This window comes from Maylandia zebra, linkage group LG10 (genome assembly GCF_041146795.1).
Source record: "Maylandia zebra isolate NMK-2024a linkage group LG10, Mzebra_GT3a, whole genome shotgun sequence".
Classification (NCBI taxonomy): domain Eukaryota; kingdom Metazoa; phylum Chordata; class Actinopteri; order Cichliformes; family Cichlidae; genus Maylandia; species Maylandia zebra.
Window position 1 is genome coordinate 17,465,063 of NC_135176.1, and position 144,179 is coordinate 17,609,241.

The 144,179-nt window shown below is 40.9% G+C and overlaps 5 protein-coding genes across 11 annotated transcripts; 2 read left to right on the top strand and 3 right to left on the bottom strand.

Annotated features, from left to right (window-relative positions):
• The first annotated feature begins 9,730 nt into the window (after positions 1-9,730).
• Positions 9,731-43,496, top strand: trpc4a (transient receptor potential cation channel, subfamily C, member 4a). The gene is made up of 17 exons (XM_004550102.4): positions 9,731-9,789; positions 13,690-13,949; positions 14,254-14,303; positions 17,178-17,407; positions 18,314-18,532; positions 25,366-25,506; positions 26,954-27,130; positions 28,227-28,427; positions 36,574-36,919; positions 38,211-38,350; positions 38,441-38,641; positions 38,756-38,877; positions 39,210-39,405; positions 39,502-39,693; positions 40,819-40,860; positions 41,277-41,366; positions 41,902-43,496. The coding sequence occupies exons 4-17, from the start codon at positions 17,249-17,251 to the stop codon at positions 42,574-42,576; spliced, it is 2,901 nt and encodes a 966-aa protein (XP_004550159.3). The 5' UTR covers positions 9,731-9,789; positions 13,690-13,949; positions 14,254-14,303; positions 17,178-17,248; the 3' UTR covers positions 42,577-43,496.
• A 4,451-nt stretch (positions 43,497-47,947) lies between these two features.
• postna (periostin, osteoblast specific factor a) lies at positions 47,948-65,152 on the top strand. Of its 3 annotated transcripts, XM_014409917.3 has the most exons (23): positions 47,949-48,247; positions 49,629-49,727; positions 54,349-54,413; positions 54,519-54,676; positions 54,780-54,944; positions 55,060-55,206; positions 55,332-55,473; positions 56,117-56,329; positions 56,419-56,553; positions 56,740-56,888; positions 57,324-57,460; positions 58,071-58,201; positions 58,373-58,503; positions 58,851-58,953; positions 59,042-59,109; positions 59,203-59,248; positions 59,338-59,373; positions 61,807-62,304; positions 62,414-62,443; positions 63,933-63,977; positions 64,185-64,271; positions 64,358-64,393; positions 64,476-65,152. In XM_014409917.3, the coding sequence occupies exons 1-23, from the start codon at positions 48,129-48,131 to the stop codon at positions 64,529-64,531; spliced, it is 2,796 nt and encodes a 931-aa protein (XP_014265403.1). In that variant the 5' UTR covers positions 47,949-48,128; the 3' UTR covers positions 64,532-65,152. The 3 variants fall into 3 exon arrangements, with proteins under 3 accessions (XP_076745330.1, XP_014265403.1, XP_014265405.1); XM_014409919.3 differs by lacking the exon at positions 63,933-63,977 and having other exon boundaries at positions 47,950-48,247; XM_076889215.1 differs by lacking the exons at positions 59,042-59,109; positions 59,203-59,248; positions 59,338-59,373 and having other exon boundaries at positions 47,948-48,247.
• Positions 65,153-80,228: 15,076 nt separating this feature from the next.
• Positions 80,229-84,799, bottom strand: ugt5d1 (UDP glucuronosyltransferase 5 family, polypeptide D1). 5 transcript variants are annotated; one of them, XM_076889218.1, is made up of 5 exons: positions 84,728-84,775; positions 83,678-83,812; positions 83,186-83,484; positions 81,752-82,465; positions 80,229-81,099 (listed from the first exon to the last, which is right to left on the bottom strand). In XM_076889218.1, exons 3-5 carry the CDS (start codon positions 83,477-83,479, stop codon positions 80,515-80,517), a joined length of 1,593 nt encoding a protein of 530 aa, XP_076745333.1. In that variant the 5' UTR covers positions 83,480-83,484; positions 83,678-83,812; positions 84,728-84,775; the 3' UTR covers positions 80,229-80,514. The 5 variants fall into 5 exon arrangements, with proteins under 5 accessions (XP_076745333.1, XP_076745335.1, XP_076745334.1 ...); XM_076889220.1 differs by lacking the exon at positions 83,678-83,812 and having other exon boundaries at positions 84,728-84,799; XM_076889219.1 differs by lacking the exon at positions 83,678-83,812 and having other exon boundaries at positions 84,480-84,771.
• Positions 84,800-88,733: 3,934 nt separating this feature from the next.
• LOC101468383 (UDP-glucuronosyltransferase 2C1-like) lies at positions 88,734-90,581 on the bottom strand. Its single transcript, XM_012918859.4, has 3 exons — positions 90,288-90,581; positions 89,487-90,200; positions 88,734-89,318 (listed from the first exon to the last, which is right to left on the bottom strand). Exons 1-3 carry the CDS (start codon positions 90,579-90,581, stop codon positions 88,734-88,736), a joined length of 1,593 nt encoding a protein of 530 aa, XP_012774313.4.
• Positions 90,582-95,236: 4,655 nt separating this feature from the next.
• Positions 95,237-104,358, bottom strand: LOC101468674 (UDP-glucuronosyltransferase 1A5-like). The gene is made up of 5 exons (XM_024804033.2): positions 104,068-104,358; positions 103,272-103,985; positions 102,028-102,506; positions 99,377-99,444; positions 95,237-95,313 (listed from the first exon to the last, which is right to left on the bottom strand). The coding sequence occupies exons 1-5, from the start codon at positions 104,335-104,337 to the stop codon at positions 95,237-95,239; spliced, it is 1,608 nt and encodes a 535-aa protein (XP_024659801.2). The 5' UTR covers positions 104,338-104,358.
• Positions 104,359-144,179: the final 39,821 nt, after the last annotated feature.

The following is a 144,179-nucleotide window of genomic DNA, read 5'->3' on the forward strand; positions in this document are numbered from 1 at the left end:
TGAGGCCAGGTACTATGCACTTTACTTGTTCAGAACTATGTGATGTTTCACAGAATAAACAGTGTTTCAGCAAACTCTCAGCTGTGTCCTCTGAAGCCACGAAAGTTGTTGTTGGGTGTGCAAAGGCCAGACTTAATGAAATATTCATGTGCTCACATATTTACACTCAAAGCCTCAAGTGTTAACATGAAGAAGGTAAACCCTCTGTTTTTAGAGGATAAGCTTTGTTGTTGGTTATTGAGCTGTGTTGTGCAAACAGCTTTTTTTCTGAAAGTATGAAATATATAAAATGCAATTAAACTTCTATGAGAGGGTGGTAATTATTCTGAGGCCGACTGAGTAAACAATCATCAATATTAAATGAGTTAGACCAAGCAGTCTCTCATAAGTTGGGTTGTTTCAAAGGCGGGAGCACTCTTTAGGTAGTCTACTCCTCCCTGTGCTATGGAATAATCCTGGAAAGATAGTGAAGCTTGGCTTTTGTCGTAATGAAAGTGACACCAGTGGGAGTCCACTCAGTAAGATGTTCAAGGAAGAGCAATTGACCAACTGTCAGCTAGACGATTAGCATTAGAGCCCTAATTATGTCACTTATTGCAATGGCAATGACTTAAATAATTACAAAAAAGCCACGTTACTAATTATTGAGCCTCAGAAGAATTTTATGTAACTTCACACACATGTTTGACATAAAGAACTCATAAAATCAGGTTCTGTTCACGGCATATATTAGCCAAAACAGGTCATTTAATTTAAATTTGTAATCACTCACTCTTTTTATTCCTAAAATAGTTCAAGGGATCACGTAATTAATTTTTACTTAGTAATATATTACTGCCCAACACTGGCCATCAAGGAGAAAAGGAGGCGTAAAGCAGTACTGGTGGACAAACTGTTGGTTACTCTACAAAAAGCACAAATCTTTCCTATATTGTTGTCTAAAAAGATTGCAGCCTTACACTGCACAACTGCAAAACTGTCAGTGGATGTAGAAACTGAATCTATGTAAAAAGTGTCACAGAGACAGATTTAGATGAACGCTTATTGCAGATGTTATGTCACTAAAGAAAACTGGCATATTCACGTGACCATGAAATATGTCCTTCTTTATCCTGTGTTGTTGTTGTTGTTGTTGTTCAGCTCTGTTCCAGCAACACTACTATTTGATACATTTGCAAAGTGTTGTTTATTTTTAACACATATGACAATCATTTTGAAATTAAGCTTCTTAGTTTTAAAGTAGCAAGAAATCCATCTTTCCAAAAGCAAAGTTAGGTTTCTGTGTTGGGTTTGCCAAACAATTATAATTGCCTCTACTTACTCATTATTTTCAAATTTACGTAATTTTATCAAACAAAATTTATTTTTTGTTTTTCCCATTTCATTTTCTGAAAGTTGAGTCCAATTTGATGCCTATCAGATGTTTTGAGTCTGCCAGGAAAATTTGAAAAAAGAGGAAAAAAAAGACGCTTAATTAAAACAATTAAGCAAGTTTTGTCTTAACTTTGAACTTAACACAAATGAATATTTCACATTTGTCCAATTACAGCTCTGCCTAAAACAATTTGAAATATTTGAGAATCTAATATTAGAAGAACAAGAATTCAAAGCCACTCTGTGCTCCTGCAAGTAGGGCACTGGTTTTGCCTCTTGAACAGAGCTTTTGTAAACCCATTCTCAACAATCTGCTGCAGAAGCTTTGTGTGACATCTACTATGGGAACATTTTGTCACCGACACAAATGCTGTTTATAAAAACAAAAGAAACTGCATCTGGAAAAAAAGTCACTGTAACCTAGGATTTGTTAGGTTGGCAGTCTGTAAATCCCCCCCACACAAACAAGAGATAGTTAAAAGCTCTTTTCTTTATACACAGTGCATGAATATCTCAGCAGCAAACTAAACCCTGAATGCTTGTTGTGTAAAGCAGTCGGATAAACAAAGAGCTGTAAAAAGAGCTTTAGGGCAACTAAAGCATTTAGTGTAAACACTGTTAATTGCACTTTTACAGATGTGCAATGTTTAAAAAGCTCAACATATTAAGTAGTTTTGTCAAACTGTTTAGTTTCCCTGTTTTTGTCAGACATAGGCCCTTCTAACTTACAGCAGTGGCGGCTGCTGACTCCAGCACAAAAATGTCTTTAATGACTTCATCTTTTACAGAACAAGTGAAGCATCTGCAAAAACACTGCAAACAACGAGCTCAGCAAAACAGCAGAATAAAAGTTTGCCTTCTCCAAGTTTACTTCCCACCTGTTTATAATCTGAAATTTTAAAAAGTCATTAAATATTCAGCATCCATGTAGAGTATGATTTGAGTGAAAATAGCATGCAATTTTCATTTATAAATGATAAACCTACATGAATAATCATTGGAAAATCTAATGCTGAATGGTTATCCCATTTTAAAATAATTCAGAGATTAAGTGGCATGAAAAAAAGCAAAAAAAAAAAGTGATAAAACATTAAAAGACTATTTACATGTGAGTTCATGATACTAGACTCGCATTTAAAATCCAAAAGTAACCTCTTTGTAAACCCAAAAGCCTACACATCAGCGAGAGTGGTATATCGAGTAACAAATGACACTATATGACCATTTGGTAGCAACTTGTCAGGACAGGTAGCCATACTCTATATCATACCCTGCTTCACCATCTAGATTAAAATAAACATGGGCTGCACTAAAGAAGCTTCTTCGTGCAGCCTGTTGGTCAGTAAAAGAATGTGGTTTAAGATCAGTACATGTTTATTTATGTTATTTTCAGACCTAGCAATAGCAGATTTGCTTGGGTACTGTCAGGGTCCTGGGACTGGGCGACCCAGGATCCCTGGGCAGTCATGGACCTGCGTATTATTATTATGTATTTTTGGTGTCGTTTCTCCTTCTCTGTGCTGTGTTAGTCTGTGTCCCACTCATATGTTTAGGCGAGGTATGGGTGTGTATGTCTGCGGGTGTGCCTGGAGGATGGAGCTCGGCCACCTGCAGGCCTGAGGGGTGTGGCCCTGCGGAGGGACTGGCCACACCCGAAGCCACACACCTGCCGCTGATCAGGGCTCGTCGGGGGAGCTACTTAGGAGAGTCTTGGAGCTCCCACCGACGCGGAATCATTGAGTTATCTTACCAAGTCAGTGTGTGTTAGCGTAGGTCTGTGCTGTGCGTATATGTGCTGGTTAGTGTTGACGGCTGCGTCTCTGGTTTCCCTACAGGAGGAGGAGTGGTCCGGAGAGGCAGCACGCACGGGGGTGCGGAAACACAACAGCGGGGAGCACGAGCACAGATATCGGAGGGAAGCACACGCACGGGGTTCGAGGGAGCAACGGGGAGTTATTGTGTTTACAGCTTTCCACTGTAAATAAAGAGCACTGTTTGCATCGCAGAGTCTGCGTTTTGGGTCCTCCTTTCCCCACATCCCCACGGTCTGCCAGCCAGACCGTGACAGGTACTTGGCTATGCAGAATGGAGAATTATAGGTATACAATACAAATGTGCTTGCAACCTTCACAAAAGCAAAGTCCAAGTAGCCTGACAGTTAACCCGATATGCCAGGGTAGAATTTAAACAAAACACTTGGTTTCATATTACTATAAGGAAGCTCTTTGTATGGTAAGAGTTCTCCGTGATTTTCTCAGTGGCAGTTTGAAGGCGAGCCGAGAACAACACAGACAAGATTAGACCCAGTGACTGGTTGTTCCATATACTTTTTGAAACTACCTACAGGACCAATGTTCAACCATACTGGTTCGTTCAGCCAGCAATCCCATGAAATTAGCTGATCTTATTACCAGTACACATCACTCATGCAACCTAGGGTAGGCTATTTCAGATGCTTCAGGCTGTATACACTTCCTGCAAGCCACTTTGCAAACACACCTCCCCCTAGCTCCTCCACATCATGCTTTCTGATTTAATCAACTGTTTCTGTTGTCATTGTCTCCTTTGCTCTGGCTCCTGTTCCCACCTTAGGCTTTCTACGTTTGCAAAGGGAAGTCTCAGGACAGATACTTACTGCCAAATATAAATAACTATAGATAGAAAAACAAACTTATTTGAACTAAATGGGTCTTGACACAACTACACTGACTGCCTAATACAATAGTCACTAATAGTCACTGTTTGACTAAAAACTGGTCAGTAAGACGATTTATTTAACAGCTTAAAAAAAAAGCACAGTTAAATTAATCTGTTTTTATATGGGCAAATTGGTGATTTGTTTATCTTCAGGGTTGAATTCGATAATGAGTGAGTAGAACATTGAAGGAAGTACGAAAACAGCTTTGCGTCAGCCTGAAAGGAAGGTGGGAAGAGGACCATCAGGGGAATCAATAGCTGCATTGTTACTTGGAGTAAGGTGAACATTCGAACACAGCACGTCTGTCAGACACACAAAAGCCAAACTCTCTGCACTGAGCACTCATGAAAAGCTGGTGTACAACACAAGTGAAGACAGAACAAGACAGATCTACTTTACTCTACTTTGTCCTCTTTCTGTCCTTTCTTTGTCATCTCTGTTTGGGTGTCTGCATAGCTCCAGGACAAAAAAAACAAACACAAAAAAGGCCTTTGGACTCCTCATCTGGTCATAGCCCTTGATAGAGGAAGCGAGACAGGAGGTAACACCTGGCTCTCCACCAGCTGCCTTGGGGCATAGAGTCTCACACATTAATTCTCTGAAGTGAGAGGATCTGTCAGCAAATCAAACACATACACACACTAATGCTTAAGGCATACATATGTGCACAAACTCACAGCTGCACAAACATACACATACAAAACTCTCACAGCTGCACAGACACACACACACACACACACGCATAGACAGACTAAGTTGCATCTCGAGGGACGATAGCCTTAGCAACCGGAGCTGTGTCGGTTATTCCTCCCCTCGCTTTAACATTTTCTATGTCCCTCTGTTACATTTTTATGGACATGTGATCCAAATCTCAAAACAACTGAAGCGACAAGAGTTACTTTGAGCTGTTTTAAAAGAATTTGCAAAGATTTTTTTTTTCTTTTTGCATGAAATCCCTACATGGTTCTCAATTACAGACCTCAGATCTCACAATGGTGCCCTGCTTAAAAAGAGATGCTCCCCCCCCCCCCCTAATTCGTTTTTTCTTTGACTTTGTGTCGTGCTGGGAAGAAAATCTGCTGTGTGCCCACCATTTTAAAGACGGATGCAGGCAAATGATTCCAGGCTTCCAGACCCACTGATTTGCTTGTATTTGAGGTGAGAGAGGAAATCAATAGAAGAAGGAAATAGAAAACGCACCTATAGCGGCAGTGCTATTTTAAAGAAAATAATGTCAAAACATCATTTAAGAGAAGCCACATTAATGAATAGACTTAAATTAAATGTATCTGACATTTAATTGTGTGTAGTGATTTAACGGTCCTGTTTAGGCAACAGACATTTCTCTAGCACAAATAGACTTCAAAGCGATTGCCACAGGGATTTTACTTTAGAAACATGAACAGGTAGAAACAGAGGCTGCAGCCTGACTGCTCATCACTGCATTTGTTACCTGCTGAAGTTCAGGGTCTGGCTGCTGGGCTGGGGAGGCATTCACTCATGTTTAAAATCATTTTGGGTTCTTGGCTAGCGTTCGCAGCATAATGCAGTTGTTTCTATTGTGGATGCAGTTTGGACCATTGTGCGCTCGTCCTTTTGTGCAAGAAAAATAAAAGAAATTTCCCTGTCCAGGTTGCAGACTGTGCCATTATTTCCCTCCTCCGATGCACCAGCTGAATGTAGTGCAAGTGGGATCGATGAGCAGCCAGACTGACAATTCCCCACAAAAATGAACAACTGCGAACTGGTTCTCTACAAGAACCTGTTCTCGATTCTTATCCCTACTCATCATGGTCATGAATATTACGGTAATTTTAGTATTTTTATGATTTGAAGTTTGAATTTATTTGGATTTTGTCTAATACACACAGGGTCAAAAGTGTACATGCAGGCTCAAAGACATACACTCAAGTTGTCCTGAATGTATTTTAACTTGATAGACAAATTTGTACAAGTAGAAAATCCAACAAAATTTAAGAAGATTTGTAGATTCACACAAGTTGGGAATGTCTTTTGCAGCCATTTCTAAACAACTGGAGATCAGAAGATCATTAATTCAAAAAACTGTACATAAGTACAAGTTATTTGGGCGTGCCACCATGCCACAGGTTTGGAAGGGGAGCCAAACAGTCACCCTCATATGAAAGGAAATTGGTTAGGATGTTCAAGAAAACCACTAAGGCTCAACCCTTCCACGAACTGGAAGCTAGTGGAACACCAGCATCACTGTCCACACTGAAGGAGTTTTTCTTTACCACAGACTGAGAGAGTGATGACCAAGAAAGAAGCCAAATGGACACCTTCAAGCTCGCCTGACAAGCAAAATGCCTTCTGGAGAAATGGTTTCTCAAGACTGACCTCATGAAAAATGGTTTTGGAAAAGATGAAGCAGCCTAATGTTTAGCTTCTTGAATGGCCTCCCCAAAGCCCTGACCTCACCCCTATTGACAATTTGCGTATTCATTATTGCATTTTTCTCCAGTAAAATCATTCCATTTTGGTAAAAAGACCAGTTCAGAGAAATCACCAGAAACCCAAAATTACCATAACACTCATACCCCTGAACAGGGTATGGAAACGTTTAACATGAAAAACATAAAATAACTTATAATATTGTGTTAATGACTTAAAACCCTGATAAACTGTTCTCCACATGTTGTTACATTTAGTACAAAACATTATTATCAAAGTTTAAAAGTGCCTGAGAATTCTGAAAGTCGGGAGAAAAGTGGTTTAAAAAGCAAACAGCTTCACTAATGCCTATCACATCAGTGGTTTGGATCACACTGCTTTTGCAGAAATTCCCTTTCAAAAACACCAAAAAGTGCAACAATAAACTTACTGTACTCGGCTAACCCTTGCAATGAGTAAAAGTGAGTAATGAGTAATAGTGTGTTTTAAGTAATAGGAGCCGTTGCTGAATTATCATTCAAACAGCAGACACAGTACAAGTGATGGAGTCAGGCATTATGCAAACCAGGTTCTAAGCTTAATGCTATAATACCGAAGGACATCTAATCTACTGCAACATACACACAGTAGATTTGATCTCTGCATTTTAAATGCTGTTAGTTTTCACACAACGGTAAAGCAAATTTATTTGTATAGCACCTCTGAATGAAAAGGTCATGGAAGTACTTAACAGGAGACATTAAATCATGAAGATAATAAAGGCAAAGACAAAATTTAGTAATCTTAAAATGAAATACAAGAAGATAAATGTAATAAAAATAACATTTTTATTGGAGACAAGCTTCATTACCAAAGGAGTCAAAATATTCTGCAATGAAATCCAGCCCTTTATATGCAAAACTCGTGTGATCAACAGATGGCACTGCAGACAGGAAGGCAGGAAGACCACTGGCCAAAAACATGAAAAACGAAAATCCAAGGGCAAAATCAACCAGATTAGATTAGAAAGAAGAGGGAGTTGCAGTGACAACCTGACAAACATAGACACAGACTGTATTCACAGCAGGGAGAGAAGGGTAATATGGTACACAAACACTAACGAGGGCAGGGAAAAGAACAAAGGAGGGATATACAACACAGAAAACCACACGAGGAACCAAACTTTAAAATAAACAGCAAATAAACTTTAAAGGAGAACAAGAACAATCTCACACAGACACAAATGAGACAAAGACAGATGGTATACAGAAAAGGGAACAAAAAAACCCATTCAGAAACACTAAATGTAAAACTAAGGACAGATCATTACAAAAACACTATGAAAGTATGAATAATTTTCTACAAATTAAATTTATTTCTGGGAGTTTATTCCAGACATAAATGTTTCTGAGCAGAGCTAAAACAATCACAGAGGGCTAGTAAAATCATAAATGTACTTTTATAAACTAACATTCGGATTATAAGATCATTTATCTGACAGACGGGAAGCAAGACCCGAATATCACACTGATAGTAATGAGGACTCTGAGTTCAGAATGATCAATTAGTGAAATGTCTCATTCTCTTTTCATGGAGACAGAGTCAGGCAAACTTATTTAAGAGAAAAGTACGTTTAAAGCAAATTTGGCTTTAAGTCTTCTGACATGAAATTTCTTTACTTCTTGGTGTCTGCTTAAGCTTTCAGAAGGCTGAATTGTATTTGGTTGGATGCTAATAATTAAATGTGGGTCTGAATTTAGACTATATTGAGTTTTCTGCCTTTGTTCTTTATTGCTATAGCGGGATAGAGAAAACCCAACATTGAGTTGTCTTTCTGTCCAGAATGATTCTTTCAGTTGGATATTTAATTGGACATGCAAGCAATTATTACCCATCATCCAAATTAAAAATAACAAAACACAGTGTTAGTCCATTAGCTCCTCAATCATGGACTCTGTTTCTACATAATGTTGGATTAGTTTTATAAAGCAGCTGTCCTTGTTTGCCACCATCACAGTTAATAAAGCTGATAGAGATCTGAATCATTTCAACCTAATAGTGTGCCATATTTGGATAAACGTGCTGAAATTAAAGTTAAATTAAAATTCCTTGGATGTTCAGTTTCTAAACAAAATGATGCAAAATTATTCTTAAAAAGTTGGAAGTTTATGATTTTTACAGACTTTCAATCAGCTGCTTCCTCTGAGTCATTTTTTCAACATTTTCAAGAAAAGCGTCCCAAATGCAAACACAATTTGAAGGTCTCTCCCTTTCGCTCTACCTTTAAGAGAAAGTCAGTATTGAATTTTGAGGAAAAAAGGTCTCTTTTATAGTCTCCTAAGCTCCAACTTATATAGACAGTAAGGTCCACCAAAATAACTCCTCCAGCAACAACAATGAGCTGCCTCAGGGGTCAAAAACTGCTTTCAACCTGAGTGGACAACTCATTGGACAAAGATTGCTTCCTATTTATAGAAGCGATTGCAAATTACTTCACGAAATGGTGTTAGTTAAGAAGGTATGCTGCTTGTCAGAACCCACAGGAAACTCATAAACATCCAGGCTATATATGAATCTTTAAAAAAATGTGTTAGAAGCGAAGGGATCCACTTTCCTGCATTTGAATGTGTTAAGGTATGCCAGTACATTTCTTCAGAACAAAGCCTGCTGTTTTATTATTCAGCCTAAGTTTTTCTTTTCCTTTCCCCCTGTCAGCTGGGAAAGTGATGGATTAATTTGTTCAAAAGCAAGTTTCAGCAATGTTAAATTACAACCACTTTTCTATTGCCTTTAAAAGCAGACATTCAATTTAGCAGCAGCCGTGCCACTCAAAAGTAGAGCTGAAGGTGACAGATAATAGGGAATGTGGTAATACGGTTTAAATGTATTATGTTGTTTTGAAAACTATTGAGATTTCCAGGGCAACCACTTCTGTTTGAGTGATAATAGCATGGTTACGGCAAAACCGAAAGAGCAGCCAGTGAGGGACTCTTTCATTGCCTTTAAAGGACTCAGAGGTAAAATGTGACTTTGAATGGTTTCTGTTATCAGACCCTCTAAATGCCCCTTAACTGTCATGGTTCAGTCCTCTAAAGAATCTTTAAACAGCACTTTTCAGTTGTGCTTTTATAGAAAGCACTATAAAAATATCAAACAAATCAAAAAGATATCACACAGGCCTCTGGAAACATTTTGTGCAAAATTAAATGGGTGGGGGGGAGTAGTATTACAGATATAGTTACATAAGCCTAAAATAACTGCGGGTAACTGCTATGTCCTCGACAGATCACTGCAGCTGAGTCAAACCTGCTCTTTCAAGATTCGAGGTTAGTGAACAGTGTACAGTAGCGCAGGATGTACTTAGAGATGACATGTGTGTATTCCGAAACAATCTGTTTATTCTCTCTGGGGTCTGGAGAGTGATATCTGAGCAGTGAGAGGCATTTCTGCTGCAGCAAGCCATGATTTCTTAGGAAGAACTGTTTACTTATCCTTGGCATCACTGGTATAGTGGAACCTCTAAGTAACCGCAGCGTGTTGATATTACACAGGAAACAGCTCTCAAAAGTCCCTGAAATTTGTACTAATTGCACTGTATTTGTATATAAGAAGACAATACCATTACTCTGGGGATATGTGCATGATTGCTTCATATTTAATGGTGTGTTTGCACATGAAACTAATGACAAATTCTATTTTAATCTTATTCTCAACAAATGCACACCAACCTCCACTTACAGGTTTAAGCTCTCAACAATCTAACCAAAAAGCAAAGGCATATTATGCATTTAGTTAAAGTTGGTTCAAAACTACGGGGAGGCACAAACCCAGCCAGAGGGGGATCACAAGCCGGGATAAATTGGAGGGTCACATCAGGAAGGACATCCAGTGTAAAATCAGTGCCAAATCGAGTATGCAGATGCGTCCGCTGAGGCAACCCTTCAGGAAATAAGAGAGCAGCCAAAAGTACTTTCTAGTTTACAAATAAGCTTAGTCTATCATGTGATATTTAGCCATTAAAAATTTGTAAGACAATTTTAAACTATAAAATTAAGTAAGGCAAGCTTCCTTCTTTGCAGTGTTTTTAGCACACATCCTGAGCTGTGAGGACAGTCATTCGCCAGGCTTTCTTTATAAAGTGCCCCTGAAAAAAATAAGATCAATTCTTACATGATAACGTGATTTTAGAAAAGCACAATCCAAGCAGGAATTACTTGGACAAAAGGTATTCTGCAGAGCAGATTAGTTTTATATAAGAGAATTTTTAAGGCGACTCGTTTATCTTATGCAAAAGTGAAGGGATAGGAAATAAAATCCATTGTAGTTTTCCACCTACGACAGTGCCTAGCCAATATGAGGAAATAAAAAAGCAAATTACAATCCTTCACTGTCCGTTGCTGAGACAATCTTCTTCTTTTCTATAATTTTTGCTGACTGTAACAAATATGAACTGTGCGTGTTGGGGATCCGGGGTGGGGGGGCTCGGCCTCAACGCATCTCCAGGGACAACTGAGACAGATCAATTTTAATTACCCAGTAACCTCTCAGAGAGCATGAGCGTAATGATGAATCAAACAGCTTGGATGGCCACTCTTACCTCAGGGAACTCCCTGAACAACTGATACAAAATATAGCTCAACTCCCACGGATGCAAGCAGAGGAAAAGAGGGGTTATGAAAACCTTTAAGTTACTTTATGCAGTAAGGCTCGACTCAGCTAAAGGCTGGCAGAGGAGGTGAAGAGGAAACATGGGTCTAACCTGCGGCTGTGTGAGAGTGTGAGGGAGTGATATGAACAAGAAAGAGGGGGAGGAGACAGACGGACAGAGGGGATGCTGCAAAGGGAGCTGTCACTGCCAACTGGATGCTCATACTGGAATAGGAGCCATGTTACATTTCACAGACAAAGACGGTGCCTGTTTGCTTTGTAGCTACAGAAACTACCTGCCACACATTCTCCTGCCTAATCTCTCACCGTGACCAGAAAAATTGAACCGTCTCGACTGTACTACAGTCCTGCTTATTCATAAATGGCCAACTACAAAAGTTTTCATTGTGATAAGTTACTGCAAAAATCTAAGAGGACAGAAAAACACACACACCAAAAGCACAAAATGTGCTGCAGCAGCAGAGCAGTTCAAACCAACAGCTCTGTGCCCACTCTTCAGTATGCTCGAGCGTTTGTATTAACAAGTAAAGCAACACCGCATTTCTGATAAGGGTAATTCACCATTAGCAAGCATCTCTTGAACAAAAACAGAAAAGAAGCCCCCTGCTTTTGAATCCCTCTGCTACTGAAGCCATACTGTGTTTCGCCTTGAGGCAAAATTCAATCAACCAGTGTAAGAAGCGTTGCCTTCATTACAGCAAAATGTCTATAGTGTCACTAGGCAGCTTAAAACGATTTAAGAGGCAGGAGGAATCTTCTGCTGGTTTTCTACCCCTCTCCACATCGCATTACATGTTGTTTAAAAGTCTGTTCCAATCAATCCCTTTTAAAAGGCCTTTTATGGGAGCAGAATTAACCTCAGGGCTATTTTTAGAATCAAAAACATTTCATGTTTTCTGACCAGTCGGCCACACAAATGCTGTGTAGGAGAGGTATTTTAACGTGCTCTACACACAACCAAATCTGCCTCACACCTTCTTAAAAAAATGCTTATTCAAATACACAAATGTTATGTCTAAGAGTATTACTACTATAGCAGATTGCAATGACTGACTTTAAATTCCATGTCTTTGATTGAGCAGTAAAAATAAAATATTCCACGTTGATTTTGAATGTGTAATTCAATTAACTACCTTCTTTTCTGGATCAGCACTCAGCTGCTTTGGATGTATGTTCCTAAATCACTTTCAGGTGACTAATTCAAATTCATTGGGCTGTAAAACTGCAGGTGATCGTGCTTTAAAAGCAAGCGTTCCTTGTTCTGGTGATAGATCGTAATAATTATGAATGAACCAGATTTTAAAAAAAGGCTGAGTCGAGGGAGACAGAGAGTTGCTTTAAAGTAGCCTACATGTGGGATTCAGGGTGAGAGCAGGGAACCCTGCAGCCTCAAGGGTATAGTCATTTAATCTGACTCCACAGAGTACATCAAAGAAATTAGCAGCAGAGACATGACGCATTAAATTAATTTTAATTAAGAAATTTCTCAAGAGGATGCCGAAAGTGCAAATAGAGAAGGGGAGATTCTTTCTTTTTTTTCTTTGAAGACTAAGTTGACATGTATTTGTAAGCATGCATGAAACAAAGACCCTATCGAGCTATTACTGGTAATCCACTGTGTGTTGTTACAGTGAATATACCGTCCAGTATTTCTGAATGATTACGTTGACTAGCTGTGAATGAGCAAGAGCAGAGTACAAAGGAAGATGGATAAGCGGTCAAAGCCCATATATCTTTCTTGTATCCAGTCCGCACAAACAAAGTGTGGATCCAGTGTATCCGTCCTGGCAGAAGCAAACAGTGAATAATCAAACGCTCTCTGTAGCCAAATGAGTGTCCCCGGTGACATTTCATTGTGACCGGACCTGCAGTTTAAATACATTTTCTGCCAACATAAACTCTCACACAGCAAAACACAAAGACTGGCCGAGAGACTCTTTGAACATGACTGTTTAAACTTTCAACAACGTTACACACTTTTAAGAAGAATTTACAACACAGCCAAATGTGTAAATCAGGGAGGGAGAGAGGAACTGTGTTTGAAGAAGGCCTGGTGAACTGTTTAGTGCCAAATCCAAGGACCTGAAGTTTGTCCAGGTCACTGATAATTAAGACAGAAGGGATGTGAGCTGCCTGAGTCAATTCTCTTCCTATAGGCATCCATAGTATAACTGACATAAACAAATCAGTAAAACACAGTGAACCTGGTTTAAGCCTGATTAGGTGATAAATCTCAAAGAGTTATTCTAGTAATTCCAATTCTTAAACATTCAAATAGTAAGTGAGTCCGGTGAATATTCTACATATGTCTCTTTTCTCTACATCAATTTGAGTTGAATTCCGAATATAAGTAATCCGGATTGATATTTATGTGATTTTTAGTGAATTTTCCTGGCTTCTGATGCTAATAAAATTCCCACAACTCATTGGATAAGCAGCTGAATGTGAAGGTGGAATCATGTAGTTTGTCAAGTGTAACTTTCATTCAGTGGAAGTGAGACTAAACGCCTGGCTGACTTGCTTGCTAAGATGTTTTTTTTCTCCCTTTCCTCTTGCAGTGCCACTGTGTTCGATGCGTCTCCAAGTGCGCACAACCCGTCTGCAGCAGCATTATTCCGCAGACCGCCTGCCAGGCATCTGGCTGCTCTGCGTTTATTTCTGGAGGCGCTGCTTTTCGCTCAATCACCTCCAACAGGTGGATAAGAACACTGGTGGATGTACACCCTGGGGAAAACTGGAGGCGTTGAAAAACCAGGTGTAATCCACCGAGGGAACTTGGTTGTTGTTGCCTATTTTCGTCTCCAGAATTTGTTGCGCGGTGAGTTTAATGCGGTGTGAGCCGGTCTGCCTTTTTTTCCCGCACCTCCTCCTTAAAAGACGGAATGGAAATCGTGATTAAACCTGACCAAATGTGGATTCTCAGGAGGAGTGCTAAGAAGTATCCAAAAAACGAGAAGGAAGAATGCGTACTACACTAAAAAAAAAAAAAAAAAACAACAGGAAAAAGACGCGCTGACATCTCTAACACTAACAAGCGGGATTTTAACACTGCTGTTTCTACATTTATGGGGATACAAATTCCAAGAAGTTGAGGCGAATTATTTTCATGCTGTTTTCCACAGGAAGACCACTGAGCTCCCTGAGCGAAGTTCCAATGTCCATCATCCCAAAGGTTTGTCATTTGCTTCTGTGTACTACTACTGATCTTTGACTATATAAGGCTCTTCAGCAGACAAGAGTAAGGCATGTTACCCTCGGAAGGTTTCTGATAAAAAATTAAAACCGTGGCAGTTTAATGATTGTTTTCACTCGTACTGTAAGCGCAGGATGGGCTTTAAATATGCTGCATGGTCTGTTGGAAATCCATTCGATGCTGCTTGAGAACTACAACTTTCAGAATAAAAGATTCCCTGCCGTGGCGTTGGTGCGCTGCTGCACCGTGTAATCAAACAGCTGAGATTTCCCATTTCCAAGTAATGAATTGAATTCGGCAAACTCATTAGGGGAAGAGAGCCAGTGCACAGAAAGGCTACCTCTGTATGTGCGCGCGCGTGTGCGTGCGTGGTTGTGTGTATTGGCTCGTGCGCTACTGAGCGTGGGCGCCTGCGTGTGCGTTTCAGTATTTGCACACAGAGCTATGAGCAGGCCGTACCTTTTGTAGTGTTTCTGCTTGGTTGGCAGCTTCCCTTAATAGCGGCTGTCTTTTGAGGCAATTTCTGTCGCAGGTTCAAGCAAGCACCAGAAAATATAACATAACCCTCACATTGCAATATGTAGCCTGATCTAATCTGTGTGTCAGATAAACACTAAAACACACTCTTGTCTAAAACATTATAATATTTTGGCAAACAAATGCAAACCAATATAGTTAGGTCACAGAGAACCCCGATGACGTAACTTACTGTGTTGTTTTTGAGCAAAATTAAATTATAATTTTGTTTTTTTAAACACAGATATACATTGTTTTGTTTGGCTTGTCCTTTGCTACTTGTTTTTATCGTAAACCACTTGTTGTACTGAAAGCAGAGTTTAGTTTTCTGCTAAACAGACTCCTTATGTTGACAGTTGCATGCAATTACTTATACAGGTAAACTGGTCTCTGTAAAATCAAACTAAGGATCTCAGATGAGGTATGAAGTGCTGCCATCAAAATGCAGGTCCAGGCAGGATCAAAGGAAAATATTGTTTTCCTTTAATATTATCCACTTTTAATACTTTTACCCTCAATCTTAAACATTCTCTGCTCCTATAGATGATCAATCATGTTCAACATCGGAATTCTTAACAGCAGACTGAAAAAAAAGTTCTCACACCTAAAACTGAAAGCATAACCAATCACACAGCTTGTTTATTTAAATTAAATCTTTGTTACAGTGTTTTACAAAGTACCCTTATCCTCCTTTTAACTGTGGCTAATGCTAGAAGATTGATATCACACTGATGATTATGAGAGAAGGACTTGACCACTTGAAGCAGATTAACTCAGAAAGACAGGAAACACAGGGGAAACAAACTATATCCAAACCTACCATGTTCTCATATCAGTAAAAGAGCCAATAATGATAGCATCAAAAGTTTTGAACTGTGCCTTTAAATGTGCTATTTTAGGATGTGGGACTATGGGCACAGCATGAATATTTTTACTCATATTTATTAAAGAAATCGCTGCATTTCGGCTTGTTCTCATAAACTAATTAGCTGCTGCGGGTCCAATCATTATTTTTCAGATAGATGCAGTAATGAGTTGTCCTGAGACGGTGGGAAGAGAGAGAGGGGAGCCTTTAGGCACTAACTACTTGAACCTCTTGTTTTTTGTTATGTTTACGACTGTGCAACGTTTTCCACTTAATGTTGTTTTTGACTCACCTGGTTTATATTTCGCCCTCATCTCCAGCACTTTCTGTGTTCTTGTCTGCTTTGCTCATTTCAGTTTTAAATTCTCAGAGGGCTGTCAGAATATCTTGGAAATATGTTCAGAGGTGACAGTCGACACATCCGCACAGATGCTAGTTTTCAGTCATTATTATGGTTGCTCCAGTTTTGAATTTTAAAATGGGTTTGTGACAGAAGCATTGTACTAAAGCTGCTTTTCACATGATTTAAACAATATTATCTCATCTTTTTATCTACATTCAGTATTTCAATGTTACAATATATTTAGAGATGTTTTAGATTGTGAAGAAACCAGGGACTGTTGCCAGAGGAAATAAAACAAAGTGCATATTATTTGAGAAGATGCAACGTGTCAGTCAACTAGTAATGATTAAGCACATTACATAAAGCAGTTAGAAACTTGAGATTTAATGAATCGTACCATCCAGTGCAGCTGCAAGTATTTCCTGCAGTGTGTGCTGTGTATCGTGATGGCTGTTTGTGAAACATGTTCAGCAGGAGCAGCCGCTGTCATGTCTACGCTTGATCTTTCTGCTTTATATTAGAGCTCTCTAACAGGACACCAGAGGAAAACAATGCAGAGGAGCTGTTTTTGATTTCTTTCCTACCTCACAACTTAAACATTTTTATCCTTGATTTTTGCCAGCATGTAAACATTGCCTGGCGTTAGATTCTGAGCATTTGAAACTTACTAAATGCTACAAGAACAATAAAAGGCAATTTTTTCTTTATTTCCAAATAAAACCATAATATTTAAATGGTTTATCATGTGTTGAGCTCGACATCTGTCTAGACTGTTCTCCACCTCTCACCCGATGACAGCTGACTCCTGACTGTCTTATTCCACTTGTCTACTTGTCATCTTATATTATATTTCTTCATTATTTATATTACATTTAAAATGACCTTTTATTCAACCGTAATTCTTGCACAGTTTGTAGGAAAACGCTTATAAACAGGCAGTTCTTAATTAGATCATGTAGCGCATGTAATAAATGGAGAGGGGTCAACTACTACTGTAGCTTCATCTCAGTATTACAGCCCTTTCTGCTCTGCATGTGTATCCGCTGTCCTCTCTTTTCCTTCTTTTCCTACTTGTTATGCAAAAACCAACAACAAGCTTATTCTACAGCTTTGTCTCTATCCTCTCTAGTGTGAACCCCGCCAGCCCAGCAGCAGCTGTAGCAGTGTTAACAGGGTGCTGGTCAGCTGAAGCTTAGAGAGATGTCACAGCTCTACTACCGGCGGACTGACAGCTCCTCATACCGGGACCGAATCCCGTTGAGAATTGTGCGGGCCGAGTCGGAGCTGTCACCTTTAGAGAAAGCCTACCTTGGAGCCGTCGAGAAAGGGGACTATGCGAGTGTCAAGCAAGCGCTTGAGGTGTGTGTGTTTGGGTGGAGGAATGGAGAAACTGACTGATAAAGGGACGAATTAATGCAGATGCATCAAGCTCAAAATTATGGATGAGGGAATGGCTCAATATTAAAGCGTTAATGTAATTTGATTGACGTGGAAGAGATTGGAAGATTCATGGGCAGGATGCAAAGTCACAATAATTGCTATGCATTTCAAATAATACGCAGGCTCTTTATAGAAACCAGTAGCAGAGACAAAGTGTTGGCAGGGAGCAGCTGCTTTGTAGTCCCGTAGCAACGGAGAGGCTGAAAATTGTAATATATCAGGACATGTCATCTAGCAATATAGTGACAAATGACATCACGATCCACAATAACAATTTGTGATAGTTTGCCCGCTTGGCTTGTCCATATAGAGATTAAGAAGGGACATCTGCATTCTTACAACTTCCTTTTTGTTGTGATATTTCTTAAAATATTGCGTGTGTAGGCAGCTAATGACAGAAAGCTACTTACAAAACAGTAAGTTAAAAAAGAAAAGTATAAAGTGTAAAATCAATGCAGCAGAAACATGGGGTACTCTTATTCCTACATTCCCCACAATTCAACGTGACTGCCAACAGTTCAACTGATATTGAGTTGTGTTATGCCATCAGTAGTGGCGAGCTTAGTCTTGTGCTGCTAGCTTCAAATGCAGATACAAAAGAGTGAGCTACAGAGATCTGGTAAACTCACTCCCACTCCACTCCTCCAGATTCAGAGGAAAAACTACAAACTTTTAGTAGCTTGTTCAGTTACAAAAGGTGCGAAGAGTTTACAGTTCCTTTCAAAAATGTTCATTCCCTGTGTGTCTTCCTCCATAATCTGAACCCCAGAGTCCCAGAGTATGTCTTGAAACAAACTCTGGCTTTCAATCACTTTATTTTGGCAGGAGGCTGAGATCTACTTCAAGATCAACATCAATTGCATCGACCCTCTCGGCCGCACAGCTCTGCTGATCGCCATTGAGAACGAGAACCTGGAAATCATCGAACTCTTGCTGAGCTTCAACGTGTATGTCGGTGACGCCCTGCTGCATGCAATTCGCAAGGAAGTGGTGGGAGCTGTGGAGCTGCTGCTAAATCACAAGAAGCCGAGTGGTGGCATGCAGGTGAGGAAGGGACTGAGGAAAGTGGAAAGAGTTGCATATTAACATAAATTTACAAGAGCCACAAGCGCCTCTCTGCCGAGACTGTTCTCGGCTGTCCAGGTTGGAGACATGCTAGCAGGGAAACAATAGTTGACATTTATTTTCTCTCCAAGTTATTAGCTTTTTTTTGTTTTTTTTGCTTTTCCAACGAATTGTTTTATGTTTCTGTCCTTTTAGTAGTTAATTGCATTTTTTAATTTTGAGTTTTGTTTTTTGGGTTTTTGTTTTTTTTTTTGCTGTTTTTAAGTGCAGTGTTTAATCCATTTGTGTGCCAGGACCTGTGCCAGTTTCATTTGTAGCCAACATAATAACATTCTCCTGGCTAGTACAGTGTACCATTTAATAAATGCACCGCCTTTATCATTTATCGTAAGCTGAATGCCTGCATTAATGAATGATTAACATTTTTTTAAAAATCCTTTACTCTTTATGTTTAGAGCATTACTTCCAAAGTATTCCCACCTTAAAGCTGCAAATGGCAAAAAGAGCCGGAATATACAGGTGCAGCTCTCATCCTCCCTTTGCCCTCTACTCTCTCCACCCTCAGGCCCTCCCACTAAAAGAGCACTTTTGATACTGTGAGCTGCATCAGCATTAAATTGAATTAGACACAGCTGTGCCTGATTGTTTGGATGCCGTTTGCAGAAGGCTTAAATATTTGCAACATTCAATTCAAACATTTAACCTTCATCAACAAAACCTATCCAGTCACTATGAATATGGTTAGATAAAAGAGGGAAACGTCCTGCAAACACAGAATTTTGAAAAGTTTTCTTTCAGTGTCAAATAGAGATGTTCAAAGGTAAATCAGAGTCTTGCCACTGGCAAGAAATCATTCCTAAGCACAGCATGGTAGAGCAATAAGACAAATAATGGTCCTAAACGGCGTTGTATTCTAATTGACACCACATGCAAACTGACTAAGTTAGCAGTCCTGTTTTCAGTATGGTACTGTATTTTTCGGAACATAAGGCGCACTGGATTATAAGGTCCATTAAGTGAAGCAAAACAGTCAGATAAGTCAAACTTTACTCAACTCATTCTTCTAGCTTCCTCCACTTCCATACCATTGATTCATTAATGTTGAATTCTCTCGCACCTGCTCTATTCCCATGTTGTTGCAGTATAATAATGACTAACCTCATATTTTGGATGGATTATCTCAGTTGTTCTCCTAACTGAAGTTTGGTCGGTTTACAGCATCCTGCCATGCGATTGCATTTGTCCCTAACCATCAGGAACCCTCACACTAACTTATCGAGTGGTAAAAAGTTAGCGATCATCCTCCAGCTTCACTGTGTTTATGTTACGCTAACATAGCTGTGTTGCTAGCGATCACATAGCACATCATTATATACCAGCTAGTCCAACTTTAGTAACCCTACAAAAGTCACTGCTGTTTAGTTTTCTGTCTTCATTGGAAGTGATAGCAGAGCTGTACGTTTTATTTTTTTTCCAGAAATCTCTCAGTCAGAACATGCTATATCATATTTAGGTGGAAACTAGCGAGCTAACTTCCTGCTTACATCTAACTCCGTTAAATTTAAGTTCTGGATTTTAACCTTAATTGTTACACCGGGTAAAGCAGCAACATTGATCATTTTATTAAAGATGAAAGAATTTAGACAGTTTTTAACTCTCAATGATGCGGCAGTGTTCGTTTGACTTTGGGACTGGAAGCAGAGTTTGGACCCAGACTCCAGATCGGTGTGGCTTCGTAGCTTACCAAAATCATACCAAAACATTTTTGGCAGATTTTTGAGCGCCGTGTACCACATAAAATTAGTTCGAGCTCAGTAAGCGCAACCAGAATTCATACGTAAGGCGCACTGTCAATTTTTGAGAAAATTAAAGGATTTTAAGTGTGCTTTATAGTCCAAAAAATACGGTAGATGGATGATCATTATGAATGATAATTTAAGTCCATCTTCCTTGTTCCATATTGTGTGCAGTTATTTTAAATACAGGGTTGTTAACCTTTCCTGTACTATTGGGAAGAAAGTCTGTATGGATTTGCATACATAGTACGGAAAGCGCTCTCTCTGAAAACCCTGTGATTGGCTAGAGTCTCCCACCACACTCAAGAGTTTCTAAATAATAGTGGTGGAGCAAAGAGTATGTGCAGAAGTAGCTTCCTCTCCAACCGCTTGAATTACACTACGTATAGATACATATAAGGTTGTTATTGAATTTCTACCCAATGGCAGTAAAGGATTTCTGGATACTTTAGTTTTAAATCTAAAAACAACATTCAGCAGCTCAGGGATTTTCGTGACTGAATGATAAAGTGTGATTGCCAGTCCCAGTAAAGTACTGCTACTCACTGTATAGCTTATAAACTGAATGCAGTTGCCTGGAGCTTTTTAGACCATCCAGATTAACTGACCCAGTATTGCTGGCAACAACAAAAGCTGACACTCCAAAAAGCTGCTTCATAAGCCTTCTGTGTTTTGGAAAAGGAACAAGTCTTACAGAGAGAGAGGTTTAATGAGCACTGAGTTCACTCAGAGAAAATACACTGTTTAATTTAGGTTTGCTCTTATTTACTCTAGGAAGGTTTCACATTAGTTTGTGGACCGCTATTCATTAATACTCCACTTATAGTAATGAACAGGAACAAAATGTGTAGAGCTTTAGTTTCTGTTGACTTACTGCTCTGTGTGCTTTCACATGCACACATACGTCCTTCTTTTCCTCTCCCTGTGAGCAGTAATGATGGAGAGATGTTCCTCCTGTTCTAAACCTGTTGCAATAAGAATTTTAATAAATGAAGTAAGCTCAAGTTAAAATTAAGTTGAACAATTGTTGAAAAATGGAAGGAAAGGGGAAAATAATAAGCAGGGAAAGGCAGCGTGAGCTCAAAGAGAGAGATTGGGATTGTTTGTCAAATGGATGAAATTTCCAGTCTGAACTGCTCAGCTGTGACATTAATCAGGTGGAACACTTTATCTTACTGCCTTTGTAAGATAGTGCTTTTTCCCATCCACTGAGTAGGCTGTGAAAACAGATCACTCTAGTGCCACCATATCACTCCAATAGAAGCTCATTGATTATATTAAAAAACTCTTTGGAAAAAGCACATCGTATTTGTTGCCAGTGTCTTCTCTGAGATTTATTAATACCAAGATTCATTTTGCGCTTGGCTGGAATTGTGTATATTTGTCTCTCTATTTTAAGCCGTCTGAATGACATGTTTGTAATAATCTCACAAGTGTTTTGGCTTATTTGTTTTCTGCTGAGGACCGCATGGATATCAGCTTTTTAAATAGCTCCATGTATTATCCTCTGAGAGCAGATATGCATCTGTCAATGGCAAACAATGGATTTCACACAGCTTCTCAGTTGCATGACCTTCGGGTGGTTTTGAGTTTTGTTTTTATTTTATTTTATTTTTTTTCATCTTTGTCTTTTTCCGTCAGCCTTTCGATATAAGGGCGCTTATGGAAGGAAATCCTTCTCCTTCCTACATAACACAGAGCACGATGCGGAGTAAATGCATTCATGCTCGCTTGAATCTGAGACTTGAGCTTATTTTCCGCAGTGTAATTCAAAAACCGCCCGGTGTCCCATTTTTACACCAGTTCTATCTAAACATTTGTGATGATGTCGGGTGGCAGTAGAAAACCAGCAGGGAGGCTCAAAATAGAGCACGGTAAAAACAAAAGTAACCGCACACTCTGCTGCTGCTGCAGATGCCATTGTTGTATTTTTAATCAATATGCTTATGGTGGATTCCCTATGAGTAACAAATATGTGTTACTCAGAAGAGTGGGCTTTTTATTTTCCTTTCTCCGCAATTACCATAGTTTCACATATATCAGTTTGCTTGGGCACAGGCCAAGGCTGTTTGATGTAGATTATTTGATGTCCCACCTCTTCCCACATGGAGAACAGAATATATATACTGTAGCTTATTAGATCACCCACCTCTGCGAAATGTGGCGACTCTTAGACATGGCTCTGTGCCACGCTTTAGACTTGCTGCTGCACTGTGACTGCTCTGAGAGTAAGCTACCCAAGTAATTAGTGTCCCTGTGTGATATAATGATTTTTGGATGCTATATGAATGATGAAACATTTTGGAGAAAATGAACCAAAACCCCTGGAGAACAATTCTTCATGCTGTGTTCAGTGGTGACAAAGGCTTACTATTTCTGCTTCTGCTTGGCTGCTTGCAAGTGAAATATTTTTAAAACATCTCAGATCATGTCTTAACTGTGACTTATACTGTCATGCCTATAGTTGGTCTTTTAGGATTTAATAGCTTTATTTAGCTTTGCAAATACTAAAGAGTCTAGGTCTTTTTTTACTTTCTTTTTTGTGTACGTATTTTTGATAGAAAGAAATCTTTTTAAAATATAGGTGTTCAGCTGTTTTTAAACATGAATATGTAATCAGCCAACTACATGGCAGCAGCCCCGTGCATTTAGGCATATAGACATGGTCACTGCAGGCTGCTGAAGTCCAAATAGAGCATCAGAATGGGAAAAAAAATGATCTAAGTGACTTTGAATATGGCATTGTTGTTTGTGCCACACTGGCTGGTATTTCAAGTGATAATCTACTGGGATTTTCCCACACTGCCATCTCTAGGGTTTAAAGAGAACGGCCTGAAAAAAGAAAATATCCAGTGAGTGGTTTTTCTATGGGTGAAAATGTCTTTTTTAACATTTGATAGAATGTTAAACCCAGATAGAGGCAGAATTTGGTGCAAAAGACATCAAAGCATGGCTCCAACCTGGCTTAGTTAGTGGTGGTGGTATAAATGTGTGGGAGGGGTATATTTTTTCGGCACACTTTGGGCCACCTGAGCATTGTTTAAACACAACAGCTTACCTGAGTTTTGCTGCTGACCATATCCATTGCGTTACGACATCAGTGTTAACACACTTGGTCGTAAAACACAAATCATCTCAAAGTGGTTTCCTGGATGTGACAGTGAGCTCCCTGTGCTCGAAGTACTCGCTGTTCTCCGCTGTCACCAGATTACAATCCAACAGAGCACCTTTGGGATATGGCAGAACGGGACTTTATGCAGGTGCAGCTGACAAATCTGCAGCAGCTGCCAATATGGACCAAGATCTCTGAGAAATGTTTCCAGCACCTTGTTGGGTCTGTGCCACAAAGATACAAGCAAGTACAAGCAAGGTGCTTCCAATAAAGTGGCGCCTGAGTGTATGTCAGTGTTAGCACATACAGATCAAAATACATCAGAACTAATGGGAAAAATGCAGATATATCTATAGGGCATGATTTAAATGAGGAGTTTTGTTAGACTATCATACAGTGCCCTTTGCTGTTTTAATGGAAAAACACTGAGTATATAATTAACTATGATTGTAAGGGTTTAGATTGGCAGAAACAGTGAGCAGGTAATAACTCTGAGGTAATTTTAATTTACATAAATTAAATTCAGGTAGCTGTGACTGCCCTGCAAAGCCAAGACACTATAACTGCTGGTTTATATTATATTAATTCTGTATAATGCAGGACTCTTCTATCATAGAATCATTTTTTAGTACCTTACAAATAGTGTGATACCCTCCATGGGCCCATTTTGAGCAAGGAAAAACCCTAAACCTTAATCTTATATAAAATGTGTATAATGTAACATGCTGTTTTAAAAAAATAAATAGAAGTTGATATAACTTTAAATGTCACTACCACTTAAGTGGGTTTTATAATCTCATAATTATATGAAATTTTATAATGCTGGTCTACCATTTTTGCCACTGGGTGGCTGTGGCTCAGGTAGGTGATCTTTGGACAAGGTAATGAATGACAAGTTTCCCCTGATGTATCCGTCAGAGTATCCGTGTGTGTCTGAATGTTGTCTAGAAGAGCTTAGGCATGGACTAAGGCAAGCACTGTATGAATGTGTGTGACTGAATCAGTGAGGCAGAAAGGCACAATATATAGTAAGTGTCACATTTAACATTTACCATACACCACAGACCATTTCTACGCATAAACTCCTTATCTTAAGCTAATTAGCTTAGCTCGGCAGTGTGGCAAATTTCTCACTTGTGAGTTGGCATGGATGAACTGCATTTAAATTACCTATGCAATTCTGTATATATGCAGTTTTTTTGTTTTTGTTTTATTGAACCAGCAAGACAGCTTAAACAAAACTCAGTCTGTAGACTCAAAAGGTGTAAAATATCAACTACATTGCTATTTTCCCGGTGTTGTTAAAGTTTAGACCAAGCCTTCTCAAGCTTGTCTCTTTAGCATTCTTGGCAAAGCTCTTTCAGTAAAACCAGAAAGTCATAGTCCCATCTGCCATTATTCTGCCTTGAGTTGCTAAGCAGGTCCTTACCTATTCCATGTTTACCCTCCAATCATTCTTGAGCTGTCTTCTCTCTCTTCTCCCATTCTCCCTCACCACAGAATCAGATAACAGGCCTTCAATTAAAAGAATTAAAAAGGCACAGCTTACTCCTCTGCTGCCCGCACCTGTATTCCCCTTCTTGAATGATATGGGAATTGAAAAAGGACTTAGCTGGAGTGGGTGATAAGAGGGATAGGTAGAATGAGTTTCTCTCTGAGCATAATTCCCTCTGAAATGTGTTAAACGCTGATGCATCTCGCTTTGCTGTTACTGGTGCCCCTTACTAAAGCCTTGATATGTAAGGCATTTTTTTCTTTTTCCAAGAGGACAATTTCTTGTTTGGATTTCAACTATCTTTACCTCCAGGAGCTAAAAGCCCCAGGTACTGTGCAGGTCAGCGTCTATTGTATTTCTTTGACAGCTTTGTTCACATGTGCTGTCATTCTCTCATCTCCCTGCAAAGGTTCCACCGATCCTACTGGACAAGCAGTTCTCTGACTTCACCCCTGACATCACTCCTATCATTCTTGCTGCACACACCAACAACTATGAAATTATCAAGCTTCTGGTGCAGAAAGGTGTGTCTATGCCACAGCCACATGAGGTGAGTGAACCATATCTAATATCTCTATGCAAGATACCATAGTTACACATATAAAAGTGTGGGTTCAAAGACACAAATTATGGATTTTTTCTTCTGTATACCACCACAGTGGATTCTAAAACAAACATAATATGTGCTTGAAGTGCAGGGTTTCATAAAAGTAATTAAAGCCATTTGCAGAGGCTCAGAAGTCATTGGGGTAATAAACAGTTTTATAACCAGGTGATGCCTGTTTCCTGGTTATTCCATGAAAATGTAAGTAGATAAAATATATGGATTCGATAACAAGATTAACTTAAATTTATTAGGTTTTAATTTGAATTCTCACTATGAGGTCCACAGAGATCTTGATGTGAGTGAAAGAGGCTATCATTAACCCGAAAACACAAAATAAACCTATTAGAGGCATCATAAAACTTTAGCTGGTGTGGCCAAATAAACACTCTGTTACATTCTTAAAAAGAAAGAGTTCACTGACCAGCTTAACAACACCAAAAGACAGCATTAGTGAGAATTATGGTTAAGAAAAACAAATTCAAAACATCAAACCAAGTCAGAAATACTCTTAAGGAGGCACAAGAATCACTGTCAACAATCAAGACAGAGATAAATAGAGAGTTTTTAAGACAAGGTGCAAACCACTGTCTAAAAAACACAACAAGTCCAGGTTAGACAGCCTCTCCTAAAGAATTTAAGAAAGCCTGCACAGTTCTGAAAGGAGATAAAGTTACGATTCACTTGTGCCAGAATGATGGGAAGACAGGAGAATAAAGAAGGAGAGAAGCAGGTCCTGAACCGAAGTAGGAACATCATCTGTCAAACATGGTGCAGTCATTTTTATGACATGACCATGTATGGCTGCCAGTGGAGCCAGTTTACTGGTGTTTATTGATTGTATGACTGCTGATAGACGTAACAGGATGAATTGTGATGAAGTGTACAGGGCTTTGCTCTCTGCTCAGATTCAGCCAAATGCTGCAAAACTGATGGGATGATGCTTTACAGTGCAAATGGGCAATGACCCGAAGGGTGCTACAAACGCAAAACAAGCATTTCTCAAGAGAAATAAATGGGAGATTCTTCAAAGTCATTTGCATGGTATTTATCCAACAGAGCATGCCTTTCAGTACTAAAGACAAAGCATCTGAAAATGGGGCACTGTGTAAAAAGATGGCTGTAATTTCTGAACTATTACTGTGATCCTATTGGTAAACCCAAGCTGAAAGTATGCACTTTGTTTAATTTAAAATCCAATGTGGTGGTGTATTTCTATAAAATGTAAAAATGTGCACATACATCTACAGGTTAGGTTGTCCCTTGAAGGTCTGAGTATCATACCTTGACAGAACAGCGGCTGATTTGCAAGACTGGAAGATGAGCCATTGCTAAACACAGAGAAGCCTCATTAAAATGTGTCCATGCGTCAACAATTTGTTTGATGTTGCAGGTGCGCTGCAACTGTGTGGAGTGTGTGTCTAGTTCGGATGTGGACAGCCTGCGGCACTCGCGCTCACGACTCAACATCTACAAAGCACTGTCGAGTCCCTCACTAATTGCGCTCTCCAGCGAAGACCCCTTCCTAACTGCATTCAGGCTCAGCTGGGAGCTGCAGGAGCTCAGCAAGGTGAGGGAAAGAGAGGCAGCTAATAGTGGAGCTTGAGCATCAGTTGGTAAGATTTGATTCTGAGGAGCTGAAATACCAACAGTATGTATATTAATTAACCTTTTAAACTTTATATAATATGACTGTGTAACAAAAAAATGACCTTTCAATTTATTAGATAAGAATTCAAATAAATCCCTTATGTTGAATCTAATATTTAATAGGTTCAAGGTTCAAGGTTCTTTATTTGTCACATGCATAGTTATACAAGTATAACACACAGTGAAATGTAACCTGACACGCTCCTCGACATGTGCAAAAGTTGTGTGTGTGTGTGTGTGTGGGGGGGGGTAGAGGACAAACAGTATATATATATATATATATATATATATATATATATATATATATATATATATATATTATTGATATCTCCAGCTAAAATATAATAAAATGCTGTTATCTATGTATGTGCTCTACGATTTACAGACATTTTAGTTAGATAGGTCAACTGTTTTCCTCCAAGAGAACATGGCTAATAGAGGTGATCCATAAAAGGTGTATAAGCAAGACGTAAGAGATTTCCTGATGCAGAAAGTTATCTATTACTATTAAGTAATAGATAAACAATAACCATTAAACACATGAAAGTTCCTGTTTTTTTCTCTATTTAATATAGAATTTTTTTTTTTTTTTTTTACAAAGGGTCCACAGGAGCAAAAAAGGACATTTTCAGTGAATGTGTGTATGTCCAGGCAGTTAACTACAAGAAACTTTTTCTGTAATTTAAAAAACGTATTTATTTGTGCGGACAGATTTCTTTCATTTACTACAGCTCTATTAGTTTTATGTAGATAAACTGAGACGTACTGCTAAACTTGCCCTTCTTTTTCTTTTAGTAATGGGATTAAACACAAAGTTAGACGAGTTTACATTGACAGAAAGGGGAGGTTCGCTGGTTTGGCCCACTTACGATCAAAATCATCTGTATGTGTCCCATGATGTAAAATGAGTTTCACATCCCCAAGGCTTTTCCTGACATATTTACTCACATTTTACGTACTCCTGCTCTTCAGCACTACAGTGTTTGTTTTAAATCTACTCCACCTTTTGCTTCCAGGTGGAGAATGAGTTTAAATCTGAGTATGAAGAGCTGTCCCAGCAGTGTAAGCAGTTTGCAAAAGACCTCCTGGACCAAACAAGGAGCTCCAGAGAGCTGGAGATGATCCTCAACTATAAAGATGATATCAGCTTATTGGAAGAGGAGGGCGCTAATGATCTGGCAAGACTCAAGCTAGCTATCAAATACCACCAAAAAGAGGTATGTGCAAAGTAAAATTATTATCCAGCAATGGTTGCATTGTATTGCATGTGTAATGTGGCTCCATGCTGTAGTGGGTAACACATTCACCTTAAACATGAAAGAGCCTCAGTTTGAGACCAGGAGGAGACACAAGCTGGCGAACTTGCTGTGCCGGTCCCAGCCCAGATAATTCGGATGGTTGCATCAGGAAGAGCATCTTTTGTAAAAAGCCGTCTGCTGTGGCAACCCGTTGGAAATAAGGGAGCAGGGAAAAGTATAGTAATATTCAGCCTCTGAATAAATACTAATACCGAAGTGGGTGTATGACATGAGTGTCATATTTTGATATATGGCAGGCCTTCATACGTTTAATTTATACCATTAATACACAGACATATGGTAATGTGTAAAATTCCAGATGGGCAATGAGATGGGTTGCTTGTTTGTTTTTTCATTGCCGGGGTTGCAGGACGGGGAAGGAAGCAGAGAATGTCATCCTGTTAGATATCAACAAAATGATCTTTTGCAGACACACACACACCCACACAAACACTGCATCTCAGTCAAGTGTGCCCTCCTTTACCTTAAGGCCAATGAGAGTCAGATAAGACTATAATATTACAGCTGTAGCCTTCCAAACTGTGTAAAATAGGAAATCATGCAGGTTTTCCACTAGTATTTTTCTTTCTTTCACATTGCTTAACAGTGTTTTCTTCGTGATCTATTGTATAGCTGTTTTTGTTTTTTAGATTTTTGTAATAAAATGTCAACCTGCCAAATGTGAGAGTTTTGCTGAACCAAGCCAACGTGGTCTCGTCTGTGTCACTGTGAGCTGATGAGAAGTGCTGTAATTATGTTAGATTAGCTTCGGGTTTAATGACATGAGGTGCAAAGGTCTTATAAGGTTTTTAACTGTTTTCCCTTTGGCAGCTCACACAGATAACAAATGGGAATGAAGATGCCCGGATTAAATAACCAGAGTATTACAGTTGCAAGGCAACTATCTAATAAATAAATCCATGTTTGTATTGTAGCTGTAGACTGAATATGTTTGCTAATACCCTTAAAAAAGCATGTCAGAAATTTAGCTCAACATTCATGTTAATTGTTTAGGTTTGAGTTAGGGTCGGTTTTAAGCAGAGATGGGCAGTAACGCGTTACTGTAATCTGATTACTTTTTTCAAGTAACAAGTAAAGTAAGGGATTACTATTGCAAAAACGGTAATTTAGATTACCGTTACTTTCCCGTAAGAACGCTGCGTTACTGCGTTACTAAAACCATGATTTTTTGCGAGAATGTCTCATGACAGTGACGTAAGCGAGTGCGCCGTTAGTGACAACAGCTGTGTGCAGATCAACAGTGGATCACATATCGATTGTGGGAGAGAGTATGAGCGTGCAGCGTTTAAAGCGTGGAAGTACTGACCTTACTTTGAGTTTGATTCCATAAAAAGTGACAAAAACATTAACGTCCATCGTGCGTGGGAAGAAAACTTCTTTTTACAGCGAAAAAAACCCCTAAACTTCCAAGGAAGCACCGAGTGTGCAACGACGTAATGGGAAACTCACAGAGAAACTCGCGGATTCTTCAACTGACCGCGGCACACCTGCACCAGGGTAAACCTCCGCCTACCCTAGTCCTGCTTTACAGGTAAAAATAGAGCAACAGAACCGCTGAGTCTTTGACTTTATTTATTTTCTGCTGTGTTTTACTTGCATCTATTTGAAAGAGTGAGTGTAAACACAAACAATATTTTATTTTATGTGCTGGAATGTGCAGAAAATAGGTTTAAATGTTAAACTAATTTATTCAAGTCAGAGAATGTTGCATATAATTAAAATTTTGCTTGATGCATAAAGTTAAAAGATTAAAACTGATAAAACAAGTTAAAAAAAAGAGACTTTTCCATTTGATTACATTTTGTATGATGGATTATGTAGAAAAAGTAGAATTGGGCTGAAAGATCTATCACTTTATCACCTCTTCAGGTTGTAAATCGGGTTTTTAAAAAGTAACTAAGTAATTAATTACTTTTGGAAATAAGTAATCAGTAAAGTAACGGGATTACTATTTTGGGGAAGTAATCAGTAATTAGTTACTGATTACTTTTTTCAAGTAACTTGACCAACACTGGTTTTAAGTAAAGGAAAAAACAATGAACTGTTAATTACATGTATCCACCTTCCCTGTACGATCTGGAAAGTCTAATACAGAGCAACTGCTTTTGAAGGAGCTGTAAACATGCCATATAAACACTGATTACATTCACAGTCCAGATTTGAATTTCCTAGGGAGTAAATTGGGATCTTTTATTTAGCAGCTTTGTAGGCGCTGCATTGCAATTCAAATGGATGCAAATAATTGTGGTGGAAATGGTCCAAACGTCGTAACTCCAAAACAATATTCAGTTTTCTGGTCTGCTGATTTCATCCTTTTATTTCCACTGGGATGTAAAACCTTCCCCGGTGGGTAGAGCCATAAACAATAAACATGCAAATAAGTTGATTTAATTCTTGTAAAGTGTATCTGTGGATTTTTGCATCTGCTCAATCTTCAGCATTCGTCTCTAATTAATGTGGCACTCCCCTTCGGTTAGGTCCATGTCATTATGAATGTTCCTGTTAGTGTTAAAAGCTACCGTAACACCCAAAGGCTAATGCAAAAGCCGATCACACTTTCCAGTGTCGGGATGGTGAATGTAGGAGATTTTTCGGTGACTTGCTAAATTATGGGATGGCTAAAAGCAAGAAGAAGGGGTTAAATCGATTTTCTACAACAGAATTGTTACGCTGCATATGAAGGTGAGGTAGGAAATGATGAAGAAGCAGACGCATCCCTCCCAGGAGCGACTAATAATTCATTCAGCTGTCTTTAGCTGGGAGCCCTGCGTGGCTGTCAGAGATGATGCACTTTTGGGGGAGTCTCATTTTATGACACTGCTCTTTCCTCCTTCATCCATGCAGTTGTTGCGCATCAACAAACAGGCTGGCGGATGAGCATGTTGAGTCACAGAAGGACAGTTTGGGGCCGTGCGAGTGCACAGGTGGACATGATGATGGACAGTTCCCTGTCATCTTACCGAACCCCTCTGCTGTTGCCAGTAAATCTTTCTCTGCACACACTGTAAACAAACAAGCCTCGCGCTGCTTTTGCCGCAACTGTGCCTCCTAGCATCTCCTCATCCCAGCAGTGTTTTAATTATCGAGTCCCAACGTGCCCTTCTCTTGGATCGGCTATCTATAGCAGCTTTCAGTCGCTCCAGCATTTTGATGGAGAGCAGAGTGTCAAGGATGAGAGTAACAATCCACCCAGTCGCCCTTTTCAAATGATAAATGTCCTCGCCACCTGGAGTTGTTAAGAATCCTTTCAAGATGAAGTCATTGGAAATGCTCAGTCTGTGAGAAATTATTATAGCATGTGGTAATTTGATTAAGAAGTTTGTTGCTGTCTCTTTGCAGTCTTATTGTTGTAAAACTGCCTGAAAAGTTTCTATTTCAGTAAATTTAATACTTTCACTCTTACTTTTTTGTTCTCTTGGAACAGGGGTGTCAAACATAAGCCCCGGGGGCCACAATTGATCCACCAAAGACTCCAATTTGGCCGACTGGGCGGCCTTGGAAAATGTGAAGCATCGCATTAATTTTGGACTTTTAACTACCTTTTCATATATTTTACAGGTTTTCCAGCTAATAAAGACCACCCCCACAGTCATTTATGCTACGTCAAAGTAATTTAGTAACAGATAAATGATTAAATGTTCCTATCTACTAGAGAAATTTCTTTATTTACAATGGATTCACAGAAAAAAGACAAATTTGTGTTTTATAATTACAGGACAGTCTGGGGAATGAGCTATCAGCTTTTCTTCCGTAATTTTAGACATTTATTTCTTACAACTTTAGCCCAAAGAGCAGAGCTGACAGATTTCTTTTCATTTTGCTATGATAGAAAAACTATCATGTGGAAAAACTGAGCAGTAAGGTGTTTTGTGTTATTTTTAACTCATTTTGGACTCTGTTTTATGCCTGATTTCTTGTTTGATTGAGGAGTATATGCAGCAGTTATGAAGGTAGTGCTTTTTGTTGTGTAGAAGAGGCAGAGTCATCTCGCAAAGACATGAAACAGGATTTTACATGAATTTAAGGCGCAAGACAATATTCAATAAACTGTAACCTCATTTGGGGAGATTTTTCTTCAATAAACTTCTCATTCGTTTGGAAAACGGAAACATGGCATGAATCGGCCATTGAAAAACATTTTCATCTGCTGCTTCACATCAGAAAATCACATCTGTATAGTGCACATTTATGCGCGCGCACACACACACAGATAAGCAGAGTTCTTAATAGGAAATGCCTTTTGTTTGCGAGAGATGATCCGTAAAGTTTTGCCCCCAGTGAAGTGTTGAGGGTTAAATGGACACTTACTGGGGCTGGAAAAGCTTGTTTGTTCATGCAGAGAGCAGTTAGAGTGTTCACTGTCTGTGGTGCGATCTCTGCTCAGTGCTTTGAAACACTGGTTTCTGATCTGAAAACCTTTTAAAACTCTCACAATAATCACGACACTCAGTCTGCATGGAAGACTTTTTTTTTTTTTAAATAGTGCTTTCTGTTTATGAATGGGAGTCATTAAAAGTCTGTTTTTGACCCTCGGCTGAACAAAATGAAGGACGTTTCTCATTTGTGTAAAGTGCAAATAGGCTTGTTTACATTTGTGCATTTATCCTCGCATCTGTGTGTGTTTTTGGCTCTGTGCGCTGATGTGCTCCCAGGGTTTAAAAAGGCCATTTATAACAGTTTGAAGAGAAATCTCCATAGGTTTTCTGTCTAAAGAGCTGAACTCATAGGGCAGGCAGCGCTTTGATGCAGCAGGAGGTCAAATCAGGTAGATGTGATCAGTAACCCATAAACATTAAAGAGCAGATTATCTTCTCTCCCTGGAGCGTTCAAATGTTGATTACTTAAATTTTATACAGATATTCTTGGTATAAATGTAGGTGAGGTGAGTAGACTGAAAAATCACAGTACAAACATAAACAGACTGTCTCTTTAATATTTAAAATTGTCTGAGGCACCGAGGGGAACCCATCAATTTTACATGCAGTAGTTTGACGTTACCCCCTTGTGATATCTCATAAAAACTGCAATTCAGATTTTCAAGCCATCTTAATGTCCCCATTAAGTAGAAATTAAATTGCACCAAGAGTAGTAAGTGTTGTGTAGGGAAAAAAACATTTGTGCTCAGCTGATCCAGGAGCAAGAATCTGATTTAACAAGTCAGTTTGCTGTGACCAAAAGTTCAGCCTTTGTAAAACTCAGAAATAAAGGGAAGCAATAATTGTATCTCACATATGTAGGTTTAACAAGTTTGCAGTAGTAGGATCAACAGAGGGGCCAGATGGATCTCTTGGGTTTTCTGTCAGGTCTTTACTTGAATTTTTTTTCTTGTTTCTTAAGGACATGAGTTTCAGATACTGTGTGTCTACTGTAAATAGATTTTTAGACCTCCCACTTCTTCTTTTGTCTTTAATTGTCCCAGGTTCCTGAAGTTTTTTAAGGACACGCTGCACACAATATCTCTTTGGCATCTTGTTGGTGAAAAATACTATACTTTACAAACTGTTTTATCTTTGTGTTGTGATGTGTTTTTGACAGACTGTTAGTAACAAAGTGTGAAAGATACAACTTAAATTTGTTTCTTTGCTAAATTGTCTCTTATGTTTACACAATATACTATTTAATATCATGAGCTATTTTTTTTATTGCTGAATGATTCATGGCTCAGTGTTAAGTTGCTTAACAAACAAAATATTCCTTTGAAGGTGGTCAGGTACAAAGACTGCACTGAAAAAAGAGCCAAAGATTTCTGATGAACTCAAAGCCACTTAGCAGCAAATTATAAAGAAATGCTCAAGACTTTTGCACAGTATTGCATAGATGATGGATAGGTAACTGTAGTGTGCACCAAAATCTTCTATAAACTCAAATCTTCCATAATACACACATTTTAACTATAATGACAGATATTAGATGTTTACATTTTTAGATATGTTTAGATACCCTTGCAACTCTGAGAGAGTAGTGGACCAAAACAATGGATTTCATATAACCTGTATTTCAACCTACACCCATCTGAATGCTGTTTGCTTGTCACTGTGTGTCTGTGATAGCGACAAAAAAAACTTTCAGCAGTTCTTTTATGTCGGTAGAGCTGCAGGGGAACATGTCTTTGCCGAGCTAGAAAGCACCAACAGCTCTCACACAGTTACAGGCACTTTCCTGGCATTTTAGGCTTGGTGATAGGCAGTTTGCTAGGAGACATTTTTCAAACTGGACTTGGATGGTTTGAGCTGTGCAAAAAAGCCACTTAAAGCAAATATGTCACTTTACTGTGGCTGGTTTTGGTAAGTGACTGCGACAGATGAGAAATGGCTGTACAATATTTCAATAGAAAGGTGAACTTTTTTTTATTTAAGAGCAATCAAAGGTACAGCCAGAGAGATTTTCTGTAGAGAATAAAACCTGTTCTTTTAACCTGGCTCTTAAATAAAATAGCCAGCAACATCTTACTTAGAACGCAGTCTTTTAGTTTATACCAGACAATTTAATTCAATCTCAGGCATTTATTACTTTCTAATTTCAGCCCACGTGTTGAGTAAATACTCACATTGATTTCCTATATATCATGTTAATTAGCATAATTTCCTGCCTCGCCATCACTGCCAGTGTTTAATGTATCGTGCTGATTATCGCAACACGTCAAGAAGCCCAAGGAAATAGTGTTTACAGTTCTTAATCAGGATTAAGGTTCTGATGTTTAATTAAAGATGCAAGTTAAAAATAAATTCCTCTGTTTATAAATGGAACACTCAGAACTTTAAAGACCTGAAATGACGCAGGTTTGATGAATAAGTGACAAAAGCGGTTTTTAAATAGTGGTAAATTATATTTATAGCTGTGGTAGAATTTAAGACTTTCTATTTTTTATCATTATTACTATTTCTATTTTACTTCAGTCTGCACCCATGGGTTCACTGCAGTAAGGCCCGTGCTCAAAGAAATCATCTGAAAAGAAAAAGTTGGGACTTTTTCTTCTCTTTATTCTTCAAATACAGTGTCGTTGTCTCTCACACACATTCATTCAGTCTTCCCTTTCTCTTTATCCCGCTCTCAAATTTGGTTAAAAAAAAAGAAGAAGAAAAAACGAGTATACCACTTCTTCTTCTCCTCTCATCCATAAAATTCAGCCCTTTCTATCCTTCTGCTCTGCATTTCCTCTCACATTTTCAGGTAAAACTGTAGTTGAAGTATGGAAATATGAGCCATTCTGCTTCAGACCCCAACACAGATAAGGATCTGTGGTTCCCATGGAAACGAGGCTGCAGAGTTGGTGAATTGGCACCCGCTGGTCAACACTTGATATACTGATATGGAAGCTCATCAGGATTTTTCACAGCATTGTGTGCTCCTGCATAATTTGCTTGCATATGCATGCATGCTCATGATGTAACCCTCATTTGTAGCAGAATTTGTTTTGCTTTAACCGGGTATGCCTCCATATACCTACACTCAGGCGAGAAGCACTGAAGCTAATCTGCTTTTCTGATGCATCGCTATTTTAGCGTTACTGAACATTTTATTTCTGCTCACTCACATGCATTCACAGTCACGTTAGGTATTTGTCTTTAAATTAAGTTCCAATCATATTCAGACCAGGGCTTTAAGAAAATCTCAGAAAAATCCTATGCAGTCATTCTTTTTTAAACATGTAGAAATATTTGAGATGGCCCACCTGCCTGCTTAAAGCCACCTTTGTTTCTGTAAGACAGCCAATATGTTTTTCAGTCTAAAATACTCATGCGTGTACATGATAACCCTTCAATTTTCTACACCACCAACACATCCTACTCAGTCTTTTGTATTCCGTTAACTGAAGCTTGCTGCAGGTACTAATTCCAGGATACTGACACAAGGGCATGATGGTCGGTGTAAAACCTTTAAATAGTCTTAGGCTGAGGATGATTTTTCCAAGCAGGCCTATATGCCTGCTATACACAGCTAATGTAATAAAAGTTATTTTGAGCCATTTAAAAACAAAAAAATCAAACAGCATAGATGAAACATTTAAACCTCTCCCCATCCCTTCTTATATCCCCCCTTTAAGTTTGTAGCTCAGCCCAACTGTCAGCAGCTTTTGGCATCACGCTGGTATGATGAGTTCCCTGGCTGGAGGCGGCGTCACTGGGCGGGAAAGTTTGTCACCTGTGTCTTCATAGGTCTCCTCTTCCCTGTGTTTGCTCTCTGCTACCTCATCGCTCCCAAGAGTCGCTATGGCCTCTTCATCCGCAAGCCCTTCATCAAGTTCATCTGCCACACGGCGTCCTACCTGACCTTTCTGTTCCTGCTGCTCCTCGCCTCCCAGCACATTGTTATCACGGAGCAGAACAGGCAGGACAGGCAGGGCCCTCCACCCACCGCTGTGGAGTGGATGATCCTGCCCTGGGTACTGGGTGAGTACAGTGGTTTTGTACTCTGCATTAGGATGATTATACTGTTTGATAGTGTACTGATGGTGAATGTACTGGTGAATTGCTGAAGGTAAAAAAGTAGAGAGCTTATTTGTGGTCAGTTAATGTCACTAAATCTTTAAATATTGGGTTTAAATTACTCTTGCTATGACAACCATACACCTCAGCTGATGTTTCTATGGAAAAGTCAAATCCAAACTTTCCAAACTTCCAAACTTTACAATTGTTAATGGGAACAAGTGATTTTTCTTTCGTTGCTGATCGACTCCAAATACTACACAAAGTAGAACTGGATCAAAGTGCTGAATGAACATTAAGCCTATAAAAATGTTATTTTTTCATCCTGCCTCGGGCATCGCAGCAGATTTTGAGCTCAGTGACTAAGTGCTTCTTGTTGACATGCTTTTCTGCCCTCCACAGTTTTTACTATTTACTTTTTAGCCATGCTACCAACATGACTTTAGGCATTGACTTTAGTCCTTCCATCACCTCTGGTCCAAAATAATCTCTTCAACAACAGCCAACAAATCCAATGGGGGTTGTATTGGAAAGGGTGTCCAGCACAAAAAAATCTGCCAAGTCAAACATGCAGAGATGCCCACTGTGGCGACCGCTTCTGAATAAGGAAGTAGCTGAAAGTAGCTTTTTGATCAACTGTTTGTAGTTCAGGCATAATGTATTATTCTTCCTGATTGTTTTTTTTTCTTTTCCTGCACTGCCATGAGGTTAACTTACTTTTCTTTAGTTTTGAGTTAAATACCATGTGTCCATTGAAAGGGAGATTTTTAATCTCAGTGGGACTTCCATCCTCTATTTATCCAGATAAAATAATGACAGTTGCATCCATTGAAATATCATGAGACTGAGGGTGTCCGTCAAGTAGAATTGTGAAAATGCTTTTTTGATTTTTTTAAGCTGTTCAGTACTTTGGTTTATAATCAAATACAAAATTGAATGGCATTTACCGCAGCCTTAGCTCTCTTTCATCATGTGTTCGAGCCAGCCTGTAAATGTCAACATGGGAACATTGTAAACTGTGATAATGAAATTTGGTAGACATGTTTGTTTGCTAATGTACAGTAGCTCACATCTCCTCAAAGGGCATGTCAATAAAATAGCCAGCCTGAGTCAGGGGTGCTACAGTAGCTGCAGATTGAAGAGAACATAAGGAGTATTTTTATCTTTACAGTCCTCAATTTTTTAAAATAATATGCAATCATATAAAATGCTAATACTGGACACATGCTCTGTTTTTCTATAATCTAATTTCTAGGATTCATCTGGGCAGAGATCAAGCAAATGTGGGATGGTGGTTTTCAAGACTATGTTCATGACTGGTGGAACCTGATGGACTTTGTCATGAACTCTCTGTACTTGGCCACTATCTCCCTGAAGATTGTAGCCTATACTAAGGTAACCACTAGTGTTGACAATAGACTAAACAGGCTGTGACCTTTCTTTATGCTCAAGTTATCTTTTCTTTTTCTTTTTTTGCTCATCCAGTACAGCGGAAGTAAACCCAGAAACCAGTGGGAAATGTGGCACCCGACACTAGTTGCTGAAGCAGTGTTTGCCATTGCAAACATTTTCAGTTCCCTGCGCCTCATTTCACTGTTCACGGCCAACTCTCACCTGGGGCCACTGCAGATTTCTCTGGGGCGAATGTTGCTCGACATCCTGAAGTTCCTCTTCATCTACTGCCTGGTAAATGTTTGCGCACGAGCAGAACAAAGACAAGAAGTGGAACAGTAAATTATATGTGACAGAAGTAGTGAATGAAGTTACATAATTTCGCCCACACGCTGCATTTCTTTTCAGGTTCTGCTCGCCTTCGCTAATGGCCTGAACCAGCTGTACTTTTACTATGACACTAAGGCTTCAGATGAGAAAGGAAAGTGTAAGGGCATCCGATGTGTGCATCAGAATAACGCTTTCTCCACGTGAGTTTGCATGAATCCTGTCTTGCTTGCTCGAGTAGTGTGAATGTGTGATCTTGTGTGTGAGAGAGAGTGTCAAAGAATCAGAGAGCTGTGCGTTCGTGTATATCGCTGTTACTTGTTACAAAATGTGGGAACTCAGTCAAATTTTCAGTTGCTAAGAAAAGCTGGTGTATTAGCAGAATCTCATTAACACTAAGTGAAGGGTTCCTTCAGTCTTTTTTAAACCATCCTGCAACTGAATACATTTTCAACTAGCAAGGACACATTTTATTTACTGCATGTATCTGTACTGTTTAGCAAATTTGGCTTACATCGCATACGTTGTCTTGCAGATTATTTGAGACCCTGCAGTCTCTTTTCTGGTCTATCTTTGGTTTGATCAGCCTGTATGTGACCAATGTGGATGCTGACCACCAGTTCACTGAATTTGTCGGTGCCAACATGTTCGGGGCCTACAACATCATTTCATTGGTGGTCCTCCTCAACATGCTCATAGCTATGATGAACAACTCCTACCAGCACATTGCTGTGAGCACTAATCAAAAACACTGCAAACAGTCATGTAAGTGTAACAGTTCAACCAAAACATTCATTCTTATCAAATATACCTCAATCTGATTTCAGGACCATGCAGACATTGAGTGGAAATTTGCAAGGACAAAACTGTGGATGAGTTATTTTGAAGAAGGGGGTACTCTGCCAGCTCCTTTCAACATCATCCCCAGCCCCAAATCATTCTGGTACCTCATGTGCTGGATCAAGAAGCAGGTGTGGAGGACAAGCTCCAAGCGCCCTGACACCATTGGTACCCTTGGGGTAAGGCTGGTGTCAAATGTGTTTGTATGGTTTTCACATACAGAGAGAGAAAAGGGGGGTTGGTTGGTTGGTTGGTTTAAAAAATGAACATAAGGAATAATAAGCTGAAAGATTTTATTGCTGTTATCTTTTTAACTTATAACTGAGAAATTCAGTTATACTAATTCATATTTTGTAAATAAGTTGTGGTTGGAGGTTTATGACTTTACAAAGGCCATTCAAGGTTTTATCAACTCCAAAACCAGTTGATGTGTGTTTGGATCATTGTCTGGTTGGAAAACCCAATTGTACAAGTTTCAACATTCTAGTTGCTGATTTTACGTGTAATTGTAAAATTTGGAGGTTCTCCACCTTCATTGTTCCACCCACTTTGTACAATTACCAGTACCACGAGTAGCAAAACAGCCCCAGAGCATGATGCTGTCACCACGCTTTTTGCCTGGTACAGTGTTCTTAGGTTTGAAAGCCTTACCTTCACTCCTCCAGACATACTTGTACCTCTTGTGACAAGCTCAATGTTTGTTGCACCTGACCATAAAACTTTCTGGCAAAGGTGAAAGTCTTAGTTTTGGAGCAGGGACATCTTTCTTGGACCCTCTCGGTCCATGGATGTAAAATATGCTTTACTGTGGAGAGTAACTTGTACTTATACAAACAAAGTTGTTTGAACTCATAATGTTGAAGTCTGGAGTTGTATAGGAATGGCTTCCAGAGTGCTTCCTGATATGACCAGGCATAATAGCGGTGATTGAGAGCTGAATTTCCATGACTTGAGCTGAATTTTATTTAAAAAATAATCAGGCAACTTTACTTATAAGAGAGAGTCAAGATTTGCTGCTCTGCTTTGTCTTGTATGACACTAAACGAAATAACCCAGTGAAATAAGTGTTAGTTTCTGTAGAAAGTAGAATTTTCACTTTATTGCAGCCTAATTTTAGAGGGAAACTTTTTCGTGTTTGATGGCGCAGCACTCAGGAGACACACATATCGAGCCTCACAGATAGCAGAGTTTACAGAAAAGTGTGATACTGTGAAGAAAAACAAAATATGTTTTAGGTTTGGTTTTTTTTTAACTCATCTCCCACTCTTTCTCTAACCAACCTCTGGCATCTGATGTCTGTGTAGAGGCGAGCTGCAGAGAACCTGAGGATAAACCATCAGTACCAGGTAAGTGCAGTCTCTTTGAAAGCAAGCTGAAAATAATTACAGTCTCTCACCACTGTCTGTGTAAGTGTGTGCGGCAGACACAAATTGGCCTTTTTAGGTTTCCAGCACTCAGTTTTCATCTGTTCATTTTCTTAATTACTTTTACAAAAGGGGGGAGGGGAGGTGGGGGTCAAAGGGTGAGAGGTGGATACACACAGGGCAGGTTCAACGCAGGGCTGACACCCTGAAGCGGACGTTCCATAAAAAGCTTTTATGATGTTTCACAAAATCAGCCAAACAACTGAACTCAGTAGGATTTAAATCACTTCTCATTGTAGAGGAGCACATTTGTCTGTTTCCTGTCTCATTCATTTGAAGTTTGTATTGAATAAAGTTTCAGATCTTTTGTGTTCAAGATTTTTTTTTAATTATTGTAGGAGGTACTGAGGAACCTGGTGAAACGTTATGTGGCTGCCATGATTCGAGATGCCAAGACAGAGGAAGGCTTGACTGAAGACAACTTCAAGGTAGTCTTCTTGAATGAATATGACATTCATGTTATTCATTCATTCATTATACATTCATGTTATGTTATTTATCATCATGTTTGTATATTTTTCTTTTGCATTTTGGTTATATTTAATCTTTTTTTCCATTATTGTAATGCGTTGACTGTTAATGCAAATCCTTTAAGGACATGCCTGGAAGTCATCAGACAAACTAATAACAGTCATCTTCTGACAAGATAATGATGATAAGACAATATATATGTGGATGTATGAGGAGATGGTTTAAGTGCTCACTAATCCAGATTTTCATCATAGTTCAAAGGTATTTGAAGGGCATTGTGACTGTTTTTCTTAGTTTAACAGACATAACCATGATCATACAAAGATAAATAATGCATCAATTATTAGTCTAGACTACAGGCTAACTAGTTAGCTAACTAGTTACAAAGCTAGCTAGATAGCTTTTTTAGCTAAATCAATACAGCTCAGTTTTTGCTGATACCAACAGCTAGTAGTTATAAATTTCACAGTCAAGCTGCTCTTTGTTTTTTAGGAGCTGAAACAAGATATCTCCAGTTTCCGTTATGAGGTGATGGGAATGATGAAGACAGGAAAGTCAGCTTTAAATGTGGCAAAGGCCAGTGGCAGCTCAGTGGAATCCAGCCTTGCGTACCCTAATTCCTCACTCAAGGTCTCTGCTTGCCCACAGAGCACCCAGATGAAAAGCAAATTTAATCGATTCAAAATCGCTACATCCATCCTCAAGCTGGGCAGTTCAACAGCTGCACCCAGGCCACCTGAAGCCTCCAATGGTCTACCTAATGGATTCATGTCCCTGGTCTCTGATGAGAGCTCTGGTGAAATGTCAAGCCAGAGGAGAAGCAACTCCAAAGATGTATCTGACTTTGGTTTGTTTCAGAAACACCAAAGGGGCAACAAAGAAGCCTCATCAAGCGCAGCAGAAAGCTCGAGGGAGATGTACTCTTTGTCAGAAGAAGCAGGGGAGTGTGGGGACTCAGAGGAACATATCGCTGGAGAAAAGAGTGAGAGGAAACTCCTGGAAACAAAAAAGAAGGAAGAAGTCGAGGAAATTAAGGAGGAGTCGAACAGCAAAAAATGCTTGGACCAGTGTGAAGAAAGAGAAACCGAGGAAAGAGACAAGGATTTAACCTGTACTGACTCAGTAGCTGATGAATGTATGTCTGGCTCATACAAAGACGATGCCTAAGATGTGATGCGATGTGATCAGAACTACAGGCCCAGTAATGCTGGATTGAAGACAGAGAGACTGACAATCAACGTGAGCCTCGAGTGAGAATTGTGAACATGAGTCGAACTTTTCCAGTTATTACTAAACTTATGATCAGCTTTGATCTTTGGAGACTCAGGGAGGCCTTTGGTTTAACTGTTTTAAACGCTGTTATATTAGCAGTGGAAATGCAGCAACATTGTTCGAAGCTCCGTGTAAGCATTACGAGGAATCACATTTAAGGATTACTATATTTCGTTTTAAGACCCCAGAGGTGATTGGACAATAATGATTTCCTGAAAGAAAAAAGCTTTTTCTCCCAGCTGATATGTGCATTTCAGTTCAAATTGTCCTGTTGGTTACCATATAACCGTCTCTCTCTACCTCTTTTTTTTTCCCTCTACCCATGAACATTTAACTCTCCCCATCAGTATCTTATTAGAGCAATAGATGTGTTCTGTTTTAGACGTGACTTTCTGCCTTACTCTGTCTGTTTCTGCACTTTACACACTTTAAAATGGCATACAGTTTTTTCAAAGATCGCTCAAACTCTGATCATTGCAACAGCAATTCTGTCAAAGTTTTCTATGCAAGAACTGTGGATCATGATTCTCATCACACTGATTAGGCCGACTGTAAATTCAGCGCTGACAGTTCATCCCAAGTATTTTCTGTAAAGTAGGGCGTGGCCAAACTATCTGAGATAGACATTATGAACACAGCCGATAAATTATTTAAAGCAACGTATTATTCAAGTTTTGTCACTCAAGAATAAACTCATTATTTTGAACAGATCTGCTGTTTTTAACTGTTAGTTTAAGATGTCATGTTAGTTCGAATGAATGACATTATAGAAACTGAAACATAAATCAAGAATAAATATAGAAATACACTCTTAATTTCCTGTCTCCTCTTTTGTTCATTGCAAATCCCAGACAGGCATAAACACAGTAACTGATACTGTCAAAAGTTAACTGTATATCTTCATAGTAGATTATGAGGTTATGCTGAAACAAATGCATATGTATAAAAATAATGAAATGGTTAATAGTTGTTATGCAAACTGATATTTTTTTTAATTGGGTCACACAATACCTTTCTATTTAAAGGAGTCAGACAAGCATCACCAAATGGTCTATTTTACTCTTGAGGCGTGTCTTTAGGCTTTGTTACTTTGTTACTAGCAGCCTGGCTTTTTTTTTTTTTTTAATTAATTTTTTTTAAACACATAATTTTTGTCATTTTTTGTGGATTTTCTGTATTTTTGACAAATGGCAAAGATAATATAGTTTGGCAGCCACGAAGTAGTATTTTTGTGACTTTCAAAGAGCTAGTAGCCAAAAAATGGGCATATCATGTATCTCCTTACTATCTACATTCAGATGAACACTATCTGAAAATCAGTTCCTTAAATGGATGTGGGCCTTCAGCTCACCATATACTGTTTGCAGAGTAGAGGTGGGTTTCAAGTAGTGCTTTGTCATACCATCAGTGATAATACTAGTATAAATTCATATAAAACTATTGTGATATCACTGGTATTAGCAATACCATGCCTTTTCTCTGTAAGGGTGAGCACATTGATCCAAATATCATTAGTATCAATACCAATGCTGGTATTTGTATCGGATCAGTACTAGCATGATAGGATTGATATGTTGTTTCTATCCTCTAAGTTCAGTATCTAATCCACTCTGTTAAATTGATTGTGTGTTTTTTTGTAAATGAAAAAATATACTTCAAACGTATACTACTTTTTGTGTTGGCTGTCACGTCTGTGTTATAGGCTATAGCACATTTGAACTACAGAAGAAGCACCTTAAGAGAATAATAATGGATTGGATTTATATAGCGCTTTTCAAGACATCCATAGCGCTTTACAATGCCACTATTCATTCACTCTCACATTCACACACTGGTGGAGGCAAGCTACAGTTGTAGCCACAGCTGCACTGGGGCAGACTGACAGAAGCGAGGCTGCCATATTACACCATTGGCCCCTCTGCCAGTAGGGTAAAGTGTCTTGCCCAAGGACACAACAACCAGGACAGAGAGCCCGGGGATCAAACCGGCGACCTTCCGGTTACAGATGCGCTTCCCAACCCCCTGAGCCACGGTCACCCCGTAGGGGCGCATTAGAGACACACATTTACATTACAGGTCTTCAAAAAAAAACAACAACCTAGTTTCAAAATACATGAAAAGCTCTAAAGAGGGTGATTTGCTGTGTAAACTCATTATTTTGGAAAACAAAAATCACAGTGATTTAATGGCCATTAAAATGTCTTCAGAAATTCCAAATTTGTGATGATTCATCTCAGAAGAACAAAGAAGTTGAAAGTATTGATATCAGTGCTACTGGGCCTCTTTTTATTTGGTTGTGATATCAATATCAAATTTGAAGTGGTTCCCTGGCACACACAAAAACAAGACAACTTTAGGTATTGTTAAACTAAAGTGCTAAACTGTTAAGTTATAGTCTTACTTAAAGTTTCCAAGTGAAACACTACCTAAGATGTTTTTGTGCTTATTTCCGCTGAAATAATTTTCAAAGCTGGTAGCACCTCGGCAGTACATTGCCAGCTAAGCCTGTAGTAGTAGTAATAGTAGTTATTCTTAATGTGATTAAGTTCATGAAGTTTATCACCCTGTCAACAGCGTGAACAGACCAAACACTACTGCTGTATTGTCATGTACTGGTGGTTAAAACACGTGACTTCCTGGAACAGATGTCACATAAGGTGAGCTAAAGTACTGTACAGAACTCCTTTCATGTTTTTCTCTTTTTGCCTCAGCAACAGTTGTCGTGAAATGTCATTTCCATTAGTTCACAATCAGTTTCCCAAAACCACACACTGCAAGGGCTAATTTGGCAACATTTTTGCTCCACTTTAACATCTCTTCTGCTCCTAAGAACATCATGAGTGTGAACATGTATTACAGTGATTATACACTTGTACAAAAAGTGGAGAAATGGGGTTTAAGCACTGTAATTAATAGAAAACCTGTGCTCTACACAATGTAACAGTAACTATAGTATGCACTGTCTGCATCATAAAAACACAGTTCAAAACTTTTACAATTTCTGTAAAACTATGAAATTATTTAAAATTTCATCAGCTGCCGCATATGTTTCCCCACAGACTGGATATTTTTTGTTTTCTCTGAACTTTCTGTTGCTTTCCTATTTGTGCTGCTTGGCCTCTAATTTCTAATTTCAGTGAACAAGTGACCGAGCAAGTGAAAAGAAAATGAAATATTCAGCAGCTGATGAAATTTTGCTCCATGTGGGATCAAAAGGCTGTACTGAAATGCTCCTGGGCTTATGATAGATCTTCCAACTTGATTGAACCAAGCTGTCACAGACACAGAAACACATGAATAGATATCTCCTATCATTGCATATTTAAATGACTCACAATTACGTGTTTTAACTGCTGAAGTCTTATACAGTAGCATACTCGTGGTTAAGAGCACTGATGTGACTTTTAAATATGACCTAAATAACCTGAAAAGTCTTTTACATTTAAAATTGAGTGTGATTTGTTTTCTCAAGGAAATAATTGATAAAGAATTAATAAATAGAAACATTTTGACCATTTTATTTAATTATAAGAAAAAACTAAATATATAATAGGAGCAATTTACCTAACCCACAAAAAAAAACCCATATGTTCAAGGATCTAGCAACCTAAGGACCAAACTGCAAAGCTTGCCAGTGGTTATAAATGTTCGCACACTCAGGGTTCTGTTAGATTGAAGGCTGTGCTGGCTCCTTGGAAATTGTGGCCCGCTCTTCAACACTCAAAGTCTAACATTTACTACCTAGTCAAAACTTACTAATAAAAATGTATGACGTTGTGAAAGGTTTTATGTAAGTCCCTGTCCTTACATATGACTGTACTGACAAATAATTCCCAGTAGGGGGAGACGTCATACATAGCACAAATTTCCTGCTGTGATTCCTGAAGAAGGTAGAGTGACAAATCCAAGCACTATACTTACTGTATAAAGAACTGCTATAGATACACATGAGCTTCATTTATCGATTTTAGAGGATAACCTGTTAATATTAAAATACAATTACAATTACAGCAAAATTTCAAAAACAGCGGACTCAAAGACAGAAAGATGTTTCCAAAGTCAGGAGACTCTTGGAGACTGTTCATCTGTCATTCATGGAAAGACAGAGGTTGTGTGAGTTCATAAGAGCGAGTACATATTTGCAGTTTCAGAGCAAAGCTGTCTTAACCTTTGTTTTTAAAACATAGTTCTCATCCCAATCCCTAACCCCCTAACCCCTAACCTTAACCCCCTCTCTTACTTTACTATATTTACTGTAAAAGAATAAAACACGCACTCTTGGCGTATCTGTTTTCAAACAACAGCAATGAAAGAAATGGCTCTTGGTCCAATAAATCAGCCTTGTCTGAGTTGTCTCGACCTGCATGTGTAAAGTGTGAAGCACACCTGTCGAAAAGTCAAGACTGTACATGAGGATGTCCGGAAAGCCTGTATTCATGATTAATTTATTCTTTGAAGCTGTATCAGATCTGGCTTCAATGCGGGAGACAGAGACAGCTGAAGGGAAAAAGTTGAGCTGATAACGATGAACATGACAGCAGGGAGGATGATGGGAGAAGAGGAGCGCAAAAGGGAGTTCACGGGACGTTGATGGAAACGATGAATCAATGTGATAAAAGTTAAAGGGGAGAACAGTGGGGTCCCAGGGGAGGTGTGATAAAAATACAGTCAGGTTTCCTTCAAGGGTGTCAAGTAAAATACCAGACTGTGCAGATTCACCACAGTAGGTCTTCATGCATGATTTACACCTCTATTTTATAGCATTTTATATCAATTTTATTTACATTTTGTTGCCAGAAGTCTCATGAAGAGAGATCAGAGGTATGCTTAGAGCCCGTGTTTAGGTGTTATTGTCAAACTAGTGTTTGGATCTGTATCTTAAAATCTGCTTTTCTTTATGCATCTTTATTGGCATCTTTTTTGATTGCAGTGCAAATTCTGTGGGTGTTAGCCTCAGAAAAAAATGAATCCTCTAATATTTTACATACAATGAACAAATCATCACTGGTTTGCATACTTTAAACACAATTCACAGTTTGGAGACAGGCGGGCACTGCAGCTTGTACAGCAACGTAAAGTTTGAAGTACAGGGTGCCCTTGGTGCTCTGGGATGTGACGGTGGTCTGCAAATTCATGCAAAATTCATACGAACATGAGGGAGGAGAGTTAGTGGTGGAGGAAGGATTTCGACTGAATAGAAGGGTGTATGCGGGTGGGAGAAGGATATAATGGTATGGAATAGACAGTGAAGAACTAAAAAGGGAGTGGGTGTGTTAGAGAAGCTTGTTCATATAAAAGCTCCCTCTCTCATTTGTGTTCCCACATATCCCGTGTGTTTCTGTGGACTCCTGCTTGTGTGTGCGTGTGTGTGTGTATGTGTGCACTTGAAAGACAAGAGCAGTGTGTGTTTGAGCCCTTGCAGCACTGAGGACTGATAACTTCACAGGATGCATCGGCTTCTGGTGGTGACCTTAGTGTTGGTGGCCTTTTGCAGTCTGGAGACCACAGCTTTTTCAGCTTATGACAAGATAGTCACCCATAGCCGCATACGGGCCAGGGATCAAGGGTAGGTAGACTTAATATTTTTCCTATCACCTTGTTTGCAGGTGCAAGAACATAAATTGTATGATCTGGCAATAAAACAGGTTAGACTACGTCAATTTTTAATATGGTTTTAAATCTTACTGAGCACTACAGTTTCATGAACAGATCAGTCATATTGATGAAAAATAGGAAATTCCGCTTGATCATCAACATATTTAACATGCAAAAATCAACAACTGAAGTCCAGAGAAATCCAAATACTGTAAGAAATAACCCTTTCTAAAAAAGTTTTAGTGTATTTCTTATTGAAATATTCCAAATATTATTAATTGTGTATTTATTAATTATGTAATTAATGTAATTTAAAATTCACATGTAAATTGAATAAGATGAATCTTCTTTAAAATCATATTTTGGATTAAGACTGATGCCAAAATGATCCAAATAATTCGTTCCGCTTCTTGGGTGGTTTTGACCTTACTGTAAGTACAGTACACTTGCGGCACACATTACTGTAGCAGATACTGTACATTAGTGCTTTGTCTGCTTGATTAATAAAGCACCATTATTACTTGCTGAAATAAATGTCTGCTAACTTGAAAAAAAACCCACAAAGCAGACAAAAAATGCACATGCATCAAATTTTGGTTTTGCGTAATACACCGTATGGACAAAAGTACTGGACCACACCCCTTTATCTTTAAATTCACGTGTTTGGGGTATAAAATCTAGCAGCTACTCACACAGCCTGTCCTTACAAACATTTGTGAATGGGAAACGTTGTTGTTAAGAGCTCACTGAATCCAAGTATGGTACTGTGTTAAGACAACAGTATTGCAACAAGTCAGCTCATGAAGTTTCTTCCATCCTAGAAATACCACAATGAACTGTAAGTGGTATATTTGTAAGGTGGAAGCAATTAGGAACCACATCAACTCAGCCATGAAGTAGCAGAGTTGATGTGATTCCTGTCCTGCAGCTCTTAGTGTTTAAAAGCTACCAAAACTCTGATGACTGCACAGCTCTAAACCTCCTCTGACATTAACATCAGCACAGAAAGTGTGCTCAAGGAGCTTCATGCTTATCAGTTTCCATGAGTGAGCAGCTCCTGTACTCGTCATTTGCCGGTGACCCAGTACTTTTGTCCATATAATGTCTTATTAACATAAATATTGCATATTGACATGTGTAAATTGCTTTTTTCGGCCATGCATTCTTTTCCATTTCATACATACACACCTCCCCACATCTTCTCACGGTCTTTTTCGTCAACTTGTCTATCCTTGTCGCCTTCCTTCCCCCTGCTACGCTTGTACAGTTCCATATCCTGACCTTCCTGATCCTGTTCCTTACGTTCTTTTGTTACTCCCACCTCACCCTCTCCTCCCTCTCCTCTCTTACAGACCCAATGTGTGTGCTTTGCAGCAAGTCACAGGGACCAAGAAGAAGTACTTCAGCACATGCAGGAATTGGTACAAACGCAGCATCTGTGGCAAGAATACGTAAGTGTTTACTGAAAGACCGAATGGATCTAATTAGCGCATCTTTTTATCATTATTTGCACTGAATTAGACTGGTCTGATCAAAAGTGCAAACCACACCCAGCTTCATCACCCATCTATCAGCAGAAGCCCAATATGTTTGACCAAACCCTTTCTGCACCCTCAGACTTGTACCTCAGTTTATCTGAACCTATAACATCTCGCTTTCTCCTCTTAACCTTCGCTTTAAAATGAAGTTGCATGGTTCAAACCAGTAATGTCTTTGTGCATTTATGAAAATAATAAGAAACCAAACTTTAAATGGTAAATGGCCTGTATTTATATAGCGCTTTACTAGTCCCTAAGGACCCCAAAGCACTTTACATATCCAGTCATCCACCCATTCACACACACGGCAAGCTACATTGTAGCCACAGCCACCCTGGGGCGCACTGACAGTGGCGAGGCTGCCGGACACTGGCGCCACCGGGCCCTCTGACCACCACCAGTAGGCAACGGGTGAAGTGTCTTGCCCAAGGACACAACGACCGAGACTGCCCAAGCCGGGGCACGAACCGGCAACCTTCTGATTACAAGGCGAACTCCCAACTCTTGAGCCACGATCGCCCCGTCTTTAGGGTGCTTGTGGTGGATTTATTTATTTAGGTTATTTCCTGCAAAATAATTTCATAAAATATTACATGAAACGCACCTAAAGGAGTGTAAGGCTTAGTTGGAGCTGTTCTGGTATACTTAAGTGCAGAAGCAGCAGAAAATAACATACACACTTAGTCTCTGTCGTTAGCCCACATGCACACACAAGAACACACATGTAGACATACACCCGTCTGTTTTCAGTCATGCAGTCAACTGGAGCACCTGTTGCGGTATTGATAAGGCTGAAAATGGGGTGTGAGCTCAGGGGTGAGTCATTTTCTCCCAAAACAGTACAGCAGTAGACATGAAAACAACCAGGAATTACTGGTCAAAACATGTGACAGTAGATTACGAGAAGCTAGTAGGAGTTTCTAAGATAAGAAACACAATTGCTTGGCCTCATCATTACATCACTACCAAGTCCCATTAGGCTATTTACAAATTATTTTTGTCAGATCTTTATGTAATGTGAATATGGCATATTTAAAATGTTTAAATTAAACAATTTCTAAAATAGGATTTTGTTAGCCGAAAAAATAAATTTCAATGCATTTAACTTTTTTCTGGTTTATAACTTAATTTGTTAGTTCATGCAAAAGGTTTGTAGTGTTACAAACAGCAAAATCTACATCAAAGATAAGTACGTTTTTCCCACAGAAAGCACTTTGCTAAACAGCTGGAAGTGTTCAGTATATTCTCCTCTCATCTGTCTCACTTTGCAGTGCACCACTGGTGATAGATTGGATCACCCAGAGAGATACCCTGTTTTGCTTTGGTTAGTTGTTTTGTTCTTTTCCAGCGCTAGTGGGTCAGTCACACACTTTCACGTTTAATCTTTTTCAAATGGTTTTGTTGCTGTTGAGCATCCTGAACATATTTCCAAAACTAAACTTTGATCTTACACCGCGGGTTAAAAGCATGTGTAGTTTCAGATCACTATACCAACCTAAAAGTATTAACTATTAACCTAACATAGTTTGGGAATTGCTCATGTTTCTCTTGATATAATGGTACCATAGGATCTTTTGAGGATTTCATTTGAATTGAGCTGTTGGATGAAAGAAACGGTTTTTCTGTTAAAGAAAACTATTTGCAGGAAGCACAGGATGTGTGATTAAAATTAAGTGGACTTTATAACAAACCACTGTAAAAGTCAGATTCTTAAAGATGTATTTAGATGAAGTCCACACCCATCTATAGAAAAAAAGCTCTTCTACACAATATTAAGACCAGACGGATGAGGATAGAACAAAGACTGTTCATTAGTGATTACAGAGGATTTAAAAAAACACTCCAATGTCTTTATCTGGTGCCAGAAAACCCCACCTAAAGCCTTTGTATGAGTACAGTGTGTGTGTGTGTGTGTGTGTGTGTGTGTGTGCGTGCGTGCGTGCGTGCGTGCGTGCGTGCGTGTATGCGTGCACCAAAGCCCCATATTTGCACATCTGCTCATCTGGAAGGCACATTGAGTTGTTTCATGCTGTGATGCAACCAGGGGCTTGGCTACAGTGCACTGGCTAATTCTGTTTCAGGTCTCTGTTGAATCTATTATCCTGTCAGAGCGTAGCTGGGGAGCAATGACTTCATACCTTCCTGACGGCCAGTCGTGGAGGGGTATTTATGTATTTTATATTACCGAAATTAGTGTCAAGGCAAAGAGGGATTGCTCTATAAGCAACATGCCTCTTTGCACAAAATGACTAATTCAACACATTCAGCAGAATCAAACACACACAGAGACGTTTATCTATAAACACACAAATACTAATTAAATGGATTAACTTTGCCAAGCTTGAATCTTTGTAGAAAGTGTGTGTGTACATGCACATGTGTGATTGTGTGTGAATAAGGTTTTCAGTTGAGGGGACTTGAATCTACTTGCATACTGACTGTGGTTGTGTTCCTTGCTTGTTTGTTTGTAAGAATTAAATTTTTATGTTACATTTTATGCAGTTAGAAGCTATGGTTGAGGTTGGTGTACTTGCAGTAACCTATTTTTTTAAAAAGTATTGCTTTGGCGTAATTTATCAATACTGGCGATTCCTGAATAGAAAGCAAACTATTGATAGACTGGTTTACTGTAAATCATGAAAAACTAATGTGCACATGTGGAAATACAATTTTTCCATGAGAAAAAGGCAGGAAAACCTCAAGTTCTGCAAAATGTAATGAAAGTGTAATGAGCTCAAAGAAAAAGTCGAAACCAATTTCCGGAGCTGAAAACTCAGGAAGTGTTTCAAATTAAACCCCAGTACAGGTTATTCACTTCCTAGTTTGTCTTAGAAAATGTTCGTTAACTGGGGACTAATCCTAATCAAAATGCTGTCAAACCATCTATGGTTTGTTTACTCTCAGTAAAACTTCTCACATTAGAGCTACAGTACTGTCCTGTGTCTCATTATATTAGCCTTCTCACACCTCATTCTTTCATTCATGCCAATGCAAAAGAGTGCCAGCTGAGCTCCTGTTATGAGCACAGCTTATCTGGTGCTTATCTTGCATTTTGTCATGGAACGGGGAAAGTAGGACCCAAACAAGGGACTCTTGGATGCAGACAGTGAGTGTATTTACAGTGCAGTAAATAATAACATGACAGTCAATCCCATGCACGTTCCCCATGTGCGTTCCCCAGTGTCCGTGCTCTGTGTCTCTGCTCCCTTTGTGCTTCCATACAACGTGCTCGCTGCCCTCTTGTCTTTGCAATCCTCTTGTAGAAATCACAGAGGCAGCCGTTAGAAAGCCCACAATTATGATAGACTTACCCTTTCGACTGACTTACTGGGAAACTGACGGGAAGTCTTGCAACGATCCAGCATCCACGGGAAGCTCAGCCACTCTTCTAAGTAGCTCCCCCAGACGAGGCTGATCAGCAGCAGGTGTGTGCCATCATCCTCCTCGGGTGTGGCCAGCCTGGCGGGGACACACTCACCAGGCCTGACGGTGCCTGTAAACCGGCCATCTGGATACACACACACACATATAAACGCCTATACACACAAACACACACAAATATGGAAAAGAGGGACACAAGCACCACACATAAACAGCCCAAGACAAACCCATAAAAAAAAAAACAGTCCACAAACACTCATGAACCCTGGGTCACCAGATCCAGGTCCATGACACATTTCTTTGAGTTACGCTTTTACAAGTTTTGATAAGCCTTTATTTCCACCTAAAATCTAAATGAAGACACCCGTCTGTTTTTTTAGAAGTGAAATTAAAGAATGAAAATCTGTGAAAATGTTTTCTGGAAAATTTACAGACTACAGGATTCGACTTGACAAGTGAGACGTCTGACAGCAGTGTACCACAAAGAAGAGAGGAAACTAAGTAACTTAGAGTTGTCCATAAAAATGTATCAGATAACAGTCTGTTTTTTGATAATAGTGCTTACACATGGTCCTGTAATTTTTTTCTTTCTTCTTTTTAAGACAGAAAAAAAGTTACTAGAGATCTTCCCAGTCACCAAATTTTTCTCGATTAACCTCCTCTTGGGACTTTTTGAGCTCTTTGTCACTTTTCTTGTGGAAACACAAACCATGTAAATGTTTTTTTCTCCTTTCCAGTCTGCTTAACTTGTTGGTTTTTTGACAGTTTTTTTTTTATGTTTAATTCATGTCAAACTTTTTCATAAGTTTACTATGTGGTTTTCAGGTCAGCCAGTGTCAAGAGTTACTTCCTCATTTGTTGTTTTCAATGCCCTCATTCCCAGGGCTCCTCATTATCTCACAGCTGCACAGGTTTTTTTTCAATGACTCATTTATTTTAGTTTGTTGAGATGGTATAGTTTTGTTTCGGTTCATCACCTTGTGTTAGAGTCATGTAGACTCTTGCTCTGTTTGAAATTTATATGATAAAGATGCACAACCCTGAACAATTACATTTTTTATTTTTGACATTTTATATCTGGATTAAATTAATCTATGTTTTTAATGATTATCTACTTATTGAATAACTCACTGCTCTTTTAATGGTTTGGCAGGGTGGTTGTATATGAATGCTGTCCAGGTTATATGAAACTCGAGGGTACGAAAGGATGCACTGCAGGTAGGTGGATGGCTCAACAGATTCATTCAAAATCAACTAAAAATTACAATATATTCAATATGAATATTTCCTCTGGTTTCTCACAACTCTCAACCTTACCACCAGTGGCTCCCATTGACCATGTGTATGGTACACTGGGCTTTGTCAAGGCTACAACCACACAGCGATATGCTGAAGTCTCTAAACTGAGAAAAGAAATTGAGGGAAAAGGCGCCTTCACCTTGTTTGCACCTAGCAATGATGCCTGGGATGAGCTGGACCCTGTGAGTAAACCTGTGTTTAAAACCTTAGAGAGAAATGCATTTACAATAATGTCTGCTCAAACACAGTTATACTTTGATGAAACTAACACTGTGATTTTTAAAGGCTCAACGATCTGCACTAGAGAACAATGTGAACATTGAACTCTACAACGCTCTGCATTACCACATGGTAAACCACCGTATCCTCACCAAAGACATGAAGAATGGCATGACTGTCAGTTCCATGTACAATGAAGAGGGACTGCACTTCAACCACTACCCAAATGGGGTCAGTTTATGAACGGTGTAGACAAGCGCAATGCTGCATGATTATTACAATTATATCTATAAGAGTCAATTAAGCCATTGATTGTTTGATCTTCATAAAATATTTACTTCCTAAGGTTGTTACAGTGAACTGTGTCAGGATTCTCAATGCTAACCAGCTGGCCACAAATGGTGTGGTGCATGTCATCGATCGGGTAATCAAGGCCGTGGGGAACACCATCAAGGATCACTTGGAGCTCAATGAAGACCTTTCTTCTTTTAGTGTATGAAACTATTCTCAAAAAAGTTTACAGTTGTACAGTTCACCATTAACAAACAGTAACTTTTATCCAACTCATTATAGCATCTGATTCTTAGAAAAATGTTTACATCGTGTCTTGTTCCCCAGGCTATCGCATTAGCTTCCAATGTGATGGACAAGCTGGGTGAGCCTGGCCAATACACTTTGTTTGCTCCAACTAATGACGCCTTTGACAAAATGAACCCAGACTACTTGGAGAATATCATGGAAGACCCAGCTGTTGTTAAAGGTACAGTAAAAATGTGATGCCTTAATGAGAGCATAAAGTACAACCATAACATTTTCACATTGTTCCTGTGGCCTGGTAAATATGCTAAAAAAAAGGGCCACTACTACTATGAGCTACTATGAGCTACTATGAGCGTGTGCGGCAGCTTCACACAGCTCATAGTAGGCCCGCAGACAAATTGATATGAAGTGGACTTTGAACTTTGAACTTGTTTTTGAATTGACAAATCCAAAAACCACACAAAAAACAGCTTATCTGCTTATTTGCTGAGTCATGAATACAGGCATGAAGTCAGTGACAGGTTTCTTCTTGGAATAAAATACAATACAAATTTTGCTTCTGTTTCTAATGCATTGCTTTTGCAGGCTAAATTTGTTGGCTTAGCTTGATAGTCGGGCTCAGCTGTGGCATAAATACATGCCTAAATGTGAATAATGAGCACAGAGAACATTGATGTTTGATTCATCTGCATACCTGTAATTCCTGAATAACACATCACAGCACAGGCTTCACATAATAATTAGATACTTTAGGTGTGTAATTTGAGTTGCAAACCTATGTTCAACTTGTGTTTATGTTTATTTAATTACTCAATTAAATGTAATTAATTTAGCCTCTTTCACACTTTGACCAACCTTCTCAGCCCTGGTGAACTACCACCTGTTAAAGAGTGTCCAGTGTGCAGAAGCAATCATGGTAGGATTCATGTATGAGACTGCAGAAGGCAGCAGCATAGAGATTGGCTGTGACGGTGACAGTCTGACTGTGAACGGCATCAAGATGGTCCTGAAGAAGGACATTGTAGCGACCAATGGCGTCATCCACCTGATAGACCAGATGCTGATCCCAGACTCAGGTACAAACACATTTTGAAGTTGTTTAAATCGTTTGGCGTCTTCCTTTTAATGGGTCACAGGCATATCTTTTTTGTATTGTTCATGTCAGCCAAGGAAGTGAAATCGTTACTGGAAACCTCCCAGAGCACTTTCAGCAGCAAGTTGTCTGAACTGGGCTTAGCTGAATCCCTGGGTCCAAAGACAGAGTACACCCTCCTAGCTCCTTTCAACAATGCCTTCACTAGTGAGTTGAAACATGTTCTTATCTATAGAAAAGTAGCACTTTTTTGTGGTTATAATATTTTGTCTTTTACAAACCAAAAATATTATAATGTATGCCACACTTTTAAATTGCAAGGCATTTTGCCTTATTTGATCAGGATCTAAAACTATCCATCTTATTTAAATCTCTGACATTTCTCTCTGTCAGGTGAAGTGATGTCAATGGACACAAACACGCTGAGACTCATTTTGGAAAACCACATCTTGAAGACAAAAATGAAACTGAGTGAGCTTTACAACGAACAGACGCTGGAAACAATCGCTGGAAAACTGCTACGAGTCTTCATTTACCGCACTGTGAGAATTCTGTGTGTGTGTGTGTGTGTGTGTGTGTGTGTGTGTGTGTGTGTGTGTGTGTGTGTGTGTGTGTGTATTGTTACATTAACCAAGTGAAATCTGAAAGAAAAAGAGAGAAACCACAGAAAGTAGTAACTTAGTCTGATTTATGTGAGCCTTACCAAGTGTGTGGTATATTGTTGCTGTCTTTAAAAATCTGTAAACATCTAATTACTCCAGCTTTTGGCAGATGAAGTGTGTTTCTGCTCCACTAGATAGCATATTAGAGTCAGCTGGGTTTAATTTTTCCACAGAAACATTGTCTTATTGTGATTGATGACAATCAAAAAAAAAGAAAGGCTTACAGCCCTCCTCCACACAAGCAAATAGTTACCAGATTTGTACAGTGAATTTTAAACCTGTGGCTTAACTTTATGAATGCTCCTTTTTTGACAGGCTGTGTGCATAGAAAACACATGTATGGTCCGTGGCAGTAAGGAGGGGAGCAATGGGATGCTCCATTCTGTGAGGTCTCTTATCAAACCACCTGAGAAAACTATCTATGAGCTCCTGATTGCTGACGGACGTTTCAAGTAAGAGCAAAGTATCATTCTAAAATACTTGTTGCTGAAAATGATTTCTCTTTGAGTCAAGTGAGATTTTTATCTCCAGTAGTGGGGATGGAAACAGTGATCGCACATTGCTTGTGTGCGTAATAAAACATCTTTTTCTGATGCTGTTGATGATTCACTTTCAGCAGAACATTTCTCACTGTGTAATTAAAGGCACCAGTAAAGGTTGGTGATGAAGAACTGAGGAAAACAAATCTGTGACTCAGTGGGACCACACGAGAATGCAAATCTCATTCAAACCCTCTGCCTGAACTTCCCTGCTAACACTATAATCCTCCCGGCTTAAAAGGGAAACCTTTTTTTATCTGTTCTGATATTCATTGTGTTATTGCAGTTAGAACCATTTTGCTTGTGGAAATACACAAATATAGAATATAAATTTCTTTCTGTCTGAACCACAACACTAAGGCTGTGGTGAAAATATACTTCCAGTGGACCATTAAAATCACCTGATTTCCACTAACCAATTATTGTAAACACTTAAACTGTACATTGCTCTTAAACGTTGTGCCTATTTTATTCCTGCATCCCTGATTTTCTTCTTTTCTTTCTGTTATTTGAATGACTGTAGGAAATTCCTGTCGTTAATGGAAACAGCAGGTCTGTATGATCTGTTAAAGCAGGAAGGCTCTTACACCGTCTTTGCACCAACGGACGATGCCTTTGTCGACCTCAGCAAGGAAGACATGGCTCTGCTCAAAAGTGAGTACCCCACTGCAGTGAGCACATATGCACTTATCTTTTGAAAAACCCAGCAATGCTGTCAATGTATCTTCATCTAATAGGGAACTATTTGATGCAGAAATGAGAAAAAACCATTGTTTAACATTGTGCAAAGTATGAATTATAATTCCTTCATATTGACACCGACAGGTGATCCAACTGTTCTGAGAAACATCCTGCTGTACCACTTCAGTAATGGGACCTTCATCAATGGAGGATTAGAGGGAGGAGTTACCAATCTGCTCAAAACCTTCCAGGGCAAGAACCTGCAAGTTAAATCTGTATGTCATCTTTTAGAGTTTTTTTTTTTTTTTTTAATTAAAAAAGCCAGCAACGAGTTTCTAAATCCTTCTGGGAATGTCATAGAGCGTTAGTTTCAGATGTATCAGCTAATGAAACTCATGAAATCACTCTTAGATTAATGTTTAAAATTCAGCCCACGGGCAGAAAAACTTTTCAAACTCAGCTCAAAGTGTGATTTGCCTCAGTTTTGCATGTTGGACAATTGTAGGATATTAGTAACGTTAATAAATGGAATTCCCAGCTCTCACACTGCATTCTTCTTAAATGACTTAAATATTCTTAAATTTGTGTGAAGGTAACGTTTAATTGTGTTTGGTTTTACCAGGTAGACAGCTCTATCCATGTCAACTCTGTGGATGTGCCACACAGTGACTTGATGGCAACAAACGGTGTGATCCATATTGTGAAGAATGTTCTTTATCCAGGGGGTAAGAACGTGTGCTGTGTGTTCACCTGTATGCCTGGTTGCATTCTGCTTGTTTGATATATATTAAATGTGACGTGTATTACTTACAGACCTTCCTGTGGGCCGTCAGGACCTCCTGATCCTCCTGAGGAAGCTGATTAAGTACATTCAGATAAAGGTAGTGAAGGGGAAACCCTGTCTGTGTATTTGTGTAGAGGTTTTACTGGTTGACTTTTGAAGCTTTCATTCTGTTATGCTTTTTGTTTTTTAGTTTGTCTCTGGATTTTCTTACACTGAGATCCCGCTCACCTTCATCAGTAAGTTCCCATAATATCACTATCACTGTATTATGTTTAGATATTTTTGCCTGAGCAGGAACCTAAAACTAATTTTATTACTTTCTCAGAAAGGACTATCACAACAACTACTCATTTTGTTGAAGGTAAGACCTAACTACACAAAGGACTTGAGTCTGCACTTATTTGATTTACAATCTGCAGTGATCATAAATAACAGACATTCCTTTAAAACAAATGCATATTCTTTGCTCAACAATACAAATATGCATAAAGTGAAATCTGTCTTGCAATGACATTAATAATTCATGTCTCATAGGAGGTTTCTCAGAGAAGTAAGTACGTACCAGTTAAAAGTCTGGACACTCTTACTTGTATATTAGACAGGGATTGTAGGTCTTAAGACATATTATTTGTTGTTATATTTGTATGTTTTTTAATCAAACAAATGAATATAAGAAGGAAAAATCAGTCTTTGCTTGGATCTTTTGTGGTAATACTTATGTAGAGGCCATTGTTTTGCTGGGTGGGTTCAGAAAACAAAGGGTTTTTCAGATCTCAAGGGGATTTTCATTTTTATCTTTTAAGAAACCATGTTCATAAGATTTAAGGGCTACAATAACTAAATCTAAAAATACAACTTTACAGTGATTATACAATTGATGTGCGATTACTCATCTGGGTAGAGAATCCTAACTATTCCTCATACTAAGCTACGTAAGCTAAATACTTTATCATTCTTGAAGTATTTATAAAATCACACACACACACACACACACACATATGAAGAGAGAGAGAGTATGCATAGTATGCAAACGGCTACCATACAGCCATCATAATTCATTATACAATGAGAACAGGACAAATCAACAATTGACAATGACTAATTAATATTAAAATCTGTAATATAATGTATTGTTTGGAGTTTAGTCTGTTACTGTTACTATTTTTACCATTTCTTCTTGGAGCAACTGTAACCCACATAATTTCCTTAGGGGTTAATAAAGTATTTTGATTCTGATTGTTTCAGGATGACCTGCCATTATCCAATGACACATCTGCTTACCTGCATCTTTTGCTCGTTTCTCCTCCTCTTCTTTTCTCTTTTTTCTAAACTGAGCACCTGATGGCTTTGAACTTTTCTTGTCCATCTTGGTTTTAATTTTGCACTGCAGTATGAACACCCATCCCTCAACCCGAGGATCACCACAACATAACCTAATAAACCTACACCTTAGTTCACTTTGTCTAGGGTGTATTTCTGCCATTTTGCACAACCCAGGATTCAAATCATGAATACATATGTGCTTGGACTGAAAACATTATGAATGAAATGTGGTCTATTTGGAAGCAGCAGGTCTCCCTCCCCTTTCGACGGGTTGTGTGTGAGACTTTAAATCATCAAACTATAAAATATAAATTTTAAATTGTTATTGATCCCTTTATCCCTAGTGTATAGTTTTTTTCTTACTCTTCTTATATTTATTGTTTGTTTACTTGCACTGCTGTAACTGGAGCCTCGTCGTCTCGTCTCTCTATATACTGTACTATCAGGCGCACTGAGGGCTCTCGCACTCACGTCTCGTATACAGAATTTCGAAAAACCATCGGCGCAAATAATAAGTCTGTATCATAATGTCTGGTGTTTTCATGTTTGTTGGTTTGTTTTTATTTCGTTTTATTTTGCGAGCTGGTTATTAGATGCTGCTCCAGCCAGCCAGAGAATCCCCCCACCGCCCCGCCCTGTCCTCCTTGTGCCGCAAGCAGCAGGCGCACCTAGCAAACGGAGGGCGCCCTTACTCCCAGCAAATGGGCAATAGAAAACCGATCGGTGCCTATGCCATCCCCAGTATGCGCTGGCATGATGTCGGGGCAGCATGAGTACGAGCAATTTTTTTATTTATTTTTTTGCCGCCCCCCACAACGATGCCGCTCCGGGCAACCGCCCGTGTCGCCTGTATCAAAACCCTCTACTGGACATGATCTTGGCTCTGATTACTAAAAAGGGCACTTATCAAGCAACCTCAGGCCAAAGAGCAGCCTTCTGATAAAAATGGAAATCTTTCACCTTTCAGCTGGCTCTTGTACATATACTGTCTCTCTCACACACACACACACACACACACACACACACACACACACACACACACACACACACACACACACACACACACACACACAAAAAGTGATATTTTTGGCAAACGTTTCTTGGGGAAGGTTCTGGGGTTAGATGGGGATATTTTGTCAGATGTCACATCTCATTTATTATAATTTAAGCCAGTAGTTTTTAAAGCTGAAAGACTCTAAACCAACTAAAGAAAAAAGTGAAAAATTCTCATACAGTCCTGATTATTTCTCAAAGTGTGTAAGTGCAGGACTGATTAAGGCCTCCTTTTTTCAGTGCTGCAATCACTTACCATGCTCATGCCATCTTCTTGGTTTGAATGCATGTTCTTATCTGCTTGGAAAACTACACATAATGTGCCTTCAGACTCCTCCATAATAAAGAATTTGAGGAAGTTACACCCTTATTCCCTACATTCTTGACCGATGCTGAAATTACCTTTCCCTCTCTACAGTTCCTGAGTCAACAGTGATCCGCAATGTTACCCGGGTTATTTCAGTGGAACCATCTATCACTACCGTAAAAAGAGTTATCGAAGGGGACCCTTCACTTCTCAAAGACATCAAAACGAACTTTTCAATTACTACCAAGATCATCAAAGGGGACCCTACACTTACCGAAGTCACCAGAGTCATAGAACGGGACTCTGCAGCTTCCAAAGTCACCAGGGTCATCAAAGGGAACCCTACACAGACCAAAGTCACCAGGGTCATTGAAGGAAACCCTACACAGACCAAAGTCACCAGGGTCATTGAAGGAAACCCTACACAGACCAAAGTCACCAGGGTCATTGAAGGGAACCCTACACAGACCAAAGTCACCAGGGTCATTGAAGGGAACCCTACACAGACCAAAGTCACCAGGGTCATTGAAGGAAACCCTACACAGACCAAAGTCACCAGGGTCATTGAGGGACAGCCTTCTATTACTAAAGTTACAAGAGTTATTGATGGTAATTTTCATAAAAAATGCTTATATCATTCATTTTCCATCATAGATGATCAAATTTGAAGCTAACAAAGTTTTTGGAACAGATTTGATGATGTTGCCTTGAATCACAGGTGCTAGTGTTGGTGGAGATGGCAGCACAGGTGAGTTTCCTTTGCATGTTTACTGATTTGAAGACTGTAGTAGCATTAATCTTAGAGCGTTCATGCACCTTCTAACAGATCTGCATGATGATATTAGCCACTGTGTGTCACTCTCTTTTAATGCAGATTTAATTTCACCTTTAATCACATTTTTGTGTGGTGATCAGCTACTAAGTCAGATACTGTTTGCACCATTCTTTGTCTTGAGTTGATCCTTTTGTGAATGCCTCATCTTCAGTAACTACTCTCTCTTCCTCTATGGTGTATACTGCATTTCTTAAGAATAATGATGACCAGAAGAAGAGAGAAGGGATTGTAAAGCACATGCATTGACTTGGCTCTTTTGAGCACAGTTGTTCAGCCATGGTCTTCAACATTTTTTTTTTTTTATTGTAAGGCCTGAAGTTTGGATTTTGACTGCCGGTAGAATGAAACCAGGGATGTGGATCGTTTACATCCAGTCCTTCTCTGGCTGGCTAAGTGGCAGTCAAAGCCGCCATTGCTGCTTGAACCTGTCATCTCAGTTTCTCAGATTTGTGAAAGCATCCACGACTGCTGTGTTCGACGGGGTGAACAATGGCAGACTCAAATCCTGACAGAGATCACAGGAACTGGGCTGCAAGGTTCTACAAGACACTTTCAAAGTGTCTTGTAGTGGTGGAAGGAAATGTGATCCTTCAACAGACTAATCAACATAATCAACAAACTAAACAGACAGGGAGGTGTTGTTTGATGACGGTTTAGATGGCTGGATCATAATTTGAGTTTGGAATTAGAGATAAAACATACAAGCAAAACACTAAAGGAGAGAGGAGTTAGCAATTAACTCAGCAGTAAGGCTCATGACTGAGGTACCCAAAAGACGGACAAGTGTTGACTGGAGCAAGATTTACACAAAAATGAATTAGTCCTCATTTCGGACTGGATACATCAAACTGCTCTTTATTGTTTTTGTGTTTGTTTGTGCTCGGAAAGCCCTGTTTAACAGCCTGGTTCATGGGATTGCACAGAATATGATGACAATCTTTGGCAAGCATGCAAGGAACATAGGTTCATTTTTGCAATCCATCTGCTGGATAGACATCCAATTCCATCCTAGTATAGATGTTGTTGTTTCTTAGGGGAGGTTGCACATCCTCTATGTTGTGGCATGTATGTGTGAGAATTGTGCAGTGTGCAAATTATATTATTATATTATCAGACCATTGGGCCATTGTCTTTTGGGTACAATAGCAGGTGATCTTTCAGCTGCTTTTCTGGTGTCTTGCAGCTTATTTCTTGGGCTAATGGTACTGTGCGTCTGTGTGCAATTTGTGTATGTTCATAAGCTTACCCATGTGTGCTTGACTCTGTGTTGGTGGTGGCGGAGGAGGTACAGTATTTTATGGGGTGTATGTGCCTGTCAGTCTGTCCATTTGTCAGTCAGTACTTGTACAGTTGCTAAGTCGTTAAATGACTTTCAACACCCTTCTCCGCTGCCGGTCTGAAGGTGGAGCCAGACACACCACGGCGAACGAGCCTCAGATCATTGAGGGTAATGTGTCCTCCCATAAACACTTTATACCAAATAGGTTTATTTCAAATGTTTAATTTCCTTAAAATGATCATGATTATAAATCTATATTCAGTGCAAGTGGATACCTCAAGGTAGGAAAGTAATCATGAAGCTTTTTTAAAAACTGATTTGACTCAGAACATGATTTCGGATTTTAGATGTAATGGTTTTGTTTCAAACGTTCAGGCCCAGACTTTTCCAGGATCACTACAATCCACGGAGACCCAAGTCTGATCGATGAGGAGTCTGAGAGAATTAGCAGAATCATTAAAGGTAAGTGCTTTGACTTTAATTTTGTGACATACTTGTCTGTATATCTCTAATATACAAACTAACCATATTATCTCTTAAATTCGCAGAAGGAGGTAGATTTGCTGCTGCCAGGAAAGCTCCAGGTAACAGTATAATTACTTGCTGATGCATTCACAGCCTTTATCTTCTTAATACATTTTGTTCGCTCTGCTTCGTCTTTTTCAGCTGGAATGAAGAGGCGGGCAAGGCTGGTCAGGCGTCACCATAAGCCAAGGGAGTGAATCTTGCAGAAAGATAAATGCTTAGGGCTCACCACAAGGATTGTATGCATCTCCAGCGCTCCTGGTCGAGCAGTGGTGGATTGAAAAACCGCAGATTGAGATTAAATTAATTTAGCCATTTCTTAATCCAAAGAACCATTAAGTTTGTTTGTTATTCCATCTGAGGCACAGTTCGTGTAATAGCCATACGATTGAACTCTTTATTTCCCTAATTTTGGTGTGTAAGGAATAGTGATTTTTAATGTGGGGGCAAAATAGGGTGAAAGGTGAGGTATATTGTACGAGAATTGTTGTTTGTTTGTTTTTTCGATATCACTTTGCAAACAGATTAGTACAAAAGAGTTTTGTATTCTTTTGGTTTGTTGTTATTTGTCATATGGTGCTCTGTTTTAAATAGTGTTTTGCTACCGGTAGATCTTCTACTGTACCTCTGTAAATTATGGCATGATCATTTTAAAATGCCACGATGGGGTTTTTTCTATCATGACGGCGATAGATCGACAGATGTTTCATACTTTTGATCGGGAACTTGACTCGTGTATGTCTATACACAATCAGACTTTACAATCCTATGTTTGTACCTTACAAACAAGTGACCAATAAATGTGTGAATACAATGCAGATTATGACTAAAGAAATTCCTTTCATCTACTTTTCCATTATCTAACATGGCTATTCTGTCTGTAGAGCTACATCGTGTATATGAATATACTGAAAGTAAAGTGCTGGTGAAAAACCCCCCAAAAAAGCATAAAGCAATCAAAAGGTTTTCAAGAGTATTGACACTAAATCAGATGAGCTATCACTTCCTCAGACAGATGTCTATAAACCTAAGTTTAATTTTCATAAGAGTCCATAGACCTGAAATCAAATGTAAAACTGAATAACGTTTTTACTATTTTTTAAATGGTTTAAATAAGAAATGTTCACAATTATATCTCATGTATATTATTACATTATCCAAAGTATTATCACTTACAGTATATTTTTAATATGTTAATATGAGTATAACATGCAGGTTAAAAAGAAACAAAAAAAAAGTTTTACACAGTTATTATTGTGTACTTAGTCCTGATTGTGTCTACTAATGTACAGGTAACAGCTTCAAGAATTGTAGTATCAAGCATGCTTCATCTGCAAATCTGACAATAGCCCTGGCAGCTACCTGTTGAGCTGTGATGACTTTGCTGTCATATCTTACGATCTTTATCTGACTAAATTATTCAAAATATTTTGAAAGCAAAATTTTGGACCAATTTCACTTTTGGATTTCAACCAAGGAGTGTCTTAACTGTAGCACATGCACTGATTGACCTCATGTTTTCCTGGTTTACTTTTGCTTCTGAGAATCACCATTACGCAAGAAGCTTCTGTCCATGGTGTAGCTCTTTAGTAATATCATTTAAATGACTGGTGGCAACTTGCCTCTGAAAAGTTAAAGTTTGCACAAGGAATGGTTGCTTAACATCACAAGGCCCTGATAAAACAAATTGCAGCTTACTCTGTGTTTTCAGCATGTTTTTTGTTCTCTTCTTTCATTCACAGACATGGAAAAATACTGAATATTGTTATTATGAGGATAATTACTTATGATAATAACAGAGACACATTATTATTATTATTATTATTATTATTATTATTATTATTATTATTACATAACAGACCTGGCCCACCTAAACTTATAGTGAGGGTGTGCTTGGAAAGCCTGGCAGTGGCCCCGGTCCGCAAGATCTTCAACGCACACCTCGGGAAGAGTTTCAACAGCATTCCGGGGGAGACTTGGGACACTGAGTCACCTCTATTGCTGAAGCCACTGCGTCCACAAGGTGGCTCGTGCCTGTCATGGTGGTAACCCAAGGCCAAGCAGAACACAGATCGGGCAGTGGCTGAAGCAAAAACTCGAGTGTGGAAGAGGTTCGGATAGGCCATGGAAAAAGACTTTCAGACTGCCTCAAAGAGATTCTGGAAAACTGTCAGAGGACTCAGGAGGGGAAAACAATGTTCTACCTGCACTGTGTGGAGTAGAGCGCTGTGACTTCGACTGGGAACATTGTTAGGCAGTGGAAGAATACTTTGAGAAACTCCTTAATCCAACTCCCACGTCTTCCGTGGAGGAAGCAGAGTCTGGGGACGAGGGGACGACTCGCCTATCTCTGGGGGCGAGGTCACTGAGGCAGTTAAACAACTCCTTGGTGGCAGAGCCCCTGGGGTGAGTTTCTGAAGCCTCTGGATGTCGTAGGGCTGCCTTGGTTCACAAGCCTCTACAATGTTGGATGGAGATCAGGGGCAGTACCCCTGGCTTGGCAGAGCAGGGTGGTGGTTCCCATCTTTAAGAAGGGTGACCGGAGGGTGTGTTCCAACTATAGGGACATCACACTCCTAAGCCTCCCTGGGAAAGTCTATGCCAGGATGCTGGAAAGGAGAGTCTCTCTGTTAATTGAACCTCGGATACAGTAGGAACAATGCGGTTTTCGTCCAGGCCGTGGAACACTGGACCAGCTCTTTATCCTCTCAATGATACTTGAAGGTGCATGGGAGTTTGCCCAACCAGTCTACATGTGTTTTGTGGACTTGGAGAAGGCATTTGATCGTGTCCCTCAGAGTGTACTGTGGGAGGTGCTTTGGGAGTACGGGGTGTCTGGCCCATTGCTACGGGCCATTCGCTCATTATACAACCGTTGAAAGAGCTTGGTCCACATAGCCGGCAATTTAATGGATTTGTTCCGTGGGTTCGGTGGATGATGGACTCAGTGAGGGCTGCCCTTTGTCACCGATTCTGTTTGTAATTTTAATGGACAGAATTTCTAGGCGTAGCCAAGTGGCGGAAGGCTTTCAGTTGGGTGGTCTTAGAATCTCATCTCTGCTTTTTGCAGATGATGTGGTTCTGTAGCTTCATCGGGTGATGGCCTCCAGCTCGCACTGGAACGGTTCGCAGCTGACTGTGAAGTGGTGGGAATGAGATTCAGCACCTGGAGAGGTGGTGGAGTGGTGAAGTTTAAGTATCTTGAGGTCTTGTCCACAAGTGATGGGAGAAAGAAGCGGGAGATCAACAGATGGATTGATGATGCGGGAGCTGTACTGGTCCATTGAGGTGAAGAGAGAGCTGAGTGTAAAAGCAAAGTTTATCATTGATTTACCACACAATCTGCATCCTTACCCTCACCTATGGTCATGAGCTGTGGGTAGTGACTGAAAGAACGAGATCCCGGACACAAGCAGTGGAAATGGGCTACCTCAAAACGGTGGCTGGCCTCTCCCTTAGATAGGTTGAGAAGTTCGGGAGGGGACTTCTAAGGGAGGGGCTCAGAGTACAGCCACTGCTCCTCCACATCGAACTACTTGAGGTGGTTCCAGCATGCCTTCTGAGCGTTTCCTGTGTGAGGTGTTTCGGGCATGTCCCATTGGGCGGAGGCCCCAGGGCAGACCTAGGACATCATGGAGAGATTATATCTCTTGGCTGGCTTGAGAACGTCTTGGTGTTTCCCCCATAGCTCCCCATAGCACAAGTCACCATCAAGTGCGGGATCTACCAAGGAGATGCTCTGTCCCCACTGCTGTTCTGCATAGGCCTGAACCCCCTCAGTGAGATCATTAACAAGACTGGCTACGGATACCGACTACGGAATGGAGCAGTTGTCAGCCACCTCCTGTACATGGATGACATCAAGCTGTATGCCAAGAGTGAACGAGACATCGATTCACTGATCCACACTACCAGGCTATACAGCAATGACATTGGAATGTCGTTCGGACTGGAGAAGTGTAGTCGAATGGTAACAAAGAGAGGGAAGGTAGTCAGAACTGAGGGGACTGAACTACCAGAAGGCAACATTGCAGACATAGAGGACAGTTACAAGTACCTGGGGATCCCGCAGGCAAATGGGAACCATGAAGAGGCCGCTAGAAAGGCTGCAACCACCAAGTACCTGCAGAGGGTCAGGCAAGTCCTGAGGAGTCAGCTGAATGGTAAGAACAAGATCCGGGCCATCAACACCTATGCCCTGCCCGTGATCGGGTACCCTGCTGGGGTAATAGGCTGGCCAAAGGAGGAGATAGAAGCCACTGACATAAAGACAAGAAAGCTCCTTACCATGCATGGAGGATTTCACCCCAAGTCCAGCACCCTGGGGCTGTACGCTAAGCGGAAGGAAGGGGGCCGGGGACTGGTGAGTGTCAGCACCACAGTCCAGGATGAGACAACGAACATCCAAGAATACATTGGGAAGATGGCCCCAACTGACCGAGTGCTCAGTGAATACCTCAGGCAGCAGAAACCCAAGAAAGAGGAGGGAGACGAGGAACCATCATGGAAGGACAGGCCCCTGCATGGTATGTACCACCGGCAGATAGAGGAGGTGGCTGATATCCAGAAATCCTACCAGTGGCTGGACAAAGCTGGACTGAAAGACAGCACAGAGGCACTAATCATGGCAGCACAAGAACAAGCTCTGAGCACAAGATCCATAGAGGCTGGGGTCTATCACACCAGGCAAGACCCCAGGTGCAGGCTGTGTAAAGATGCCCCAGAGACAATCCAGCACATAACAGCAGGGTGCAAGATGCTAGCAGGCAAGGCATACATGGAACGCCATAACCAAGTGGCCGGCATAGTGTACAGGAACATCTGTGCCGAGTATAACCTGGAAGTCCCGAGGTCAAAATGGGAGATGCCCCCAAGGGTGGTGGAGAATGACCGAGCTAAGATCCTGTGGGACTTCCAGATACAGACAGACAAAATGGTGGTGGCTAACCAACCGGATATAGTGGTGGTAGACAAACAGAAGAAGACGGCCGTAGTGATCGATGTAGCGGTTCCGAATGACAGCAATATCAGGAAGAAGGAACACGAGAAGCTGGAGAAATACCAAGGGCTCAGAGAAGAGCTCGAGAGGATGTGGAGGGTGAAGGTAACAGTGGTCCCCGTGGTAATCGGAGCACTAGGTGCGGTGACTCCCAAGCTAGGAGAGTGGCTCCAGCAGATCTAGAGGACCCGAGCTTGAAGGATAAACCGCCCGCAGTGGCGTGCTGGGTGTTATATATATATATATATATATATATATATATATATATATATATATATATATATATATATATATATATATATATATATATATATATATATATATATATATATATATATTGCATTTGTTATAATTCCTTTGTTATGATTCAGTGTAACACATTTAATATTGAAAGTTAGATAGAGGAAGATCAAACTTTGCATACACAAAAGAGCATAATAAATTAACAAAAAACAAAATCAGCCCTGAATAATTGCAAAGTAATAAAACTGATTATTTAATTTAATAATTTAATGAGGCAATGTTTCTCTTAAATCTGGTTCTTATGTTAATTCATCATCCATAATAAATCAGCCCCAAAATGTGTTTTTTTTAATTGCTTGATTAGCAAAGATATATCATCGTTATTACTTTTGTGCCACATGCACTGCTCCCTGCATTGATCCCTGTACAATTTTTTTCCATCATGTAGACAAATTCTGGCCAAATTTTTATGTACTGAAACTGCGCTATATCTCCTGGGCTCTACACTCTTCCCCATCAATGCCAGACAGCTCTGCTGTTGATGCTCCAACTCTAAATTAAAACCAGCTGACCATAGCTGCAGATCTAAAATTTATGGAACTCAAGGATAGTCTGCAGAGACAAACAGCAAAGTGGCATCCAGGATTCACTTTAAGATTAATGTACTGTGACATCTAGCATTTACAAATGACTCCAAATATGTCACTGCTACTAATCATACTATGTGATTTCTTTCTGCTGTTACATATTACATACAAAGACTACTATGCTACATTAAAGTAAAGTGTTTACAGGTGGTATCTTTAACAAATGAGGAGTCAAACCAGAACTTGAAAAATTTAAATTAAGAAAACATCAAAAGGAAATGTCTTCACTTTTATGGCATAAACATCATAGACTGGTAGTAGAGGAGATATGAAATGTCATAACATTGGATATGTATAAGGTTGCCATATTATATGTGAATAGCAAATAAGTATAAAATGCATACAGTACATCTGTACTGTACACTGTGCAAACAGATCATCAGGAATATCTTTGATTGTGAAAATTTATCATGGTGCAAATAAATATAGAAGAGTAAAAACTGAGTCTTCCAAAGCATCTAAAAGATACATGTTTTTCGTGTACCCAAGAATATCAGGCCAAAAATGAAATACCCAGCCCCAACTGTAATTCAAACAAAAAATGAATTTAAACTATAATCATTTAAAGAAAACAACACTGAGTAGAGAAACATTTCCAGTCATAAACACTGCAGGTGCTGCAGCATTAAACCACATGATCCAGCAGATTTTGGAGAATGGATGCTGTGGTCTGTCTGGGAGAATTCCACATCACTGAAGGATGGCTATGACTGCCAAGACTCAACAGACAGTAACATGTGCAAGCTTCAAACTTAAGTAAAGCAGAATTTCCTGTGCAGAATCACTGGAGCCATTTGTGCTCCTGGCCAGTAGTTCCTCCATAGAGGGTGAAATTAATGTGATTGGTGTGACTGTGGAGAGGATGATGTCAGGCCTTGGAGATGCCCTTTGAGAGCACAAGCCAAAGAGGCTCTCTCTGTGTGTGAGCTGAGTGACAAGACAGGGAACAGAAACTTGAAACTCTCATGGACGTGTTTGTTGTTGTTTTTTATTTTGAGAGAAAGAGATAGTTAAATATATATATTTAGATGGATATTGATATAGATATATTGAAAACTTCCTTATAATTTGGCAATTTTCTCATTTAAATCTACCTTTACTGTGTAGAATGAAAGTTTATTTGATCTTACATCTAAGCCTTGACTAGCCTCTAACACAGAACATGCACAGTGAGCTCATCCATTACCAGCCATGCTCACAAGAACAATTTTCCAAGGAATCACAAGGGAGTTGGGCAGGAAAAGTGCAACAGATTGTGTAAGTATTATGAGGACACAGAGGAAGGAAGGAAGGAAGGTTGGGTGCTGGCTATCTCAGTTGCTAATAGCAGTGGCAATCAGAGATGGGCAGTAACGCGTTACTTGTAACGCGTTACTGTAATCTGATTACTTTTTTCAAGTAACGAGTAAAGTAAGGGATTACTATTGCAAAATCAGTAATTAGATTACCGTTACTTTCCCGTAGGAACGCTGCGTTACTGCGTTACTAAAACCGTGATTTTTTTTGCGAGAATGTCTCATGACAGTGACATAAGCAAGTGCGACGTTGGTGACAGCAGCTGTGTGCAGATCAACAATGGAGTGCGGGAGAGAGTATGAGCGTGCAGCGTTTAAAGCGTGGAAGTACTGACCTTACTTTGAGTTTGATTCCATAAAAAGTGACAAAAACATTAGCGTCCATCGTGCGTGGGAAGAAAACTTCTTTTTACAGCCAAAAAACCCCCTAAACTTCCGAGCAAGCACCGAGTAGCTACGACGTGATGGGAAACTCACAGAGACACTCGCGCGGATTCTTCAACTGACCGCAGCACACCTGCACCAGGGTAACCCTCCGCCTACCCTTCTCCTGCTTTACAGGTGAAAATAGAGCAAAAGGACCGCTGAGTCTTTGACTTTATTTATTTTCTGCTGTGTTTTACTTGCATCTGTTTGAAAGAGTGAGTGAAAACACAAAAAATATTTTATTTTATGTGCTGGAATGTGTAGAAAATAGGTTTAAATGTTAAACTAATTTATTCAAGTCAGAGAATGTTGCATATAATTAAATGTTTTGCTTGATGCATAAAGTTAAAAGATTAAAACTGATAAAACAAGTTAAAAAAAGAGACTTTTCCATTTGATTACATTTTGTATGATGGATTATGTAGAAAAAGTAGAATTGGGCTGAAAGATCTATCACTTTATCACCTCTTCAGGTTGTAAATCGTGTTTTTAAAAAGTAACTAAGTAACTAAGTAACTAAGTAATTAATTACTTTTGAAAATAAGTAATCAGTAAAGTAACGGGATTACTTTTTTGGGGGAGTAATCAGTAATTAGTTACTGATTACTTTTTTCAAGTAACTTGACCAACACTGGTGGCAATACAGAGACATGCACAGCACCTGTTTTATGTACGCATGTGAGCCGTTCCCACATGCACACATAAAACATAAAACACACGCATTTGTAAAAGTGTTATTCATTATGTATGGAATAACTGACGTGTTCCTTTTACCAAAATTATGTGGAAAACCACCATGGACTGTATAAAATGTAAATATTGAGGTAATAGACATTACCCATGGATTTTGGATGTTTTGAAATCATTCATTATTAGCATTTCCCATAAGTGGGCAAATTTGGATTAGAGGTTGAAGGCTGATTTATGTCATCACTTCAAAAATAGTTTCCTTAGCATAAACAAGAGTACTCAGAGAGTGCAACTCCCCCCTAAGGGCAAGGGCTATACTGAAACTGTGATGTTTTAGAATGTTGTTATGACAACATGCTGACGTCAGCCTGCTTTTATAACAATTTCCGGATGCCAAACCTATAACCTATGACCTTGAAGCATTACATAATAATTTTTTATCTTTACACATACAAGTGGAGGAGAATTCCCTGAAATCATTGGCTTTTATAAGCCGTTACAACATCAGATTTTAAGATATATTCATGCAGCATGCAATTTTGCAAAGCTTTGTGCTGTAATTGTAACACTGTCGGGCTTCGTATTGAAAAAAATTACACTTGTGTGTACAGCTTTCTCTGTCCCCTTTCATGAGATATATTACTCTATATGGTTTCTAGAAGTTTTTTTCAAGGTCAACTTTAACCTTGGCAGCTAACAATGAGGATCAAGGAAAAATGCGAACCGACTTTGACCCGATGTTCACCTAAATTAAATCAACTCAAGTTGTTATTGGTATCTACTGTTGCATAAAATTAGAACATCGTATCTTGAAAATTGTAGACACTGTATTTGCAGAAGAACAATACGGGTGCAATGCATAGACATAATGCTAAGCAACAGACTTTCATTCACTACAACAGCAAACGGCAAAAACGCGATGGAGTGATTCACTCCAGTGACTCCAGTCTACAGTCGTGAGGGCTAGGAGGCATTAATCAGCTACAGGCCCTCTGTTGGGACACCTTTCAATCAAAGCTGCCATATTCCTAACTCCAGTATCCAGATGGATGAGTTATAAAAAGAAATAAAATCCAAATAAGGGGGGCCACAATTTTTTTGGCATTTCATGTTGGCCTGGTTTTTCAGGAACTGTTCCAGTGCGAGCTGGAGGTTTTTCAGATCCAGAGGTTTCTTAAAAGGGAGGCCTCACAATTTCTACCTGTATATGTTGCTGGAGAAATTGAAACTAGATTAGCATTTTTTTCACATTTTCATTTTATTAGAATGGTATTAACTTTATTTGCCATTGTTGCACACTGTGTAATCTGCAACTGTTTTATTTAGTTGTATTTATTGGTTTAGCCTGTATCACCATCCATCCATTTTCTTCCACTTATCCAATTCAGGGTTGGCCGAAGCCTGCCCCCACCTGTAATAGGACAAGAGGTGGGATACAAACCTGAGTCACATTCACACCTAAAGAATCACCCACTAACATGCATGTCTTTATACTTTGAGAGGAAGCCAGTGCACCCTGAGAGACCCGAAACTGGGGTAGGTCTAGCATGGAAACTGCACACAGAAGGGTGCCAGGTAGGCAGCAGGTTTGAACCCAGGACCTTCTTACTGTGAGACATAATATACCACCCTGCCTGTATCCCCATGTCATTAAAATACTGAAGAAACAATTGCATAAATTCCTTGTCTTTACTTCTTGATTACACAGTAGGTTAGGGGGCTCCGTTTTTCTGTATTTCTATTTGGCTAGTGAGCAAATGTAACTTGACACAGGCCTTAATTTGTGTTTTGTTTTTCATTTGATCAGAAAAAGTGGAAATCCCCTCTATCCCTTTATATGACAGTTTCATTGGGTAGATCTGCGATTATTTCTTTCTTTTCTCTCATACCTCAGCTGACTTTGAGTTACGTCAATTACTCGTTGATGTAACTCACTGAAATAATCAGTTGTGATACAACCTTCTCTATTTGGCTAATATGTTACAACTCTCAGAAAGCTGTGGTCATAATTGCTGATTATTTCAAGGCATCTGTTTTTGAACTGTTTAGGTAACAGTAATGGTTTTAATTAGCGCTGTCAGCGTTAATCTCGTTAAACGAGATAACGAGACGAGAGATTAACGCTGACAGCACTAGTTTTAATACACACTATTTTCTAAAATTATGGATTTTTTCCATCATCATCTTTTTAGGGGGTTTTCTGCACTGGTGGATAGAGAGGATAATGTAAGTTGAATTGATAAATAAAAAGAATAACAAACAGTGCATACCAGCTCTCCAGGTCTTTCATAAAAATTGTGTCACGGGTTGCCGGGGCAAGCGTGTGAATTAGTTAGGACCCAGGAAGCGGCAGCTCTGGTGCAAGTGAGTTTATTAAACAGCGGTGGATACAACAGGGATGACGCGGGTGAAACATGAAACTAAGAAAACCTAAACTGGAAAACTAACAGAACTAAACAGAAACCAAGATGCAGGGAGGTACGGGGAAATACACAGAAAGACGGACGGAGAGACGCAGACAAACCAGCAACGAGGACGAGGTAACACACACTATGGCTGTGTCCCAATTCAGGGTCTGCACGCATTAAGGACGCATTTTAAGTGCGATTACGTCACCGCCACGCGACGATGGCTGTCCTAATTCGAAGTGTACTTCAACTGCATACTCCAACTGCGCCGTCGAGTTCCCCAAATATCAAGCGTGGTCCGGTGCACGCTTCGTGGTCCCATATATCCCACAATTCATAGCGCGGTGGTGGGTGTGGATCATTTTGCCGCAAAATACGGCAGAAGGGACCGGCCGAAGAGTGAACTGTCAAAAGTAAGTACTGAATATGATGTCACTTATTTATGTGCGAATGTTTAATAACGAAGAACATTAAAACTTTACTGTTGGCCACATGTCGGCAAAGTTGTGTGACATTAGTGATGTTTGTACTTGCAGCGTTAACTTGGGTTTAAAGCCTCTACTTCAAAATATATATATAGTCGACCTTACTCTTACAGAGAATGTGATGATTTTGTGGATAATTAAAGTCAGTCATATATCCACAAACACAACAAGCTGAAAGTCAGTGATGCTGCTCGGTTTGCAGTCCTGAATATCACGGCACAAGCAGGATCCACTGCACTGTTAATGTTAGCTATGTTATATTGCTGCCTCTGTTCGGTGGTGTTGAGCCAAACGGACTTTAACGTGTGTTTGAACGAGCTGACGGGTCACTCGTTAAGCTGAAAGAAAGATGCTTTAATCACAGGAGTCACCCATGTGTCCACTGTACCATCTGGGAATTCTTCTTGTTTAGCACTCGTAATAACACACACACTAAATCCTCCTTCTTTTGTGCTGTTTTGTAGCAGTGTGTGCACCTGAGACTGTCACCTGTCTGTCTGTCCTGCACTCTCTCTCTCTTTTTCTTTCTCTCTGATTGTGTAATAAAAGTATGAACATGTATTTATAAGTTACACTTGTGTTTGAATCCTGCAGCTTATCACACATTTGATTTCCATGTGTGACAACTGCAAGTGTGTCTGTCCAGAGTGAGGACAGACTGAGGGACCCACTGCTGCACATCATCTGTGAGGCTTTGCACCCCTGATGATCCACAAGGACAAACTCAGCAGTGTGTGAGGAAGAGGAGGAGGAAGAGCCAGCAGCAGCTGACAGATTGAGAGAATAGACAGACTGTTCCCTGTTTGTAAAGGACTGCTAGAAAAGTTTAAAATAACTAATTGTCTGTCCTGAATCAGTCTTATTAGGTTATGTTCAAATCATTTTATCATTCCAGTGTTTGCAGTGTGGGAGAAAGTACTCAGGGCCTTCAAGTTACACACTATGAAAGGCAGCAACAAGTTTAATGTTCAGAAACCTAAAGTCTGTATCAGCAGCAGAATGGAGCTAAAAATAAATGTTTGTTCCACTTCTATGAAGCTTTGAGTATTTTGGATTAGTAGCACTGCTGTGTTTGTTGCATCATATTGCTGTAATTGTTTATATGTTTTATATATTCTGAGCTAAGTTGATCTATAGTGTTACATCATATTCTATAAGGATGTTATGTGTTTGTAGACTTTCTGCCCAGTTTGACCCATTTAGCAGAAGTCAGCCTGTTTAAGGCTCTGATATCTATTCTGTATGACTTAAAGCAGTTATGACATGGTCTGATTTTCTCACCCAATAAAGGAATATTTCATATATCAGTCTACTCTTCATTCTATCAGACACAGTTATCACAGCTCGCACATTTTTTTTTTTTTTTTTTGTTTTTACACATATATGTAAGCATTGAGCCAAATGTAATAATGCCAACATACTGAAGGAACAACATTTGTCTCTTATATATAATACATATATAATACACACTGTCAAAGATACTTGTGTGTCTTTGAGTGAAGATTTAAGGTGATAGGACATAAATAGCTGCAACTTGAATCTTTACTGAAGCTCAGTATTTGACACAGAGTTCACTCACATGTGCTGTACCAGTGTACCTGCACATGTAATGTGACAATAGAAGTGATTTGATTTGAGTTCAAACTCATTGCTGTAATAACTAATGATTAATATAATAACTATAATATTGGCCATATCATATTTACACTGACTCTAGTCTCATGAACAACATTAACTATTTGTTATTTACTAGCTAATCTTAAATGACTGTTCAGTACAGAAATGAAGCCCAATAATCATGTTTTACAGTCCTGTGGTCTCAGCCTCAGATACTTATTAAATCACACAAAGCTCATGTAGAAACAAACAAACGAACAAAATATGTTCTCCTTCATTTCTGTCAACCACACGTTTCCAGCTATCATGGTTGCTAGGCAACCTGGGCAGCGCGACAGAGGCTAGACTGTCCCATTTCACAAGCCTCACACTTCCGGCCTCAGCGGTCTTTGAGTACGCGGCCCTTGAAGACCGTTGAGGCTGCGTACTTTAAGGCTGCAGACCCTAAATTGGGATACAGCCCCTGAAATACACACACCAGGAATCAAGGGATGGGAAACAGGAGGGGAACACACCTGGAAGACATCACAGCTGACGAGGCAGGGGCAACGTAAACAGAACACACTGACATAAGACAGACCTTCAACGTAAAACAGGAAACACAGACTCAGAGACGCGGACTAAACACAGAGACCTACTACACTAAGGGGATACACAAGCAGGGAAACACCAAACAGAGGGAACACAACAATCATAATACAAAAACTATCAAAAGTAAAAGTACACAACCAAAAACACTGGGTCACTGACCCAGGACCATGACAAATTGGCTTTTACGGCATCCTGGCAGAATGAGTTACATGTGTTCTTGGTTTGTAATCAACTTGCCAGTTCTCACAATTTGATGTAATACAGGAGTCCTAAAGGAAACAATAAACTGTCTTTGATACTTAGACAACAAGTTACACAGAGGTGTTACATTACTTGCATTCATATCAAGTAGCTTTAATTATTTCATATTTGCAGGACTCTCAGGGCATCGTGTTCAGAGCTTTTAATTGTTCCCAGAATAACATCCCAGTGTGCTGAAAGTGCTTTCAGTTATTGTGATCCTGTACTTTGGAACAACCTGCCTGCAGACATGAGATCAATTAGGATCAATTACATATGTTTTAATGCCATCTTCCTCCATGTAGAGTAAATGAGATTTGTGTTATATAAATAAAATTGTCATTGTTATTATCATTACTAAAGACATTGCCAGTGTAACGCGGTTAAAGGACCAGGGCGCCTGACTGCAGCTTCATAGACAATGAGCTATCAAAATTCATTTCGACTATGGAGCCTGAGTGTGTGAATAAAACACAGGAAGCCAAAGTAGAGCTCAAAATATATATATTATGTTTGTTATGAGAAATGTATAGACGGATGTACAAAATAATAACCAAAATATGCATATATATCACAAACAAAAATAATGTTGACAATACAAAACAGCTTATTAGGTTCCAAAAGGAGGTGGGATGAGGTGTAGTCCAGTATGAGATTTAGTTCAGTTCCATGGACCTGTGATAGGTCATGTGTCAACAGTTTAATTCAGTCCATAGGTTTACGATTCCTACCGCAACGTAGCGGTGGTAGGGTGGCTCGCCATCTCGTGCTGATCAGGGCTGATCGTGGGTGAAAAAAAAAAAAAAAAAAAAAAAAAAAAAAAAAAAACCCTGACCTAAACAAGGTCAAAAACATAAATTATCATTCACCGAAGAAAATGAAACAGCATTCTACTGCTGTGACAAAATAAATACATAAATAACAAAGACAAGTAACTAATGCAGACGATTTTGTTTTATTTCATTATATATTTTTTGTTTATCTGAACACATACGTGTGTGTGTGTGTGTATATCTACATATATATTCGTATCTGTAAATGAAAATATATGTAGTGTGTATATATTGTTTTTTGTTTTATATGTCTGAAACAAATAAAGATACAATACAATACAATACAATGCCATGTTTCATACAACAATCAATAAACCATCATCTCTTATAATGAATTTCATTCAAAATACTATTATGGAAAAACATTCTCATGGGTCCCATCAAAGTATATCAGCAATAAAGCTAATAAACATTATCCAAAGTTAATCAAATATATTTACAAAACTCATTTAACCACATTTAACCACTAATTTCTAATTTGTGTTGTACAGTTATTTCATTTTCAACTTTAATTTATATATTTTATCTTATTCTTTCCCAGTTAAATTTACCCTTCCATTCTAATTTGTGTTGTACAGTTATTTCATTTTTAACCTTAATTTATATTTTATTCCTTCCTAGTTAAATATACCCTTTTTAATTTTTCATATTTATTTCCTATCTTATTCATAGCCTTTTCCTTTTTTGTTTTCTTTAGGTCACGAGCAGTTGTCCAAGCATTTCACTACATATCGTACTGTGCATGACTGTGTACGTGACAAATAAAATTTGAATTTGAGGTGTTGCGCAACAGATTCAATAATCTCAATGGAATTTAACTCAATGCAAAATCTTAAAGGCCGTTTTGGCATTTCATCAGAAAAGTAACAAAAAACATCCAAAGCAGACAAAACTGCAAAAATCAAATCACTCGCTCAACTCTAGATACGTTAAGTCAACATTCGGCCATAATGGAATAAACAAAAACCACAATATTCAATAAATAAAACTAGTAATTGCACTTACTGTCGCTAGCCTAGCATTAGCTTTCCGGCGTTTTAGCATGTGCGATGGCGGCTCCGCATTTTCATTAATTGTGACAAAACAAAACAAACAAATAACTCACCGTTGAGTCGATTGTGAGGTGGTGTAAAGATGAATGAATCGGCCGGGTTATTGTACGCTGCCAACTGGTATGTAGTGTAAAATTTGTCGATATCGGACAAGTACGCCAACAGCAGCCAGAGGAGCAGGAAACACGCAGTTGCTTGACCCGGAACTTATGCAGGTTCATTCCCGCCACAATAAAGGGATTGGCGGAAGTGGGGTCAGAAGTTTAGCAGTCTTGGGATCAGACTGCTAAAGTTACCAGACATTATTTTTAATAAAAACACTAAAACTATTTTTTAAATGTTAAATTTTTTTTATTTATAGAGCACTTTATGAGAAAAGAACAAAATAAAATGTGATTTGGTCATTGTCTAACAGTCAGAGACTGATATTTTGGCATTAAAAATCACAGGATCTTGATTTTTAATGTATCATTAAATCTATATTTAATCACCAAATGTATATTTGACAATTCACTTAGTAAAAAACAACTGTCAAGTCATTTGTACCATATAAAAATTTGAGATAAGAATGGCTATATATATGTTTTTCTATAAAAACAGTGCTTTACATAACTCACTTTAGACTACAGTATTTCTAAACAAATATGGCCTTAATTAGCTTTGTTTAGCTTTTGCTTTTCTTCTTCTTCGGCAGCACAGAAATCTAACAAGAGCCACAATAGAATAGAGCAGAGCAGTGACCACAGACAGCAATATGAACAGTACATCTAAACAGTAGTAAGAGTACCAGGGCATCTTATAAGCCTCTGTACGCAGGTGACGAGCCCCTTTGTGGCGCATCACATATTCTACCCAGAAGACTGCCTTCTCCATGGGTGTTATTGGCTGATCTCTGTGCAAACGTGACATTCGTTGCATGTTCTGCCTGTAGCTCTCTTGATGGAGCAGTTGTTGAAGGACTTGCTCAAAACTGTGGCCATTAACATCAGACAGGTGGATGATCTTTCCAGCTCCTCTCTCCTGCAGTCGCAGAAGGTTGTCATACTGGTCGAAGAACAAGGGTATGCCAAGCACGGGGACCCCATAGTAAATGGCCTCCTGGACACCATTAGTTCCTCCATGAGCTACAAAGACTTTGGTCTGTGGATGACCCAGAAGATCTTTCTGTGGCATCCAGTCGACCATTAAAGTGTTGTTTCCCAGTGTAGAGGGACGGTTTCCTTTGTGCCTCCATATCACCTGGTTAGAAAACAAAAAAATAAAGACCATTAGTATGTAAGTACCCCTGAAACAGACAGTAATGATAAAAGCTTTTGTTTCTGGAAAGAACTTACTGACTTGTGAGTAGTCTTTGTGTGGTTTTCCTGTTTTATTTTTAAAGTATTGCTTTACATGTCATTTCCACTCCTTTGTTTGTCTGCCCTCTCTTCACAGTTCACCTGCTGGACTTGTCCTTAGTTGTTTTTTTAGACTTTGTGCTTATTTGGATTTACCCTTAAATGAACTCTCCTACTTACTTCATATACTCTTCAACTGCCATGTTTTTTCAGTTGTTCCTCCCTTTTTGTTATTAAAAATGTTTAAGTTCAACAAACCTTTGGTTCTTTCTCCCTACCTCTCAGTCTAAAGACTTTCTGTCTATCTTAAATTATAAAGATTTACACTACCTCTGGGTCAGACAGAAAGACAGCTGAAATTATATTGTTATATGATTATAATTGTTTCATTATTCTGCTTCAGTTAGGCAGTTATTTGTAACGCTATTAAGTACCTACAACTTTCAGATTATAAATTGTATTTACAATAATTTAGCTGATTGAAAATTAATGCAACACCTATAATGAACGTAACGTATCAGCTTTAAAATTGTAAATTATAGGGGCTCTCTCACCTTCTGAGGCATCTTGGCAAACACGCTGGCGATTTCATCTGCAATCTCTTTGGGCAAAGCATCAACTAAGGTTCCCAGAGTCATGATGATCACTCCATGCTGCCCAGCACTCTGAACAAACTCCTCCAGCTCTGCTGGCAGAGGCTGAGCTGGTTTGCACTGAAATCCTCCTATATAGACAACATTTGGCATAGTGGGGCGAGGGAACTCGAACACAAAATCTGACCTGAACAGCCAAATGTCTGCTTCCTGAAGAAGTGAGATGATGTCACATCCACCCTCAATATACTTATCACACATCTCATCATAGACTGGGCCCACCAAGAATTTCTGCTGGAACAGCGTAATGCCATGGAATAATATGTTTTTGATCCTCTGGATGAAATTCATTTTGTCTGTTAAGCCAGATCCTGGCACCGGGATGTAAGAGAGGGGTGAGGGAGCTAACACAAAGTGGCCTTCTCCACTGGTGATCCAGCGTACGTTGAGCACTAAGGGAAGCTTGAGATATTTGGCTAGAATGACCCCTGGGGCCATAGCTGGATCAGTTAGAACCAGATCATACTGGGAATCTCTTAATCTTTTGACCATAGTTTGATCATTCAAAATATGTTTGGCCATCTCAGATATCAGCACGTGAGCCTTATGAATCATAGAAAGGAAATCCTTGGTGAGTTTGAGAAAAGTCAGCAGTGAAGTCCCTTCTCTCTGTGCCTAAAAATAGTTAGAAAAAAACGTGTTATTCATAAATAAATGCATCCATCCATTTTCTGACACTTATTCAGGTCTGGGGCAGCGGTCTAAACAGAAATCCACTGACATCCCTCTCCCCAACCACCTTATCCAGCAGCAAAGAGATACAGGGTCCAGTCAAATGGTCATTTTCCATTATGGAGGTTCCTAAGTGAAGTCACACAAAGTATCTGCAGGGCAGCCATAGTAAGGGAGGGTGCTTCAGCACTTTTATTTATTATCTCCTTTACCATAAAACTCACTGAATTGAGGTAATATTGTTCCTCAGTTCTGATATTTATCACTCACCATTCATAAAACTATAAACACAACTGTGGTGCAGATCATGTAGATGTTTATTTACAGTGCGTTTTGCATATTATGCTATTCACACAAAGAATTTTCCACTCCTTCCTTCCCTCACTTGTGAACAAGATCCCAACATACTTTAACTTCTCCTCTTAGGCCAGCAACTTGTTCATGGAGTTAGCACATGCAACATTCCCTAACCTGAAGGTGCAGCGAAGCAACCCTCTCACCCACTGGGGAAAACTAGAAAGTGGAGGCACTGAGCAGGAAATACAAATCTTGGTGGGAATTCAAAGCTCTTGGGATCAGACTGCTAAAGCTTCCACCTTTGACCGCTGCCCGACTCACAATGCATCACACCGAAATAAATACATTAAATCCATAGTCACATACCCTCATATGCTCTTGAAGGTACACCTCGAAGAAGTTGTTTACATCTTCACCCAAATCAATTGTAATGGATGTGTAAATATCAGACTTCTCAGGGATAAATAAGGTGTTTGTGGCCCTGATCACAGTGAGGCTGTGACCCCTGGCATGAAGTTCTTCTAGAACGATCTTCATATTGATCCAGTGGCTGCCATCTACAGGGAAAACTAGGACGTTTCCTCCATTGCAATGTTGTGTTAATGAAATGAGGCAAACAGTGAGTATAACAAACAACCCCCACCCACGATGTGAAGCCATGGTTCCTATAATGTCAGAAGGAGACAGGGTCATATCAGTCAATGTACCACGTATAAGATATATATGACAAGTAAAGGTTAAAAAGTTTGACTAAATATATATACAGTACAATTCAAGATTATTTTATACATTTGTAAACAGTAGAAACTTTCAACAACTGTCAACAGGAGAAGGAAGATGTATCTGAAATGAACTTACCCACAGTAAAAAGAGGCAACAGTAGTCCTGCTTGCCCAGGGACTTGCCCAGGGACTACCAATGCATCATTCCTTACATATGGGTTCAAACTCCAATGTTATACAAGAGCAGTTCTTTCTCTGGTAAATTAGTTACCTGTGACACGTGACAAGTCACTTTTTTTAAATTTAATTTAGTGATATCAGAGAACTGATACTGTTTCACTGTGAGCACCTTTGTGACTGTTGCTGTTACATAAGTACAATGCTTATAGCAGACTAACGTGTCAAAAAAGACAAACTGACAAACTGATAATAAATACATAAGCTATCATGCTCTTATGGAATGTATTTAGTTTCCTCAGGGATTTGACCTAGAGGTTATTTGACCATATTTGAACATTAAATCTAGTTGAAAGGCCTGACATTCCTCTTACGATCCACTTAGGATCAGTCAAAGAAAGAATTTAGAACCTTTACTAAAACCTTGATGTTTCAAGCTACACTACTTTAAAAAGTATAATTAGGTATTGTCCAGTGGCGTAAATGACACAAGTAAAAGTACTTAATACATAAAAATGAGTTGTGTAACCATCAAGAATATTATTAGATTTTAATATGTATTTTATGTACACTGTATTTTCTTATTTTTATACGAATTAAGGCTTCTAAAAAAAAGAAAGAGCAAATACCAAGAAGTAAAGGGGAAACAATCAAAGTTGCCTCCTATTGATCATTTGTCACAAGACCTTTTAAATATGTTAATATTTATAAGAAAATACATGCCCAGTAATCACTCTGAAGGACTATTTTATGTGTCTTACATGACTGTCCACGGAGCTGTGCCTGTAGATTGCAGTAAAGTTAGTAAACTTTGAAATCGTAGGGCGTCAGCTACAGGTCCTTAATGGCTGCTCATTACATCCAAAAAAGCAGGGGAAGCGCTTTAAAATTATACTTCATAATAGCTGCACCGATCATGGCTTTGTGTAAGCTAATCATTAGTGCCTCTACGATTTGCAGATAGATTTTCAAGACAGAGTGCAAACTTGTGAGTTAATTTTCATAATACCGTTTCACTTGGTGAACCCACTCTTGCTGCTTTGGTTTTACATGCCAGAGAAAAACAACCATCTCAATTTCCTCAGGAAGGAAAAAAATGCAGGTATTACTGATGTCTCTGCTGGGTCCTAACACCTGCCGCTTTCTAGTCCCTTTTGGATTTCATTCAGGACTTTTACAGAATAAAAATTATGCTTGGCAGGTGAACAGTGAGAGTGGTTTGTCGTATGTTTAGTTTAAAACAATGAAAGTTTAACAGACTCAGTGAGAAGATTTATTTTGGATTTTTTTTTTTAATTATCTTGAGATAATTGTTTGAGAGACATATGTGCTCATGAGGTTTAAAACATTAGCAAGCTGACTGATTGCAACAGAATTACTTTGAAATTCAAGGGAATTTAAGACATCCCTGGCACTGGTCCATATTAGCAGGCAAGATGACACACAGCATGAACATCTCTAAATGCTTCTTAAAAAAAACTATTTGTTTAATGTGTTTGCTCTTTATAGAAACACTATCACCAGTAATTTAAGGGCGGTTTTTGCCTGCCTCAAGTTGCAGTGTATAACAATTACTTTGTAAAATCCAGCTGCTACACTTCTACAGTAAAACTGTAACGTTTAAACAGAATGAAACCTACCAGAGCTTAACTTTAGTCCGGTTATCTGTATGGCACATTCGTGTCTGGCATTTGTAAGAAAGTAAATTCACTGACAATTACTGGAACTTATTGTGAGTTGCGGTGACTTTAAATCTGGATAGATTATCTGTTTAAACCTACTGCTTTAACCCTGTTAACCCTTTCTGCCTGAACGGGTATTATGGTTTATCAGCCACTAACACTGACACGTGATGACTCCTCCCATACTGCTTACTTCTTCTCTGTATTTTCCTGGTTTTGTGTAAAACACATAAGGAGTGGTAGAGGTCTAGAGGTGCCACACCTGTACAGGGTTTGGTGTGCCGGTCTTTTTTCTTTCTTTTCTCACCAGCAACAGGAGATCATTTAGTTTCAGGGTTTTAAATGCCTTGTTTACCTTTTTTATGCATACACATTGACATACTTGCATTAATGATATACTCATTTTAAATTTCTCAAATAAAATGTTGGTTGCTTCAGTTCAAAGTGATCTAATTGTTTAAGATGTTACAGATACTAAGAATGACTGCAGTAAATGGGGAATTAAAGTTTCCAAAGAATTATAAACTAAAGAATAAGGACGATTTTGAGAAGTGCTATGATGTTAAAAAGGATCACCACTGAAACCCTAACTTTCATAGATAATATTGTTCAGGAGGTAGTGTATTTTCACAAATAACTGTAGCAGATACATTGTAGCATATTCTAAAAACAATTACCCTATTTTTTGGTTTTTTATTCAAATTTGAAATCTATTTCTTTGTATTTATTGATAAAATTTGTGACTTTATAGTGTTTTGGCTTACACGTTTGCCTAACAATCAAATGACTCATGTTTCCAGGATGAGACACAAATCCCCTTTTGGGTTGTACCAGGAAGAGCATCAACTGACATACCGCTCAGTACAGAATTTTCCTGTGTTTGAAAAGTACCTTTTTGTCCATCAACAACCTGTCTATAACAAGATAGATTGAATTTTCAGGTCACCCCTGTAGTCTGTGAATGTTCTTTCTGGCAGGCCCTCCCCAACATAACTCTCCTGATACGGAGCTGTTCAGCTGTCCTGCTGTCCAGCTGCATTTCCTAGCTTTGGGCACAGGCCTGCCACTTCTCTTTGGATTTTTCCTGTTTCTTGCCCCAAGACTCAATGATGGGACCTCTTTTATTTTCATTTTAATAGAAAAAGCAATATTGGTTAAATTTCCTTTCTATTTGCGTAAATGCATCTTCTATACTTTGCAGTTGTCTCAAACAGCATTCTCTTATTTTGCACCTTATTTTGAAACTACAGAGCACACTATAGCTAAATGCTTTTTTTCTCCATGGGAGAGTCCAGAGGTCTCATTAAGACTTCTGTAAGTGAAGAGTGCAATAAGTTGGATGTTTGTTAGGCTAACTCTGATTTGTTTTATTTGGTTTTATTAGTTTTGATGTTGAATAAAGATTTAATAAATTAATAAAAAATGTAAAAAACTTCCAGTAGAGTGTTTACATGAGTATAAGTCATTCAATATCATTTTAAAAGGCATTCCTGATCAAATGTGATGGATAGCTATATATAGACCCTTATAAAGATTATTAGATTTTTTGTCAATGGTTTAAAATGTCAAGATTTTACTTAGCAGTTTTCTTAAAAAGTGGGTCCAATTGACTTTTCTTTGTATTTTTTATATGTATTTTTTGTAGCAAAATCAAAGTATCACGTTCTTAAGAAAATGTATTTTTATATGTATTTGTAACTTTGTAAACTACTGTTTTGCATTTTAGTGAAAATACAAGGTAATACAAGATTTTTTTTCTCATTTTAAAATGGGTCTCATTTAGCTTTGTTTACTTGTTTTTCTTTCTTACTTTTCTACAAAACAGAAATTTGAAAATAACAAAAATAGAGAGGAGCAGAGCAGTGACTGCAGACAGCATTAGGAGCATTACATCTAAACACTAAGAGTACCAGGGCATCTTATAACCCTCTGCACGCAAGTGATGAGCTCCTTTGTGATGCATCACAAATTCTACCCAGAAGACAGCCTGCTCCATGGCTGTTATTGGATGATCTCTGTGCAAACGTGACATTCGTTAAATTTTTTGCCTGTAGCTCTCTTGATGGAGTACTTCTTGCAGGCCTTCCTCAAAACTGTGGCCATCAACATCAATCTGTACCCTCATACCATCAGAAATGCAGGCTTTATAAAGTGAGAGCTGAAGACAAGCTCAGCGAATGCAACGTTCATGTGAAATGTGTCACCAGCCCATGATTATGCACGATTTAAATAAGAGAAATTGTATTTGTAACTGTTAAATATGGAATCATAATTTCTGTGATTTTGCTGATAGTTTATGTTATACATGTAACCAACACAACAAAAAAGAAAATATAACAATGACTATAATTTCAGGCCTCTCACTGAGATTCTATTTGGAGTGGCTTGGTTGTGCAAAGATGTGTGCGTGTGAGTGTGTGTGTGTATGTGAGAGAGAGAAGAAAAGGAGGGGGGAGTAACAGAGACACGGAGGAGGCACTAATCTAAGAGGATCTCTGACTTTAACATGTATAATTTGAAAAAGAAACCTTTGAGTGTATTGTGACTAACGAACACAGAGTTGTGAAGAGAAAACGTATTCCTACAGGGATTTAAAAAGAGGTGGAATCATAAAGAGTCATGATACTCATGTTAGACTGAGCTGATGATAAATCCTGTTGAAGTAAATTAGTAAAAACTAAATTAAGTCTTAAGAAAATTATATTCATATGTGATGGAGTTACTAACATCAAGTGATTGGATATCACAACAGGTGAGACTAGATGTCATCTCACTGACGTCCAGAAAGAGAGGGGGGAGAAAGGAGGACCAGGTATAAAAGTTTTGTGCAGAAGAGATCATTTATTCATCTTTTAGTCTCCTGTGATATGAGCAGTACAGAAGAATCAACCTAGTTCAACGTTTTAGTAGAGATGCCAGAGCGATCAACTTGGTTATGTATTATTCAGCTTTTTCTCTGCTTATTTGTGCTGTGTTCATTATAAATCCAAGAGGATTTGGATTTCTTTTGTTTTTCTGCTGAATTACAACTTCCAAGATTTTAATGGTTTTCCTGTGGATAAGAACTTTAAGATTTGGATTTTCACTGCATACTTGGGGATTGAATTTCCAGGTTTACAAATCATTAGATTCCATTCTTATTTAAAAGCAACTTAATTTCTTTCCAAATTCAGTTTTAATGCACGCACACAATGTGTGTGAAATGTAGTTCTAGAGGTTTTTTTTAATTTTTATTGTCACTTCACTTAAGAAAAAAAAATACAGAGTCATAATTAGCATGTTTTGCAGTGAAACTACAACACTAGGGACAATATTTGGAATGTCCCAGCAAAATTAGCTTTGTTTAGTTTTTATCTTTCTTTGTCTTTGGCGGCACAGAAATCTGAAAACAGCCACAATAGAGAGAAGCAGCACAGTGACCACAGACAGCAATATGAACAGTACATCTAAACAGTAGTAAGAGTACCAGGGCATCTTATAAGCTTCTGTACGCAGGTGACGAGCCCCTTTGTGGCGCATCACATATTCTACCCAGAAGACTGCCTTCTCCATGGGTGTTATTGGCTGATCTCTGTGCAAACGTGACAGTCTTTGAATGTTCTGCCTGTAGCTCTCTTGATGGATCACTTCCTTGAGGCCTTGCTCAAAACTGTGGCCATTAACATCAGCCAGCTGAATAATCTTTCCAGCTCCTCTCTCCTGCAGTCGTAGAAGGTTGTCATACTGGTCGAAGAACAAGGGTATGCCGAGCACAGGGACCCCATAGTAAATGGCCTCCTGGACACCATTAGTTCCTCCATGGGCTACAAAGACTTTGGTCTGTGGATGACCCAGAAGATCTTTCTGTGGCATCCAGTCGACTATTAGTGTGTTGTTTCCCAGTGTAGAGGGTCGGTCTCCTTTATGCTTCCAGATCACCTGAACAGAAAAACAAAAAAAAAAATACATTTCAGCTCACAATGTTGAGTAAGAGCACTTATCTTTCTACATGAAGAGGCAACTTGACAAGAAGAATCATTCTGTTACATAAGCATAGTGTTAACCTGTGCAATTAAGAGACAAAACAAAGCCTGCAGCATTTTTTACCTTCTGGGGCATCTCCGCAAACACGCTGGCGATTTCATCTGTAACCTCTTTGGGCAAAGCATCGACATAAGTTCCCAGGCTCGTGATGATGACTCCATGCTTCCCGGCACTCTGAACAAACTCCTCCAGCTCTGCTGGCAGAGGCCGAGCTGGTTTGCACTGAAATCCTGCTATATAGTCTATGTTTGGCATAGTGGGGCGAGGGAACTCGAACACAAAATCTGATCTGAACAACCAAATGTCTGCTTCCTGTAGTACTGAGATGACATCACATCCACCCTCAATATACTTATTACACATGTCATCATAGATTGGCAGAAAAATAAAGTTCTGCTGGAACAAGGTAAAGATATAGAAAAATATATTTTTGATCCTCTGAATAAAGCTCATTTGGTCTGTTAAACCAGATCCTAGCACCGGGATATACGAGAGTGGCGAAGGGGTCAACACAAAGTGGCCTTCCCCTCTAGGGATCCAGTGTACATAAAGTACTAATGGAAGTTTGAGATATTTGGCTAGAACAGCCCCTGATGGCATGGCAGGATCAGTTAGAAGCAGATCATACTGGGAAACTACTAATATTTTCACCATATTTTGATCATCAAGGATTTGATTTATGAACTCAGACCACAATGAATGGAATTGAAAAATCATAGAGAGGAATTTTTTTATACATTTGAAGGAATTCAGCAGTGAAGCTCGCTCTCTTTGCATCTAAAAATGGAAAGAGTGTTTAAAACATGTTTATCACACACAAATTACTTAATTTCCCCATCAAATGGAGCCAAAGATGTCACATACCCTGATGTATTCCTCTATGGACCCATCTAAAAAATGCTCAAGATCTTCATCCATTTCAATTGTAATGGATGTGTAAAGATCAGACTTTTCAGAGATGTACCAGCTGGTAGACGGCCTGATCACAGTGAGGTTGTGTCCACTGGCATGAAGTTCTTCGAGAAGGATTTTCAGATTGACCCAGTGGCTGCCATCTACAGGAACCACAAGAATGTTTCCTCCATTGCAATGTGGTGTAAATGAAATCAGGAAAAGACTGAGGAAAATGGGCATCCCACAGGCACAAAATGACGGCATCGCTTCTGTAACAGACCAAAGCAAATAATGATCCCCTTACTCATAACAGACTTCTCGCTGCCTGACGTTCAAGTACAGGTAGTCTTATATGTTCAAACATGGAATGATTTCATATACTTGTATGACAAACGACAGTATACATACTGCAGCAAGATTCCATTCAAATTTTTCCTTACCTATCGTCAGCAGTTTAACTAAAGGAATCCTTGCTCTCTACATAATGTAAATGAGTTACCTGATGTCTTTCTCCCTAGAGTGCTGTGTTAGCTCTGTGGTTGAGCAGATGACCATATGTCGCATGGCCTGGACGGAGGCAGGGAGTGAGTGGATCAGTCAGACACATACATACATCTGGTCAGAAGTTTTAGAATGCCCCAATTTTGTCCCTGCACCCCTTTTGCCTACTTAAAAACACTCCAAGGTATTGTCATGCTACCAATGATATGAGTTACATACAGCGCATTTAAATCTTAAATGGGCCAGACCACTATAGTATTGCTAGTAAAATTCCTACATAATCCATTTCCATACCATGAGGTCAGCATGTCTACGTGGTCTTTATACAAGTTATCCTTTTCTAGGATTATCATTCCTTTCCAGCAGAACAGTAACATACCTCCTTACCCCCATACATCCCAATTGCAAATTTCAGCTGCGGATCTTGACACTAGAGTTAAATCCAGCGCAGACTTTTCCCCTGAGTTGATATTAATGTTTGTTCCTTGTCCATCATTTGAACATCCAAATTCCTTCTCATCTATTTGTTCTTCCATTACCTCACCATTCCCATCAGTTCTTTCTCCTTCCTAGCGTGTGCTAAGAGCAATGAAATCCCCAAGTCATTTTTCACCATCTTGACATGTCATGCAGTTATAAGAGTAAGGACCCTTTAAAAAAAAAAAAAAAAAAAAGGATTATAGATCATTGTAATGCCTCCCTCTGTTAGCGTTATAAGAGGATTAAATAAAGTTGTTTTATTATTTTTATATACACAGTGCAGTGTGCTCAAGTTGGCGTTCCATGTTTGAGGGTCAGAAGCTTCATCCAGTGGTATGACTGGGCTGAAATATTGAGATGACGTAGTAGCGCAGAGGGTTTTGCAGCATGCTTACACATTACACTTGATAATGGTTATAGGGGTCAAAGGGAGTCCGAACAAAATGTCCTGAACTAGATATTAGTATCAGTAATGTTAAAATGATCAAGGCTAGGCAGTGAGGTGTTTGTGTGTCCGTCTTTGTGATTCCAGGAAAAAGGGGCAGATAGGAGGTCGACGAAGAGCAGACGGAGAGGACATCGAATGGAGACGTCAGGATGGGTTCTGGAAGAAGACTGGCATAATAGTCATTTCTTATTGACGCAGTATAAAACCTGTACAGCCCGATGAGGGTCATCCTTTCTGTGAAGACAGGTGGCTGCACTCAGAGAGGTCCAGCGCTTTAACCTGTAATTTCAGCTGCTGAAGCAAATTAAATCTTTTAAACGACACATTTTTCCTGTACTTCCTTCTGAAAAATTTTGAACAAGGCACTTCCCTAGCCATATTTCTATTGCAGAGTATTCTAGTTTATCTCTTTTTCTGCCCCTTAGTAAGTTATATTTTACTTAAATATTGCATATCCACCACTAGTAGAAAAAAATCCCTCGTGTCTGACCACCATGCACTTACATACAAAAAAAGGCCTTCTCAAGCCACCTGTACCACCACTATGTTTAAAGTTTTGCCCAGGTGTCTGTATGCCAATTCATACCATAGCAGTAGTAGGAAAGATTATGAAAATCAGGATTATATATCTGACTTAACTGTTCAACTGTAGTACTCAGTGGATCTCTCACATCTTATATCAGGGCTGTCATTCCCACATGCAGAGCAGGTGCTTTCACAATCATTTGGAGTTGTTCTGCTGCGTGCCTCAGTTCACATGTACCATTGATCACACCAGCTTCTTAGGATCTGTGTTTGTCAAGTTCTCATTCCTTATTTTATTTACTCTTATCCTCATGAGCATCCATGCTTTTTTACATGTGTCATCACTTAAGCCATCACTTGACCTTGCAAACTTTCTCAAACCTTCCTTTCATTTCAAATACTCTTCAAAGTAGTTTTAAAATGGCTAACTGATCATCTGCAGAGGAATGACTCATTCAAAGAGTTTCACTCAGGTTTCAGTAAAGGTTACATATGTGCATATTAAACAAATATGTAAGACTGCTTTCTTGCATTTGCACATCATCTCTAAATGTAGAAGCATCCTGTCTCAGAGTGATGCAGAAAAATTAGATCACATATGTATTACCTATAGGATAGACAATTGTGATCTATTATCATTGTCACGGTAGTGGGTCGGGTCGACCCAGTATTTTGAGTTTCTTATGTTTTGGTTTATTTTGCATTATGGAATAGTTATTCTCTGGTGATACTGTTTTGATTACAATTATATTCTGATTCTTTAGTTATCTGATGATGATGTTGATGATGATTATTTCTGGTTTAGGTTTTGTTATCTTGCCCTTATGTTTGGTTTAGGTTGCCTGTGCTTAGTCTTCTCTGCCCGTATGTCCCTCTGTTTGTCCATGACGTCATTATGCCTGTTTACGAGTCTGTCTCTGTCTGGCGTGTGCTTCCTGTTTTATTTTGTAGGTCTGTGCCCTTTGTCAGTGCGTTCAGCTTTGTGCTCTCCCTGTCTCGTCAGTGTAATCTACGTCAGCCGTGTCTCCCAGCTGTTTCCTCTTTGCTCCGTTCACCTCTTGTATTTAGTGTCTGTGTCTTCCCCTACTCGGTGTCGCATCGTTAACGTCTGTTTACCCTCACTTCCTCCGTTTGCCAGCCAGCCTTCCTGCCTACTCATTCCGTTCTTCCAGTTTAGTTAGTGTTTTTCTGTTCTGCTTCTTACCAGCAATAAAGCTGTGTGTTTTGAATTACTTCCGCCTCAGTGAGTCCTGCATTTTGGGTCCTCTCTCCCTGCCTGCCCACACTCAGACATGACAATCATAAGTTATAAGATGAGATAAACCTTCATTAGTCCCACATGTGGAAAATATTTTGGTTATGGCAAAAAGTACAAGTTAAGACCAGTAAAAATAAGGAGAGAAAAACAATAGAATAGAATAAGATTAAAAAAAGTAGAATAAAATACTATATGCAATAGATCAAAGTACTAATTATACTGTTATATTGGAAGATTGCACTTGACACTGGGATGTGTCTGTACGCATGTGTGTGGTCACCTGCAGAGACCATCTTGTAGAGTCTGACAGCAGTAGGAAGGAAAGACCTGTGAAATCTCTCCATCCCACACTGTGGGCAGTGTTGTTGAGTAACGGAATACATGTACCACCGTTACGTATTTAAAATACAAAATATGAGTAACTGTATTCCGTTACAGTTACCATTTAAAAAGGTGGTATTTAGAATACAGTTACTTTGTTGAAATAAATGGATTACACGGTGGTATTTTCCTGTTTCATATTGTCGCGGGTCAGGACTGTTTGGGTTTTGTTTGACAGCTATGTTCCAGGCGGCAGCGTTACGGTTGCCATGGTTACAGGGTGAGGCGCGCTCTCTGCGACTGTGTGTTTCCTGGGTGAGAGGGCGCCTTTTTGTTGTTGTTGTTGTGCTAAGCTACAGAATGCTACAGGCATAGCCCTAAAGAATGTAGCCTCATGGGTAGTGTAGTCCGTGCTGCAGGGAGAATGGACTGCCATACACGTTATGTCCCATATGGAAAAGAAATAGTAAAAACTTATATGTGATTACTCATGAAAGTGGCCACTTTCATGAGTAAATCATATAAGGCTTACATGATTTACTCATGAAAGTGGCCACTTTCTCATTACTTTCATACATTGTTTTAGTAAGTATCCAAAACATACAAGTTTCATTATATAATTTTTCAAGGGATCTTATATCTGTTTTCACTCTTATATGCTTTTCATACAAGTTTAACACAAGACAGATACAAACTTTATAAGATTTATATATATCTTTTATATATATCTTTTCCATATGAGCGCAAGGAGGGAGAAAAAGGAAGTAGAAAAGTACGAGCTGTCATCGAGCAGAAACGGGAGCTGGAAGTATGTAAATATAATAATAACCAGAGGTCCCTTTACTACGGTTCGAAGCCGTGGACCTTCAGTAATAGTAATAAATCACACAGCAATAGTACATTCATGCAGTTGTAAAAAGCATGATAATATATTAAGTAATCCAAAGTATTCAGAATACATTACTCTCATTGAGTAACGTAACAGAATACGTTACAAAATACATTTTCGGGCATGTATTCTGTAATCTGTAGTGGAATACATTTTAAAAGTAACCTTCCCAACACTGACCGTGGGTGCCGCAAGCTGCCACTGAAGGAGCTGCTCGGTGCTGTCAGAGTCTCCTGCATGGGGCGGGAGATGTTGTCCAACAGGGATGACAGCTTAGCCACCATTCTTCTGTCACTCACCACCTCCATTGTGTTCAGAGGGCATCCTAGAACAGATTTGGCCCTCCGGATTGCCCTGTCCAGTTTCTTCCTGTCCCCAGCAGAGATGCTGCCGCCCCAGCAGATCACACCATAAAAGATGGCTGAAGACATCTTTGGGGCCCCCATATTGCAGAAGACCCTGTCCGACACACAGCCCTGAGTTCTCACATACGGTGGTCAGTCGGTGAGGTAGTCCAGTATCCATGTTTTGAGGTAATGGTCCACTCCTGAGTTCTCCAGCTTATCCTTCAGAACTGTGGGAAGAATAGTGTTTAAGGCACTGGAGAAATCAAAGAACATGACTCTCACAGTGCTCCCAGCAGTTTCCAGGTGAGAGAGGGAACAATACAGGCGATGAATGAATGCATCATCCTCTCCAGTGCCAGGCTGGTAGGTAATCTGAAGTGGGTCCAGTGATGAGCTCACCAGGGGCCGAAACTCAGCCAGGATCAACCGCTCCAGGGTCTTCATCAAGTGGGATGTCAGAGCAACCGGCCTGTAGCTGTTGGGGTCCTTGGGACGTGGAATCTTTGGCACTGGTACCACACAAGAGGTTTTCCAGAGCTGTGGAACTGTCCCCAGCCTCAGGCTCAGGTTGAAGATGTGACAGGTTGAGAGAGACAGGCTGGAGCAGTGTGTTGGATGTGAACTGGATGCTTTGGTTGGGGGTGGAGAGTAGTGAGCAGTGTGAGTGGAGGAGGTGTGAAGTGTCTGAGGTGTCAGAGGTGGAACAGCAGCAGTGGGGGTGGGTGAGTCTGCAGCCGATGTTGAAGATTGCATTGTGGATTAATCAAACCTGTTAAAGATGGTTTTAATATTTTAGAATATTTTAAAGTAAAAAGGGAGACAAAGCCTTCAGCTTTAAATATCCTCTTCTGTTGAACCAGCTCCCAGCTTGGATTCAAGAGAGAGACACCCTCTACTTAGGCCTAAAACATTCCTTTTTGACATAGCAAATGAGTTAGGGCTGTATCAGGTGACCCTGAAACTTCCCCTAGTTACAATGCAATAGCCTGTGCTGCTTTCTTCCTGTTAAAAGGGCATTTTTCCTTCCCACTGTTGCCAAGTTCTTGCTCATAAGTAGTCATTTAGTTGTTGAGGTTCTATGATTGTAGGATTTAAATTACAATATAAAGCAAATCAAGATGTCTGTTGTAATTTGGTGGTGTACAAAAAAAAAGCTATGTCAAATCACATCCGCCTGCATCTTCTGATCAGCCTTTTATATTATTATATACCTTGACCAGTTCTTTCAGTGCAACTTTCAGCTGGCAGTAAAACTCATGCACTTTTTTCCCCACATCCAGCTCCACACTGCACACAAAAAAATAAAAATAAAAATAAAAATACTACCAGTTCCTTTTTAGAAATTCCCAGAACAACAAGGCCTTTGCTCCAGCCCTATACCCCTGCCAAAGTTCTTTAACAATTCCTGCTGACCATTAAACAAAGGCAAAAGCCAGTAAGATAAGACAATAATTGAAAGGTCACACCCAACTGCTGACATCACTCACCTGTGCCCACACATTCATCCAACAAGCAGGTAAACGGGAGACAGGGGCTGTATCCCAATTCAGGGTCTGCAGCCTTAAAGTACGCATTTCAAGGCCGATTACGTCACAGCGGCGCGCCGAAGGCTGTCCCAATTCAAAGGCTGCTCGAAATGTAGCCCTGAAATGCGTCCTTCATTTCCCTGAATTTTAAGGCTGTGGCAGTGTAGACTTCGTGGCCCAACATATCCCAGAATGCATAGCACGGCGGTGGGTGTGGATAATTTTGCCAAAAAAAAACGGCGGATGAGGGGCGGCCGAAGAGTAAACTTTAAGTAAGCACTGAATATTATGTCACTTATTTATGTGCAAATGTTTAATAACGACACCGGCTCACTCATTGGCGGCCGCTTATCGGGGCCTGGAGCCTGGGGCTCGCTCGGGCCACTTCGGAGGTGGGGTGCCCCCGGCCTCTCGGCCTGGGGCTCGGTCACTCAGGCGCAGCTGGCTGCCGGCGGAGCTCACGGGCGCGTCACTGCAACTCCCCCTGGCTTCTGCTCCGCGGCTGCTGAGTGAGCCCTCATCTGGGACTCTCCTCAGCTCTTTCTGGGACAGTGGCGCGGCTGCCCCTCTGTTGGTCTTCCTTGGTCTCTTGTGTTCTGGGGGCCTCTGGATGTCTGGAGTTTTGATCTCCTCCACACCTGCTTCACGCCCTGGAGGACGGGGCTGTGGCCCCCCCACACCCTCTAGCAGATCATTACATGAAGGAACCTTTTAAAAAAACAAAAAACAAGCGCGTCCATGCTCACAGGTGTACACACGGGTGATCACACCCACAAACTACACCCTTTTTGGCTCCTACCTCAAAGCACACTGTGTTCTGTTGATCTTATGTGCTGCACAATAATGTTTAACATTTAGTATTTACTGTCATATTCCCATATATCATTGTGATGTTGTTTATTCTATTACTCTTGTTCTCTTCTGCTTGCTTTCTTTTTTCTTTCTCAGCAGGTGATCCAGGTGATTGATATATGCATTTTTTTTCTCTGCCCGTTCTGTTGGTTTTTGTCTTTTGCCCTTCTCCCCCGTCCCTCTTCTCAGCTGTTTCTCTTTCCCTCTTTCTTTCTCCCCTTCTTTCCCCCAGTCAAGTCTGTCCCGTATTCATTAAGTGAAAATAAAATAAACAATAAAAGGTGAATCAAATGGACCATTACGGCAAGGCTGGGATGGTCAGTTTGGTAAAGTAAATCCGTTGGGCATCTTTCTTTGCCTTTAGACAACAATTCTGATGGCAAAAGAGCCAAACGGGACAGGCCAAAAAAAAAAAAAGAAAAAAAAGTTTAATAACGAAGAACATTAAAACATTACTGTTGGCCACATGTCGGCAAAGTTATGTGACATTAGTGACGTTTGTACTAACTTGGTTTTAAAGCCTTTACTTTAAAATATACGCCGTTCAATAGTTAAGCTTAATCCTTTTTTTTTTTTCCTTTTTTTTCGCCTGTCCCATTTGGTTCTTTAGCCGTCAGAATTGTTGTCTGAAGACCAACAAGGATACCCAATGGATTTATTTTGCCAAATGGATCATCGTGGCATTGCCGTATTGGTCCATTTGATCGAATTTGTTTTTATTATTTATTTTATTTTATTTTCAGTTGTTACAGACGGGACAGACATGAGTGAGGGATAGGAAAGGGAGAAAGAAAGAGGAAGGAAAAGAAAAACAGAAGGGGAGAGGGACAGTGAGAAAGGGGGGGAAAAAATAAAAAAATAAATAAAATCTCCTGGATCACCTGTTGAGAGAGAAAGAATAGAAAACAAGCAAAAAAAAAACAAAGCAACATACTAAACACAACACCATCGCATTAATCTAGCTAAGTGTAAACAGCATTAAATACTAAATATTCAATGTTGTTGTGCAGCACGCAGGACAGACAGCGCACAATGTGCTTTGAAGTAGCAGCCAAGAAAGGTGTAATTTAAGTCTACGAACAGTGAACACCCGTGTGCATACCTGTGTAGATCAGCGCGCTTGTATTCAAATGGTTTCCACATGTAATGGTCTGTGTTACGTGCCAAGAGATGTGGCTTTGCTTTTGTGTTCTGTTTATCTTTCAGGTGTCAAGCCTCCACCTATTGGCCAGTTCGAAGTTGATTGGCATGTGTCTATTGGCTGGTCTGGGCCCAGTTGGCCAATCACAAGCCGAGGATTACTACAAATGAGCAGCCCCTGGCCAGCTGGTGGCTGTGGTGGTTTTTGTTTTTGAGAAGTATTGGTCTCATCAGGAGGATCTGAGGATTCAGGTGTGATGGACGGTTAACAGCCAGGAAATGGCAGTAATGCAACAGTTTTGGATGCAAGCTGCCGTTAAACTTGACTGAAGAAGAAGAAGCTGGTGGCTGCTGGCTTCTGCTTTGACAAACATTTGCGAACAGGCTTCTTTATATTGTGTGTGGTGGGAGGCTGGACAGGTAAGCTGGGGTACCCTATACACTGGTTGTAGGTTTTACTCTGTTAGTCACACTAGGTTATGCGGTTGATGCCACTCTTGTATGTTTTTACTGACCTTTTGTCGAGTAGCTAGGTAGGCCTTTTGTTTTGCATTTTTTCTTTCAGTTAGGCCCTGGAAGCTATCGACCTCTTTTTGTTTTATTAATTTCTTTGATTTAGATCAACCGCCCAGTCCTCCTCCCCCACCTCTTTTCTGTTGTTAAGTTTGACTATCCAGGCAAGCAACCAATAAATCCTGCCTGATACTTAACTGTTCTGTGGTCTTCGTCCTTCATTGATTGTGGTTGTCCAGTGTTGCTGTCTCCTTCCTACCTTTGCCTCCACCATGGTGGGGGGGGAACGACGTAACAGTCTGCAAGAGGATGTAGAGAGCCATAGCCCTGTCCCCCAGGGCATGAAGCAGGCATGGAGAAGATCCAGGCCCCAGAGTGCGAGAGTCCAAGGAGGACCTCCGGAGGGGCATCCGTGCCACCCTCATGGGAAGGGCTGAGGATCCCCAGACGAGGTGTCACCCAGTAGCCACCGAGCAGAAGCTAGAGGGGGCTGCACCGGCATGCCCGCCGGATCTGCCGGCAGCCAGCTGTGCCAGAGTGAACCGAGCCAGAGGCCTGAGGGCCCCCCGCACCCCGGAGGAGGCCTGACCAAGCAACAGGCGCCAGGCCCCGCCAAGTAGCCACCAATGCACCGACCCCTGAGGGCATCAGTCACCGGCAGGGAGTGTGGTGAGGGGAGATCGGCCTGGAAGTTCCCAGAGAGGTGGAGTCTAAGACCCGACCTGACATATAGACACAGACAAACAGGCACACACAGACACAAACATGCATTCCCACCCTCATGCACACATATACAAACACTCAGCACTCACCCAACGTAAGGATTGACATAAATGGACATGTACACAATATCACACTCCCCAAACATACTCTATACCCCGGGTCCAGGTACCCTCGCCCCCAGAGGGGGAAACAGAACCCAGACCCAAGAGATGTTACCCTTCCCCCCGGGGTGGAAGCAAGCAGACCGTCCCAGGCTCCGCAGCAGCAGGGAGGCCAATCAGTCAGCCAACATCTCCTCCCAGCCCCCCTGCCCCGATGGCTAGTAGAGAACGGGGGTGTGTGAAGACCCCATACCTCCCTCCTCCCGCTCATGTGTAGTGTTGCTGCGTGTTGTTCTAAAGTGCATTTAAAACAAGGGAGAGCTGAGCTTAATCTTACAGAGAATGATCAAAGCTCATGTAGAAAGAAACAAACAAATGAACAAAAGATTTTTTCCTTCATGTCTGTCAAACAAAGCTGTATGACACGTTTCCAGCTGTTAGTATCATGATTGCTAGGCAACCTGGGCAGCGCGACGGAGGCTAGACCGTCCCATTTCACAAGCCTCGCACTTCCGGCCTTAGCGGTCTTTGAGTACGCGGCCCATGAGGACGGTTGAGGCTGCGTACTTTAAGGCTGCAGACCCTTTAGAAGTCCAGAAGTTTACTTTGTATCACTACTAAATCACAATGATTAACAGACAATTTGTTATCTTCTAATTCAAATTCTATAAATTCTGGACTTCTATAAATAAAATCTATGTTTGCATGTTAATAGATGTGAACTCATTAAAACATTTTTATGAGTTCTATTGATGGAGCACTTCCTGAAGACCTTATTCCAAACTATGTCCTTCAACATCAGCCAAGAGTATGACCTTTCCAGCTTCTTTCCCCTACAAATCTATAAGGTTGACATATTGGTCAAAGAACAAGGTTATGCTGAGCCTGTGGTAAATGGCCTTTTGTGTGTAGGTGACCCAGATCATCTTTCTGTTGCATCCAGTCCATCGTTGAATGATGTCGTGCCGTGAATGGTAAAGTTCATGTGTATGTACAGGTAGACCAACATTACAATATTATAATTTTCATAAATGTTAAAGTTCAAAGCGCAAAAATACTTCACATTAAAAACAGAAGAACCAAGAATATCAAACCACAACATCACTAATTCTGGTGTTTCATTGATTCATGCAGTACCAGTCAAAATCGATGAATATGTCCAAATGTGTGACTTTCTTCTTTTTGCCAGTCTGAATTAGGCATTGCTTTTCTCCTTCCTAACAAACAAACCAAAAAAAAACAAAAAAAAAAAAACTTTCTGTATCGAAGAGTTTCCAGTAGCAAATTGAACCTTTTTAAAAATTATTTGCCAAGATGTTTGGGGTTTTTAGCATTTGCATGCACATCATTCTGAAATTGTTCTATTTCTAGCTCTTTTTAATCCCAGGCATGTCACAGACTTGATAATTTGTTGCAACATGTTAGTCTTGTTTTTTCTTAATACCATGTGTATAAAACCTCTCAGCTATGAGGGAAAGCTCTGCTCTAGAGCTGTTATACACCCAAGTGTGCAGCCTTGCCAATCAGCAAGTTAAACTTTTCCTCCTTTGCTGATGGCATTTCCTTGTTTAGCCTGTGGCAATAACCCCATCTTAAGTTCAAGCGATCTGCTGTTACGTTTTGTTTTTTTTAAAAATTAAAACCCAGTTTAATCATTTTAGCAAGTGTGCTGTAACACCACAATAATGGTCAGACAGCACCATCTTCCAATTAAAAATTCATAGAAATCTAAAAAAAAAATTAAAGTCTGTTTTTACATGTTTATCTAGAATTCAAAAGAACTCATTGAAACATTTGCTAAAAGAGAACTCAGTTGTGTTTTTATTGTTTTGGTCTTTAGCTATACATACATCTCAAAATGCCAATAGAGAGGAGCAGCGCAGTGACCACAGACAGCAATATGAACAGTACATCTAAAGAGTAAAACTAAACCACAGTAACTAATAGACATAGTATGTCATCTCCCAAATGGAAAATATTTTAGCTTTGTTTAGTTTTTATCTTTCTTTGTCTTCGGCAGCACAGAAATCTGAAAACAGCCACAATAGAGAGAAGCAGCACAGTGACCACAGACAGCAATATGAACAGTACATCTAAACAGTAGTAAGAGTACCAGGGCATCTTATAAGCTTCTGTACGCAGGTGACGAGCCCCTTTGTGGCGCATCACATATTCTACCCAGAAGACTGCCTTCTCCATGGGTGTTATTGGCTGATCTTTGTGCAAACGTGACAGTCTTTGAATGTTCTGCCTGTAGCTCTCTTGATGGATCACTTCCTTAAGACCTTGCTCAAAACTGTGGCCATTAACATCAGCTAGCTTAATGATCTTTCCAGCTCCTCTCTCCTGCAGTCGTAGAAGGTTGTCATACTGGTCGAAGAACAAGGGTATGCCGAGCACAGGGACCCCATAGTAAATGGCCTCCTGGACACCATTAGTTCCTCCATGAGCTACAAAGACTTTGGTCTGTGGATGACCCAGAAGATCTTTCTGTGGCATCCAGTCGACTATTAGTATGTTGTTTCCCAGTGTAGAGGGTCGGTCTCCTTTATGCTTCCAGATCACCTGGTAAGAAAAAACAAAAAAAAAGATTTCCCCATTAGCCCTGAGACTTTACAAAACACTTAACAAAACTACACAGAATTAACTTAGATGCAAATTCAGACTAAAATCTTAATGTTAATGAGTTTTAAGTAACTTTTCCGGGAGTTACATGATGGGATCACTGAAGTGTCATTTGCTGTTCCTTTCGATGTTGAGGCTGCTTACAGTAGTTAAAACGTCAAGACATCAAAAGCAAGTATGTTTACAACCTAATGCAAAAACAATATACGTCAAAGGAACTCTATGGGAGGGACACCTTACCTAATTCAAGTTACAGAAAAGAACCTCTTGTTAGTGTTTATTCTATTTTTTTCTTTTGGAGCATTTCTATGCTAAGTGTGACTCTCTCTTTCTTTATTTGTACTAACAGTCTAACCAAGGTATCTGTCCTAAATCTTGCTTGTGTTATTTTTTTTTTTAAGTGTAACTCTAATATTATTTTATTGGTAACCTGTGCCAGCATTAAATATACTATCTTTTTTGTGTAGACTCTTACAGAATTTAGCCTTCCTGACTAATAACATACCACTCCATCCTCTCATAAATTTACATACACTTCTGGCTCCAAAATGCACCGCAATGCTAAACTGTGGTTTCTGAATGGCAATACACAAACAATGGAATCTTTCACAGTGTATCTATTGGCTGATATGGACAAATTAAAATACTATAGGTTAACAATCCAAAACGCAGTAGTGGAAATATGAATCTTTGACTTTTTGTTACCTTCTGGGGCATCTTGGCAAAGACACCGGCGACTTCCTCTGTAATCTCTTTGGGCAAAGCATCGACATGAGTTCCCAGACTCATGATGATCACTCCATGTTGCCCGGCACTCTGAACAAACTCCTCCAGCTCTGCTGGCAGAGGCTGAGCTGGTTTGCACTGAAATCCTCCTATATAGACAACATTTGGCATAGTGGGGCGAGGGAACTCGAACACAAAATCTGACCTGAACAGCCAAATGTCTGCTCCCTGTAGTAGTGAGATGACGTCACATCCACCCTCAATATACTTATCACATATGTCATTATATACTGGGTCCACCACAAATTTCTGCTGGAACAGTATAATGCTATAGAAAAGAATGTTCTTGAGCCTCTGGATGAAATTCATTTTGTCTGTTAAGCCGGATCCTGGCACTGGGATATAGGAGAGTGGTGAGGGAGCTAACACAAAGTGGCCTTCTCCACTGGTGATCCAGCGTACGTTGAGCACTAAGGGGAGCTTGAGATATTTGGCTAGAATAAGCCCTGGGGCTAAAGCTGGATCAGTTAGAACCAGATCATACTGGGAATCACTTAATCTTTTGATCATATTTTGATCATCAAAAATATTTTTCAAAGCATCATACCAAAGTGAATGTGCAAAAGAAATTAAAGAAAAAAAATTCTTGGTGAGTGTGAAGGCAGTCATCAATGATGCCCCCTCTCTTTCCACCTAAGAAAAGTGAAAAAAGAAATTATTTTTATAAATAACAGAGTATTTATATTCAGACTCATCACATACACTATTCACATACCTCCACCTGCTCCTGTAGACACCCACCAAAAAAATGCTCAAAATCTACAGCCGTTTCAACTGTAATGGATGTGTATAGATCAGACTTTTCAGAGATGTACCAGCTGGTAGACGGCCTGATCACAGTGAAGTTGTGTCCCCTAGCATGAAGTTCTTCAAGCAAGATTTTCATATTGATCCAGTGGCTGCCATCTAAAGGAAACACTAGAATGTTTCCTCCATCGCAGTGTGGTGTAAATGAAATGAGGAATAAACTGAGGAAAGAAAGCATCCCAAAGACATGATGGGATGTCATGGCTCCTATAATATCAGAGAGAAATAATCACCTCAGTGATCTCATAAATTATATCAAGTATCCACAATGTAAAGAAAAATTTTATTTGCTCTTCAGCCAAATATGTAGAGCTATACATCACTTGCAAGCACCGGAATATTTACATGATCCTTTTAACCAAATAGACACCAAAATTAAAGGACAGTGTTTTAGGAAATTCCTTACCTTGGGTTGAGAGATCCAACTACTGTCTAGCCTGCCCACAGAAAGACTGTTCTTGAAATCTAGTCCAGTTTGCCTAACTCTCTGAATCTGAAGTTCAAACTCCAGATTCAGAGGTTCTTTCACTTGTAAATGAGTTACATGCATCACAAATAATTTTACAATTTTTCTAATTTTTTCATAATTTTATGACTTCATGTTATTTGTCACGTTTTTATTTGTTTCCTAATTAAATTCATTCTTTTCCTGTTTTATTCTGTAATCATCTTCTCCCTAATTGACTTCCTTTTGGGTTTTTTCTTTTTTTTTTGTTCAATCATCCAATTAGTTATTATAGTTATTTTACAGAGATCAGTTAAGTTAATAATAAAATGTATCTTTCAGCTCAATGTAACATACATGTTTTATAACCCTTGATTTTGGTTCATGTGTAAACAGGCGCCTTCAGTGTTGGTAGGTGTAAATATTATTGACCTCCTGCCCACTTTCCCCTTTTCAGAAGAGTTCAGAGAGTAGACCACAGGAATTGTACATTGACCGCGGATTCACTGACTTGTACATTAATGAGTGTGTGAGAGAAAAAATACGGCATTTGGTTGTTTTTTCTCAATTTCAGCACAAGTGTTATCTTTAATTTAGCATGTTAAAGGCAGTATCTGGTCAACCATTTCGTACTTGTTTTCTATGCCAACAGCAATGGTCATTTATATAAAAGAGTTATAAGATTTTAGATATTTCTGATCTCTTTCATCATTATAGTGTCAACATAGCTCTGACCAGAGGTCACATAATAAAAAGCTAATGATAATGTTAGCCACACTAGTTGCACTGTGTAGTAACAGTAAACATTTTCCTGTTCTGATATTTTTAAAGAAAATCCCCATTATATTTCTCAGTTTTAATATGTGATATCCTGTGGTCTTATCAATAAATACGGGGTTTGAATAAATAACTTCCAGGTTATTTATTATCTACAAGTGTTGCAAAATTCCTTTTTAAGTTGTATTTCTTGTGTTTTCCTTATTCTAGTTATTGTTCTCATTTTCTTTCTTTCTCTTTTCCCCTGTTATCTGCCTGAGTTGCTCTGTTTTTGGATTTCTGTGTCAAACACAGTTTACTAGGTGCAGGATCTAGCTTGTGCTACTGAAGAGGAGGTGGCAGGAAGGGAGTGGCGTTTTTTTAAGTGGAAGCTAATTTCAAATTCAGCATTTCTTTCAGTTCAATAAACATCAGTAAACACACAGTTTTGGCAGTTTGTCGTACATTTTGGTGATCAGAGAGGGGTAATCCAATTGCTATTGCAAAAAAGTAATTAGATTACTGCTACTTTCCCGTAAGCACACTGTGTTACTGCGTTACTAAACCCTTATTTTGTTTGTGAGAGTGTTTCATGGCAATGACGTACAAGCGTAGGACATCCTTGGCAGCAACAGACGTGTGCAGATCAACAATGGATAATATGAAATGAGGGAGAGAGTACGACCATGCAGCATTTAAAGCTTGGAAGTACTTACATTACTTTGAGTTTGACTCCGTAAAAAGTGACAAAAATATTAGCATCTGCTGTACACTCTGCGTGGGAAGAAAACTTATTTCTACAGCGGAAAATTAAACTTCAAATCTGAGCAAGCACCTAGCACGCTGCCACGGGAATTTGAAATTCGCAGAGAAACTCCTGGATCCCCCCCACTGACATGACCGCTGCAAAACCAGGCGAACCTCCACCTGCCCCACTCCTGCTTTAAAGGTGAAAACAGATTTAAGAGCGACAGGACTAAATGCTGCTAAATCTTGGGATTTTAAAAAAAAAAATGCTGTGTTTTACTTGCACCTGTCAGCCGGTGATCAGCTGATCACGGGGCCGGGTTTAAAAGAGACGCCACCCACCTGTTCGCCGCTCAGACATCGTTCTCTTCATGTCAGGAGCTCCGAAACTTTGCCGACGTCAGTCTCTGTCTGATTCAGCAACCGTGAGTGTTTTTCCCTTCAATCCTTTTTCTCATCCCGGCTCCGCTCGCTCTCCGTCTGTAACGCCAGTTCCGAAGCCACGCTTCATGCACTGATCGTTACTAGAATAACTGCGTGTCTGTTCCCACCCACCGCTAGCCTTCGCCGCGTTTGGGTCTAGCCAGCACGCCACATGGGCACGCCGAACTACTGTGTGTAATTCGCCCGATCGTGACAGGATGTGTGAGCCGCATATAGACCCAGCGGAATTCGAACGGCTGAAAGCCGAAGTACTATATCTTTGCAGTGTGGTAGATCACATGAGCACAAAAATGGAGTCCCTCACCAAAACTGTCCTCCAACTTTCCACTTCCGTCACCTCGCTGCAACGTCAGCCAGCGCCGGTGAGCGCGGAGCCCCGGATCGGACTACCAGATAAGTGGAACGGAGTTGATGGCCGGCCTGATGGTTTGCTCGCCACTTTAGACATGCTGTTTGAATGTCAGCCCACTAAATACGCCACCGCCCGTGCAAAAGTTGCACTGTTAACCTCTCTCTTGTCTGGCCAGGCTCAGGAATGGGCCACGGCTCTCTACAACAATAAATCTGCAGCTTGCAATGACTATGCCCTGTTTGTGGAGGAATTAAAAAAGACGTTTGTTCCCCCGAGCAGCGAAGTGGAAGTGGAGTCATAGCTGCTTCATTTACGCCAGGGCAGTCGACCCGTCTGTCACTTTGCCTCCCAATTCCGTACCCTGGCCGCTAAGCTAAAGTGGGGAGATGCTTCTCTGCACTCTATTTTCTGGAGGGACTGGCTGATTACATCCGAGATGAGATGACCGGCCGTGAGGCCCCAAAGACTCTGGATGAGGCCGTGGACCTCGCCCTGAAGATCGACCAACGAGTGATGTCGCGGCCTCGCCACACCCCTCGGGCCTTCAAACCCTTCCAGCCTCAGAGGGCCACGTCTTCGCAGCCTCCTCCCCCCTCTGACGGAGCCGCTGCTAGCCCAAGCAGTACATCCAGGGAGGAGCCCATGCAGCTGGGTAGACTCTCCAAAGAGGAGAGAGAGAGACGCTGGCGTGAGGGTCTCTGCGCCTACTGTAGATCAGCTCGACACCGTCGTCCCCAGTGCCCGCTACGTCCGTGAAACGACGACGCCAGGTAGACTGCGGGGGAGTCCCACCTGGCCCTTCCCACTCCTCTGACCCCTCTCGTTTTCTGTTACCAGTAATATTTCACCTGAAACACCAACAGTTCTCATCTGAAGCCCTCCTGGACACCGGAGCCGCCGAGAACTTCATCGACCAAAAACTAGCCTCTCGACTTCGCATTCCGTTAACTTCCGTCGATCGATTTCTCCCGGTGACCTCAGTAGATGGGCGACCCCTCCAACCCTACCCGATCCAGTTCCAGACCCAGCCGGTTCACATGTCTATTGGGGATCATCAGGAGGAGATCCGGTTTCTAGTAGTCTCGGCCACTTCCTCTTCTCTCATCCTTGGATTCCCCTGGTTCCGTCAACATGACCCCCACATCTCCTGGTCTTCCTGCCAGATCCTGGATTGGGGTCCCCAGTGTCCACGCCGCTGCCTTCTCTCTCGGACCAAAAAGAACTCAAAGTCAGAAGAGGCTTCACCCCCGGAGCCCATTGATCTGGATAAGATCCCTCCGGCTTACCACGACCTATCTGAGGTCTTCACTAAGAGGCGAGCCTCTACTCTACCTCCTCATCGCTCCTACGACATGGCCATTGAGCTCCTCCCGGGAGCGGTCCCTCCTCGTGGTCGCCTGTTCTCTCTGTCACCAGCAGAGGACAAAGCCATGGAGGAGTACGTTGCTGAGGCTCTCCAACAGGGCTTTATTCACCCTTCTACCTCCCCTGCAGCTGCGGGATTCTTCTTTGACAAGAAGAAAGATGGCGGGCTCTGCTCCTGTATAGATTATCGGGGCTTGAATAAAGTCACCGTCAAGAACCGCCATCCTCTTCCTCTGCTATCCACCGCACTCGATTCCCTCTCCCAGGCCTGCATCTTCACCAAACTGGACCTACGCAGCGCCTACAATTTGGTGCGAATTAGGGAAGGGGATGAATGGAAGACAGCCTTCATCACCCCTAAGGGGCACTGGGAGTACCTGGTGATGCCCTTCGACCTCTGCAACAGCCCTGCTGTCTTCCAACATCTGATCAACGATGTCTTGCGGGATATGCTAGGCCGGTGGGTGTTTGCTTATCTAGATGACATCTTGATCTACTCCCGCACCGAAGTGGACCATATTCGCCATGTGCGGGCCGTGCTGAGCAGGCTGCTCGAGTACCAGCTGTTCTGCAAACTGGAGAAGTGTGCTTTCCATCAGCGGTCCACCACCTTCCTAGGCTTCACCATCTCCTCCAATGGCCTGACCATGGACCCGCAAAAGGTCCAAGCCGTGACCCAGTGGCCTCAGCCACAGAGCTTCCTGGGCTTTGCCAGTTTCTATCGGCGCTTTATCCGCAATTTCAGCACCGTTGTCGCCCCACTGACATCCCTCACCAAACCAGCTAACCTGCCTAAGCCCTTCTGCCTCTCCCCAGGTGCGAAACAGGCATTCCGAGACCTTATCCACCGGTTCACTACGGCCCCCGTCCTACGCCACCCTGATCCTGCCAGAGATTTTGTGGTGGAGGTGGATGCCTCCGATGTTGGCGCTGGCGCCGTCCTTTCTCAACACGGCCCGGATGGAAAACTTCACCCATGCTGCTATTTCTCAAGGAAATTTTCTCCCACGCAGCAACGGTACGGTGTCGGAGACCGAGAACTCCTGGCCATCAAGTGGGCCTTAGAAGAGTGGCGGCATTGGCTCCTGGGAGCGAAAGACCCTTTTCTGATCTGGACTGATCATCAGAACCTGATCCATATTCGGACTGCCAAGCAGCTCAACCCAAGGCAGGCCTGTTGGGCCTTATTCTTTGAGCCTTACAATTTCCACCTCTCCTACCGCCCTGGTTCCAAGAACGCTAAGGCAGACGCTCTCTCCAGACAGTTCGCCCAGGACGGCCTCACGTCAGACCCTGGACCTATCCTACCTTCTCATTGCTTCGCTGCCCCCCTTCGGTGGCCCTTGGAGGACTCTATCCGGGATGCCCTGACCGCCGAACCACCTCCGCCTGACACCCCTGCTGGGAGGCTCTATGTACCATCCCGGTGCCGTCAGGAAGCCTTGCTCTGGGCTCATTCCTCCCCGCTCTCTGGTCACCTGGGGCCCGACAGGACCCTCCAACTCCTCCGTCGTGCCTTCTGGTGGCCCTCCATGACTCGGGACATCCGTGAATTCGTTTCCGCCTGTGACACCTGTGCTCGGGCCAAGTCCTCCACTCAGCCGCCCGCTGGCAACCTTCGCCCTCTCCCTGTGCCGGGACGTCCCTGGTCCCATGTCGGCCTCGACTTTGTTACCGGCCTCCCATCCGTGGACGGTCTTGACACCATCCTCACCTTTGTAGACCGGTTTTCTAAGGCGGTGCACCTGGTCGCTCTGGCCAGCCTCCCTTCCGCCAAACGGACGGCCGAGCTCCTCCTGGACCATGTTGTCCGGCTTCACGGGTTCCCCAAGGACATAGTCTCCGATCGGGGACCCCAGTTCACCGCCAGGTTCTGGAAAGCCTTTTGCCGCCTGATTGGAGCGTCTCCCAGCCTCTCGTCCGGCTATCACCCTCAGACCAATGAGCAGGTTGAACGGACCAATCAACAGTTGGGGCGTTTCTTGAGGTGCTTCGTCTCCGCCCAACCGTCGCTTTGGCCTCGTTACCTGTTGTGGGCTGAGCTGTCTCATAACCTTCACGTCTCTTCTGCCACCGGTCTCTCGCCCTTTGAAGTCTGTCATGGTTTTCATCCTCCTATCTATAGCCATCAGGAGGCAGAGGTCGACGTGCCTGCTGCTGAACGGATGGTCCGCCGCTGTCGTCAGGCCTGGATCAGGGCGCGGGCTGCCATTTCCCGAGCCAACGCTCTGTACACCCGGCAGCATCGTCGCCGCCACCGCCCGGGTCATCCATTCCAGCCAGGGGATCGCGTCTGGCTCTCCACGAGGCACCTTCGGCTCCGCACCGAGTCCAAGAAACTCACTCCCAGGTTCGTTGGCCCGTACAAGATCACTGCCCGACTCAACCCCATGGCTTATCGTCTCCGGCTTCCACCCGCCATGAAGGGCCATCCGGTTTTCCACGTCTCGCAGCTTAAACGGCGCGTCACTTCCTCGCTGGCGCCCCCCTCCCGGGCCCCGCCCCCACCCAGGTTCGTCGATGGGGGTCCTGTCTACACTGTCCGGCGGATCTTGGACTCCCGTCCCCGGGGTCGGGGGGTCCAGTATTTGGTGGACTGGGCTGGCTACGGTCCTGAGGAGTGCTCCTGGGTGCCGTCCCGCTTCGTCTTGGATCCTTCTCTCATCTCGGATTTCCGCCGCCGCCGTCCTGGACCGTCGGGTGCCGGTCTTCGGGGGGGGGGGTCCTGTCAGCCGGTGATCAGCTGATCACGGGGCCGGGTTTAAAAGAGACGCCACCCACCTGTTCGCTGTTCAGACATCGTTCTCTTCATGTCAGGAGCTCCGAAACTTTGCCGACGTCAGTCTCTGCCTGATTCAGCAACCGTGAGTGTTTTTCCCTTCAATCCTTTTTCTCATCCCGGCTCCGCTCGCTCTCCGTCTGTAACGCCAGTTCCGAAGCCACGCTTCGTGCACTGATAGTTACTAGAATAACTGCGTGTCTGTTCCCACCAACCGCTAGCCTTCGCCGCGTTTGGGTCTAGCCAGCACGCCACATGGGCACGCCGAACTACTGTGTGTAATTCGCCCGATCGTGACAGCATCTATCTGAAAGAGCGAGTGTAAACACACAAAGTTATATTTTTTTGTATGCTGGAATATACAGAAAATAGGTTTAAATGTTAAACAAATTTCTTCAAGTCAAAGACTGTTGCATATTGTGGAGATACAGAAATTCTTTTATTGCTGCCATATAATCCGCATCATTATAACTGCATTAATAACATTCTTTAAAGCATTAGTTCACCTAATAATATTTCTCACAGTCTTGATACTGCATTACAGTTGTTTATTGAAGATGTCCATTTGAGGATCCTTCCATTATGTTAACTTTTACTAAAAGTACGGTTAGAAGTATTTTATACACATTGCATATCTGTGCCTATTTTGAGTTGATGTTCAGCTCATTAAGGGTTTTAAGCTTCACTGGCGTGACTGTCCAGGTGATACATGCTGAGGGAAACTAGAACATAGAAGGATAACTGCAATGCATGCTTACAGTACATATAATACATATAATCTAGGAATAGGCCTGAGCAGAGGCCCAAATGTTTCCAGCTTCTTGTTGCAAACTTGTTGCATTTTATTCTACTTGGTAACAGATGAGCAGAGTCAAGAATTAGCCTCAGAGACCCTGAGGGCTTAAGATTATTACCTTGTATGGAAGGTGTTATCAAAATGAGAAGTTCTATGTCTGTTTATAGCTATTAAAGATGTACAAGATGTACAATTAACTGTGACTAAGGTCTGGAACCTATTTTAATCTGTCATTGACGCCATGGGGGGGCGTGTACCCCACTGCTTTATAAGTGTCCACAACATGTATTTTGGTCAGAAGACATATGTTGATGTTTTCTCCGGGCTGTTAATAAACTCAACGTTTGATTGCACTTTTCTGGGGCCTCCGTGGTTTGTGACACTGCTCTACATTGATTGATTTCGCAACAATATAAATTAATTGTTGCTTGACGCAATGTGCATAAAGTTAAAAGATTAGAAAAGAAAACAATTCTTAAAAAGAGACTTTTTCATTTGATTCCATTTTATATGATGGATTATGCAGAAAAAATATAATTGGGCTGAAAGGTCTATTAGTTTATTACGTATTCAGGTTATGTATCATGTTTTTCACAAGTAACTAAGTAATAAAGTAACTAATTATTTTTGAAAATGTGTAATCGGTAAAGTCATGGGATTACTTTCTTCGGGAAGTCATCATTAACTATTTTCAAGTAACTTGACCAGCACTGGTGGTGATAGCTAAACATCCAGCTGCTGTATTTCACAGGGAGAGAAAAGAGTGCAAGTGTCTGTGAAGGTTCTCAGTCATCCAGGACATCGTAGTCAAAGGAGCTTGCAAAGAAAAGCGTCTGGACTTCTTTAAGTTGCTTGAAGACGTTTCACCTCTCATCCGAGAAGCTTCTTCAGTTCTAAGGTCAAATGGTGGGGAGTCCCAGACTGCCACCTGCAGTCCCAGACAGTCCCATCTGGGACTCCCCACCATTTGACCTTAGAACTGAAGAAGCTTCTCGGATGAGAGGTGAAACGTCTTCAAGCAACTTAAAGAAGTAAAGATGCTTTTCTTTGCAAGCTCCTTTGACAAAAGAGTGCAAGATTAACTTCACTCAGAGATGCTGAAAGATGTAGACAGACAGGACAGGAGAGGAAGAGGAGAGGACTGCTCAGTGATAAACTTCAAATTAAAAGCTTGCGTGTAGTGTCATCACAAATGTTTAATCACATATTGTATTTGCAAATGATATGTCTTGATAAACTATGTACTTTCATTTTACTAACTTACTATTTTGCTAACTTTGTGTTATTTAAATGTTGCAAATACTGGGTAGTTTTGTGCAGGATAAAAAGGTTAGTTTGCATTCATGTGTTGAATTCACAGTAAATCTCTGTGTTGGACTGTTGCACAGTGTCTGTGGTGCCCATGGACAGAGTTAGGTTACATCAAGTGTAGAAGAGATTCATTTAATTTAAGATGATGCTTGGATTCATTCACTGAATTCCAATGTCATACTCTAGTATAAAGACAGTATAACAGTGTAGTGTCAGTATAGAAGATGGACATCACCCATGATAGGTTATCAATGTGTGTATAGATACAGCCACTCAAAATTGCTACTTTCAGCCAGAGGTCAGCCAACTGTCAGCTTACAGTCAGCCGGTGAGAGTCCACCCTTCAGGTGCATATCTACTTTCCAATATAAACACGCCCAGTGTTGGGAAGGTTACTTTTAAAATGTGTTCCATTACAGATTAGAGAATACATGCCCCAAAATGTATTTTGTAACGTATTCCGTTACGTTACTCAATGAGAGAAACGTATTCTGAATACTTTGGATTACTTAATATATTATCATGTTTTTTACAACTACATGAATGTTACTGAAGGCTACTCGCCATACCAATACCAACTAGATTTTTTTTTAAATCTTAATATAAAATGAGTAACAGTAGAGTGGACATTAGGTAATGCTGCACTTTTTGCAGAGATCTCGTATAGGAAACTATTTCTGTATCAGTGATATGTTTTCTTTTTGTCTGTGTTCAGAACTGCACATGATTATTTGCAGCTAGCAGGTTGTAATGCAGCCTTCAGTAATAGTAATAAATCACACAGCAAAAGTACATCGAAGATACTGAAGTGGCACATAACCCAGGTAGCTACCACAACTAAAACAAGGTAGCTGCAGTAGGCTAACATTAGTTTTTTAAAAAGAACTTCCAGCTGAGAGAAGCTTGTTTACTGGCAGAGTTTGCCCATCCATTTGTTCTTTAAATGTAAAGTGGTCTCCAAATTTCCAAGTAAGAAATGCATTCCTGCCCATGCACTGCTGGCCCAGGGTCCACTGTGTAACTGACTTCACCAACATTAACAAGACGCTTACATTAGAGCAGCGGTCTCAAATTTAATTGAGCTGTGGGCCACTGCTGGCACTGTCATCTCACTGTAGGGCCACTTTAGTGTTCAAATAGTATAAAAGAAAAAACCAAACAAACAAGAAAACACCCACAAAAATGTATTGTTTTATTTGTTTGTTTGTGTTTTTAATTTCAAATATTGTATAACTAGACAAAACTGCAAACGTGAACGTGAATTCTTAAATTAAGCTTTTCATTGAAGTACCAAATAAACAAATTGGTACTCTCTTTTGGCCAGACATGGGACAGCACTTCTGCTATAATTTTGTTTGTATTTAACAAAATAAAAATGCAGCTGTAAGTGTACACATTACCCATATGGAAAATATATATATAAATCTTATAAAGTTTGTATCTGTCTTGTATGAAACTCATATGAAAAGGATACAAGACTGAAAACAGATATAAGATCCCTTGAAAAATTATATAAATGAAACTTGTATGTTTTGGATACTTATTAAAACAATATATGAAAGTAATGAGAAAGTGGCCACTTTCATGAGTAAATCATATAAGCCTTATATGATTCACTATATGAAGCAGGCCACATCATATGCAAGTCTTTTATAAGTTTTTAGTATTTCTTTTCCACATGGGTAGTTTATGACTGCTAGTAAAAAAAATAAAAATAAATTGTTTTCACTCTCTTGATACCTCAGAGAGGTCCACGGCTCCAAATCATAGTAAAGGGATCTCTGGCTAATACGTCGGGTTTTGTGTCGGGCTCATAGCCGAAAACTAGCTTCACTATCTGGGTCAACTTTGCTAGCAAGAGACAGAGAGAGGCGTTGAAAGGCTGCTCCAACAGAACTTTATTGATTTGGCAGTCTGTTTCCGGGTGAGCGTACGCTGGTGGGTCTTTCTGCCGCTGCTCTTCGTGTGTGTGTTCTCTGTATGTAGCTCCGTTTTCATTTTTCACTAAAGTATTTAATTTAACTGTTTTAGCCTTTGAGCACGGCTTTTTATTTGACCCTGGAAAGCCTGGATTTTATCGTTTTTCTGTGAAAGACTCTCCTGGGGACCTGACTCACCAGCCTAACGTAGCCCTCGCTGCCCCCTGCATGTACTACTGTTTGGCCTGTCACCACATCAAGTATCTGCCTTCTCAAGCTGCCAATGGTGTGCACAGTGCCAGGTAGGTAATCACAGCTACTTTTCTGGCACTGGGCTGTAATTCGTGGCTGTGGCATGCTGGCTAACGTGGTTTTAACCTGGCTGTGTGAACAAATGGAGAAACTATGATTCCCCTTTTAACTATATGCTTGATATGCCTACCGTTGCTCAGCTTTATTATTGGACTATGCAGTGTTTTTATGGCCGTATCAAAGGCTCGGACCTTTATGCAAATGACAGAATGCACTACTCAAAATTGGAACTGCTACATCTTAACACAAGGACTCGGCTACTTCCCCAAACTTATGTGCGCTGTGTTGCTTTGGGGATAGCTCGCCGTCCGTGCTACATTCACCGGGGCTGCCGTCATAATCTGCATGTATATAATTTTCCTGTGGGAAACGGACTTTCTCACCAAATACCATCTATCTCGACAGCTTCCTGTTGTCTCTCAACTAGACTGGACGGGAAAAACAGAGGTGCCAACACCACCAATTTTCAGCATCTGGAATTTGTACCATCTGGTGCTGTCACACATTCCTCACCACTTAAATTGGCATTAATCAATGCAAGGTCCATGGTGAACAAATTTTCATATACCGTGACCTGTTTGTCTCTCATGGCTTGGACCTTCTTTTTATTACAGAACCTTGGCTACCCACTGATGATCTAGCTGTTTTTGTGGAATTGAGTCCTGAAAACTGTAACTTCCTTAACACATCGTGGAGGCGGCTTGGCAACAGTTTTCAGAGATCACTTTAAATGCAGAATGCTACCCAGAATGCTAATCCTTGGTGACTTCAATATCCATATGTGTTGCCCCTCCAAACCTTTGGTTAGGGAATTTTCACAACTCTTGGACTCATTTATCCTGACCCAGTCTGTCAACGGCCCTACACATAAGCAGGGCCACACTCTTGAGCTCATCTTGTCATCTGGGCTCTCGGTGATCGGCGTTGAGGTGATTGATGTGTGTCCATCTGATCATAATTTCCTTTTTGTTTAATATTCCCACTGCTCACTCATCCTTCAAACAAACCCAGGCCCCCTCTCTTATACGTCCTATAACACCTGAAACTGCTCCCCAATTCTCAGCTGCCTTCGCTTCATCTCCTTTAGCCACCTTTGATGAACGTTCTCCTTATTGCAATAATCCTGATGAGCTACTTGCATATTTTAATTGTGCTTGTACCAACATAATGGACTCAATTGCTCCTCTAAAATGTAGATGGAAAAAATTTAAAACTCAGCCTTAGCTAAATAAGGTCACTCGTGCCGTCAGGCAGGAATGCAGGAAAGCAGAACAAAAATCAAAGAAAGATAAGCTCCACGTTTCTTACCAAGTGTTTAGAGATTGTCTAAATAACTATCAGCGCACCATCAGAGCAAATTATTTATCCAAGATCATTACTAAGAATTCTGGTAATCCTAAAGTTCTATTCAACACAGTCAACTCTGTCCTGCATCCCACCACTTCAGCCATATCTGAGGCTGCCTCACACACGGCAATTTTTTACTGAAAAAATTGATAATATCAGAGCAGCTGCTCCCATCCCAAGACCCTTCTGAACCACCTACATGTTGATTCTTTTTCTCCGAATTTAAACCAGTTTCATTATCCCATCTTACTGATACAATAATGCACATGAAACCAACTACATGCCCCTTGGATGTGTTACCTACACCATTTCTCAGAGATGTGCTGAAGACAGTCGGCCCTAACATCCTTGCTATCTTTCTTTGCCTTTAGACAATAATTCTGATGGCAAAAGAGCCAAACGGGACAGGGGAAAAAAAACAACAAAAAAAAACCATCCTTGCTATTGTAAATGGCAGTATCTCAAATAGAACTGTTCCTCGTTTGTTTAAACAAGCTGTTGTCCAGCCGCTTCTAAAAAAAAAAGCTGCCTAACCAGGTTCTCAAGAAAGTTGTCCTCCACCAATTATCCTCATTCTTAGATATACATAATATTCTGGATAAATATCCTTCTGGTTTCAGAGCCTGCCACAGCACAGAGTCTGCTCTACTGAAGGCGTTCAATGATGTGCTTCTAGCTGCTGACTATGGAAAAAGTACAGTTTTAATTCTTTTAGACCTGAGTGCAGCATTTGACACTGTCGACCACACAGTCCTATTAAACGGTCTAAAGACATGTGTCGGCATTCAAGGCTCTGCTCTAAAATGGTTTGCATCTTACCTGGAGAACAGAACATATTCTGTGATGCTGGGTAACAGATACTCTTCCCCAGCTACACTCACTTGTGGAATACCTCAGGGCTTTATTCTGGGCCCTGTCTTATTCTCCTTATACATGCTCCCATTAGGCTCCATTTTTCAGAAACACCAGATCTCCTATCACTCTTATGCAGATGATACACAGTTGCCAATAGTACACTGCAGAAAGTCTCAGAGAGTCTTAGCGACATACATTGCTGGATGTCTCTGAACTTTCTCAAACTAAATCACGACAAAACTGACATTATATTTTTCGGCAAGCAGGACTCTATTAGTCTTATAAGAAACAATTTAGGCCCATTATCAGCTAATGTACATCACCATGTAAAAAATCTTGGTTTCATTTTTGATTCTACCCTCAAGCTGGACAAGCAAATAAATTCGGTTGTTCGCGCAGTTTTTTCCAACTCATCTAAAGACCTGGAACTGTTATCCATGCTTTCATATTATCACGTCTTGACTCTTGTAACTCTCTCTACTTAGGCATCTGTCACTCAAGCCTGTCCCGCCTGCAATTTGTTCAAAATGCAGCCACAAGGCTCCTGACGGGTACCAGAAAGAGAGAGAGTATTACTCCGATACTCGCATCTCTACATTGGCTGCCAGTTAAATTGATTTTAAGGTTTTATTATTTGTTTTTAAAGCTCTCCATGGGTTGGCTCCAGGTTACATTTCAGATCTTCTTAGCCTGCACTTACCCACTCGAACTCTGCGCTCCTCCAGTCAGATGCTGTTATTAGTTCCAAGTTCCCAGTTCAAAGGTGTCCCACACTGTTTAAAAAAAATCTTAAAAAAATGGTAATATTCTGGCAGCTGGGGCGCCAAAATACTACCAGAAAATAACAGAAAATAACTTCCTCATAAAAATACGGTTATTTCCAGTAATGAAAATACAGTTTGTTGTGCTAATTTTACATGGGATCTTGCCTTTTCAAGTGAATTTTAAACATTAAATTAGGAACATGTTAATGTGATTAAACAATGAAATTATCTATAAATAGGAAAAAAAACAAATCTTAAAAAAACAGTAATATTCCGGCAGCTGGTGCGCCAAAATACTACCGTAAAATAACAGAAAATAACTTTCTCGAATCCAGTGGCGCAGGCCAAGCTGGTTCGGAGGTCGGACGCGTGGCAGGTGCACCCAGCGCGGCCGGTGCACCCAGCGCGGCCGGCACAGTCGTGAGCCCCAGCTCACAGGTGGCCGGGCAGAGGTGTAGCGTGTACTGGCCTCTGGTGGTGGTGAGGCCGGTCTGGCGAGCACGGCGATCTCAAGCGTGGCGCACGCCTCGCTCGCCTGTTCCACTTGAGCAGGCTCCACTGGCACGGGGACCTCCAGCTCCTTGCGCGGCCCCTCCGTCGCTCCCCGCCGGAGCAGCCCATCGCGCGACTCCTCCATCACTGCTACTCCCTCCGCCGCCACTCCCGGCTCGAGCAGCCCCTCGCGCAGCTCCTCCTCCGCCGCTGCTGCTGCTCCTGCTGCTGCTTCCGGCTCGAGCAGCCCCTCGCACAGCTCCTCCTCCTCCAGCCGGCGCAGACCCTCGCGCGCCTCGTCTGCCGCCTCCGGTTGGAGCGGCTCATCCACCGCTCCCGGCAGGAGCAGCCCTTCACCCGGCTGTTCCCCCTCCTCCGGCAGGCGCAGATCCCTGCGCGCCTCGTCTGCCACCTCCGGCTGCTGAGGTGCCTCACACGGCTCCTCCACCGCTTCACTGTCCTCGGGACACACCTGTGGGGGTGGCGCCCAGGCCCAGAGCAGCGCCGCCAGCTCCCCAATCCTTTCCAGGTGGCGCTCGGGCTGGTCCTGCAGCTCTTCCTGCTGGCGACGCACCTCCGCCGCCTGCTTCCGCTGGGTGGCCGCTATTTCGGCCACCATCTCGGCCAGCTCTTCCCTTCCCTGGCTCTGGTCAGTACCCGCCATGCCGCCTCCTGGGTTTCGGCACCAATGTGGCGTGAATAAGGCACGGCGGGACCACGGAGCAACGTTCAGAGCCATCTTTATTTAAGTCACGTCACACCACAACACACCCAAACCCCTGAGTCCCCATGTTTTTAACTAGGCGGGCATGATTAAGGATGCCGTGCAGGTGCGTCCGCCCTCCCTGCATGGCACCGCAGACCACGCCCCACTACAGTGTGAAACTGGGTGTGGGTCCCAATCAGCCAGGGTTTCGGGTGAGCTCATTGTGAAACCTGGCCCCACCTTATCATGCGAATTCCTGAGGTCAGATGGCCCACGATGTGAATGGGCGTTAAGGTGTCTGGGGAGGGAACTCAAAACTGGATTATAGATGGCAGACAGTTGGTGTTGTAAACCACCGCCTCTGTTCAAAGATGGTCGCTCACAGTGGACATAGATGGCTTCTTTCACTCCTCTTTCAAACATCTGTCCTCTCTGTCCAAAATGTGAACATTGGCATCCTCGAAAGAGTGTCCTTTATCCTTAAGATGCAGATGGACTGCTGAGTCTTGTCCTGTGCAGGTGGCTCTTCTATGTTGTGCCATGCGCTTGTGAAGTGGCTGTTTGGTCTCTCCAATGTAGAGGTCTGGGCATTCCTCGCTGCACTGTACAGCATACACCACATTGTTAAGTCTGTGTTTTGGAGTTTTGTCTTTCGGGTGAACCAGTTTTTGTCTGAGCGTGTTGCTGGGTCTGAAATGCACCGGGATGTCATGCTTGGAGAAAACTCTCCTGAGTTTTTCTGATGCACCGGCTACATAGGGGATGGCAATGTTGTTGCGTCTGTCCTTCTTATCCTCCCTCGCTGGTGTCTGATCTTCTTTTCTGTGCCTCAAGCTGAGGTGTCAGGATGGGTTAGAATGGGTGCAGAAGTGAATAATTGCTTTGATTTTACGAAGGCTGCATGAGCTTCTGGGGGCGAGAAGAAAGGTACCATAGACGAGATGAGCTGGGTGAGAGGCGCGGCCACTTGGCTGTAGTTCCGAATGAAGCGGCGATAAAAATTCCCGAACCCGAGGAAGCATTGGAGCTTCTTCTGTGACTCCGGGACCGGCCATTCCAGCACCGCCTTGACCTTCACAGGGTCTGTCTTCACCTGTCCTCCTGCCAAAATGTAGCCCAAGAAGGAAATAGATGAGGTGTGGAACTCACATTTCTCTGCCTTGATGTACAGTCTGCTCTCCAGCAGCCGCTGTTACACATTCCTCACATGGACGTGATGCTCTTCGAGAGTCCTGAAGAAAACCAGAATATCATCCAAGTACACAAAAATGAACATGTTCAAAAAATCCCATAACACATCACTGACTAGGGCCTGAAAAACCGCTGGTGCGTTAGTTAAGCTGAACGGCATCACCAAATATTCAAAATGCCCTAATGGAGTATTGAAGGCAGTCTTCCATTCATCACCCTCTCGTATCCGAGCAGGTCCAGCTTAGTGAGAACTGTGGCTTCCTGGAGAGATTCGAAAACAGAGTTGATTAATGGGAGAGGATATTTATTCTTTACAGTGATGTCGTTCAAACCTCGGTAATCGATGCTGTCATGGTCCTGGGTCGGTGACCCAGCGCTTTTAGTTTGTTATCATTTTCTAGATGATGATTGTTTAAGTTCTGTGTTATTTTCGGTCTGCCTCTGAGTCTGCGTCTGTATCTGTCTGTCTATGGTGTCACCCCATCTGTTTGTGAATCTGTCTGTTTAGTTCAATGTCTTGTCTGGTTCCATGTGTCTGAGTTTCCTGTTTTATTGTGAAGGTCCGTGTCGTATGTGAGTGTGATCAGTTTACGTTTCCCCTGTCCCGTCAGCCCAGATTCCTCCCAGCTGTGTTGCCCTCCTGTCTCTCATCCCCTGATTACTGGTGTGTGTATTTAAGCCCTGTGTGTTCTCCTGCCTGTTGCCGGTTCGTCTGTATTACTCAGTGTCAGTCTGTGTATCCACCGTGTCTTCTCCCTGCTGTTCATCGTCATCCTCCTCTGCTCGTTTTCATTCAGGTTTCTGCTCTGTAGTTTAGTTGTTTCCCAGTTTAGTTTAGTTCGAGCCCCGTTTGCTGTTTGTCCACATTCTTTTCGTGTTCAGCTTCCACGCCAGCTGCAGCCTCCGTGTCTTCACCCATGCCGTCGCCTGGCTCGGCCTCTGCTGCAGCATCACCCACGCCTGGTCCGGCTCCGGCTTCAGCATCACCCACGCCTGGTCCGGCTCCGGCTTCAGCATCACCCTCGCCTGGTCCAGAATCAGCATCACCCATGCCTGGTCCGGCTTCAGCATCACCCACGCCTGGTCCAGAATCAGCATCACCCACGCCTGGTCCGGCTCCGGCTTCAGCATCACCCACGCCTGGTCCGGCTCCGGCTTCAGCATCCCCATCAGCTGCTTCGCCTGGTCCAGCTTCAGCATCACCAACAGCTGCTTCGCCTGGCCCAGCTTCAGCATCCTCATCAGCTGCTTCGCCTGGTCCAGCTTCAGCATCCTCATCAGCTGCTTTCGCCTGGTCCAGCTTCAGCATCTTCATCAGCTGCTTCGCCTGGTCCAGCTTCAGCATCCTCATTAGCTGCTTTGCCTGGTCCAGCTTCCGCATCTTCATCAGCTGCTGCCTCGCCTGGTCCAGCCTCCGCTTCTGCTTCAGCCTCGCCTGGTCCAGCCTCCGCTTCTGCTTCAGCCTCGCCTGGTCCAGCCTCCGCTTCTGCTTCAGCCTTGCCTGGTCCAGCCTCCGTGTCTTCATCCTCATCAGCATCGCCTGGTCCAACTTCAGCTTCAGCATCAGCATCGCCTGGTCCAGCTTCTGCTTCAGCGTCCTCATCAGCTTCGTCTGGTCCAGCCTCAGCTTCCGCCTCGTCTGGTCCAGCCTCAGCTTCCGCCTCGTCTGGTCCAGCCTCCGCTTCGCCTGGGGCTGCAGGGGCCACGCAGCCTTCAGGTCCCCTACTACCAACTCCACATCGTCGGTCATCTGCCAGGCCGCTTGTTGGGCATCTCCGCCACCGTGGACGCCCTCCTGAACGCCGCCACTGCCTTCCGCGTGGCCGGCCTCTGGACTTGTTTCCACGCCGCTGTTGCCGTCCGCACGGTCGGCCCCCAGAACTGTTTCCACGCCGCTGTTGCCGTCCGCACGGTCTGCCCCCAGAACTGTTTCCATGCCACTGCCTACTGCGTGGCCGGCATCCGGACCTGCCCCGCTGCCATTCGCATGGTCGGCCTCCTGAACTTTTTTTTTTTTTTTTGTCCCCCGTTTGGATCTTTAGCCATCAGGATTGTTGTCTTAAGGCCAAGAAAGATGCCAAGTGGATTTATTTTACCAAGTGGATCATCATGGCCTTGCCATATTGGTCCATTTGATTGACCTTTATTATAATTATGAATTTATTTTATTTACAGTTGCTACAAACGGGACAGACATGACTGGGGGATAGGACAGGGAGAAAGAATGAAAGAAAGAGAGGGAGAGAAAGAAAACCAAAGGGGAGAAGAGACGGTGAGAAGGGGGGGAAGAAAGAAAAAAAAAAAAAAAAAAAAAAAAACACCTGGGTCACCTGTATGGAGAAAAAAAACAGAAGAGAAAGCAAACAACAAAGAGCAACATAATAACAAAAAACGGCACCATCACAATAAACTAGCTAGCAGTAGATATCAGTAGATACTAAATAATAAACGATATTGTGCAGCACGCAAGATAGACAGCGCACAATGTGCTTTGAGGCAGCAGCCAAGAAAGCTGTAGTCCGCGTCTGTGAATACCCGTGTGTACACCTGTGTGCATACCTGTGTGGATCAGCATGCTTGCATTCCAAAGGTTTCTCCATGTAACGATCTGCTAGGGAGTGTGGGGAGCCACAGCCCCGTCCTCCAGGGTATGAAGCAGGTATGGAGGAGATCAAAACTCCAGACATCCAGAGGCCCCCAGAACACAAGAGACCAAGGAAGACCAACAGAGGGGCAGCCGCGCCACTGTCCCAGTAAGAGCTGAGGAGAGTCCCAGATGAGGGCTCACTCAGCAGCCGCGGAGCAGAAGCCAGGGGGAGTTGCAGTGACGCGCCCGTGAGCTCCGCCGGCAGCCAGCTGCGCCTGAGTGACCGAGCCCCAGGCCGAGAGGCCGGGGGCACCCCACCTCCGAAGTGGCCCGAGCGAGCCCCAGGCTCCAGGCCCCGATAAGCGGCCGCCAAGGAGTGAGCCGGTGTGTACCCGGACGCCCACCCCCAGACACAAAGAACCACCAACGCACCGACACCTGAGGGAGTCCGCCACTGGCAGGGGAAGTGGTGGTGGGTGGAGATAGGCCTCCAAACCTTGGAGGGCCTGAGATGTCCCCGGCCTCCTGAACTTGACCATCTGGGCCTTTTTGGACTCTGTCCCTCCGTCCTGGGCCCCCTCCGCCTGCCCTGGTCGGGTCCTTTTCTGTTTTGTTTTGGTCGGTTTTTGTGTTTCCGCTGGGCTGTCTGGAGCCAGCCCTTGAGGGGGGGGGGGGGGGGGTACTGTCATGGTCCTGGGTCGGTGACCCAGCGCTTTTAGTTTGTTATCATTTTCTAGATAATGATTGTTTAAGTTCTGTGTTATTTTCGGTCTGCCTCTGAGTCTGCGTCTGTATCTGTCTGTCTATGGTGTCACCCCATCTGTTTGTGAATCTGTCTGTTTAGTTCAATGTCTTGTCTGGTTCCATGTGTCTGAGTTTCCTGTTCTATTGTGAAGGTCCGTGTCGTATGTGAGTGTGATCAGTTTACGTTTCCCCTGTCCCGTCAGCTCTGATTTCTCCCAGCTGTGTTGCCCTCCTGTCTCTCATCCCCTGATTACTGGTGTGTGTATTTAAGCCCTGTGTGTTCTCCTGCCTGTTGCCGGTTCGTCTGTATTACTCAGTGTCAGTCTGTGTATCCACCGTGTCTTCTCCCTGCTGTTCATCGTCATCCTCCTCTGCTCGTTTTCATTCAGGTTTGTGCTCTGTAGTTTAGTTGTTTCCCAGTTTAGTTTAGTTCGAGGTCCGTTTGCTGTTTGTCCACATTCTTTTCGTGTTCAATAAATCACCTTCACTTCTCCACGACTGCCTGCGATTGGCTCCTCATTTATTCCACACGGCTCGCCTCGGCAGCCGTGACAGATGCATGGAGTGACCCGTCCTTCTTTCCCACGAAGAAGAAGCCCGCGGCGACGGGGGAGGAAGGCGGTCTGATTTTTCCTGCTGCCAGCAACTCTTGGATGTAGTTCTCCATCGATTCTCTCTCGGGACGAGACAGATTGTACAGTCTGCTGGAGGGCAGCGGAGCTCCCGGGAGTAAGTCAATGGCGCAGTCATACGGTCGGTGAGGTGGGAAAGAGAGAGCGCCTTATCTTTATTGAACACTTGTTGTAAATCATGGTATTCTGGGGGGATGGAGGAAAGGTCTGGTGCTTGTGACAGGGCTGGAATCCGCTCTGCAGAGGCGGGGGGAACGGCTGATCTCAAGCAGTTCACCAAGCAAAACAGACTCCAGCTGGTGATTTTTTTCCCTGCCCAATCAATGTGAGGATTATGTCTCTGTAGCCAGAGGTAACCTAAAATAAGTGGGGTGTCAGGGGAAGGGAAAGTGAAAAAGGAAAGTAGCTCATTGTGGTTTTCTTGATGTGACTAATTTTACTGGCGCGGTCTGGTGAGTGATAAAAGCAAACACCTGATTATTCAACGTAGACACGGGGATGGGTGGTTCGAACGGAGTAAGTGATAACTCTAATTTCCTTGCCAGTTTCTCATCCATTAAGTTTTGCTCCGCCCCGGAGTCCACCAGCGCAGGGCATGTGAACGTCTCGTTGTTAGTAATAATAAAACTTTACAGCCTGAGGCCTATACTGCAAAGCAAGATTTTGGCTTATCCAGGTGCATTATAAATAGGGATGGGTAATGGCACTGGATACCGGTACCCATTCTAACATAAACGGTAGTAACCAGACCGAAAAGCAGCGCACATTTCGGTGCTTTTTTTTTCCTGAGATGTCATACACTTTGGATTCCAGCCAATCATTTTACCTTTGCGAGCGTAGTAGGCGGGTCCAGGTACGTACGTTCTTTTGGAGCAGAGCTACAGATTAAAAATGCCCAAGGCGAAGTGGTCAAAGTCTGGCTGTACTTCACAGCAAAAGATGCAAAAGAATCAAACTCAGCAGCCTGCAACAAGTGCTTTAAGGTGATACTGTGCAAAGGAGGTAACTCCTTGAATCTGATGAAACACCTGTTGACGTATAGCATTTTGTTAAAAGCTGAGAAATGCACCATATTTGATAGCTTGCTGCGAGACCTCACACCGAGCACATCTACTGCGGGTGGGTTGCCTGTTATCTGACCCGGAGTTAGCAACATCCCCCAAAAACCCAAAGAGGAGAGTCCTGGCCCCTAGCCCTGCCAGTGTAGCAGAAATGATGACGGATGATGATGGCAGCAACAGCCGTTCTTCTCTGCATGAGTAGCTTAATGTTGTTCGTGTGTAATTTACGTTGAGTAGGCTAACCACGTTATTACATTAATGCATGTAAGGTAAACTAGCAAACACCGTCGTAGTTACATGCGGCTGTCTTCTTGTTTGATGGAAGATACTCCCTTCACCCTTGCCAAAAAGGCTAAAATGACCAAAGAAAAAGTGGAAAACAGCTAAACATGAGAGGTTTTTGGACAAAGTTTGTGTTTCACCGTTTCAAAAGTACCGGTTTGGTACTGGTATCGGATAAAACCTAAACGATACCAATCCCTAATTATAAACATTGCATTTTGTACTTCAAACAGATAATGAAAGAAGAAAACCACAACAAATAAATCAGTGTTAAATATCATAGGCGAAACGTGTTACTGGGAAAGATGTTCACATATTACTATAATATGACAAATTAACATGTAAGAAACAAATAAACTGAGACTGGAAAGTGTGTCACATTGTGTTGTGCGCTATTAATGAGGCAGATTGTTCTACAGTTCATGACAATCGTCTCAATAAAAATCTCAAATGATAAAACCATAAATCCAAGCAATTTTCTTCTACTTCCATCTGAAATCAAGTCGAAGGGCAGCACGTTTTCCACTTCTCCTTTATTAGGCTGTGTTATAGTATGTTTTAATGGATCCACTTTAAAGTGTCAGAGCTCGAATGTGCAGCTGTCACCTTAAAAATGATTAGAATGTTTATTTTACTGCTCTGTGCATGACCATTTACCCTAATCCAATATTAGAGTGAGTGAATGCAGATAATGGAAAGACGGCCAGGGTATGTTGTAGCACAGCCCTGTGCCCTGATTCAAACTTATCAGTATCCACATGGAAAAATTAAGCCCTTAGATGACTGTTTGGTCTGTTGAAGTCGGACTGTTGGAAAACCTTTTTTTTTTTTTTTTTTTAAATATCTTCAAATAAAATGCAATAGATGTCCAGAAGGCAGGTTGGTATGTCCAGTAACTCAAAAGCACTTTTATTCTGTTGGTACTGAACAATATTTCCTTTCACTGGCTCGCTGGGAGGTGTTTTTTTTTTTTTTACCTGCCTGAACATCAGCACTTGAGTTAGCTGTCAAGCATTAATGGGAATATGTCTGATGTGACTTTTCCACTTGCATAACACACAATTATAAACACAACTAAGGCCAAAGGCTCATCACCCATAGCGTGCAAAGTTTGACAGGGCACTTACAAAGACAACTGGTACACATGTGAAATTTGATATCATTCTTTCCCCCATGCCTTTTTATTCTAGAGACTTAGAGGCTTTTTCAAGTCCCCATAGAAAATCAGTTTCAGCACAGCTTACTAAAATGAAGAACTTGCTTGTAAGTCATCTGTTAAAGGCTGAAACAACAAAACCTTCCAAAAATGAATTCCTTCTCTCTTTATGGAGGTCAGTGATTCAAAACCTCCCCTATAGCATTTTTTATTGGGGTTGCAAAAGAAAGAACTTAAATTTATACATGTGACACATTTATTTTAGCCATGACAATGACAGAGTGAAACGTTTTTGATGTTTATTAAAGAAAAGAAAAGTGCTGGTATTTAACTTACCCCCTACAGTAATGAACAGACATTACAGGAAACTGCTCCCATCAGCTTTTAGAGTCTGTGTTCCTTATTTTTCCAGGTGGTTCCTCTTGATTCTTTCCTCAGCTATTCACGGAAAGCAAGCACATCCTTTAAACTAGAACATAATCTATTTGTAGATTTGGCTTCATCAGCTGTCAAATGATTCAAAAGAAATAACAAATTCAGAATGACTAAGAGGGTAATTTAAACAAAAGCAACGGCAAACTCTGCCAGAAGTGCCATGCATCTTAAATGACAGCTTGAGTCTGAGTAAGCAGATGTTGGCATCACAGTATCAGAGAGGATTGTGACCATGTGGAAACTTTAGCTGCTGTAAGAGAAACATGAGAAGAAAGGTTTAAAAAACAACATCGTAGATAAATTATAAAAACTGTTTCTCCTGATATTTACTAGTTGGTAAAAATTCTGATTTGAGCTGAAGATGCACAAATTTATTTGCATACACCTAACAAATAATAGTTATGAAATTGTCCATTGCTGGACTGTTTTATGAAGTAGCCATGGTGAAGGTGAAGCATGACTGGAAAATGACTTAATGGCCCTTAAAGTACCTCACATGGATACATATAGACAAGAAATGGCATACATTCCTTTTTTTTTTTACTTAGAGAGCATGTATAGACACGCCAAATGACTCTCTCATTACAGTGACACTCTTCATGCCTCTATTTGAATGTAAGCCTTTGTCAAAGTTCATGTTTCCCTAGGGGTGGAAATGAGGATGATCTCAGTGGGCTATGGCAGGATTCTGCAACTGACAGATGAAAATCTTAAAACAAACACAAATGCAAGACTCACTCGATGAAGTTACTCTCTCATGTGCCAGCCTGCTCACAAGAAGGATGTTTTAGTGATGGATGGATTTTTTTGAGGAGGGAAAAAAATGTGAGACCAATCTTGGTGGGTTTGTTTGTTCATATAAGGCCTTAGTTTATCAGTCATATGCATGAATCCACACTAATGCACAAAATCAAGCTGTTCTTTAATTTTTCTGCCTTTTCTAAACAACAAACAAGCTAAATTAAAGAAAAGATAAGATCACAGAGGCAAAATACAAAAACTGATTACATCCTCGAGCTCCGCCGGCTGCTTTTGATTTGTCTTTGTTTTCTTTTAGCCGCTTCTTTTAATTTTACATCGCAGTCGCACTTAAGCTAAACACACCAGAGGAGCCTGTGTCATTATGGAATAACGCAGGAATTTCCCACCTCACCCCAACTATAAACTGACATCTGCCACCAACTATATAAACAAACATTTGACACTGTAATTAATTTAATATATAGAGACGTCCACAACATAAAAACCAATGTTTGCAACCAGTATTTGTGTTAGTAATACTTTTCACTACTATGCACTACATATTTGGGATGACGACTTGTTATTTATGCACTTGGTATGGAAGCCACACCACCCTGAGCACATCCCTTCCCACATCCCAGATAAACAGCAAAAAACGGATGCATGAATAGTAATGCATTTGCCAGCAAGGGCTGATGCACTTCATTTGAAAGTTAGCTGGTTCCAGTAGAAAGACAACAAACAAAATAAACAAAATAAAATAAACAAAATAAAATAAAATAATGTAATTTTTATAGACATTTGTTACAGTATAAGATCAGATAAGATAAGAACAGATCAGTTGGTCATCAACTGAACTGCAGTGTAAAAGCAAACTTGCTCTACAGAGACCTCACACAGTCACACATGAAGCACACATGAACCAATTCATTTACAGTTTAGATACAAATACTGATAATTTGCTGAAAAGACACATCTGTGATGCTTTTGGCTTTCCGACTCACTATCTTAAATGTACAAGTCAGTACTTGACAAGGAAATCTTCTCATCAAGATCCAAAATGAAGCAGGTCTGACTAAAGTTAAGCTGCTGATCTGGAAAAAATAAATTTAAAAACTCATGTTTTATGGTTCTGTCCTGTTTCCCCATCCTCACTGATTTGGCATAGTGCCTCAGCAACCTCAGCAGATGTGACACGTGTGCACTGTTTATTTTTCCAGCACTAACCTTGTCTTTCATTGTGAACAAGTAGAATGTCACTGGCAGCTTTCTGGACAGGAAATTCATTCATTCATATTCATATATTTAGCTGTACATCTATCTGAAAAATGTATCTCATAGTCAGATTGAAAGCAATTCTAGTTATTTTGTCAGTTGAGTGACAGCAGCCAAAAATTGTTCGTACATGGGTCTTTTGTGGATGTGGAGAAAAAGCCTGCAGTGCTGCACTAGCAGATCTTTAAGTCTGTCAGTGACTCTCAGTGCTAATAAGCATGCAAACATCCTTTTGGTAACACGAATGTCTGCACAAAGTTCTGTCCCTCTGGGCAAGATATTCAGCAGTTGGGGGGAAATGTTAGTCTGGACCAAAGTAATAGACTGATTGACTGAAATTGTCAGTCTCATGTCAGCCACAGTGAAGATTGTAAAAACAATGTTTCTAGGAGAAAACGTCCATTGAAAACAAAACATGTCTTTTGTAAGAAAACAAGAAGTTAAAAGTTAATCATACAAACATCCATCAGAAGTCGATTGAAAGAAGCATTCAAGGGCGGGTTATTGTTTCACTGCATAATCTTCATAGAGGATGTTGAACTCTGTTGCTGCTGCTCTCTGGCAAACAAAGAATAAACACGGAAAAAGGAAGGGACGTGTCTTATGTGCACCAATTCCTCATAGAGATAACGTTTGCTCTTTGATCTTTTGATTTCTTTGGTAAAATTCCACTATGTTGAATTTAATGTGATTATCTGTATAGAGGAAGACAAAATTCAGACTCAATAGAGCACTAGGTTATCAACTTTTTATTATGTATTGCTTCTTGCTATGTTATATAAGATTAGGATAGATGTTGTCTTTCTATGTCTTTATAGCCTGAACCACAAAATAATTGCCAGATTTTTTTTTGAACCTTCAGATGAAATTTAAAAAAAAATAATTAAATATTAATTTGCGTATTAGAGTTAACATTTGTATCATGTTTCCTTTTTTTGCAATTTATTCCTGAAAAAAATTATCATGCAGTTTATTTATTTCTTTAATTATTTTGTATTGAATGTGATGCACTTTGTTTTAAAGGGCTAATATGCCAATATTTTATTCATGGGCTTTAAAATGCAGTATTTGGATTCCATAAATTCTCTCAAAAGGTTTCTAATGACGAGCAAGTCAGCCACTTGCCTGAGGAAAGACTGTTATATGACACACTGTAATGGAGAAATATAGAGAGTTATAACACCAGTAATAAACTTTTTAAAAGGCCCTGGAGACTCGTGTCTGCGTGCTACTGACAGTTATAGTCAGAAATTCTTTACATGAACCAGGCCTGTGTTTAGCCACGAGGACCTCATGCAGAACACAGAAGAGTTCAGTCACACCTTGTTAAAAGATCTCTGTATCCAACTGTTTACACTGGAGAGAGTCTCTTTCATAAATACTTATAAACACTGAAGAGTTCAAGGTCACACCGTGAAATAAGCAGTGGAGCAGTCAACTCATAGTCATGCCCACCCAAGGCCAACACAACTATTGCAGTAGGAAGCAAAAATATCTTTTTCATTATGAAAACACTACAAAACATGCTCTGGCTTTAAAAAAAGAATGGAGGTAGAGTAAAGCACAGTGATGCAATGGGTTAAACATGGGTCTTTAAATTGGGGGAGTAGTTTTGAAGACAAAAGTCATCACTGACCTTATATTATGAAGAACTTAGAATAGAGAAGGGCAATCTAATCTTATCCTTTTCTTTATTTTTGCATACTTTAGCATCCATGTGCATCGTCTTCCTCAGATTTTTGTTTCACTTGCTACGACTACTGAATAGATACCCTGTTTTCTCAGGGTGCAATACGGGTCTGCAAATACAAGTACAAGTCAAAGTGGGTGTCAAGGTTTAAAATTTGACACTCGAGTGTGAACAGCAGTCAAAATAAACTTGTATTCCTTCCAATCCAAGTTTTGTTTTAGCAAATAACAGTAATATTAACAGGAAAGTTAAACATTTGTTTGTCTTGCTTTGCAGAGCGTCTCTCTGTCTATCTGTCTTGCCAGCAGCTACTTCTTGGATTTTCTTTTGTTCTGGGACTTTGTGTTACGGCTCTTTTATGCTATACAAATGCCAACAATTGGAATAAGTGCTGGGTGGCAAAAGATAATGGGTTCTTGTGTGAACTTGTGTTAAATATGCGAGCAAAAGAAGAAACTCATGCCTGTGCAGCAATCTCTGTGAAGACCAGTCCAGACATTCAATGGACATAAAAGCAGTCCTCACAGGCACATGTAATTTTAAAGCAGTTGTAACTCAAGTCTTTTGGCCAGGACTGAGTTACAGCTTTCGTTGTCTCTATAAATGGTTGTCAGGTCAACACTTTCCTTAGTGTCAAAAGTTGTTGAGTCATGCTGCACTCACTCTTTTACCACCCACATCAGTAATGTCTCACCGTATTATACAACCCAGTGTCACGGCAAAGCATGTAATAGACACGCCAGTTCACACTTTGGAGAGGCAAAAGTTGAAATGAACATGGATGTAGGATAGTGAGCAAAAAATGTATAAAGTACATCCCAGGGTTCTTAATCATAGGAAACTGCGATCCATCTCATTATAAACCATCTTGACTGGGTTTAGGTCAGGTGACTGTGGAGGCCAGGCCATACGGTGCAGCACTCCATCACTCTTCTTCTTGGTCAAATAGCCCTTACACGGCCTGGAAGTGTGTTTGGGGTCACTGTGCTGTTGAAAAAAAACCAACTAAACATGAATTCTAGCAGCTGTTAAATACAGCTGTCAGCTGTGTGCCAACCAGGCTTCTGCACAACACAACTGATGGTCCCAACCCCATTAAGAAAGCCAGAAATTCAAATTCAAATTCAAATTTTTATTTGTCACGTACACAGTCATACACAGTACGATATGCAGTGAAATGCTTAGACAACTGCAACCACAGCCTCCCAGACACTGTTCAGAGAGGTGTACTGTTTTCCCTCCTTGTAAATCTCACATTTGATGATGGACCACAGGTTCTCAATGGGGTTCAGATCAGGTGAACAAGGAGGCCATGTCATTAGTTTTTCTTCTTTTATACCCTTTCTTGCCAGCCACGCTGTGGAGTACTTGGACGCGTGTGATGGAGCATTGTCCTGCATGTAAATCATGTTTTTCTTGAAGGATGCAGACTTCTTCCTGTACCACTGCTTGAAGAAGGTGTCTTCCAGAAACTGGCAGTAGGACTGGGAGTTGAGCTTGACTCCATCCTCAACCCGAAAAGGCCCCACAAGCTCATCTTTGATGATACCAGCCCAAACCAGTACTCCACCTCCACCTTGCTGGCGTCTGAGTCGGACTGGAGCTCTCTGCCCTTTACCAATCCAGCCACGGGCCCATCCATCTGGCCCATCAAGACTCACTCTCATTTCATCAGTCCATAAAACCTTAGAAAAATCAGTCTTGAGATATTTCTTGGCCCAGTCTTGACGTTTCAGCTTGTGTGTCTTGTTCAGTGGTGGTCGTCTTTCAGCCTTTCTTACCTTGGCCATGTCTCTGAGTATTGCACACCTTGTGCTTTTGGGCACTCCAGTGATGTTGGAGCTCTGAAATATGGCCAAACTGGTGGCAAGTGGCATCTTGGCAGCTTTGGCAAGTGGCATCTTTTGCGCCTTGGTTTTTCCACACGCTTCTTGCGACCCTGTTGACTATTTTGAATGAAACGCTTGATTGTTGGATGATCACGCTTCAGAAGCTTTGCAATTTTGAGACTGCTGCATCCCTCTGCAAGATACAGTGGGGCAAAAAAGTATTTAGTCAGCCACCGATTGTGCAAGTTCCCCCACTTAAAATGATGACAGAGGTCAGTAATTTGCACCAGAGGTACACTTCAACTGTGAGAGACAGAATGTGAAAAAAAAATCCATGAATTCACATGGTAGGATTTGTAAAGAATTTATTCGTAAATTAGGGTGGAAAATAAGTATTTGGTCACCTCAAACAAGGAAAATCTCTGGCTCTCACAGACCTGTAACGTCTTCTGTAAGAAGCTTATCCGTCCCCCACTCGTTACCTGTATGAATGGCACCTGTTTGAACTCATCATCTGTATAAAAGACACCTGTCCACAGCCTCAAACAGTCAGACCCCAAACGCCGCCATGGCCAAGACCAAAGAGCTTTCGAAGGACACCAGGAAAAGTATTGTAGACCTGCACCAGACTGGGAAGAGTGAATCTACAATTGGTGTGAAAAAATCAACTGTGGGAGCAATCATCAGAAAATGGAAGACATACAAGACCACTGATAATCTCCCTCGATCTGGGGCTCCACGCAAGATCTCATCCCGTGGGGTCAAAATGATCATGAGAACGGTGAGCAAAGATCCCAGAACCACACGGGGGGACCTGGTGAATGACCTGCAGAGAGCTGGGACCAAAGTAACAAAGGTCACCATCAGTAACACACTACAACGGCAGGGAATCAAATCCCACAGTGCCAGACGTGTTCCGCTGCTGAAGCCAGTGCATGTCCAGGCCCGTCTGAAGTTTGCCAGAGAGCACATGGATGATACAGCAGAGGATTGGGAGAATGTCATGTGGTCAGATGAAACCAAAGTAGAACTTTTTGGTATAAACTCAACTCGTCGTGTTTGGAGGAAGAAGAATACTGAGTTGCATCCCAAGAACACCATACCTACTGTGAAGCATGGGGGTGGAAACATCATGCTATGGGGCTGTTTTTCTGCCAAGGGGACAGGACGACTGATCCGTGTTAAGGACAGAATGAATGGGGCCATGTATCGTGAGATTTTGAGCCAAAACCTCCTTCCATCAGTGAGAACTTTGAAGATGAAACGAGGCTGGGTCTTCCAACATGACAATGATCCAAAACACACCGCCCGGGCAACAAAGGAGTGGCTCCGTAAGAAGCATTTGAAAGTCCTGGAGTGGCCTAGCCAGTCTCCAGACCTCAACCCCATAGAAAATCTGTGGCGGGAGTTGAAAGTCCGTGTTGCTCGGCGACAGCCCCAAAACATCACTGCTCTCGAGAAGATCTGCATGGAGGAATGGGCCAAAATACCAGCTACTGTGTGTGCAAACCTGGTAAAGACCTATAGTAAACGTTTGACCTCTGTTATTGCCAACAAAGGTTATGTTACAAAGTATTGGGTTGTATTTTTGTTATTGACCAAATACTTATTTTCCACCCTGATTTACGAATAAATTCTTTACAAATCCTACCATGTGGATTCATGGATTTTTTTTTTTCACATTCTGTCTCTCACAGTTGAAGTGTACCTCTGGTGCAAATTACTGACCTCTGTCATCATTTTAGGTGGGGGAACTTGCACAATCGGTGGCTGACTAAATACTTTTTTGCCCCACTGTATCTCACTATTTTTGACTTTTCTGAGCCTGTCAAGTCCTTCTTTTGACCCATTTTGCCAAAGGAAAGGACGTTGCCTAATAATTATGCACACCTGATATAGGGTGTTGATGCCATTAGACCACACCCCTTCTCATTACAGAGATGCACATCACCTAATATGCTTAATTGGTAGTAGGCTTTCGAGCCTATACAGCTTGGAGTAAGACAACATGCATGAAGAGGATGATGTGGACAAAATAAATCAAATCAAATCAAATCACTTTTATTGTCACATCACATGTGCAGGCACACTGGCACAGCACATGCGAGTGAAATTCTTGTGTGCGAGCCCCACAAGCAACAGAGATGTGCAAACACAACAACACAAACGAGCAAAATACAAGAATGGCCAACCTGAAACTAATAAATATATGTACAATATATAATAGTGTATGCATTTCTGGATGTGTATACTAAATATTTTCCTACGTGTGTGTGTGTGTGTGTGTGTGTGTGTGTGTGTGTGTGTGTGTGTGTGTGTGTGTGTGTGTGTGTGTGTGTGTGTGTATACACATTTTTACAAATTAAATAGTAAAAAAATAAAAATAAATAATAATAATAATAATAATAATAATAATAATAATAATAAAATATATAAAATATACAGAGTTGAATATGTGCAAAACAAGTGGCATTTATATACAGTGTGGAGTGCATAATGTTGAAGTTCCAGTAGTGAAGCTGAGGTGTCTATGACGTGTTCAGCAGTCTGATGGCCTGATGGAAAAAGCTGTCTTTCAGTCTGCTGGTACGGGACCGGATGCTGCAGAACCTCCTTCCTGATGGAAGCAGTCTGAACAGTTTATGGCTGGGGTGACTGGAGTCCTTGATGATCCTCCCCGCTTTCCTCAGGCAGCGCTTCCTGTAGATGTCTTGGAGGGAGGGAAGCTCACCTCCAATTATCCGTTCAGAGCACCGCACTACTCGCTGGAGAGCTTTGCAGTTGTAGGCGGTGCTGTTGCCATACCAGGTGGTGATGCATCCAGTGAGGATGCTCTCAATGGCACAGTGATAGAAGGTCCTGAGGATGCGGGGGCTCATGCCGAATCTTTTCAGTCTCCTGAGAAAGAAGAGGCGCTGCTGCGCCTTCTTCACTGTTTTGTTTGTGTGTACTGACCACGTAAGATCCTCAGCCAGATGTACTCCAAGGAACCGGAAGCTGCTCACTCTCTCCACAGCAGCGCCGTTGATGGTGATGGGGGTGTGTACTTCTCTGCACCTCCGGAAGTCCACTGCTCCTCCTCAGTCTCTCTGTGTTGGTCTTCAGGGAGCGGAATCGCTTTCCTGACCTCAACAGAGAGAACAGTCCATTGTTGGGATGATTCCACAGATGACCCCTGACAATGCACACCGGTGAAGTGAAAACCATTACAGGTGACTACATCATGAAGCTCATTGAGAGAAGGCCAAGGGTTTTCAGCGCTGTCAACAAAGCAAAGGGCGGGTACTTTAAGGAATCTAAAATATATTAGACATTTAAGACTTTGCTACATAATTCCATACATCTTGCTTCATATATTTGATAGTAGTGCAAATAAAGATAAACCATTAAACGAGACGGTGTGTCCATATTTTTGACTGGTAGTGTAATGTGTTAGTAATGTCTTTTTCAACGCTTTCCTGTTGTTATTTTCACATTGGCTTGAAATAAAACATCTCTCTCTGCTGTTACTGCAACTTTTGCATGCATGTACATTTCACGATTTGGAGAGGCCAAGCATGAAATGGACACGGTGGACCGGTGTGTTTGCCACGACACTGGGTTGTATCATAACCTATTCTCATCCAGGTTCATTTGCTCTCCATTTCCCAGTGTATCCAATACAAATCCTGCTTCTCACATTCAAAGCTGTCACTGACTGGCAGTCCCATATCTTTCAGACCAGCTCTTTCCCGTGGCCTGTACTCCTGATTGTGCCTCGCTTCAGAATCAACACCATCAGAGTAGCAAAACCACAGAGAATCTTTACTAAAGTAAAAGAAAAGAATCTTGTGTTAAAATTTGAAGTGCAAATGTAACTATCTAAAAAACTACAGGCTCTAGAATGTACTCAAAGTAAGAAGGTAAAAAGACATTTATGCTATGTTTGTGCAAACCTAACCTTGTCCTAGATTAATATATTAATAAAATAATATTAGTATTTGCAACAACGTACAAATACAAAATACTTGTAATTTGTTGCTATTACTACTTTACCAGTTTAAAATATAACTACATCCCCAGGCCTTTAACTCATATGTTTCTTCATTACAGTATCATTACTTGAACAAATGTCAAACTCCTCTTAATATTACAGCCAAGATAACTGTCTCCTACTCTAAATGAGTCTCGGCTGCTTCCTCAAATTGCTATAACACTCTTGTAGACACAGACTCCATACGCTGCATCGGACTGGCACAAGCCAGTCATGTGTATTCATTCTCAAAGTATTTTTTCAGACAGTTCACACATCCTCCCACACACACAAACACACACCACCACTGCAGTTAATCTTCACTTACATGTTTTTGTCTGTTTTTGTCTTTGACAGTAGGCTGCAAGACAGTACAGACTGGTGCCCTAAGTTGACTCTAGTAATATGTAATATGACACGTTAACCATCAAGCATTTCTCTGAGAATACAATGGACTGGAGCTCACTGAACCCCGTTGTCCCAGTGGAGGTAATGAGTGACAGGAGAATGGTGGCTGTGACAGGCTGCTATACCCACAGTGTATAAAGGAGAGATTTTGGCGGTCTTATCCATCTGTAATAAACTGCAATAATCTATACTACACTAGCTTACCGCATGTAAACATTAAACAGACTGACACTTCTATACCACTGAGCAGTAAAGACAAGTCTCATTCACACACACATTAATACAAGTGCTTTTTCCTATACTTAAAGACTTTGTGTAACATTCACCCACACACTCGCATAGATTAGGGAAAACTTGGAGTTCAGTACATTGCACTTCAACAGGCAGACTGGAGTAGCAGTGGGGATCGAACCTAGATGACCTACTCTTCCGCCTGAGTAACAGCTGCTCCAAGAAGATGTGTATTTGTGCGTGCGTGCGTGTGTTTGTGTGTGAATATACCAGCCCGTTACGTGTTGGAATATACACATGAACACACTGGAACTGCAGTTAATCTTCATTTATATATTTTTTATCTGAAGTCACATTAATCTTACAGGCCAGATGGTTTATTAACCAAAATCTGGAATGATGTCCTGGAAACTGCTTAGGAAAGGGCAAACACTACAAAAAAAAATACTTGGCATATCTCTCCACCTTCATGCATGAGCTATCTTCAACCCATCAGGTTAGAAGCAAAGAATGCAGAAAGGACTGAACAAGAAAGACAAACCACGGTCAACTTTGAAAGCTGCAGTCTGTTTAGCTCATTTGATATAATTCGATGATAGTTGCTTAACTTTAAATTAGTGTTTACATTATTAATACTTTATATTAATATTATAGGGAGGGACAACCTCCAACCCTCCACAGCCATCTCCCACGGGGACCAAAGACTGGCAAAATCCAGACCCAGGCCCAGCCATTCACACACATACAGACACACACATACACAAACACACATCCACATCCACATCAACACTTGTGTGTGAATCATGATCTAGTGTTTGTTTTTAGAAGCTTATAGAGTTCAGAAGACCGAATGAAAGCTACTCAACCCCATTTTTTTAACTCATATATGGTTAGCTAAAACATGTTCAAGCACACATGTGCATACCTTATACATACACTGTCATTCAACATTAATAGCACCACTTATAAGGTTTAAGGTTCAGCGTATACCAACTCAGTCTACATGGCAGCACACTGCATACTGTAGTTTTCAAAGAGGGTTTGCTCTCTCACAGGACTGTTTTTTCCTGAAATGGGCCAGACTGTGGAAGTGCCGCTGTTATCTTTTCCACGAAATGCTCAGCCACTCTGACTCAACTTGAAACAACTTGCATCAGCATTACTGAAAGACCAGTTTTTTCCTATCCTCATAGCACTGATGTGTTTGTGTTGTCAACACTTTTCTTTAAAACAGGTCAGAACCCTCCAAGTCAAAATCTTTAATCTGCAAACATGCTCCATAATGAGCTGGCCTCCATCAGTGCATGAACTTATTAAAGTTTGAACTTGGATTCTGTATGCAGACAGAATCCAGAGATACACACACAGAGACACACACAGTTGTTTGTCTTCTGTATCCCTTCCTCAGTTTTTCCAGCATCCCTACTACTTGACAGTTTTGTTGAGTGGTTTTTAGGTAAGGAATTTATCATTAATCCTTCTCATTGTCATTGGCGTTGCAATACAAACAGTTGGCTGATAATTCTTCAAGCTTCTCCAGAGGGCTCCTATGATATCTTATTTCTGACACACACACACACATCGGAGACCACAAACAAAAAGAAATGAGGAACAAGTGCACATGTCTCAGTGCCTCCTGCTACTAACCCTTACGGTAGCTTGCAGGACATTTGTTTATAAAGATAATTTACCTTAACAGTCACCAACAGAATCTAATCACTGACTGCCTAGATTCAGTAATTATGCCTTAAAAACAGTAATGCTGCTTTTCCACAGTCAAATTAGCATATGTCATAAGTATTTTATGACAACCATTTTTTTCACAACTTAGCCAAAGTTTAGGTTTAGCCCTTTTGGTGTAGGAGCACTTTGGCTAAATGCAGGCTCATGCTCTTATCTAAAACAGCATTCTCACTCTCACTTTGTTCAGTCTCTTTCTTTTTTTTCTTTTCTTTTGTCAGGATAATTTTGGTGAGGTGCCAGCTGGCCAACAGCCACTGCACATCCCACCTTTTCTGTGATGACAGACTCAGTCATATTTCCAGGACCTAATGTTAAGAAATTCTCACAGGATGTGCAAGTGTATTTTTCCTGAGAAGGGTGGATGCACTGACCAGACCTGCCCTGTGCAATTTTATTATTTTTTTAAGTGATTCATATCTTCCTGCTGAAAAGGGGAAAAGTGTCTTCTTGTTGTTCTTATTGTTGAGTTGTCTCGTTGTCCAGATCTGCTCGAAATAAGAAATGGTGACAATATCAGGAATAAATAAGCATATTTATGTAGGCTGCTGCGTGTTAAAGCCCCGACTTCCATTCAGGAGATGAGGCTTGCAGTGAGGAGGTAAAGGGTGACATCTGTCTATTCAATGTGTTCAGGATCATGGGGCAACATGGCAGCTTCCACAAACCTCTACCTTCTGCTATATATTTTTAGGACAATCTGATATTGCCGTATTGCTGTTGTTCTTATGTCCAGTGTTGGGAAGGTTACTTTTAAAATGTATTCCATTACAGATTACAGAATACATGCCCCAAAATGTATTCTGTAACGTATTCCGTTACGTTACTCAATGACAGTATCGTATTCTGAATACTTTGGATTACTTAATATATTATCATGCTTTTTACAACTACGTGAATGTACAGTACTATTGCTGTGTGATTTATTACTATTACAGAAGGTCTGCGGCTCCGAACCGTAGTAAAGGGACCTCTGACTAATACGGCGGGTTCCGTGTTGGGCTCTAGCCGAAAAAAAGCTTTACTTTGTTGTGTGGGTCGACTTTGCTTGCAAGAGACAGAGAGAGGCGTTGAAAGACTGCTCCAATGAAACTTATTGTTTTCGGAGGAAAACACGAACACAGTGTACAGTCGAGTCTTAATAACGTACTTACAACTGGGCTCGTCAGGCACTCCTCTTGGCTGCAGTGGTTATTATTATATTTACATGCTTCCAGCTCCTGTTTTTGCTCGATGACAGCTCGTACTTGTCCACTATCATTTTTCTACCTCCTCTTGCTCACAGACACATAACGGATATGGCAGTCCATTCTCTCTGCAACACGGACTACACTGCCCATGAGGCTACATTCTTTAGAGCTATGCCTGTAGCATTCTGCCTATTAGCTTAGCACAACAACAACAAAAAGGTGCTCTCTCACCCAGGAAACACACAGTCGCAGAGAGAGAGCGTCGCCCTGTAACCATGGCAACCGTAGCGCTGCTGCCTGGAGCAATCCGGTTGTTAAGTCTGACGTCACTGGGCCTAAACTCCGCTGCAGGTCCATATATCAAACGATCACTATGGCATTACTGAGAGTTGAAAAACTGTCTAAAGTCTTTCATCTTTAATAAAATGATCAGTGTTCTGCTCTACCAGGTGTAACAATTGAGTTTAACATCCAGGCATCCATGAAAACGGAATTTATGACATTTAACGGAGTTAGAAGTTAGCAGGAAGTTAGCTCGCTAGCTTCTATCTAAATACAACATAGCATGTCCTGACTGCGGGGTTTTGGAAACAAATTAAAACGTACAGCTCTGTTATCACTTCCAATATAAATGAAGACAAAACTAAACAGCAGTGACGTTTGTAGGGTTACTGAAGTTTGGCTAGCTGGTATATAATGATGTGCTACGTGACCGCTAGCGACACAGCTATGTTAGCATAATATAAACAAGCTAACTTTTTTTCCACTCGATAAAAGTTAACGTGAGTGTTCTCGGTGGTCAGGAACAAATGTAATCGCATGGCAGGATGCTGTAAAAGGACTAAACTTCAGCCAGGAGAACAATTGAGATAATCCATCCACAATACGAGGTTAGTCATTCATATACTGCTGCATGGGCTGGGCTGTAGTTACATCCTAAGGTTTTAAAAACTGAGCTTAAATAAATGATTAGTGGTAATAAAAGCCGAGGGAGGTCAACAGTGATCACTGACTGTTTTAGGAGCTTTTTGAGATTAAATAGAAGAAAATACAAGACATTAAACATGTTAACAACACAAAAGCCATATTAAACGCAGACTACTTTAGGCCCGGAAGTAGGATTCGTCACGTCATCACTTAACAACCGGATAGAACATAGCTGTCAAACAAACCCAAAAAATCCTGACCCGCCACATTATGAAACAGGAAAATACCAGTGTAATCCATTTATTTCAACAAAGTAACTGTATTCTAAATACCACCTTTTTAAATGGTAACTGTAACGGAATACAGTTACTCATATTTTGTATTTTAAATACGTAACGGCGGTACATGTATTCCGTTACTCCCCAACACTGCCTATGTCATCATAATAGTTTCGGTCCAGGATCAACATTGGAACTGACCAAAGTATTAGCCAGAAGTTAGCTAATGCTAATAACAAGTATCACAAGCAAACCAACATGAGTACCCTAAATTTGGCTAACCGCAAACCTAGCGTGATAACATATTTGTCATATTTCAAAGCTTAATAAAGAAAACATTCGACAATCTTACAATTTGTTCCAGAAGAGAGGTTTATATTAAAGAAAATGTTTTGTTTTTTTCCTTTGTCTTTTACAGTAATAATGTTGATCCTGGAACAACATTGTTATGATAATCGAGGAACAACATTAGCACAGGGTTATCAGATAGACCTCATCTTTATGAAAATGCATTACTCTGATGAAAGGCATAATTGCACACTAATCAATGTATTTTTATGATTACAATATTCTTTTTTATCTATTAAATAAATTGAATAAATAACTGACTGCAACTTTAAGGAGTGGTAGATGGCCAGTCTAGTCAATGAACAGATGTAAAGGCAGTCCTCACAGGCACACAGTTTTAAGACAGCTATGACTATCAAGCCTTTGACTCGGGATTAAATTACAGCTCTGGACTAAATTAAAATGTTAATTATCTGATCATACTGTTTAATATGGTTGCACATCTTACATTTTTTAGTACAATTCAAGTATTCAACCATGCAATGGTAAAACTTCATAATTAATGTTAGTATCCCACCAGTTTCTGCAAGTGTTCCAGTCCAACTGTTTTCCTTGTTCTGAAGAAGATAAAAATTATGATTTAATGAGTGAGCTGATATAATATTTTTTACTTTCCTGAAAATATAACAATTTTTTTCAAATGCTGGACAGATGACCTGCTGAGCAGTCTGAGTCAGTCTCAGTCTGTCTGAGAAATATAATCTACACATGTACTTTGAGTTGTCCTCTGTGATCACCCACAATAAAATCCCACTCTGGATCAGTTTAAGTTCTGACTACATCCCCAGCTCCTCAATTCAAACGTTCCTCCCACGCCCACTGTCATCTGTGAAGTATCATTACCTGAACAACTGTCGAACAGCTTTTAATGTTGCAGCCAAGATATGTTTCCCATTCTTGCTTCCTTCCTCGGTGTGTTATAACACTCTAGTAATGAGCAGAGGCTGATCATGTCTATTCATTCTTAAATTATATTTTCAGACTGTTTGCACAACCTCCCACTCACCTACACACACACACACATTAGCAAATTAAACACCAGTGGAGTTAATCTTCTTTTAAATATGTCGGCTGCACTAAGTCTGAGGTCACAATGGCTTTGCAGGCTGTTGTAATAACAAGCAACTCCAGTAACATAGCATACGACATGTTAATCATCAAGCATATCTATGAGAACACATTAAATTCGAGTTTACTTAATACTTGGTTGATTTTTACCTTATCAATGCAAGTGGCAGAACTTGTGTTTGCCAGGTGTTTACAGATGTTTTCCTAACAAATTAAATATGAAGCTTTTCTGAGTTTACGGGTTTGGGGTTCACTTAAGAAAGTTACCAGTATAACAAACAGGTAACACATTCACAAATGTTTTTAAAGAAAAACTCAGCACCAGTCTTGGGCATAACACGCATATCACAACTACAGTACTCACATTACATTTTTCATTATGGCGTTACTTGTATTGCAAAGGTTCTTCAGTTATCTGATTGCTGAGAAATTGTTTTTAAAAAAAATCAAATAAACAAGGGCTTGTTTTTTTTTTCTTCCTGGCGACAATCAGCTGATTTTAGTTTATGCAGAAGAAGGAAAATGGTGGCGCAGTACAGCTTTTGATGAGTGGATGATATGAATATTACTTTTTTTTTTTTTTTTTTTGCAATAGTAAATTGCAAACAGCATCCCAGACAGAAACAATTACATTCCACTGCTAACAGAACTTAGGCTCTTTGCAAGCATCTGCACAGACAGCATGCCAACACAAAGCTAGCCAAAGATCCAGACTGATGATAAAGCTGAATACAACATCAGCCCAGCAGCCAGAGCCTGAACTTCAACAGATAACACATTGATGATAAGTCAGGTTTGAATCCTG

Coding starts and splice junctions, on each gene's coding strand:
- LOC101468674 (XM_024804033.2), bottom strand. CDS start 104,337: ATGCTTTCTTTCCTCAGTTTATTCCTCATTTCATTTACACCACACTGC. Junction 103,986..104,067: donor GTCTACAGGAGCAGGTGGAG/GTATGTGAATAG, acceptor CACTTTTCTTAG/GTGGAAAGAGAGGGGGCATC. Junction 99,445..102,027: donor TACTACTGTTTAGATGTACT/GTTCATATTGCT, acceptor CCTGGGGGACAG/GGCTATGGCTCTCTACATCC.
- postna (XM_014409917.3), top strand. CDS start 48,129: ATGCATCGGCTTCTGGTGGTGACCTTAGTGTTGGTGGCCTTTTGCAGT. Junction 57,461..58,070: donor ATTGCTGACGGACGTTTCAA/GTAAGAGCAAAG, acceptor GAATGACTGTAG/GAAATTCCTGTCGTTAATGG. Junction 64,272..64,357: donor AATTAGCAGAATCATTAAAG/GTAAGTGCTTTG, acceptor TTAAATTCGCAG/AAGGAGGTAGATTTGCTGCT.
- ugt5d1 (XM_076889216.1), bottom strand. CDS start 83,512: ATGACCCTGTCTCCTTCTGACATTATAGGAACCATGGCTTCACATCGT. Junction 82,466..83,185: donor ACCTTCAAGAGCATATGAGG/GTATGTGACTAT, acceptor AACTATTTTTAG/GCACAGAGAGAAGGGACTTC. Junction 81,100..81,751: donor TTGCCAAGATGCCTCAGAAG/GTGAGAGAGCCC, acceptor TTTTCTAACCAG/GTGATATGGAGGCACAAAGG.
- trpc4a (XM_004550102.4), top strand. CDS start 17,249: ATGTCACAGCTCTACTACCGGCGGACTGACAGCTCCTCATACCGGGAC. Junction 27,131..28,226: donor AGCTGCAGGAGCTCAGCAAG/GTGAGGGAAAGA, acceptor TTTTGCTTCCAG/GTGGAGAATGAGTTTAAATC. Junction 38,642..38,755: donor TCCTCTTCATCTACTGCCTG/GTAAATGTTTGC, acceptor ATTTCTTTTCAG/GTTCTGCTCGCCTTCGCTAA.
- LOC101468383 (XM_012918859.4), bottom strand. CDS start 90,581: ATGCCGTCATTTTGTGCCTGTGGGATGCCCATTTTCCTCAGTCTTTTC. Junction 90,201..90,287: donor CCATAGAGGAATACATCAGG/GTATGTGACATC, acceptor TTCCATTTTTAG/ATGCAAAGAGAGCGAGCTTC. Junction 89,319..89,486: donor TTGCGGAGATGCCCCAGAAG/GTAAAAAATGCT, acceptor TTTTCTGTTCAG/GTGATCTGGAAGCATAAAGG.